The sequence below is a fragment of the Mya arenaria genome, chromosome 11 (assembly GCF_026914265.1).
Source record: "Mya arenaria isolate MELC-2E11 chromosome 11, ASM2691426v1".
Lineage (NCBI taxonomy): Eukaryota > Metazoa > Mollusca > Bivalvia > Myida > Myidae > Mya > Mya arenaria.
In genome coordinates, this window is record NC_069132.1 from 2741992 (window position 1) to 2844204 (window position 102213).

The 102213-nt window shown below is 35.7% G+C and overlaps 5 protein-coding genes across 5 annotated transcripts; 2 read left to right on the forward strand and 3 right to left on the reverse strand.

Annotated features, from left to right (window-relative positions):
• Positions 1–8108: 8108 nt before the first annotated feature.
• LOC128207776 (calmodulin-beta-like) lies at positions 8109–15924 on the forward strand (the record flags this gene model as incomplete). Its single annotated transcript, XM_052910897.1, has 5 exons — positions 8109–8139; positions 13760–13903; positions 14220–14337; positions 15187–15314; positions 15896–15924. Coding segments are annotated over 5 exons (450 nt in total), but the record flags the coding sequence as incomplete, so codon positions are not given.
• A 6224-nt stretch (positions 15925–22148) lies between these two features.
• Positions 22149–28661, reverse strand: LOC128207585 (uncharacterized). Its single transcript, XM_052910617.1, has 7 exons — positions 28394–28661; positions 26980–27106; positions 26257–26388; positions 25158–25502; positions 24202–24996; positions 23375–23767; positions 22149–22639 (listed from the first exon to the last, which is right to left on the reverse strand). Exons 1-7 carry the CDS (start codon positions 28574–28576, stop codon positions 22272–22274), a joined length of 2343 nt encoding a protein of 780 aa, XP_052766577.1. The 5' UTR covers positions 28577–28661; the 3' UTR covers positions 22149–22271.
• Positions 28662–30936: 2275 nt separating this feature from the next.
• Positions 30937–35558, forward strand: LOC128207956 (potassium channel subfamily K member 16-like). Its single transcript, XM_052911181.1, has 4 exons — positions 30937–32088; positions 32294–32458; positions 33320–33652; positions 34017–35558. The coding sequence occupies exons 1-4, from the start codon at positions 31947–31949 to the stop codon at positions 34415–34417; spliced, it is 1041 nt and encodes a 346-aa protein (XP_052767141.1). The 5' UTR covers positions 30937–31946; the 3' UTR covers positions 34418–35558.
• LOC128207955 (uncharacterized) lies at positions 35550–40862 on the reverse strand. The gene is made up of 5 exons (XM_052911180.1): positions 40630–40862; positions 39260–39429; positions 38411–38601; positions 38098–38296; positions 35550–37607 (listed from the first exon to the last, which is right to left on the reverse strand). The coding sequence occupies exons 1-5, from the start codon at positions 40800–40802 to the stop codon at positions 35995–35997; spliced, it is 2346 nt and encodes a 781-aa protein (XP_052767140.1). The 5' UTR covers positions 40803–40862; the 3' UTR covers positions 35550–35994.
• Positions 40863–40946: 84 nt separating this feature from the next.
• LOC128207777 (uncharacterized) lies at positions 40947–82299 on the reverse strand. The gene is made up of 29 exons (XM_052910899.1): positions 82200–82299; positions 68526–68639; positions 66950–67079; positions 64581–64710; positions 64269–64391; positions 63883–64021; positions 61727–61834; positions 59968–61389; positions 59770–59859; positions 58165–59544; positions 57871–57969; positions 53654–54959; positions 53181–53254; positions 52650–52748; positions 51467–52324; positions 51141–51353; positions 50824–50962; positions 49309–49475; positions 48208–48530; positions 47740–47961; positions 46797–47098; positions 46564–46684; positions 46136–46327; positions 45231–45927; positions 44546–44763; positions 44211–44378; positions 42007–42235; positions 41223–41413; positions 40947–40973 (listed from the first exon to the last, which is right to left on the reverse strand). The coding sequence occupies exons 1-29, from the start codon at positions 82267–82269 to the stop codon at positions 40947–40949; spliced, it is 9351 nt and encodes a 3116-aa protein (XP_052766859.1). The 5' UTR covers positions 82270–82299.
• Positions 82300–102213: the final 19914 nt, after the last annotated feature.

Genomic DNA, 102213 nt, shown 5'->3' on the forward strand with positions numbered 1-102213 from the left:
TNNNNGAAGTTATTGGGCGGTGCTAGGTGATAGCCCTGGATGTCCCCTACATGCCAGTACCCGGTCTTGGGGCGTCACATCGCCTCCTTCTGGTCGTAACAGCCACCCAAAGTAGGTCCATGTGCTTGTTTTACCCAAATAGGGGGTCCTGGACGTTGGGGGTCAATTTTGGTCAAGCTCACCCCAAGATGGAAGTTATTGGGCGGTGCTAGGTGATAGCCCTGGATGTCCCCTACATGCCAGTACCCGGTCTTGGGGCGTCACATCGCCTCCTTCTGGTCGTAACAGCCACCCAAAGTAGGTCCATGTGCTTGTTTTACCCAAATAGGGGGTCCTGGACGTTGGGGGTCAATTTTGGTCAAGCTCACCCCAAGATGGAAGTTATTGGGCGGTGCTAGGTGATAGCCCTGGATGTCCCCTACATGCCAGTACCCGGTCTTGGGGCGTCACATCGCCTCCTTCTGGTCGTAACAGCCACCCAAAGTAGGTCCATGTGCTTGTTTTACCCAAATAGGGGGTCCTGGACGTTGGGGGTCAATTTTGGTCAAGCTCACCCCAAGATGGAAGTTATTGGGCGGTGCTAGGTGATAGCCCTGGATGTCCCCTACATGCCAGTACCCGGTCTTGGGGCGTCACATCGCCTCCTTCTGGTCGTAACAGCCACCCAAAGTAGGTCCATGTGCTTGTTTTACCCAAATAGGGGGTCCTGGACGTTGGGGGTCAATTTTGGTCAAGCTCACCCCAAGATGGAAGTTATTGGGCGGTGCTAGGTGATAGCCCTGGATGTCCCCTACATGCCAGTACCCGGTCTTGGGGCGTCACATCGCCTCCTTCTGGTCGTAACAGCCACCCAAAGTAGGTCCATGTGCTTGTTTTACCCAAATAGGGGGTCCTGGACGTTGGGGGTCAATTTTGGTCAAGCTCACCCCAAGATGGAAGTTATTGGGCGGTGCTAGGTGATAGCCCTGGATGTCCCCTACATGCCAGTACCCGGTCTTGGGGCGTCACATCGCCTCCTTCTGGTCGTAACAGCCACCCAAAGTAGGTCCATGTGCTTGTTTTACCCAAATAGGGGGTCCTGGACGTTGGGGGTCAATTTTGGTCAAGCTCACCCCAAGATGGAAGTTATTGGGCGGTGCTAGGTGATAGCCCTGGATGTCCCCTACATGCCAGTACCCGGTCTTGGGGCGTCACATCGCCTCCTTCTGGTCGTAACAGCCACCCAAAGTAGGTCCATGTGCTTGTTTTACCCAAATAGGGGGTCCTGGACGTTGGGGGTCAATTTTGGTCAAGCTCACCCCAAGATGGAAGTTATTGGGCGGTGCTAGGTGATAGCCCTGGATGTCCCCTACATGCCAGTACCCGGTCTTGGGGCGTCACATCGCCTCCTTCTGGTCGTAACAGCCACCCAAAGTAGGTCCATGTGCTTGTTTTACCCAAATAGGGGGTCCTGGACGTTGGGGGTCAATTTTGGTCAAGCTCACCCCAAGATGGAAGTTATTGGGCGGTGCTAGGTGATAGCCCTGGATGTCCCCTACATGCCAGTACCCGGTCTTGGGGCGTCACATCGCCTCCTTCTGGTCGTAACAGCCACCCAAAGTAGGTCCATGTGCTTGTTTTACCCAAATAGGGGGTCCTGGACGTTGGGGGTCAATTTTGGTCAAGCTCACCCCAAGATGGAAGTTATTGGGCGGTGCTAGGTGATAGCCCTGGATGTCCCCTACATGCCAGTACCCGGTCTTGGGGCGTCACATCGCCTCCTTCTGGTCGTAACAGCCACCCAAAGTAGGTCCATGTGCTTGTTTTACCCAAATAGGGGGTCCTGGACGTTGGGGGTCAATTTTGGTCAAGCTCACCCCAAGATGGAAGTTATTGGGCGGTGCTAGGTGATAGCCCTGGATGTCCCCTACATGCCAGTACCCGGTCTTGGGGCGTCACATCGCCTCCTTCTGGTCGTAACAGCCACCCAAAGTAGGTCCATGTGCTTGTTTTACCCAAATAGGGGGTCCTGGACGTTGGGGGTCAATTTTGGTCAAGCTCACCCCAAGATGGAAGTTATTGGGCGGTGCTAGGTGATAGCCCTGGATGTCCCCTACATGCCAGTACCCGGTCTTGGGGCGTCACATCGCCTCCTTCTGGTCGTAACAGCCACCCAAAGTAGGTCCATGTGCTTGTTTTACCCAAATAGGGGGTCCTGGACGTTGGGGGTCAATTTTGGTCAAGCTCACCCCAAGATGGAAGTTATTGGGCGGTGCTAGGTGATAGCCCTGGATGTCCCCTACATGCCAGTACCCGGTCTTGGGGCGTCACATCGCCTCCTTCTGGTCGTAACAGCCACCCAAGTTCCGTGATGTTTGGTTTCAATTGGTTAGGCTGTGGTGGCCTGTACGTCAAAACAGAGATTGATCATGATTGTATGTTTATTTAATTGTTCATTAATATTCATTTAATATTACATTTATTGCATCATACAGAATGTCCAGTCCTCGTTTATTGGTTACAAATACATCTATACAGCGATCTATGTTATTGATATCAAACCAGACTTGTTGTCTTCTTTAATTGATATTCTTTCATCATTTTATTTATTGCATTAAACTGAATTACGTCCAATTCTTATTCAGCGTTCACCAATAAATGTGTTTTATGTTTCCTTTTACTTCCACAATCTGGTGCATTTCAAGAATTTTCAGTGCAAATTTTATTACGGTTATTATTAAATTCCTTATTGGCTGCTGACTTAATGTATTTGGCAATTTTCTCTATTTCGTCGTATCTATTTCCGTAAGTCAACGCAAACACTTATTGGCTGCTAGCTATTGGCTGCTGGCTTGGCGTTAGCATCAAGTTCACCGAATAACGTACTAAATTTTAAACTCTCAATGGTTATTAAATTGATAAGGTAGGTAACTTGTACTGAATTCGAAGGGAAAAAACTCCAATTATTAAAACTGTCATCATTCGGAGCTCTAATCGGCCATTTTTTTTTTTCGAAAACAACCTCGGATGTATATGGACGGTTTACATACTCAGAAATTGGTATGTTTAAGTCCGCTGCAAGTTAATCGCGTAGTAATTTAATTTAGCAGTTAAACTTAATGACTTAAAACTCTTAGGAATCTTGATTATGTTTGCAATAATACACTTCACTGACAATTAATTAAAACTTAGATCACTACATACAAGCTAAAACACTAAATAAAATAATGAAATTAAAAAAAAAAACTTCTACTGATGTACCGGCATACATACGAGGTTGTTTTCAATAAAAATGACCGAGGAGTTCAGAATGGAATGTCATTTGCGTTAAAATTGCAACGGCTCCTACAATTAAATTTGAACAATTCTGAATCGCGTTAAAAAAGAAGTCTTATCTCACGAATATTATTTTGGAGGATTGCCGCACCGGGGAATGTAACATGAAGTAACATTTTAATGATTAAGAATGGGAATTCAAAAGCAATTGTTTTGCCGGCACGACATTCAGGGACATCCAAAAACAGAATGTCGTGCTGCTGCTGGTACGCCATTTCACATGGTACATTTAAATACGAATGCCATTGGATACTGGACCTTGGAAGACATTCCAAAACGTGCTGGCACTTCCATGGACATTGGACATTCAGAAATGAAAGTCCGAGACTGGCACGACATTGGGCATTTAATATCCAATGTCGTGCCAGCAAGACATTTGTTTTTAAATGTCCAATGTTGTTCCAGCACACCTTTCATTTATGAATGTCCAATGACCAATGTCGTGCCAGCCTACTTTCATTACGAATGTAAAATAACGTGCCAACAAGACATTCAACGTCCAATCTCGTGCAAGCATGACTTTCATTTTTGACAACAACAAAAAACAGATTATATTACATACATCGTTCACATGTTTTATTTGATAGTAATACTGCTATGAAAACATGACGCTTTAGTGTAATCTGGCACAAATTGATCATTTACGGAAAAATATTTCTATAGTAATAAGCACACTTTGAAATTCACGTGCTGAATACAATTGTGAATGAATGTGTTTATTTAAAAGTGAATGACATTCCAGTGTGGTTATAGTAACAGCAGGTAGGTTTAAGCTTTATTTTATTGTTGGTTAGACAATAACATTTTTAATAAGGAAAATTGCCTAGATTGTTCAAACCGTGTTATTTTTGTTATTAAGAAGCTCTTCTAATTTAATTATATTTGGGTTTTGTCTTTTATATCTCGGGATCAGGGCTCCACACACTTAGACCAGCCCAATTGTGTTCATACCCCGATAATGACATCAACCCCGCAATTAAGTCACTTTGGGCCATTGTTCTGTATACCAATGCTGCATATGAATCCTTTTCAATGACATGGGTGTTCCAGAAATTGATTATTCGTTTATTGATAGTCACTTTAATAGGATATCGACCTAATCTCCATAAAGCATATATGCTGGAGTAATTTTTCTAAAATTTGTAATTTTACGTAAGAAATCCAAGTGTTTTTTTTTCATATCCATAATTAAAATGGAGGGAAATGCTTTATTTTCTCGAAAAAACCTGATATCGCAAATATTGTTTTTTAACAGTATACATATATGATTATTGCTGTTTTGTGTTTATTCAGATATAATAATAAAAATACTAAATTAAAAAAATAAAAGAAAATGTCACAACTATCAGTTTTATCAGAGTTTGTTTAACTATATGGAGAAACAAACTGCAAGGATTTGTTAGATAACGGCCCTATGTTTCACCCTGTGTTTCAATTTATTTTTCAAAACATATTAAGATGAAAATTGTCTCAAAGATAAATGATTTAAATAATATATTATGATTCAATATTGAATATGCATTAATCTGACTTGGAAAGCTGGACACTACAAATACTTATTGTGATTGTTATTGTAATAGTTGGTAAGTAGTCGGATATATCGAACTGTTTTTGCACAATATTATATATTTTATGGGACAATCAGTTCATTACTCATTAGTATCATATACCGCAACTTTTTCAATTAAATACGTATTCCGCTTCGGTTAACTTTTCAAATCTAAAGCTTTGCGAAACTATACAGAGAATTATAATAATATCATTACCTTTTCAATAATCGGTTTAACAAATCTGTTCAATGTTCAATTCAAACTGCAAACTATTATAAATACAAGCCGGAGCAAGCAGCATTGGCATAAGTACCAGGTCGCCAGACGTCAGTCGATATACACAGGCACGCTCATCAAAGCCAAAATGGTAAGATCTTTTTGCATATTTTGTATACATATCTCATTCGAATATTTAAAATAATTATTTGAAAAATTCATTTGATGTAGACTTGCACATATATATTTATACACATTTATATGTTATTTTTAGACACATTCTCACAAGATTTATGTTAAACATATAATTTTTTTATAAGTATAACTTATGTTGAATTGTCACATGTCCTGTGTTTTTGTTTCTATACATACTCGTATTGTTGTGACAATGGGGTTTTTGTGCTTTAGTCGAATTCTGCTCTGTTCTATATAAAGCATTTTTGTCGACCAAAAATGAGTCCGAAACTATTGCTCTCAAAATCAACAGATATATTTAAAATATGCCAATTCATGATCTAAAAGGGCTATGCTTTTTTCATTAATTTAAATATAATAGTCAATACATTATTTTTCGAACTTTGTCGCTATTTTCACAATTTTAAGGGTCCGGACCCCATTCACAAAAACACGAATATATGTATATCATTCATTATTTATTCCGTACAAACTTGTAATTCACCACTCGTGTATTCGTCTAAAATACTGTTTGTTTAATTTTTCTGTCATTTAAACATATATTAAGTACTCTACCAGTAGGGACAATGCACATATTTTGTGCTTTTTAAGCACATGTACATGTACATATTTTCAAACATATCAAAACTGGTCATATTTTTACTTGCGACTATAAGTATCTATGTGCATTTTCAAATCTGCCGATGAATCAAGAATCTGCACTATTTCTTAGATGTTTTTTTGTTTTCCTCCAATAAATGAAACGTAAGTTTTGATAGGAATATTTCATGGTTTGTTAAATAAATTGTTTATGAATTATTTTTAATAAGCTCAAATATTGTCTTTAAGGTAGCACACCCCTAATGAAAACCTCCACTTGAGACTCTTCAATTTTAATGTTTTAGCCTATGCTGTTAGGCACAGGACTACAAATCTTTTGAGGGTTTCAAGGTAGTGGTTCGAATCCAGCCAGAAACAGAAATATTGTTTTTATTTTCTTCTTCTTTGTTTTATTAGCTAACATTTCTGTGAAGATTTTATAACTTGCAGGCATGACTGAAATAGGTGGTTGGGAATTACAATTGTTTTGTTTTTGTTTTTTTAAATGAGACGGTAAACCATTTTGATTTTTTGGCATAATGTTCCCAAAAGATTAAAGACATTTATAAACAAAGAACAGGTCATTAGTGTATCTAGAACTTGTTATTTTTTTCTTTTAAATATCGATGTTCCTATTTTACACGGTCAAAACAGTATGTTAAAATTGAAAAACAATATCGTTATTTCAGTAAAGTATAATTATATTTGTTAGTGATGTGATCAATAATGTATTATTTCTGAAAGCAAATATATTTCTTGTTACCCCGATACCAATTTATTACCAAAATGTTGAAAAATAAATGAAATAAAGGATTGTTTCTGTCTCTCGGTCGATGTTTTTTTATCGACAATTCTGAAATTGGGGTAGGGTAATACAAATTTAAATAAAATTGTTATTTGACGGTAAAATTGTTATTTGATGCTACCAATGTAGGTGTACCAATTCATTAAAGGTTTAGGTATCCGTCGACTTAGTATGAATCCTTACGGGCGAGTGGGTAGGGAGTCAGTTTTTCTATTTTTTTCCTGATTGCACCGGCGTGAGCTCGATCCAAAATGCAACCAAGTTTTTTTGAAACTTTAATTGTACTATTTTCTGCAATTTCGGAATCAGTGAGTACAATATTTAAAATTAAAGTGTTTTCAGATGCATTCTCAGGAAAACTCATTTTTGGTGCCAAAGCATGAGCTTTAGGAATTACAAATGTGAAATTACGAATTGATCGAAGAGTGATCACATACCTTGTTTTCATTTAAGATCAAGTATTCCTAAAATGATATTATTCTTATAGTTTGTAACAATAAATAATGTTTACTTTCATGGAAGACTTCGACGGCATGAAAATGTGGCATACATTCTGCGTTTTGTTATCATTAAGGGAGTTATTAAATCCTTTAAACGAGTTACTAAATCGTTTTAACGAGATACGTCACGGATGCGTTTTAAAGAGATAGTTTATGTGAGTCGTTTTAACCAGATAGTTTACGTGGGTCGTTTTAACGAGATACTTAAGTCGGTTTAACGAGATACTTTAAGTCTAGTAAGTCGTTTTAACGAGATAGCTTACGTGAGTCGTTTTAACGAGATAGCTTACGTGAGTCGTTTTAACGAGATAGTTTATGTGAGTCGTTTTAACGAGATAGCTTACGTGAGTCGTTTTAACGAGATACTTAAGTCGGTTTAACGAGATACTTTAAGTCTAGTAAGTCGTTTTAACGAGATACTTAAGTCGTTTAAACGAGATACTTAAGTCGTTTTAACGAGAAACTTAAATCGGTTACCGAGATACTTAAGCCGTTTTAACGAGAATCTTAAGTCGTTGAAAGGAGATACTTAAGTCGCTTAAACGAGATGCGTAAGTCGGTTTTACGAGAAACTTAAGTCGTTTAAACGAGATACGTATGTCGTTTTTACGAGATATTTAAGTCGTTTAAACGAGATAACAAAAAATACACGTATGCCACCTCTACGCCACCGTTAAATACACTATAAATACGCATTGTAGTAAGTCTGTTTAAGATATAAATCATTTCCTGTTAATAACAGTTTGGTAGGGCAAGTTTATAAAGTTGATATTTTTCAAAACATTCTGCAATATTAAAACCAATCGGCCGACAGGATATCTCCTTTTACATACTCTCAAAATCGAACAAAACAAACTTTTTTAGTCGAAGTGTTTTAGCATTTATAATTCAGGTAGTCCCTTAACGTTTTAAGGCATCGTCTTATAAATTTATGAATAAATTTTTATTTTTCAGGAATTGACAGAAGAACAGACTGGAGGTAATTTGTTTTATTATATGAGTGTGTTTATTTATTCAAAGTCTTTACCAGGTTGATAATTATGTACTTTTTGATTTATAAATATGCAAATGACGGTGAAAGATCAACATATCGCTATTATTGATCTGTCTTAAAACATTCCTGGATAAAGATTGGACATGTTTACTAGCAAGTCATTATCTTTTGAAGGTATTCTATCTACCATTGAAGCTGCACTCTCATAGACTAAACGTTTTGACAATTTATTTATTTATTTTTTGTCTTGGAAAGAGCCATTCTTTTTGTGTAAGCGTCTGAAAACCAGTAAAACAACACCCTTGACAAAATATCAAACTGCAGTTTTTCACATTTATGTTCAAAAATGGATGTTTTTTACATTTTTCTTAAAGCACTAGTAACGCTTTCAGCCATAAAACATTAATTTTGGTACGGAAATATGGAAATCTGCGATTTACGCAAAAATTGGCTCATTTCAAGACAAAAATATTAATAATAAAAAGTTTTCAAAACGGTTTATCTGTCAGAGTGCAGCCTTAAGCCATCGACGCTGTATCTCATTTACTTCAAGCATTTTGTTTGCTTAATCTGTAAACGATATTACACTGAATAAAAGCCATTTGAAGCTGGTTATAATGTCTTGAATAGTTTATGTTAGTATTTGAACATAGGATCTCTATGCATCATATTCTTCTTTTGAACTGAGATCTTTAAATACGAGCAGTTTATAATTGTGAAGAAATGCATTTTCTTTCCTAATTATTTATAACCGAATAATTAGCATGTATCTTAGAAACAAGTCTTCATCGACACTTTGTTCGATTTACAGGGGTTACAGGTTTAGATAACTTTATTCAAATGTCAGGGTCAAAAAGCGATATTAATGGTTAAGCCCGTTACACACCGGATAATCGCCGGATTACTTATTACTATGGTAGATTAGTGTCTCAATTCTCCATTTGGGCGCCGAAAGGTGTTACATATCTGCAACTATTCATGTGAAATCGAATGTAAAAGTCATGTTGCATGTACTGCAATATCCAAAATCAATTTCATTTAAAAATAGCCGCATACGAGCATTTCTGTTCAGCTTAAATCAGTTTTCATATATTACAAAGAAACGATTAGCTGGTCAATATGTGAATAAACATTCAAAAGTACAATATAAATAAGAGTAATTCATTTGATCTTAAAATGATGATAGTGCAAATAAGTTTGCAAACTAATATAAATTGAACCAGAAATTTGAATACGATAACGTGAAGTTTGGATACACTTCTATTAAATTTGCCGAGATATACTTCAACTGTATGGTCTGTTATAGTTAGTCATCAAACAAAATCACATTTGTACTTGTGTGCACAGAAGACGAATTATATCAACTGTAGTTAAACCTAGCTTACTCTCAAATCTCGGATTAATCTTGGTAAAGGCACCGTTCACATTTGCAAGCATTTCAAATCACGATACTTAAATGAACTACTTATTGGCAATGGTTGCCATATATAACAAGCAATCCACGCTTTGTACTGTATGGTTACCATTTGAGCAAGCCACGGCATGTAACACTTGGTTACTATATAAACCACTGTATGTAGAACATGGTTGCCATATATGCCACTGTATGTAGAACATGGTTGCCATATAAACCACTGTATGTAGAACATGGTTGCCATATATACCACTGTATGTAGAACATGGTTGCCATATAAACAAGCCACTGTATGTAGAACATGGTTGCCATATATGCCACTGTATGTAGATCATGGTTGCCATATATGCCACTGTATGTAGAACATGGTTGCCATATATGCCACTGTATGTAGAACATGGTTGCCATATAAACCACTGTATGTAGAACATGGTTGCCATATAAACAAGCCACTGTATGTAGAACATGGTTGCCATATATACCACTGTATGTAGAACATGGTTGCCATATATACCACTGTATGTAGAACATGGTTGCCATATATACCACTGTATGTAGAACATGGTTGCCATATATACCACTGTATGTAGAACATGGTTGCCATATAAACAAGCCACTGTATGTAGAACATGGTTGCCATATATACCACTGTATGTAGAACATGGTTGCCATATATACCACTGTATGTAGAACATGGTTGCCATATAAACAAACCACTGTATGTAGAACATGGTTGCCATATATACCACTGTATGTAGAACATGGTTGCCATATATACCACTGTATGTAGAACATGGTTGCCATATAAACAAACCACTGTATGTAGAACATGGTTGCCATATATACCACTGTATGTAGAACATGGTTGCCATATAAACAAGCCACTGTATGTAGAACATGGTTGCCATATATGCCACTGTATGTAGAACATGGTTGCCATATATGCCACTGTATGTAGAACATGGTTGCCATATAAACAAGCCACTGTATGTAGAACATGGTTGCCATATAAGCCACTGTATGTAGTGGATGGTTGCCATATAAACAAGCCAGTGTATGTAATGCATGGTTGCCAAATAAGCTAGCCACGGTATGTAGTGTATGGTTCCCATATAAGCAAGCCACGGTATGAAGTGTATGGTATATAAGCAAGCCACGGCATGTAGTGTATGGTTACCATAAAAGCAAGCCACGGTATGTAGTGTTTGGTTACCGTATAAGCAAGCCACGGTATGTAGTGCATGGTTACCGTATAAGCAAGCCACGGTTGGTAGTGTTTGGTTATCGTATACGCAAGCCACGGGGATGTAGTGTTTGGTTATCGTATACGCAAGCCACGGGATGTAGTGTTTGGTTATCGTATACGCAAGCCACGGGATGTAGTGTTTGGTTATCGTATACGCAAGCCACGGGGTGTAGTGTTTGGTTATCGTATACGCAAGCCACGGGATGTAGTGTTTGGTTATCGTATACGCAAGCCACGGGATGTAGTGTTTGGTTATCGTAAACGCAAGCCACGGGATGTAGTGTATGGTTACCATATAAGCAAGCCACGGTATGTAGTGCATGGTTGCCATATAAGCAAGCCACGGTGTGTAGTGCATGGTTACTATATAAACAAGCCACGGTATGTAGTGCATGGTTGCCATATAAGCAAGCCACGGTATGTAGTGCATGGTCGCCATATAAGCAAGCAACGGTATGTACTTCATGGTTGCCATATAAGCAAGCCACGGAATGTGGTGTTTGGTTGCCATATAAGCAAGCAACAGTATGTAGTGCATATTTCTATATGAGCAAGCCACGGTGTGTAGTGCATGGTTACCATATAAGCAAGCCACGGTATGTAGTGCATGGTTACCGTATAAGCAAGACACGGTATGTAGTGCATGGTTCCCATATAAGCAAGCCACGGTATGTAGTGCATGGTTACCATATAAGCAAGCCACGGTATGTAGTGCATATTGCTATATAAGAAAGCCACGGTGGGTAGTGCATGGTTACCATGTAAGCAAGCCACGGTATGTAGTGCATGGTTACCGTATAAGCAAGACACGGTATGTAGTGTATGGTTGCCATACAAGTAAGCCACAGTATGTAGTGTATGGTTGCCATACAAGCAAGCCACGGTATGTAGTGCATGGTTACCATAGAAGCAAGCCACGGTATGTAGTGCATGGTTGCCATATAAGCAAGCCACGGTATGTAGTGCATGGTTACCATACAAGCAAGCCACGGTATGTAGTGCATGGTTGCCATATAAGCAAGCCACGGTATGTAGTGCATGGTTACCATATAAGCAAGCCACGTTATGTAGTGCGTGGTTGCCATATAGGCCACTGTATGTAGTGCATTGTTGCCATAAAAGCCACTGTATGTAGTGTATGGTTACCATATAAGCAAGCCACGGTATGTAGTGCATGGTTACCATATAAGCAAGCCACGATATGTAGTGCGTGGTTGCCATATAAGACACGGTATGTAGTGCAATGTTGCCATATAAGCCACTGTATGTAGTGCAATGTTGCCATATAAGACACGGTATGTAGAACATGTTTGCCATATAAGAAAGACATGGCATGTAATGCAGTGTTGCCATATAAGCCTCTGTATGTAGTGCGTTGTTGCCAATTGAACAAGCCACGTTATGTAGCGCATGGTTGCCACATAAATAAGCCTTGGTATGTAGTGCATGGTTGCCATATAAGCAAGCCACGGCATGTAGTGCATGGTTGCCATAAAACCACGGTATTTAGTGCATTGTTCCCATATAAGCTTCGGTTTGTAGCACATGGTTGCCATATAAGCCACGGTACGTAGTGCATTGTTGCCAAATAAGCCACGGTATGTAGTGCATTGTTGCCATATAAGCCACGGCACGTAGTGCATTGTTGCCATATAAGCCACGATATTTAGAGTGCATGGTTGCCAGATAAGCAAGCCACGGCATGATGTGAATTGTTGCCATATAAGCTACTGTATGTAGTGCATGGTTGCCAACGAGCAAGCCACGGTATGTAGTCCATGGTTGCCATTTGAGCCAGCTTCGGTATGTAGTGCATGGTTGCCATATCAGCCACGGTATGTAGTGCATGGTTGTCATAATAATAAGCCACTGAATGTAGTGCATGATTGCAATATAAGCCACGATATGTAATCCGTTGTTGCTATATAGGCCACTGTATGTAGTGCATGGTTTCAAAATAAGAAGCCGCGGAATGTAGTGAATGGTAGTCATATAAGCAAGCCACATTATTTTGTGCATGGTAGCCAAATATACAAGCCACGGTATGTAGTGCATGGTTGCCATATAAGCCACGGTATGTAGTGCATGGTTGCCATATAAGCCACGGTATGTAGTGCATGGTTGCCATATAAGCCACGGTATGTAGTGCATGGTTGCCATATAAGCCACGGTATGTAGTGCATGATTGCCATATAAGCCACGGTATGTAGTGCATGGTTGCCATATCAGCCACGGTATGTAGTGCATGGTTGCCATATAAGCCACTGTATGTAGTGCATGGTTGCCAAATAAGCCACGGTATGTAGTGCATGATTTCCATATAAGCGCCTGTATGTAGTGCATTATTGCCAAATAAGCAAGCCACTGTATATAGTGCATGGTTGCCATAAAAGCAAGCCACGGTATGTAGTGCATGGTTGCCACATAAGCAAGCCACTGTATTAAGTGCATAGTTTCCATACAAGCAAGCCAGGGTATGTTGTGCATGGTTGTCAAATAGGCCACTGTATGTAGTGCATGGTTGCCATATAAGCAAGCCACGGTATTTTGTGCATGGTTGCCAAATAGGCCACTGTATGTAGTGCAATGGGTTGCCATAAAAGCAAGCTCCGGTATGTAGTGCATGGTTGTCATATAAGCCACGGTATGTAGTGCATGATTTCCTTATAAGCCACTGTATGAAGTGCATGGTTCCCACATTAGCTAGCCGGGTTGTTTAATAACTATGGGCCTGCAAGCAACCAATCACACAGAACCCTAAGAAAAAGCGGACCACCTTACAACTTAATGATACGTTGATTTTAATCGCTCTTAAAAGTTTATATACACGCATTAAATTCAAGCAGTTTAAATGTGTATGCCTCATCCCAAACATAAAAAAACATAGCTTAAAGAAGCGATTGCACGACAAGCAAATCATTCAAAAAATATCTTCCCTGCTACAGAGTTCAGGGAGGCCTTTAACTTGTTTGACAAAGATGGGGACGGCACAATCGACACCAAAGAGCTGGGAAATGCAATGAAGGCCATGGGCCAGAGCCCTACAGAGGAAGAGCTTAGGGACATGATTGCCGAGGTGGACGCTGATGGTAAGGAGTCAGATCTTTGCATGCGGGTAACAGTCATTATGTGTTTGATCTTGGCAACTGCTTACAAAAGGAACTGTTGAACAGCGCTGTTAATTACTCGGATTTTTATCATACTGGTATATTTTGAATTATGGTAAACTAACCTTGACCTACTGTAAAATACTTCCATTTCTCAAATAAAATGTATTCATTTACGAGATTATGAGAGCCTTTGTTGTTCAGAGTTAATAAAAAGTCATGCACATTGTCTACAACAATCCTCAACACACTGACTGTATATAACATAATATGATGCACTGTTATCGTCCGTGGACAGGAAGCGGCAGTATTGACTTCAATGAGTTCTGTGCAATGATGGTGAAAAAGATGAACGAGGGGACTGACCCGGAGGAAGAGATGCGGGAGGCGTTCAAGGTCTTCGATACCGATGGAAGGTATCAGACATTTGTTATACATTATTATACACCTGTACATTTTAAATATAGAGGTAATGTATAAGATAACCCTGTACACGCCTGTAATCATCGACCGTTCTATTATCATATAAACGGTTATTTGTCTCGGCCTAATTACATGTAACGCGTTAAATCAGTATATTTCGTTTCTTTTTCAAAATTTTAATTATCCGTTCGTTAATGAAGAGAAGCCTTTTAACACTCAATTCTCAATTGAAACAATCGCTTTCCTTAAAGCTGCACTCTCACAGATTGACCGTTTTAACATTTTTTTTTATTTTTTGTCTTGGAAAGAGCATTTTTTGCGTAAATATCTGCAAACCAATGATTTAACATTGCTGACAAAATCAGATCATAGATTTTCATATTTCCGTTTGAAAAATAATGTTGTATGGCTTAAACCGTTACTAACGGTTTAAAAAAAATGCATTAAATATCAATTTTTGAACTTAAATGTCAAAACGTTCAATCTGTGAGAGTGCAGCTTTAAAGAACAAACGAGCAATTTGCTTCAATATTCCTGTGTAAGCTTTCTCGGCCAAAATTTAAACTGACGAAATTTTGTAGAACGGTTTAGCGCTGAATTTTTTTATCATGGACTGCATCATTAAAATACAAGCAAATTTAAAATAGTTCACACGTGCAGAAGCAGGAAATAACAGACTTCCATAGTCTTATAAATATTTTCGTATGTTTTATTGAAAGTTATTTAGACTTAACCGTGACCTACTTGTTTGTTTACAATGGTTTTGAGACCCGTGATGACCCAAGTGAGAACCCATTCGAAGTCACGTGATCCCTGACCCTGTATTCATATGTGTGTTGCAGTGGTACTATCACAGTGGACGAGCTGAAGCAGGTTATGCAAAACCTGGGCGAAAAACTCACGAAGGAAGAACTTGACGAAATGATCAGAGAGGCCGACAAAGACGGGGATGGAGAGATTGACTATGCTGGTATGCAGTATTGAATTAACAGAGAGGTTGCGGAACCAAAATTGAACGCGTAGCGGGGAGGGCCATTTTCTAGTGTTGTTATCACTTGCGGTCCAACCGAATTGTATAATAATTAGGGATGGCAACGAGTACCCGAGTACTCGAGTACTCGATCGAACGTCCGAGTACTAGAGTACCAAATCACTACTCGAGTACTCGGAAAAATGTATATTATATATAAATCATTTCGACAAAGAATATTATTATTATTAATATTCTTTGTTGAAATGATTTATATCTAATATACATTTTTTTAGTTTAGTTGCAAGGCTTTCACATACTATTTCTTTAAATTTGTACTTGTAGACTTATTGATTCTCAATGGTCCCATTCCATTTGGTTTTGTACATGTTATTTCTGGATTACGTACAAGTCGAACACACGTACACGTACAGGTAACATTTCACAACTTTTTAAAAGCTGCACTTTCAAAGATTGACAGCTTCGATTAAAAAAAAAGTCATATTATTACGCACATGCTACGGTTTTAATCAACCATAACACACACACTAATAACATAAACTTGTATTTCGTCTTTTCAGAATTTGTCAGTATGATGACTGCCAAGTGAAGCATCAAGCACCAAAATGGCGACAAACATTGTAATCTTTATCAATTTATGTCCACTTTCATTATCATACTTAAGATATACTTATGTCTTACATTAAATGATCTGAATACATTTTGGATTGTTGAATTTCGATTTTGTATTAAATAAAGATATAGAAAAACATAAGGTATTTTGTATTTTAGAATTAGATAAGCCATCCCCCGATCTTTACAATTCAGAATTCCGAACCATGAACTAAAGTACCAAATAAATGCATATACGTGTTGACGCCAGTTATTATTCACAGTATCCATTCAAGCAACGACATATAACATGTTCGTTTTACTATAGAACAGACCAAAGTCTTAAAAAAAGAAAAGAAGAAAAGGGGCAGGTGGTGCCCATGTTTGCAAACCTTATTTCTGAAAATTTTCTCATTTGCTTCGCACAGTTTCTGGAACACTTCTTTTGCTATGAACATCACCTCACATGATAACATCGTTTATCACAAAAAAACATCGGCACGTCACCGTTAGTTTTAACCCTGTTATATCAGTGGAAACTTGAAATTTGTTTATTGGCTTAAACGCCTATTTCTACATATAAATACATATTCAATGGATTTGTACAATAATGAATTAGAAGATAATAATAGCATTACAGCAATTAAGACACAAACAAATTAGCACAGTTCATTACGTACATAGTTCAATGCATAGTTTATAAATGATGTTATTTTTGTACAACATTTATTTACATAATGGGTGTTCACCAATGTAAAAACAGACAATAGCACATCAATATATTGATAAATAGTTCATGGGTATACGTATTAGAACAATGCATAATAATCTCTGAAGAGGTGAGTTTTCAAATGTTTCTTGAAGATGATCACTGACTCACTTTGTCTAAGGCTCAGAGGCAGTTCATTCTAAAGCTTAGGGCCAATAGTACTAAAACGTCTGTCACAGAAGGTCTTTTTCTTATTTAAAGGTACAGTGTAGCATCCTATTGATGATTCCAAGGATCGTAATGTGCGTTTTGAATCTTTACTAGACAAAAGTTCAATAAGGTATTGAGGAGCATTTCCAACAAAACAGTTATACATATAAGTGGGGACCTTAAAATTAATTCTTGGCTTTATGGGTAACCAATGCAGATCATATAATGCCTGTTTTAAACTATCATGTCCAAAACGGTTGAGAACAAGTTTAGCACACATATTCCGGATACGTTGTAACTTGCGAAGTTCACACTGAGCGACACCATACAGAATGACGTATAATCCAAGTGAGAAATTACCAATGACAGAACTAAGACCTCAGTCGCTTTATTGCTTAGAAACTTACGCATAGTGTTTATCTTAAAATAGTTCAATATAGCAGTTTGACATTCTCTTTTAATATGCTCATTGAAATTCAGTATCTAGAAAAGCGCCCAAATATCTGATATATTTCTGCAGTTCGATGTTATCACCGCATATTTCAATTTCTTTGATGTTAGTTTAATCGTATTTTATTGTAAATAATAAACACACGTGATACACATATTTTCGACAAACAATATTATTATACAATTGGGTTGAGTCACAAGTTATGACAACATTAGAAAATTGCCCTCCCCGAAATGTGCCAGACTATCGTTAGAATTGAAAAGTTATGACAATGTCTATTTGAATGTGAATACATAAGTAACTTATAATGGTTACATACTTTTAGTTCAAATAAGTAGGAAATTGGCTTAAGAAATAAGTAAGCGGAAGAGAGAGAGAGAGAGAGAGAGAGAGAGAGAGAGAGAGAGGGGGGGGGGGGGGGGGGGGGAGAGAAAGATAGGAAGAGAAACGGTATCTGAAACCAACCCGTTGTCGCCAAGTCCACTTAGGCTAATCCTACAAATGTTATGGTAGACAGGCATCCTATTAAACTTCAGTTGTCTTAAATCTTTTAGATGCAACAATATATGTATGCCCTCATTGAAAAATATATGTATTCTGTTCGTCCTGCAGATTACTGTAGCCGTGTAATAATTTATAGGCATTCAATGGGTGATATTGCCTAGTCTGAAGGAATAACTGACGCCTTTGTCTAGAAAAACGACTACCTTGGAAAAGAAAGTGTTTAGCAGCTTCGATTTCAGTACCACAAACACAGTTAGGAGACGTTGCGATATGATTATTGTAAAGATCGGATTTTAAGTTGCTGCAATTGTTAAGCATTCGAACATGATGGACTGAAGCGGATCTTTCACCTTCGATATAAAATGTAGGGACTTCGGGAACAGTATACATATATTTCATTTTACCTTTAAACGCGGGCAATGATACTGCATTTTTAATTGAGTTGTCAAGATCGTTCCACATCCTCAATGCGGATGGAAGTATAGACTGTGCATACATTTGAGTTATTCTAGGTTATGTTTGAAAGTTTTCAGAGTTTCGTAAATTGTACGTGTTGTTACTAAAAGCTTGCACACTTGGAGGAAACAATTGTTCGAGATAACGTGGTAACATGTTGTGTTACTAAGGTGAGCTTTTGAATTGTTCTTCTATCCGTAAGGGACACCCGGCCAATTTCTTTTTTGGTAGATTGTTTATTGAAACGGATCTAGTGTATCTTTCAAATTTGGCACAATTATCCCAAAGAGGTGATCCGTATTCTAGATGCGGACGGAGATATGACAAGTGTATGTGGTTTAGTGTTTATTTCTGTGTAGTTTGAATTTCATCATTTTCATTGTACCAAGAATATTTACGTGAAAGTTCAAAATAATATGACAGATTCGATTTATAAGGTATACACACATTTGAAAAAAAGTTTTGTATGTGATTCCTGGATGAATATTCCGGCACCGAAGGACTTTCTTGCATTAAAGACACGGTCACGGGCCTTTGAGTTATTGAATCTTATTATCACTCTTCTACATTTCGTAGATTCTGTGGGAAACTTGCCACGTCTATGCGCTTTGTCTATGTCCGATTGGCTGATGTCTAATTTCAACTTTTGAGCATGGTTGATAATTTTCTGTTCGACATTCTCAGTGATGTCGCCTGTATCACCTGAGATTCCAGCATATCCAGTATCATTCGCCGACCATTCAGCTCAAGTTCGTCATTGGCATCGTTGGCCGCCTTTATACTGGCTTTTAGCTCTCTGTTTTTCTTTCGGAGAGCTAAGACTTCGTCGTGAATCTTTTTGAATTTATCATCGATTATAGACTCAAACTGCCCCTTGAACTCACGGACTAGTTCTCCCTTCAATGACTGTGTCATCTTGGCCGCAATGACTTCTAGATCTTGTTTTGAACACATGTCCGGATCCGAATCAGTGTCCAAACCCGCACTAAAAAGCTAGTGTCGCTCGCAGGCTCAGAGTCTGAGGCGTTCTTTGATCTGTAGCGATTGTAGAATTTACTATGCAGGAGTTTCTGGTTTGGAGATGATCGATGACGTTTTCTTATAGCTCTGATCTTTGGTGGCATTCGGCTTGCGATAACTGTATTAGCAGAGGGTGGGGTACCGGGATAATGGAACGGACTTCTCAAACACTCATGTTACTATATTTACCCACAAATGCAGTCAAATTAACGCCGCCGTATGACTAGTATGTCAGAAGACTGAATGACAGACTAATGTTACCCATAAATAATCCGCGAATTGTTGTAAATCACATAAATTTTGCTCCGCTAAAATTGCGCGCCATTAATTTTCAACAAACCGGAAGTTTTGATGATGTTACACTGATTCAACTGCGGGCGACTACCAAACATGATAAATTCTGTTTTGGATGCATTCATTTTTGTTAGTTATTGTTCATTCAGTCGTTGCAGTTCTTGAATTGCAGTCTCTTTTGCCATTGTTGTTGGTTGGAAACGTACGTTCACTGTATGGTCGTCCGCAAACCCAAACACGGAAATGGACGGGGGCACAATGTCAAATAGAGTCCCACCATAGGTCAAATAGAGTCCCACCATAGGTCAAATAGAGTCCCACCATAGGTCAAATATAGAGTCCCACCACCCAAACAACTACCATGTGGGACCCTACATGTAACATGGCGCTGAGATGAAGATATTTGATTCACCTTCACGCGACAGCCACTTGGTCGCAGGTACGAATCCACCCATTCCAGCGCTGATCCATATAAAAGAGAAACAACTGAATACCTTCTGTAAGGAATATGGATATGTGCGCTGGTCTGATAAAGCTCAAGCCGTGATACAAAGATCTGCCATATAATTGCATGTATCTTATTGCATACCCAAACACGAAAAAGTATTGCATTAAATCCACGATGTTGTTAGTAAGTTTTTGTTCTTCGGGAATATTGACAATGGGTTTGTGATTTATGATAACATAAAAGGCAGGAAGTCTCAAACTACGACGCATTTTGCAGTTGTGACGATAACGCATTTCGCAGTTCATCCGATAACGCATTTTGTAGTTGTGACGATATCGCATTTTGCAGTTGTGACGATAACGCATTTTGCAGTTGTGACGATAACGCATCTTGCAGTTGTGACGATAACGCATTTCGCAGTTGAGACGATAACGCATTTTGCAGTTGTGACGATAACGCATTTTGCAGTTGTGACGATAACGCATTTCGCAGTTGAGACGATATCGCTTTTTGCAGTTGAGACGATAACGCATTTTGCAGTTGTGACGATAACGCATTTTGTAGTTGAGTCGATAACGCATTGTGCATTTTTTACGATAACGCATTTGCAGTTAAGCCGATAACTCATTTTGCAGTTGTGACGATAACGCATTTTGCAGTTGTGACGATAACGCATTTTGCAGTTGTGACGATAACGCATATTGCAGTTGTGACGATAACGTATTTTGCAGTTGTGACGATAACGCATATTGCAGTTGTGACGATAACGCATTTTGCAGTTGTGACGATAACGCATTTTGCAGTTGTGACGATAACGCATTTTGCAGTTGTGACGATAACGCATTTTGCAGTTGTGACGATAACGCATTTTGCAGTTGTGACGATAACGTATTTTGCAATTGAGCCGATTACGCATTTTGCAGTTTTGACCAATACGCATTTTGCAGTTGTGACGATAATGCATTTTGCAGTTGAGAGCATAACGCATTTTGCAGTTAAGACGATGACGCATTGGCAGTTAAGCCGATAACGCATTTTGCAGTTGTGACGATAACGTTGTTTGCAGTTGAGACGATACCGCATTTGCAGCAAAGCCGATAAATAATTTTGCAGTTCGCAATTTGCAGTTGTGACGATAACGCATTTTGCAGTTGAGAAGTCATAACGCATTTTGCAGTTGTTACGATTACGCATTTTGCAGTTGAGACGATAACGCAATTTGCAGTTGTGATGATTCCGCATTTTGCAGTTGAGAAGTCACAACTCATTTTGCAGTTGAGACGATAACGCAATTTGCAGTTGTGACGATTACGCATTTTGCAGTTGTGACGATAACTCATTTTGCAGTTGAGACGATAACACAATTTGCATGTGTGACGATTAAGCATTTTGCAGTTGAGGCTATACCACATTTTGCAGTTGTGTCTATAACGCATTTTGCAGTTGTGACAGTAACGCATTTTGCAGTTTTGATGATTCCGCATTTTGCAGTTGAGAAGTCATAACTCATTTTATAGTTGTGACGATTACGCATTTTGCAGTTGTGACGATAACTCATTTTGCAGTTGAGACGATAACACAATTTGTATGTGTGACGATTAAGCATTTTGCAGTTGAGGCTATAACGCATTTTGCAGTTGTGTCTATAACGCAATTTGCATGACGATAACGCATTTTGCAGTTGAGACGACGATTACGCAATTTGCAGTTGAGACGATAACGCATTTTACAATTGTGACGATAACGCATTTTACAGTTATGACGATAACGCATTTTACAGTTTAGCCGATAACGCATTTTGCAGTAGAGACGATACGGATTTTGCAGTTGAGATGATTACGCAATTTGCAGTTGTGATGATTTTGCTTTTTGCGGTTAAGACGATTTAACATTTTGCAATTGAGCCGGTATCGCATTTAGCAATTAAGCTGATAACGCATTTTGCAATTGAGCCGGTAACGCATTTTGAAGTTGAGCCGGTATCGCATTTTGAAGTTGAGCCTGTATCGTATTTTGAAGTTGAGCCGGTATCGTATTTTGAAGTTGAGCCGGTATCGTATTTTGAAGTTGAGCCGATAACGCTTGCCGTTGCGTCGATAACGCATTTTGCAGTTGTTACGATAAAGCATATTGCATGTGAATTCTGTATTTCTATATCACAAATTGTAATACTGACACATTATAAAGTATATTCATGTCATAAGGGAACTTATTATATTACACAGCTTGTACATAGTGGACAATCTGGACAACTCACATTGTTTTGTAAGAATAAAACGCAGAATCTTTGTAAATAATATCGAGTTTCTCATTTTCTTCTTCATTTTGCTGGTCCAACTGAATTTCATCAAGCAGTTCCGTTGGTTGGTTGAAATCTCCATCATGCGGAGGTAAAACTCCGTTTCTTCTCAAAGCCATCGCCGTAAATTTTTGGTTAAAAGCTTTATCCGTCGGGGCGGAATTTGAAACGTCACATATTGGCTTAAAATCCCTCGCCGTAGGGTCAAGTTCATATCCCTCCTCATCAGTCCGACCATTCTGAGTTTTCGCCATCTGGTGGGCCGAATATAAGCCCTGAGATTCGTCTGCGTCCTTGGCAACGGCGGAGTCGCTGCATATTGCTGTGATATATATATGAACACATGAAACGTTATTATTATTATAATAATAATAATAATTATTATTATTATTATTATTATTATTATTATTATTATTATTATTATTATTATTATTGAATATTTTCTTTAGTTTGAAGGTCCTTCAAAAAGTTATGTTATATTGTAAATATCGTGCAAACTACATTAGATACACGAAATGGTTTAAAAGTATCCCCACTATGTGTCTAAGCCGTCAGATTAGTCTGCCCTTGGTATATGTCTAAGAAAGGGTATCTTCAACTTAATTATAGTGACAATAAATGGTGTTGTTGTTGAGAATGAAAGTTAAATTCTTAATTTAAATTCTTAAGATCTTACTTTATTTCACAGTCCAATTACTGGCCATTGTATATGTTTGTATTACTTAATCACTGCCTCGCATTTTTTTATGTTTTGTAGATAAAGGCTTGACCAACATGATCCAATAGCAGTTTTGAGTAAGATGAAGAGGCTAAATATGCTATATGACTTATACAATAACCTTTTGACGTACCCTCGTCCATGATAGAAATCACACCCGTCGATACATTTGCTATGTAATAATGCTGCTTTAAAAAAGGTTTCGTCTAAGGCTACCTATATTACCCAGTTCTAAATTCTTCATTATACCAGCATCTTTATTTCACATAAATATAAAAATATCATGTTATTTAAAAGGAATTTAATTAACTATTCATCGACCAAAATAGATGAACCAACCTTCTTCCAAAGCGTCTATGTGTTTTGTATTGACTTTCAACTTGTCTACGAATGCCTTCTTTGCACTAAGACTTTTTGCATACAGCTCCTGAAAAGTAAGGGCCTGCTCTAAAACTGGCAATTCCTTTTCAATACCCGTGTGCTTTGTTCGAAATAAATCCCTTAAGTCTTCTGCCGTACAATTTCCGCATACAAATTTCCCAACAGAACAATCACTCTCCTTCTTAGCAATGTCTTCTCCAAAAGTCTCCTTATGCGTATTAATCACAACATCTGCGTATTTTATTCTTCCATCTGTTTGCCTCCTATTTGTGCCTTGACTCACAGGATCATTCTCTTTGTTATTCGGGTAAGATAACTCATAGCCTGGAGCCGCCTGTTCATCTGTGTTATCTGAAAACATATCTATTATGATGACGTTATAAAAGCAACTTTTTATAGAGTGTCAACGTAGCCTAGCGCAATGGTGTCCGTCTCGACCCAAAGGAGTTGTGGGTTTGAATCCCATCAAAAAACTACAAACACGCTTATAAACGGATTACGGACTCTTTACCAGTGATTTGTCATACCAAGGCGGTGTCCCCCATAATTGAATGACATTTAGATGTTGTTGCAATCTTGTGGTGTTGTGTATCTCTCGTTTTGTACGAGTGTTGCCTTAACTCTTGTACCTTTAAACAGGATGTTGTTTATATTCTAGACTACTGTACTTGTATATGTAGTTCCCATTGTTTCAAAAATACGTTATGTAAAACAGTTTTTGGTAGCCGGTAAATAAAAAACAAACCGTATTCGTTAAAGGTCAACAACTCAACTCTATCTCGTACCATTTTTTGCTGTGTCCGATTTTTCAAGGAGATAATATTCGTGATGGTTGACCAGCGCTTCCCCTGATGGGATTGAAACTGATCTTTTGGGAATCGTCTCTAGTGTTTCGCCTCTTCGTGTAGAGGATGCGTCAACAACTTCATTGATTGGCGATGTAAGAGTATATCTACCACTGGCCATATTAAAATGACTTTGAAGATCAGCGATAAGCGGTGTCGCTTCCTTTTCAATCCATTGGTAAGGACCGCTGAAACCTAAAACCTCTTGAGATGTTTGCTTGTGTTCTAATTTCTGTTTAGCTACCACTTCACTCACATATTCAAGCGATGATGGATGTTCCTTTTCTGACTGAATAACTCCACTGTCACACGAATCACTCGACGAATTATATGGTCTCTTGGGGAAGGTTTCTTGTGTATCTATGAAAACATCCTCTGCATCATGTACGAATACGTCCATATCTGTATTACTGTTTCTGCCTGATTCTTCTACATTGTAATTCCCCATTGAGCTGGCAGTGTTACATCCATGACTGCTATCATCAGAATGTATTCCAGCGGTAGAATTTGGCCGAAGATTCATGCTGGCATCGGAGACATCCCGTTCACTGTCAGAGTTAAAAGATACACACGGTGAGAAAGACAAATCGGACAGATTTACTTCAGAGCATATGTCGTCATGACTATCGTAGTTGCCGGAAGTTAAATCGGAGCCTAACAACGCGTCTTTGGGTAGATGTTTAGATGTACGAGCAGGACGCAAGATTGCATGACTGTATTCATCTTGTTTTGGTCCTGAAATTATTAACAATAAAAATATATTTATCGAAGATATATACCATCATGCATACGATATTTAAGCAGATAGATTTAAGAAAGTCAGCGCGATGATATCAGTTTAGGTAATTCTAAATCAAAATCAATCAATTCTAACATATACTTTGTATTACATGTACCTTCATCTGGTCCAAATAATTCTGCTATATCTAGAATTTCTTTAGCTTCCCGCAAATCAGAGTGAGCCAAAGCATCGACAAAGTGATTGAACCAGTATTGATGTCTGTTAGGTAACACATTCAAGAGCTTGTCGGCGGCCGAAAGCCTGTCTTCGTTCTTTTCTGTGCTCGAAATTTCGTCAAATTGAGTTTCGTTAATAACACCGGATCTAAGCAGGTAGTCCAACAACAAGGAAGGTTTGATCATAATTCGGAGAAGCGGTTTCAATGTGTGTAAGTATTGTCTTTGATACGTGGCATCAATTACACTGCTTCCCTCGAGATTCTTGGCAAGATGACTGTATCCTAAATATAGTTGCAAACCGTAATTAAATATGTCTACAACAGAACAATTACTGAACGTATATGGAAGGAATTGACAACATGTGATGTTGCGCGAGTTTAGTTTAACACTTTACAAACATTGATTAAGCATAAAACACACATATCCATCTAGATAGTGATAATATAATCATTCTTCACAATACAAGACTAGACCTCATTTAGCATGCTGTATTCATGGGCTTTTTAATAAGTACTCATTCCTCGAGAGGGCATTACGTATTTTATTGAGTACTCATTCCTCGAGAGGGCATTACGTATTTTATTGAGTACTTATTCCTCGAGAGGGCATTACGCATTTTAATGAGTACTTATTCCTCAAGAGGGCATTACGCTTTTTAATAAGTACTTATTCCTCAAGAGGGCATTACGTTTTTTAATGAGTACTTATTCCTCAAGAGGGCATTACGCTTTTTAATGTATACTTATTCCTCAAGGGGGCATTACGCTTTTTAATGAGTACTTATTCCTCAAGAGGGCATTACGCTTTTTAATGAGTACTTATTCCTCAAGAGGGCATTACGCTTTTTAATGAGTACTCATTTCTCGAGAGGGCATTACAAGTTACGCAAAAAACACAAATGTGGCGTTATACGGTATGCATTTCCTCAATATAGTTAAATGTAATTTGAAACGCATTGACTCGGATAGAAATAGAAGAAATACTCGATACTTAAGGGTAGAGGAGATTATACCTGACAACAATTACAAATGTTACCATTTTGATCAAGGGCGTTAATGAATTGTATCCAGAAAGAAAGGTTTCTTGAAGTTTGAAGAAAGTCCAGTAAATCTGCAACCGCGGCCTTAGTGCTTCTGCTGGCGATATTCTCAAGTCGAGAAGTTATACCTGAAAAATGTATAGCAAAAGAGATCCTTTCCAATGTTTCTCAAAATAGTCAAACGAATTCAATTGAAGGGAAAGATGACCAAATCATAACACGGATATATAAGGTATGTTGTGTACTTTATGTATATGGAAAAAAGTTTATAAATATGTTGTACATCAGTTTGAAAGAGATCCCTTGAAGCTGCACACTCACAGGTTTACCGTTTTTACAACCTTTTTTTATTTTTTTGTCTTGGAATCAGCCAACTTTTGCGTAAATATCTGCAAACCAGTGATAAAAGACTGCTGACAAAAGATCAGATCGCAAATTTTCATATTTCCGTTCGAAAGTTAATGTTTTATGGCTAACAGCGTTACTAACGGTTTAAAAAAATGCATAAATCATCAATTTTTAAACTTAAATATAAAATCTGTGATTTAATTTTTGTCGGCAGTCTAATATGAATGGTTTCCATGCATTATCACATAAATTTCAAGACAATGTTTTTTTAAAGTTGTGAAAATGTTCAATCTGTGAGAGTGCAACTTTTAAACGATAAGAAAAAGATAAATAAAACATAAACCTATCGTTGTTTATTTAATAATCTGTACCTAGAAAGCCTATGTGGGGGAGAATGTGGCTGACAGAGAGATTGGTGACTAACAGCGGCCGGAAGATGTCAGCAATGTTTCCGTACGTTTCAACCACATCCGCTAGCTCAAGGGATTCGCTTGTAGGCTGAAAAGCGCATTTTCTGACTTAACTCAGTTTGATACGTATCACTTTTAAATGTTTCATACTTTATCACATCCTTTAATTAAGATGCTTAGACCGCACCGACTTGATGTTTCATTTTACAGTATAACAGCACCTATTTGTCATTATATAAACAAGCATTTTTTTTAACTTTTCATAAGCGAGCTATTTATGACCGAACATTCTATATATTATTTCTGTGGCAACTTCCGGAAGACTGTAAAATTAATTGGTGCTACCTAAGAAATGTTATTTTTACACTTTTGATAATTAAGATAATACATCCATGTGAGTTTAATGTTAACTATGATTATCTAATTTCATTTGTTAATCTAATCTTATTTACAGTTGTGGACTTGAAATTATACAACAGGTGCTTGTCGGTGATCGAATATAAATTTAAGGTTACCTTATTTACATATGCAGTAAGGTCCAACGTAAATGATATTTTGCGGAAGTGAGAGGCATGTTCAGTGCGGAACAAAATAACTTCACATCACTTTTGAATCAGTAGAAATTGCCAAATGTAATAATTTGATATAAAAAAAGATGCATATGTGTAAATAAACACTGTCTACCGTTTAAGGCTGCACTCTCACAGATTGAAAGTTTTGACAACTTTTTCATTTTTTGTCTTGGTACGAGCCATTTTTTTTGCGAAAATCCATGGAAACCTGTTATATAAGACTGCTGACCAAAAATTATACCGCAGATTTTTATATTTAAGTTCAAAAATGATGTTTGATGCAATTTTCATAAACCGTTAGTAACGGTTTAAGCCATAAAACATTAGTTTTCAATCGGAAATATGAAAATCTACGATCTGAGTTTTGGTTAGCAATCTTATATCATTTGCAGATATTTATGCAAACATTTGCTCTTTCTAAGACAAAAAATAAAAATAAAAATGTTGTAAAAATGGTATATCTGTGAGAGTGCAACTTTAAAAGAAAAATGATTATCCTGTTTTTCAAACGTTATGATTAGATGTCAGCATTTATCCCGGAAGTAAACGCAAAACAATTATGAATTGCAGAGATACCCATTGGTACAAAACACGTCAGTTTAATGTCAAATACATCATGCCTAACCAGACGACACAATCGCAAATACACAACAAAAAGTACATTAAGAACAAATACTGAATTAATTAATATTTTAGAAACGCCTCGAGTGGAACATTACCAGATTAACTGGTGATTTCGTACACCACCTACTTGGAAGAGAAATTTTTGATACATCATTGTCAAAAAAAACCGTATTAGTCACCTTGGCTGGTCGTCGCTCGTCTAAGACAGTTTCTCGTATAATCTCCTCCATGCTACCTCGGGATGTAAACGAGGACCGACGTGCCACCACACCGCCACTGGACCACCTTGTTGTATCAATATTGGGCTCTATCCTGCGAACCCAGACCGTCTCTATCCTATTTAATTTAGATCCTGTCTCCATCACAACCTTGATCACTCTCTTGATTGATATTAAACGTGATTTTTGTCAAAAAACATGTTGATAGTTTGTCTGTTTAACTACCTATATTGGGAAATAACCTAAATAACCGCCAAACTTCCCGGTTGCATATTTTATTGCTTTGTAATATGTATATGGGCGTTCAGGTAACGAGTGGAAATTTTATATCTCATATTTTGTTTAATTAGGCCACTCCTTTTTTATTTTTTGGTTTACAAGAATTTTTGGAAAAAATGTCCACCGGGTGGTCGAAAAAAAAAGGAAAAAAGTCACAAAACATACTCTTAAAGGGTGAAAATCAGAGAACAACATAAACACATTGAAAATTTATATCATTTACTTGACATTTTAAAATTTAAACTGCTATTAATGCATGTTTTAATACACTCAAAGTTTCAAAGTTCTAATTAAACACACAGTTTAAATCTTACATACTGTGCATATAAAACATCAATGAAATTGACTAGTATAAAACATGTTTACATGTATGAACTACACTTTTTATCAAAGATACATTGAATATTACTGAGCAAGACATTTGTTTAGCTTTAAGGGTATGCTAAAGCAAAAGTGGATGCAGAACACTTAAAAACTGACCAATATTAAATTGAAAACGGGAAAGCAAATTTTACGCATTTAAATACACAAAAATTGCACTGTATTAAGACAATACATTACGTTTTCTGAACATTGTTTCAGTTATTTCAATATTGGAAAATGTCAATAAAGTGAAATAATTTCCAATTTTGTAAATAAGGAAGTAACATTTTATGACGACATTTGAGCTTTAATATTGTGAAAACAATTCCTGAAAAACTAAAAACCAAACTAGACCTAGATTTGAGTTTGCTAAGTCCGGATATTTTCGGACCGGGATATTTACCATGGGATGTTCACCATATCCATTTCAAATTCAAATCTTGCAGCAAATTACCACATCAGTACATAAAAATCACTTTATGTACCAATGATAGTAACAGGGAAATCCATAATTATGTATCGGATATTTTCATCTTCTCCCAACTCCGCCATTTTGTGTATCATGCGTTCATAGGGCATCTATACTTCATGATTGTTTATTTTTCGTTTTAAAGAGTATTCCTTGGTTACAACAACAAATCTCATTTAAAGTGAAATATCAAGTTCATTACAAATTAAAATGGACTTATTCAAAATAGTGTTCCGTGTTGTTTTATCTAAATGTTTTGCACACAACTCCTGGCATTAGTAAATGTCATTGACACATGTGACAATGACAAGTATTTCCAAACCATTTTGTGATTTAAAATCCATAAACACAACCGACCGAAATTGTGAAACTAGGTCACCGGTGTCAACTTAGAAATTTTACTTTCGATTTCACCACTCACACTAAGTGCACTGTTATTTGATATTTAACCATAAAATGTTATAAAATGTTTTTCTCACACATAATTTACAGATATTTGTGTCTACTTATTCGATGGCAGCCGCTGACACTTTTATTTTTCATCTATAAACAAAAATATTTTCATGACCTAAATTGGCGGGGAAAAACAACAATCACGTGACAGTTATTGTTTGTGTCGGCTGTTAAATTTGCCAATGTATTTTGCTATTGTTATATTAACAACTCCTGAATATTTTACTTAATTATTTCATACAAAGAATGACTGCTATCGTCAATTCCGCCATTGCCAACGGCGCTGTCATAACAGTTGACTGGCTCACATGCTATATAATTGGCGAATACGGCTACGGAACAACAAACCAGTCGAGATCTACTTACTGCATTCGTACTCGTATCTGTTCGTTTTTCTTTCGTTTCGCACCAAAATCAATACGGTCGGGAAAGTAATTTTGAAAAAAAAGTGAAAATCGTTTTTTATTTTTTTTTTGTACTTTTCGGAAAATTAAACCCGCCGTTTTTGTAAACCAATTTATATAAAAGTAGTGGCCTTTACACCTTTACAAAACAGAAACGTTCATCGACTGATGTTAGACCTGTTTATTTTATATCAATGTTATATCCACATGGACGCTCAGGTATTTATGTCGTTTTAAACAACTCGTTTTGGTACAGAATCAGAAGACAATGAATATAATACTAGTTCAAATAAATCGACGATGATATTTTCATCCTTTGAATACATTTTATTCTAGAGGCTGTTTATATATCACTATGACTTACATCATAAGCGCTGTTCGTCCATTTTATTCCGGTACATCCATTAGCTCAAACCGCACCGTGTTGCACTTTTCGTTGCAGAAGACAGCCAATGAACAGTCTCCATTATACCGATACTACGACATTCAGGGGCGGCCCAAAGAATTGACGGTAGGTGGAGAGCGTAACTAAGGGGCGCAATCTTTTGACATGCACCCCTCCCTTTGAACCGAAAGTATATGGCATAAACTTTTTGCATGCGGATTTGGGGTTCTCAATCAAGAAAATTTTAATAATTTGTAGTCGGAAATGATGCAATATGGGCGTATTTTATCATTTTTTCACCAATATGAAAAAGTAAACTTGGACGATTTTAGAGAGGAATCGCGCCGGGTGCACCCCTCTAAATCCGCTTGTGACAAGCATCGTTATGAGCTTTTTAAATTGTGGCTTCAGTTGAGCAATTCTTCAGGACTATACTAATATTTGAGAATATATGACTGCAATATATTTGATACAAAAGCAAGATAGCTTGATCAAACTATCGAACAATTCAGTATGCGATCGTTTTTTTAATTATGTTTTGTTTCCACTTTGATAGAAAAAGGATCTAAGCCATGTTCGTTGTGGCTTATGCTGTAATTCCATTTCACGCGATGAAAATACACTTGTTTAAATGTGTCGGAACATTTACATCGTGTGATAATATAAACGAAAATTCAATTCAGATTTCTTATTATGATGATACTGTTAAGTCGATAACTTAAACTTATGGGGAAACTAGATAATGCAGTTGTCAGCATACTTTAATGATGATATCATAAATACACACTACACGTCCTAGTTAAATCACATTTGTACTGAAAGTCAAGTGGTTTAAGTGTCAAAGTAGATTCATAATATACTCTATTTGCTTAGGAATACTACAAAATTGCTTCACTTGTTTGCACAACATATGCACACATGGTATAACGTATGCAATACAAATGTGTGAACACAATTTGGCGGTATGTGCAAAACAAATAAAACACGAAATTGAACACAAGTGAGGAAGACGGTTCAACAGCTGTATGAACCAAGAGCTGTAATGTACGCAAGGACTGAAAAGCGTATAATAGTTTCCGTGTGTGGTCGGAAATAATAAGTCCATCTTCCTTGGAGAAGATCAGCGATACTCGGTAAGAAAGGGCCGAGCGCACCGGCGTCATGCACTGGATAACACTGGCTATCGTGGCGGGCGTCTTTGTTGCCTACCTGCTAATAGGAGCCGCTGTGTTCATGGCGCTTGAGCGGGAACACGGCGTCAGCATGGCGGCGACCAGGGAGCGCCACTTCTGGGAGTTCATTGGTCAGATATAACGTTCTTGAATTGTTGATGAAAATATAATTGTGTTTGTTTAGCAAACGCAGGCTTTAATTAAAACCGATCATGAAATACATGTGTACTATATGCACTCAATGCTTTAGCTTTCAAGAGCCATTATTTTATTACTAGGCAGCTATAAATCGGATAAACATAATAATTACACTCTAACTACCGGTTTTGTGTTCAGATAATAACACGTGCGTGAGTCCATCGGAGCTTAGCGCATTTGTCAACAAAATGATACGGACCCACAGGACCGGAGATGGCGGACTTGGAAGAGCATATACCGGAAACAGTAGCTGGGACTATGGCCCGTCCATCTTCTTCTCTATAACAGTCGTCACCTCCATCGGTTTGATAGCTTCATTAGTTCTCTCCATTATCATTTCATATTTGTATGTATAATACTACTAAATAGTTTCAAGTTGATATAAGCTTCGTTATGCTTTTAGTTTTACCCATCTTCTGATAAAGCATTGTTTTGGACAAATGTGATGTTGAACACTCGAAATAATAGTTCTTCCCGTCTTCATTTCGGTGCGATTAAATCGATGGCCTCACTTCAACACGCATGAGTAACCCAAACCTAATTTCTCAGTAGCAAAGATTTTTTTCTCGGTAGTAGTAATAGCAGTAGTAATAGAAGTAGTAGTAGTAGTAGAAGTAGTAGTAGTAGTAGTAGGAGAAGTAGTAGGAGTAGTAGTAGTAGCAGCTGTAGTAGCAGCAGTAGTAGCAGCAGCAGCAGTAGCAATAGTAGTTGTAGCAGTAGTAGTAGAAGTAGTAGTAGTAGTAGTAGTAGTAGTAGTAGTAGTAGTAGTAGTAGTAGTAGTAGTAGTAGTAGTAGTAGTAGTAGCAGCGGCAGCGGTAGCGGCAGCGGCAGCGGCAGCGGCAGCGGCAGCGGCAGCGGCAGCGGAAGCGGCAGCGGCAGCGGCAGCGGCAGAGGCAGAGGCAGCGGCAGCGGCAGCGGCAGTAGTAGTAGTAGTAGTAGTAGTAGTGGTAGCAGCAGAAGTTTCAGCAGCAGTAGCAGCAGCAGCAGCAGCAGTAGTAGTAGGGATATATTAAATAAATGAGGCTGAAATTCATATTAATCTTGTTTCCTTTATTTTTTTAAAAAGACCACTCTTTTGACAATGTTTCCATGCCCCCATTTCTGCAATAACTTTAAACATGTCATACGTATATGTGGCTTACTGAATTTGGTAAATTCTTTCAGGCTACGGTGACGTTTCACCATCGACAGAGATTGGGCAATTATTCTTCATTTTTTATGTTCTGTTCGGCGTTCCACTGACCGCAGTGTTCTTAAAGGGCGTCGGGGAAAAGCTGGCACAGCCGTACATCCGGCTGCAGCACAAGCATTGGTTCCCAAGACATCGGAAGGCAGAGAGAATTATCAAAATGTTGATCTTTACAATCGTTTGCTTTGTGCTTTTTGTTGCAATGCCAGCTGCGGTATTTATTACAACAGAAGACTGGACATTCTTGCAAGCATTGTATTACACTATTTCAACACTGACAACGGTTGGATTTGGCGATCTTGTACCAGGTATTTAGAAAAAAAATGAGTATAGGTTCAATGCATTGTGGTAGTTTGCTTGCTTGTTTGTTTATTTTACATTTTACATTTGTTTTCAGACCTTTACACAATTATATATTGAGTGTGTGGCTACCTGGTTTGCTGTATTTTTGCTTCAAATGATTCGTGCACAGACTAAGCAAATAACATGCTTGACCATGACAACCTGTTTCTCATATTTTTATTAATTTCACTCAACTCAAATAAACACAAGTTTAATTTTGTTTTTGTATTACTTTCATGAAACATTGAACGCGTTCGAAGTTGAAAATATGTTGTAAATTCACGTTTAACATACACATTAACTACAGAATATAACACTTACGTATTTCAGGCGAGACAAAAGAGAAATATGAACCAACCCGGTCTGTGTACAAAACAGCAGTCGGCGTGTGGATTCTTATTGGACTTTCCTGGGTATCCATGGTACTCAACATCGTGGCCGCATTCCTCAGTCGCCAGGCGGATCGCGTAGACCATGACGTAGACGAGCACCTACACCACAATGACGATCACGCGCCACCGAACGTCGATCGATCTTCAGATAATGACACATTCGGTGAAAGTCATTCTAATATACAATGTAATTACAAGAACATCAGACAATGTTCAGAAAATGACCCATTGATACAGCCAGATTCACAAATGTTTCGAAATTTTGCCTCCACCAGTGATGAGCGGAGTGAGACACCTGACTTGTCATGCAATACATCAATTAAATCTTACGACTCTTAAAATGAAACATAGCTTGCTTAGACTACTCCTAGACATATTCATACTTACGGTTAATTAAAATCTTTTTCATGCCAATTACGGTGTTCCATATAGGCCTTAAAAAACTAAACCATTTTTTTCTTGATAACGGATAAATATTTGGGTAGTTCACATGGAATTGTGTTTCTATTATCAAATGTAAATAATTATAGGTGTTTTATTAACATAAAATGACTATTAACCATATAATCGTCATAACATATACTGGGTCGATTCATTACTTTTAAATCATCTTCATTATCTATCTATTTGTGTGTCATTAGTTATACAACATAACATTATGCAATTATTAAAAAAACAAAAAAAACATATGCAACTTGAACTTTAACTACTATTCTGCAATGGTAGAGTGTCCATAAACACATTTAAACGGTCGGATGTTAAGGAATAAACAAACAAAAAACACACTATTTCAACATTAAACCGATCCCATATACTTTTACAAAAGTAAATTAAAAAAAGTAGTTGAATATAAAAAAGCTATTATAGAGGGTCCTTCTAAGGTGTATTTTTTCTTTTCCGGTTTGGGGACTGCTAACTGCTCTCAGTTCCAAGGCGGTATAATCATTTATCGGTAACGCTATTTTGCTGAGTGTATGGTCTGGTTGTGGTGCTTATATTTGTATATGTTGTATTTATACGTCTGTGTCTCTAGTTTACTGTCGTATTTGCTCGTGCCTTGTGCCTCTATACAAGTTTTATTTTGAATGTTCGTCTTCTGGGCTGGTTGGCCCTGTAGTTTCCATGGTCATTCCTAAATGCAACTTCATGTTCGATTATTTATCGATCATCTCACATAGTTTAGAAACCATACGAACTAACAAATGTTAAGCAATTCTATAATTTCCACACTGTTTTGACTACATCAAGAAAAGGTATATGCTAATTAAATAGTTAACTACACATTTAATTATTTCATAATCGTGACGTCATTTTTATCATTTGCCATACAACAGAAATGTTTATAAAAGTCAAGTTTTATGATACATCACGTTTTACTACCGAGTAATCAAAGACGTTATTCAAGCCTTTGACTGAGTGTCCTGCTGTGCAATATTGGAGGTTTTATTAAAGAAATTAACAAAACTAATAGTTTTATTTTGTTTCCGTTTATTCAAATAATATAAAAAAATATTATAACTGTGTTTTAGAAAAGAATAAGACTAATGCTATATGTTTAATATATATGATAGCCGATTAATATAATTTATATTATACAATATAAAATAATGAAGCTATTTTTTACTCTACTTTATTTAGCAATCATTCCCCATCGGTCACACTAAAAAAATACATTGGCTACGCATATTTTCTGTAAAAGTGTCGACTTTTAATTGCCTTGAGCCAATAAACAAATACATGGAAAATTGACCCCTGCTGTGACACCAAGGCAATAAACAAGGGATGCACAGTACGGAATGACAAACATTCCTTAAACTAGGCCTTTAAACACTGTTATTGTTAAATCGGCTAAATTGCCATTCATTGTGTCATACAAAACTATTGATAGCGGAACCTTTCGTCAACAAAAACAGTTATTATAAGAAGCAAGTGATAACAACCGAATACTGGATGAAAACATATACAGTGCCTAAAAGCAAACATGGAGATGGTCTAATAATCGTTGATGACGAGACTTTGTCTTTTGGTGTGGAACTGGATTCCGTTTGCTGTGCAGTAGATGTAAGTGTTGAATTAGAAAATGTTGTCGCCGAAGTTCGTGGAGAGGTATCTTGCGCTATTGTGCTTGAATCAGGGACGTTAAACGGAACTTCCATGACGTTGATTTGCACAACATCTGTTGCAGTTAAGGCTGGAAATCCGTTATCCATCATGACAATTTCAATCTCGTATCTTCCAATGGGAGGAACAGAGCTAACTTGAATCGAAAACTTGTTTTCAGAAATTCTTCGGAGAACAAATTCCATTGTAGTTTCATTTCTGACAAAAGCCGAGACGCTGTCGCCGTCTTTGTCGTCAATGGCAAATGTAACTACTGTATGGCCGATATTCACTCTGTTTGAAATATTGAAATGCTGAATATTGTTAGTAAAATTTGCATGCGGTGGAAATTTGTTTCGGATACCAAATGTTACTGTATAATGCTTTATGCACTTCACTGTGTCATGTTCAGTTATCTTGTCCACAAGGTGCACCAAATTGTCGTCTGTTATATGTGTTGTTGTCCAAATATTCTTGTCAATAAGTAAGGATCTGCCAACATCGGTTTCCTCGGCGTAAATTATATCCAATGAAAATGAATTGAAAATTCGGGCATAAATCCATCCACTCGCAGTGCAAGTAACCTCGAATGTAACGTTTGTGTGATGCTTGGATGATCTTTCAAGGTCTGTGAAGTTTATCACGCTTATGTTTGCATGAAATACGTCAAAAACAACCGAAGCGTCACTACTAGTGTAAAGTCTGTCTGGAATACCATCTTGATCTACTCTATCATTTACAAGAAAATCATCGAGGCCATCGTCGAGTCCGAATGGGTAAACGATTCTCACAGAATGAAAGAGTTCGTGATAATCCAATTTGTCTATTATGGACAGTTGGGGATCACCAAGAGGATTTATATTCTCAAACGTTGCGCTATAGTTGTAGAACGTTCCCATCAGTGTTGAAGTCATTAGCCATCGTGCCGTTTTTGTTTCTGATGCATAAATGTCACCAAAGTCTACAGTCAGCGACGGAGTAATCGACTCATTCCCTAGCTGTGCTCCGATTATTTTGAAAGAAATTAGTAATCCTTTTTCGTTTTCTATTATTTCTGGCTGCGCGGAAGTTATTTTCAACGCTTGAGCAACGCCATTTCCTTGATTCATAATAACTACGGCTAGAGAAAAGGGTACGATGGGTTCCACATCTGGGGTCATTGGATTATCTCCCCTTACATATCTCTCGTGGAAGTAGCGAACGACAAGACTTGGGTTTGGTTTTACTATTATGGTATCCGGCAGCAAGGCTGTAGAAAACTCAGTTCCGTCTACTGAGTATGATAACGTCCCACCCACATCATACAATGTATCGGCATCTGGAGCAGCGCTGGAGTATGGTATTATCAACCAATCTGCTGTACCAGACACCCCTTTAGTTAGCCTCCCTGAGCCGTCTACAGCCGTTAACTCTTCTAGCCGTGGTTCGCCTGTACAATACAGCGGATTGAACAAAAATGAGCTTCTTGCAATGGTTATTAGTATCAAAACATAACATGATATTTTTTTTCAAATTAGACTCATGCAAAATGTAATTTGAACATTCTTATGAACGAAGGTCACCATTCTATGTAAAAAAACAACACTTTACTTAAACATTGAACGAAACAATAAATAGTTCAACATACACTTATCATACCAACAAAAAGAACGATTGATAATAAGAGCGCCGCGGAGCCAGCGCAAACGCTTGTCTGTGTTAAACGTTTAAAATGGGGATACGACATGACAGTATGGAGTATAGTGCCTTGCGCGTAACATTTGCGTTTTATCTCTGCTTACATGGGGGACCACGTTTCTATTGAATAACTGTTTTTGATTTATAACAGGACGACGAAGATGCAAGGCAATGCAAGTACCTTGATCTTCTCCTTCGATACAGACAAGCTAAACTCAGACATATAGACTGCTGATACATACCTATTGAAAAGAGATTGTTATCTGCCTCGCCAATTCCGCTAAATTTGACGATTGTTATGTCAACTTTAACATCCATGAGATCACTTTTTTCTCCATTTTCAATTTCAAGACGTGCATTAAAGCCATCCCTTGTAAGTACAAGCTCCTGCGAAATTTTTATTCTCACTCTGGCACATATGCCATCATTTTTGTCATATCTCTGAAATAGATACATTCTTGGTTAACTGATATGTGGATACTTTATAACATGTTGGAACATGATATTATCAAAATGATATTATAAAGTATAATATAAGACAAAACGTAGGCATACCGTCTTTTTTTCGGCATCGGAATATGTTTTTAACGCTTGGTTGAACTCATCAAAAATGGTCTGAAAACCAGATTCTTTGGACGTTACCATGTCGTGAGCTGTTTGTTTAATTTTTGGTGTAAGCAATGTAAGGTTGAAACTGTGCCCTGATTTTTCCACCTCGTTTAAAGACCCATTTTGCCACGACGCCACTAAAATCAAGTGTTTGTAAACATACTATATAATTGTGATAAATAAGAATGTTCTTTTTATTCATAAACACCCAATTTCATTTAAAATTATATCATAAAATGTACCTAAAATGTAAGATATTAAAAAGAAGAAGACAAATTCTACCCATGCAGCAATAAGGAAATGAGGAATTTCAATATCTGGGTGGGACCAAAATGATTTTTTTTATTTGTGTTGTTCTAGTCCACACATTTTACGTAGCTTTTTCTCTTTTAAAAGTAGAACTAGGCATTCGTAATAGTTTTCACTTTTTAATTTTGTTTTATTATTTTGCAATTTTCTTTTAACTTTAGGACGAAATATGTTATCAAATGCCCTTTACAAGAAGTGTATCACTTATGAGTGTTTTAATGGGCTTACAGATGCATTTGAGCCTGGCTACCTTTACATACTAAATTATTCGATGACTAGCATATAATTTAAATTTACCAGTACTTTGAGATTAAACAAAGAGTATCCAAATTGTTCAAACCTACCATGTTATTTATAATGACACTAGGAATCATGACTGAGTTAACAACTTGGGACACTGTTTTAAATTCAAAGTGAAAATTGATTGTATTGGTAAATACATTACAATAAAACTATTTTTGAGTCTGTAATGTTTTTGTATCATACTTGTGTTGTTCCAGCGCTGAAGAAACACGGTTAGATTTGATTTTGCAGACTCATTTGATAATGTGTCCAAAACTGTTGACTGTTCTTCGTTCGTAATCAGCAAACCACTGGGAGTCCCGTCGCCTACAGTCTCTTTGAAAGACGTATACCATGAACTGTTCAAGTACCAACTGAAATGAACGTAACACCAAATATTACCAGCTATTAACTATAAAATAGCTGTTGTTATCGAGAATAATCAACCCGTTTCATCACCTTTATGTTTACGTTAGCAATACACATCTAATCATTCAACTGATCCGCTTGAGGGCGCCTTACAGTATTACGTAATCAAAAGATTCCCGCGCCCGCCATTTCGTTAAAGCATTTCATTGGTTAAAACTTAAAAAGAGATTCAGCGCATGCTTTTGCTTCTTAGCTCTTGATTAGTTTAAAGTTATGTTCATAAATAGCGGCATGTGTTGCATTTGTCTGCGCCCGTTTTGCATATCTGTTTTCAGCATAGCAGAAACATCCATGGTCGTATACAGCCACCACGACGAATTTGAAAAGTCGCTGACCACTACGCAAACACGGGTGCATATTCTTCACGCGTGGGACCTAAACTCTCATCGGATGGACAACTCGTGAATTTACCAGCGGCGTGGCTCCTATTAAAATCGTGATATTTTGTGTTTGTCATGTATATAATGCTTTATGAGTTGTGATTAGCGTTCGGCAGCACTTAAATTATGATATTTATTAAGCTATTGGAATTATATAAATACAGACAGTATACTTAAAGTTAAAATGCTAATTTGTGAGTTCCGGCCATAGTACACCTTGACGGAATTCACGTTCAAATACTTAAGTTTATTTCATAATCAAACTCGTAAAGCCCAGTGGGGGCTATTCAAAACTGCTGCTTTGCCCTTTGGGGCGGTCGCCAGTAATACGCCAAGTTGGCAGGTGACCAGATTGCTTCGTTCGCTGTTCATGCTTGTGAATTCGTGCTTGTGTAAATAACATGGAGCCTCGCCATTAAATCCAAACTTTAAATGTAAATAAAACAAAATAAACTTTTGACAAGTTATTTGCTCTGTTGTTCTTATATAGCAAAAACGTATGGTTATGGTTGAACTTAGAGTAAGAGAAGCTAAGCGCTCCAATCGTTCTTGTAAGTTGAGGATTTATCGATAATGTACATTGTAAACCCATATAAGCTTAGGGCAAATAAATCATTTGTTTGCGATTGTTTAAAAATACAATATAAAATAGTTGCTAGAGATTGTCACCTTCAAACGAACACTGTCCGGCTACAATTAAAAAATACAAATTCAAATGACTAAAATATATATAAAAACAAGTCGAGCGATTTTGTAAAAACTTACGCTTCTTCGCCCAGTATTTCCTTAGATATCGCAATATAGTTTTCCACTGGTCGTGCTGTGTTAATCAAGTTATTAACAACGTCTGAGCTAACCTCTCTCCTTCGGCGGAATGTGTTACAATTGGCCTTAGCATCCATCAAGCACCTGACATATGTGGAGTTCAATTGTAACATTGCTTGCGTATATACGGAGTGTAATGCGACGACATTATTGATATATTTCTACTCTAAGTAAAACATCACTTCTGTCCCACAGTTATCTAAACAGCAATTATAACAAATGAATGGATTTAAAAACTAGGAACTAATAACATAGCGTTAAGATTTATTTTGCGACGACCCTTTCTATGAAAATATATTGCTAAAAAGTTCAGCCTAGTAAATAAGTATGTTTCCGTACAGACCAAATAATTATTCGAACAATATACAATTATCAGGTTTAGAATTGCATTATGTTTTCGAAACTAACTGCATAACATATAAAATATAAATAATCATAAAGGGAAAATATTTATTTATTCACGTTTTTTAGCGTTTATTCGAATAAATATATGCAATTTAACACTTTCCAATATTTAAATGATAATAACGAACCGCTATATTGATAAGAGTGGATAGAACTGCGTTATAATATCCTTCTGCAGATAAAGCACAGCCAACTCCCGGTATAAATGCTAACAAACAGCTTTTGACCAGCGTCTTCATACAATCACACGGTAGTGGGGTAACAGGGTTGTACGTTATAACTCCTCCACCACCACCACTACCACTACTACCACCACCACCTAAAATATTTAATTATGATTAACTCTTTTGTTCAATTGCGGTGTAATTTTTCTCCCACCTCAGATAAGTAGATCCATAAATTTAACCATGCTAGAAATTCTTATCTTGCCCACGGGCGAAGATAAAATGCCGGTATGGAACTTTTTTTATTGGTCACCATATTGTAATTACCTCCCTTGTTGAAGACTGTCGTCTGTAGCGCATCATGGAAACCTTGTCTTGTGGCAATATTTAGAACGCTAGTTAATTATTTCTCGCTTCAAATGTCACCAGAAAACAGTTTTCACGCACCTTTTTTCTTAGAACTATTTAAAGACCGATCAGACCATTTACATACTCTGAATCGCTGCGCGAATATCCATGACAACCACGAATTATCGCATATCGCACATTCTAAACCTTTGCGTGTTTGTACGATATGTATTATATTATCACCACGACCATATGTTTGATGGCAATAGGCATCTATATGCCGATTTCGGCCAATAAACCTTGAATTTGAACTTGTTAAAGCGATAACGATGCACTTTGAGTGAACATTTACTGAAAAGAACGACTATTTTAGACTGTTACTATTTCATTTTAAACGTACCTATAAGGAATCCCCAGACATTCCCACAAGGGGTCGGGGGTCGGCCGGGATAATTGTTCTTCAAACTTATTTGGACTCCCTTGGTGCGTGTTGAACCGCATACGTAGTCATACAGTACTACAAATCCGCATACAGATCCTCCACTGCGTTTCGAACGATCCCTTAGAGTAATATTTACTGGTACAATAACACTGGTATTTGCGTCGACATCTCCTATGCTCGCCAAACTCTGACAAAATGACAAATTGTTTAATATATCCGTCATCAAACCTTATTGCAAATGCACGCAATTATATATACAATTATTGTTTATATGACAAAGTTGTTAATAACTTATCAAAATGTAAATTATTAAGTCACTACTTAACAAGAGATGTTTGTCAAACATTATACCCCCCCCCCCCCCCCGAGCGCCATGTTGTCAGGATTATATGGACAATTGAATGAAATATGCATGGACCGAAATGACAGCTGATTTGTTGCTGTTTTAAGATTATGACCATTAAAGTGTGAGGATAAAGTGTGTTATGACCGTCATGACCTTTGACTCTATGAACTCAAAATCCAGAGTCATCAGCTGGTCACCAGAAACCTAAATGTCAAGTTTGAGGGCCATGGGTGCAGGCATTGTCAAGTAATCACAAGACAAGTTTTTTTTTCGTTCAAGGTCACTGTGACCTTGACCTTTGATCCGATGATCACTTAAAACATAAGGGGTCATCTACAAGTCCATGCAACTCCAAGTTAAGTTTGAAGGCCATGGGTTCAGGCATTGTTGAGTTATCACTCGGACAACCTTTTACCATTCAAGATCACTGTGACCTTGACCTTTGGCTCTATGAATCCTAAATCAATAAGGGTGATCTACTGGTCAGGCTTAACATCCATGTCAAGTTTAATGATCATAAGTTCAGGCATTGTTGAGATATCAGTGGGGGAAGATTTGTTAGCTCTTTTGCGTTAAAGGTTACTGTGACATTGACCTTGGCCTGATGACCCCCAAAGTCAATTGGGGTCATCTACTGGGCAGGCCCAACCTTCATGTCAAGTTCGATGACCATAGGTCCAAGAATTGTCGAGTTTGCTTTCAAGGTCACTGTGACCTTGACCTTTGACCCCCTAAAATCAATAGGGGCCATCTACTGGTCAGGCCAAACATTCATGTCAAGTTTGAGGGCCATGGGTGCAGCCATTGTCAAGTTATCACTCGGATAACCTTTTTACCATTCCAGGTCACTGTGACCTTGACCTTTGGCCCAATGACCCCTTAAATCAATAGGGACCATCGTCTGGCCAGGCCCAATCTCAAAGTCAAGTTTGAGGGCCATGGGTGCAGGCATTGTCGAGTTATCACTCGGACAACCTTTTACCATTCCAGGTCACTGTGACCTTGACCTTTGGCCCAATGACCCCCAAAAACAATAGGGGTCATCTACTGGTCAGGCCCAACTTCCAAGTCAAGTTTGATGACCATACGTCTAGGAATTGTTGAGTTATCACTTGGACAAGCTTTGGTCTACCGACGAACCGACCGACCGACCGACCGACCGACATACCGACATGCCTGTGCAAAGCAATACACCCCTCTTCTTCATAATTAACTACTAAACACCAAAACTCAATGCAATTTTGTCGGAACAACTGAGGACAAATCCAAACCATTTGGAAGCAAGGGAATGCCAAAGCTTGTTTTTTGTTTTCATCGAAAATGATCATGTCACAAAAATAATATAAATCGGAGTTATTGCCGTTGTCACATATGTGCGCATTTTAGCTTGTAACGTATGTACTGAATTGTATGTGAATATATTTCATGTTCATGGTTATGGTAAAGTTTAAAGTTTTTCATGCAAACGATGTTAGCGAAAAACATATATAGAACCACAATACCTAAACGATTTCGTAAACAACAACAACAACAACAACAACAACAACAACAACAAAATAACAACAACAAACGAGTTTAATGCTACAATCTACTTTATAGTTTAGAAACACGTTTTACAATAAGTCTGCCCATTTTATTTACATGAGCTCATAATGGAATCGTTAAAAGAGTGTGTCTGTTTTTTATATTTTTTATCATAAATACTACTGAACAAGAGACGTGACCAATGCTTAATATACAAGTATATAGCTCTCATACGCTAGGTGCGTCATATAGGCGAATACATAAGGCATTTACGCATATGAAACCGAATTACCGATTGAAACAGAAGTAGAGGATGATTTGTTGGTAATTCAAATCGCACATTATCAGCCCGGATGAAGCCATGGTTCGTGACATTAAAGTTGATGACACTTTTCTCCCCTATTTCAAAGGGAACTGTATCGATAATGGCTGGTTCCACTGTTACCACGGGCATTGGTACCTAGACGAAAACGAAAATAGGTTTATGTTTAATATTGATATAAGACTGTTTACTGTTTTTTACAAATAAGAGATGTGTTCAGGTATTTGTAAGAAACGTTTTCCTTAACTATTCAGTTCGTAGACGCCTTTAGTTCAAATAAAATATACTTAATTTAAAATACATACATAAGTTTCAAAAGTTGACTCCAGACTGACTATATATTGGTCAACAAATGTCGTCGGCTCTACCGTCCATGTATATTTCACTGCCACACGCTGCAGAAATACATTTATTACTGTTGTGTCTTCATTGATCAGCACTATTTCATTGTATGTCGTATGTTTATCAGATTCAACTCTAAGAGTGTAAAGGTCTTCATACAGTTCTCGAAATATAGCAAACCCTGAAATACAGAAACCACCATGGACTTGTAACTGAATATAAATGGCCATAATCACATGCCGTATTATTATGTAATAAAGCAATGCAAGGACGATCCAAGTAGCCACACATTTCGCTTCGTTTAGAGATACAAGATCTTATGGACATTTATAATCCAGCGTTATTCGTTAAAAGCAGAAACGTAAGATAACCTTGCTTATGAAGCAATGCTAGAGGTGGCTGAAAGTTTTCGATGTTTTAATTCTACACACGTTTATTACGAAAAACAGTGCACTCATGTCATGACGCCATAAAAGAACAAAATTGCAACTGTTTCCAAACTATTAAGAAAACGATGAATGCTGGTGTACTCGTCATAATCATTGTTATATATAAGTTTTGACAAGAAACATGAACACCCTCATTTAAAGAAATCGTACATGTCATGCTAGCAAAGGCACATTTTCAACTGATGTTTTATCAACAAACCTGTTTCATAGGACGTAACCTGGACTTTGTAGATGCCCCGCCTTGGATTACTCAAAGATACCTTTGCATCGCTGACTAACGGTGATCCATCCGCGAAGTATGTGTATTCATCTTGTATATTAACTGTCACATTAAATAACTCGTTTGATGATATGTAAAACCTGTATGGCAACCGGAACGATGCACGTAATGTATTTAATGCAATTGTTCCGAATGACTCTCCAAGATTCTCATTCGGACCCGTTGTAAACGACAAGGTCATCTGCGCCATTTCATTTGTCAATACTGTTATTCCAATAGAAGACCCCGTTGACGAATTAATAGAAGTAATGGAAACTAATGAGAGTCTTTGGTCGTTTGGCAAACTAACACTGATATTGTCTGCTGGTATTTGTCCCTTATTTGTAATTATTATGTCAAGTATTTTCTGAGTTCCTCTAAAGACATTCTCTTCAACAGACGATGGACTAAAGATTAGTAATGGTTTTTGAATAGAGACCGTTATATACACTTTCAGTCGAGTTTGTGTTCCATCTCTCGCAGAGAATACAACAAGAAAACTCCCACGGATTGGACGAGCATTCTTGAAAATGACATCAAAGTGTATCGCTTCTTTTGGATCAAGCTTTTCAATAACAAGCTCAGATGTATTCGTGGTGCCATTTACATGTACAAAAACGTCTTGAAAGTCTATAACCTGCGATTTATAAAGTCATATCAATTATTGTGGAGTTTAATACAGAGAGAGAGAGAGAGAGAGAGAGAGAGAGAGAGAGAGAGAGAGAGGCGGGGGGGGGGGAGGGAAAAACAAGCTGTACGTTGACAACATTGTTGTAAATATTCCATAGCAAAATCTAAAACACTAAATAAGAAATTACCAATGTCCATCAATATAAAGTTCTTACCTCGGCAGTAATTAAGTACAATGGATCATCTCCGCTATTTGTCAAAAATGACACATTTTGGAATAAAACTGTATCTTCAGGGTTTTCGATTTCTTGCGTCAGCCGAACAGTATCAGGGTCACACTTCATACCAAGCACAGACCAGGAAATACTTCCAGTTGACATATCAAGTCTTCCCGGGTGATGTGCAGTCTAAAGTAATAATATCGACCAAGAAATTAACCTGTCTTTCTTTTAATAATAAGTGACATTACACTGTAAGTAAATGTGAAAAGTAACTTAATTTTATTTAAAACATAAGCAATATGTTTATTAGTATGCTTGTATCACATAATAATAAGTGACCTTGACATTAAAATATGACTTTCCACCTCCACCTCCACTAGAGAATATTTTGTATGAGTTTAGAAACTCGAAGTATTTCTTACGACAGTAAATGATCCAACATCGTCTGCCCAGGGGTAGTAGATGCAAGTAAATGTTCCAGGATCATTTAGATTTGTCATAACGTTGATCACTTCCCGGCGATATGTACTAGCGCCCGTAACGCTAAAACGGTATTGTTAGAAAGCTTTCAATATGAAAGAAAGATGATGATTTTTAGCGAATCATACCCAAACAACAAATGTAAAAAAGATCACGAACAAAATACTATATTTACACTAAAGTCACTGGCAATGTCCTGTTTGCGGCATTCGGTGACACTGTCCCAAATATTCTGACCGGTCGGGGCGAAGGAAAAGTTCCAGATGGCTCAATTGATTGCAAAGCAGCCGTGTAGCTTATGGAAACCATTAATGAGAAGTCCGCAATATCACTCCCAACATTATTCGCAGCACGTATTTTTATGTCGTATGGAGTATCTCTTCCGACCACTGGAGCCCAACTGATGAGACCAGAAGTTTCTTCAATGTCCATACTTTCTGGACCTTTAAGTAGTAACCAACGAATCGGCAGATCTCCCTAAGGGAATATGAATGATCAAAATAAGTTTTATATTGAAACAACTGTTCGAAGTGGTTTGTAATCACAATAAATTTGAAGATGTATAGCATCACACTGCGAGTTAAACACAGATAGGCATGCAGTTGCGATAGAAAAACATGGATGACACTTTGGGGTATCTTTACCAAATTTATCGACTTATTTCACATTCTCTTTGTTTATGAAATGTGAAATAATTTGTCTGGATGCATAAACTTCAAGTATATCTCTATCGGGAAAACGTTTCGTTCTACCTAACTTTCGGAGAAGTTTGAAGATGAGCGGCAACAACTATCGACTAAATAATTGTATTGTTAAATTACCACCTTTTTAATTGAAAATGGAAAAACAGTAACCCCTTAAAATAATAGTATCAGTTAATGCCAATGTCATTTAATCTTCAAACATGCGTCTGCAAACCAATATTGCTACTAGTCTAGATATTTGACGTCAGCAAGAAATATGACGTCATGGTTTCTTATCACTAAAATGAAATCGAGGCAGCCATGATGTTATGTGCCCTTTAGGTCATTGATACTTTTAAGGTATTTTCAATTTTCCTTGTGTGTAAAACATATTTAAAATTATGCGGAAAACTTAAAATTGAAGAATTGACTTACTTGAATAATTGTCATTTTCTTTGTGTAACTGAAAACACTTTCATCGCTTGTTTGCATTTGGTCTGGTTCTAAGATTACTGGAGGAAGAAACTTCATAGTACAATTATTGCCGTACCATGGGAGAAAGCAGGAACATTTCCCAAATAAGCATTGCCCATGCCTAGGAGACAGCTCTCTTCCACATGCGGTAGAAGGGCAAGTAGAGTAATAATTGAACGATACCTAGTTTGAACAATAACACAAGTGTAAGATAAATGCAAATTAAATTTTGATATACTTGTAATACAACTCATTGATGTATTCATATTCATAATTATAAATGTTGGTGCATTTTTCATGTTGATTTACTATGTTGATTTACTTTGAGCTAAAATAAGATCCATATATTTTAATCTGCACACCTTTTCACAAATACATAAAAAGTAATCTAGTGTTCGCTGGACTTAATAAAAAAGGATCGAATCCAACCTTGTCATCAGTATAATCCTGTCCGTCCTTTGATACCTCAATATATACACGCCCCTCGACGTGCTTTGGTACCGCACAAATAACATGGGTCCGTCCTATCCAAGTTCCATTTGATACTGTTCTTCCAAATTTGCAAAAATAGTCATTCGACTGTGGGAAATTATGACCTCGAATATGCACCTCATATCCGCCATTATCGAGGCCTGTGCTTGGAAGTGTTTGAAGTACTTTCATAAGTGGCTTACAGTCTACTCCATAAAATGTCTCTTGGCACTTGTCACAGAGGTAACCGGCCCAGTTATCCCCTTCACAGTTGCAAAGGCCTGTGGAGACAATAAAATGATGCATGTCCACTATAATTCCTAGCTTTATCACACGCTATAACAAAGCCAACATGATTATAGATTTGAGTTAAAAATGATATAATATTAGTTTAAACATTTTTATTCAGTTCATATTTACAAAAAAAAACAGTACAACAATAGTAAGATGAAATGGATTGGAAAACAAGCAATGTAATTGCTTATACTTATTCCTTTCCATGTATAACATAGACATAACATTGATTAATTTTATTTTATTTGCCAGATGGCATAATATTGAATGATATTTGTGTCAACCAAATGAGAAGTTTAGATAACATTACATGTCATCAAAGAACTTACAAATTGAATCAAAACCGAATGTTAGACACCCAATTTAAACGAAACCGCAAGTAAAAGGCTATATACGAAGAAATCATTCCAAATCGACATTCACTCTATAAACAAAGACTTTAAAGAAAGGTAATGGTGTTCAGTTTGAACTGTTTTTTAATTTACGGCACATATGCATGTGTTACTATCTTAAAGAGAGAATACAACCTTTACATCAAGAACACCAATACAATATGCGAAGAAAAACTCCTTCTTAAAGCCCAAAAACATGAAAAGATCGTTGCATAACATTTGGAAAATATCCCATTTAAGAAAGGATTAAATGGAGAAATAAATGCCTTTTACTCCAAACTCAATGATATGTTGATTTAATGTCACAATGTCTAAATGAACTGTACCACAATATCGTCTATCTGAAGTTGTAAATATATTAAACAAACCTTACCAGAGTGCATGTCGCACGTTCCATGATGGCAGTTAGGACAAGGGCGACACTCGGATCCCCAATAGAACGGTTTACATTCAGTGCAGTCAGTTCCAGTAAAGGTTGCCGCACATTGGCACACGTCCGGTCTGATGCATATCCCGCGATCTGAGCAGTTTCCGACATTACTGTGGGCAAGAGTGAACACATTTTCGTTAAGGATCTTAAAATCTTGACTACATTACTCAGTCAGATATCGTCAGATATCGTCACCTGGTATTCATGTCTGTCATGAATTAGAAATGCAGAACTTTACGACTACGTTCATTTAAGTACTTTTAGTAAGTTTTAGATATTTTTCGGTAGAACAAGCATGTTATAAGTGATTAAGTAAAGTTAAAATAAACACTCAATATCAAGTGTTTGTCTCATATTTTCATTGGACAGTAATATCTAATCTGTTTTAGACATGAAGTATGTATCCCTATTACTGAATTTCAATGTATATGCAAATAAGCTTATCTGAGTGTTTACTTTATTTGAAAACAATGCAATTCATATAGGTTATCCCGTAAACATTGAGTCTAATGAAATCAAGTGTATCATAGTTTAATGTTGGACTTATTTTAAAAAAAAAAATAACAAATATGATTCTAAGATGTTAAATGACACGGTGAATTAGTATTTCTGCAGACAATATGCATTTTATCAATACCTTTACAATATGAATGATCTTTGTTTTTCTCCACCATTGGGCTGATGAAGGCTTGGTCGAATCTTGGCGCATCCCAGACATTCCAACTAAGCAAGTCTGGTCTGCTTATTAAGTTTATTAAAATTTGTTTAGGTTAACTTTATCTGCGATGTTTTTTTAATCGATAAACACAAAGTTGTTTTTGTACGACGACGGAACCATGGAATCTCGGTTAGCTAAACACAAAGCTGTTTTTGTACGACCACGGAACCAAGTTATCTCGGTTAGCTCAACGAAAAATTGTTTTTGTTCGACCACGGAACCATGGTATCTCGGTTAGCTAAACACAAAGCTGATTTGGTACGACGACGGAACCAAGTTATCTCGGTAAGCTAAACACAAAGTTGTTTTTGTATGACGACGAAACCAAGATATCCCAGTTAGCTTAACACGAAATTGTTTTTGTACGACGACGGAACCTAGGTATACCGGTTAACTAAACACATAGTTGTTTTTGTTCGACGACGGAACCAAGGTCTCTCGGTTAACTATACACAAATATGTTTTTGTACGACGCCATCAAGGTATCTCGGTTAGCTTAACCCAAAGATGTTTATGTACGACGACGGAGCCAAGGTATCTCGGTTAGATAAACACAAAGTTGTTTTATACGACGACGGAACCAAGATATCTCAGTTAGCTAAACACAAAGTTTTTTTGTTAAGTAGAAATAGAGAATAGAGATACAATACTGTAATCAACAATACGTGGTATAAAACAGGAGTGTTTAAAATAAAACCAATACAGGGTTGGTAAAATGTCACATAAATAGCTAAACTTACAAACAAGAAGCTTCAATGCACGACTTTCCAGTCCAACCATGCGCACAAGAACAGTCATTTGGCCCAACACAAACGCCATTTCCATAGCAGTTGTTTAATTCACTACAGCTGTGTTGGGAACAAGAAACACCAGTCCAGCCTAATAAAAGGTTAATATGTTAGAAAAACGCTTACAAGATCACTTAGGATAAAATGACGGGTAACGTGTTTATTAACTTAACAGTAATATATTATATTGGCAAACTATCACAAACTTATTTTGCTACTTGCAATGGTTTAAGAAAATAAAAAAGTTGTAGTGTAATTTTGGGATCTACCTGATATGCAGCTACAATAGTCGGGACCAGCACAGGCCCCGTTTTCGCTACAGTTATTGACATTATGACAATCGAATTCCCTCTCTGTCAGTACCGGGGTCACATTAAATCTTATCAAAGTTGAATCACCACTCTTGTCGTGTATTCTGTGGTAAACATACGTCTCGTCTGGCCTTCCCCACCAATTCTTTGTTACGTTTAGATAACTTGAACCTGAAATATTTTATCATATCTTTACAATTTCAATTTAAGCCAAAACTCTGTAAAACGCATATTTAAAGACAAAACTGTTTGGCAAAAGGGAAGACGATATCGCATATACTAACCTTGAAGTGTTGTCAAAACTTCAAATACAGATGATGGGTTGTCAAAGAAGTTGTGGAAAATGTCATAGTCATAAGTATCAGCGACCACCGTACTTGTAGAAGCAAAATTGTTACGCAGCTGATTATAAATAAATTTCCCTCGCAGGTGATCACCGTCTCCCAGTTTAACAATACAGGAACTGTTGATGTTTTCGAAACGATTTGCTGTCATATCAAATGATGTTCTATTAAGGGATTTCACTTCGAAAAAGCAATAGTTGTTTGACAGGCAATCCGAATCCCTCATTAAATTATTAGCAAAAGCTGCAATCGTTGCAGCTGTAGTGGTAATATTAATACCACAACTGTTTGAAAATGAATTCGATGAAATATGAAAAGTTTTGTTCACACCGTTTCCAACTGTTTTCGGCGGTAGGATGTTTAATAACAATACATTGCTAGGTATATCGGTAAAATTGTTCTCTACAATTCTTACTGTAGTATTATCATTTTCAGCGTAAGAATTGATGATCAGTCCCTTCTTACAACGCCGAAAATCTAACTGTTCCAAAGTCATGTTTACAGCGTAAACTGTATGAGTATTCAAGCCAATGGATGCATTTTTAATGCATGCATTCCTTATTCTTGTATTGCCCTTCCCATCTAGTGTAGAATTTATTGCTATGCCAGCATTGTCACAAAACTCGATCGTTGTATTTTCAAAGTCAAATACATTTTCACCATCGCTTGAAAGAATAGTCAGACAATCGGACGACGAGTTTGATATCAAGGTCCTCCTCACATTTACTCCACTTCTTATAGCTAAACCGAATTTAGTGTTCATAATATGTGTGTTGACTATGTTTGACGGAATACTCCCTGAAAGAATTAAACATATGTTTATCAAAACATACAAAGCAGATTATACAGTTATTGATTTGTTGTTCATGCATTCGAGACGACTTGTTTGAAAGAGAAAGTAATTATTATAATGGTAACAAGGTTTATCAACAAATTATTACTAAAGTTGATTTGGAATCATAATTTGTTGAGACATTTGTTATCACAACTATGAACGAACGACATGATTTTGAGAATTTAAAATGTTACTTTTTTATTCCACCGTAATAGTATATCATTTTTTTCAAGTTTCTTAATCATATCAAGTGAAGTATTGGCTTTTATGAATTCAAAGATAAGTTACCTGATTCCGAGTTGTTAAAATATATTCCAAACCATCGTCTCTGTGTGTCCTCACTCTCGAAGGTAATGCTCACGTTGTCTGATAGCGCTTGTAAACTCCCTTTAAAGATCAAAATTATGGTAAAGTGTAATAATTCAATCAATAATTCAATCAATCAATCAATCAATCAATCAATCAATCAATCAATCAATCAATCAATCAATCAATCAATTAACCAAACGAATCAAGCAATAAATCGATCAATCAATCAATCTATAAATCAATCAATCTATAAATCAAATAATCAATCGTAGCACACTTTTTATATGTTACACTCTTATGCAATGCTGTGATGTGTAACAGTAATATCAACAGTAATGTAATGGAATAGCAAGGCTCAGTAGCCAAAACCTTATTTGGATCTCGTATTTTGGCACATACAAAGACGAAGACAGGTAAATGAAGATTTATCGGTGAAACAATCCGGATTTTAACTCAATATATATGCAAATTTCGAATTCAATTCCGAATTGCTTAACTAGTCATAGTAACCTTTGATGTATATCCCTCTATTTTCTTTAAATATCAGGCGAGATCCTGGTTTGATACGAAAACTCGATCCAGTCCTGAAACGAATGATGTACGTACACAAACTATCAGCTTGTATACTTGTATGAGATAAGGATACTAAAGTATCGTTGATACTGGCTTATGCGAAAGAAATAATTGTCAGCATATACATGTAACAGGATATTTGATTACGCTTATAATATAATTATGATATATTATATGTATATCAATGTTAGAAATTTCACAAACGGTTAACACGATTTTCATTGAATTGCTATTTCACAAATGTATTTTATTAAAAAAAGCCTGTTACAATTAAACAATTTCTAACCATTTCCTATTAACATGTTGCCTCTTTACATTAAACATTTATCAATACAATCATTTAATAATTACTTAATCTGTGAAAACATTCGAACATAATTACACACGTTAAATAAGTACGTGTTACTTACTTCACAAATATGGAGCGACTGATGGACAGTACACCAGACACCTCAATATCATCCTCAATATATCCACCGTTCGAATGTAACTTATCTTTGCTGAAGTTCTCTCCAAGAACCAATCTCTGCAGTCCCTCGTCTTCGAACATAGGTAGGTAAAAGACATATAAATGACGCATGTCCTTATCAAATCCACATATTCTTTCCACAGCATCAGATAAATTCGACGTTCCCCAATAGTTATATGTTGCATTTACATACTTTGATTCAGCAAATTCAGGGACCTTAAGAAAACAACTGTTTTCATCTTCTTTGAAAATATTCAAGTTCAACGAAACATTGCATGTAGAAAGTAAATGAATATGACTTGAGGCAAAAGTGTTATCCATGAATGTATTCCGATTTATTGCAATATTTGCACAATTTTCCTCAGTATCCTCTTTTATCTTTACGCCTATAGGTCCTTTGTTATTCCTAAAAATATTTTCTGTGATAAAGCCCTCTTTTAAAAGTGTATGATCAACGGTAAGGAATGCGCTAATGTCGCTATACAAAACGTTATTTTCAATTGTATTATTTATAAACTTCATTGTATAACTGCTTCGCCAAAAACGTGATCCTTGAAACATGAGTGTCCGATTTCCACCCACAAATGTGTTATTATTAACAATTACTTCCACTTCAGAACCTTGAAAATCTAAAAGGACGCCTTCATCTAAATTATTTTCAAAGCGCGTGCTTAGCAATCGTATAGTATGCGACACAGTCGAGTACATTTCCTGTAGTAACACCGATGGTAGAGATATCCAACGTTGACGATAATCAAAATAACCGCATTTATGACCTTTTATAATGCAGTTGTCCAGGGTTATGTCTCCATGTAGATAACCTTCAATCGCCTTGCGAGAGTGGTTAAAAATGGTGCTTTCATTCATTAAAAAATGCCCTCCTCTATCCTGTTTAATGTAAACACCTTTCTCATTATTGTGCGCAATAAAGCAATTCGATATAATAATGCTTACATCCGATTCCACCGCAATACCAGTTCCATTGTTGTCAGTAACAACACACTTTCGGATGGCAAGTGATTTCGAATTTGTTGTCGTTCCTTGAATTTTTAAGCCTAGTTTATTGTTGGATACGAACACTTCCGACACATCACCAAAGTCGTCTGTTTCGAGTTCGTTGGACACTATAAATGAGATCCCAGCAGACTGTGAGTATGTAGATGAAATGTTTCTCAGATACACCGAGGCTTCATGCACAGTAAAACCAGTCATCGTTGCATTCATACGTAGATGTTCAATGGATGTTACTAAAATATAACATATAACACGCATAAAAAGGATTAAACGAATCTTAAAAGTAAACTCTGAAAGAAAAGAAAAGAAAATAACGTTAAAATCAATATATTCTAATTATTTGAATATGAAAATACTGCAGATCTAAGGTGTTGTAATATGATTTCGGCTACCTGCGAGTGGCAAGGCCTATCAGCAGTCTGTAGTTAGCGAGAATCGAATTAACATCGTAAACTACATAGCAGTCTTTATCAATCATTCCTATAGTTAATACATAATACGACAAAAGGCACACTATTATTAAGTCAACATGCAAAAACTACTAGCGCAAACATGTTACGAACACTACTTTAGGTTTAATGCTACAATGAAACATCCAGTTTGACATATAGTCGGGTAATATTGTTGACAAATTGAGCACATTGGGTTAACATTATGGAACTTGTTACTTTGCAGAAAATATGAATGTGAATGGCCGTCATTACCATAGAAATATTAAGATATAATTGTGGTATTTACTATCACCGGAACAAATGCCTTGTTATTTATGTTTAAAATATGTTTGGCACTGGCTCTGAATGGGCTTAATGGTAGCCAACACGTGGTACTGAACATGCTACATGACGGCTGCACATGAGCCGGTGTGGCTTTGAATGGGCATTATGGTTGCCAAAATATGGTCAATTTATGACTGAGTAGGTGTAATGAGTGCTGTACATAGGTTTGCTTGGCACTGAATGGGGTGTAGGATTGCCAAAATGATGTAATGTTTAAGTCTTAATTAGAGCTATACACAAAGTAGATTTACACATACCTTTGGTTGACTCTAAAAATGCTCTATTTTAGTGACAATTAAAATGTTAGATAACTGGACAATCATGTGCATAGATCCTCAAAGGTTTGTTGATCTATGAATACACTTGGTTATAATCACAAAACGAATTGTCAGACGCTGGAAGGTTTGTGTAGAAGTCTTCTGTGGTTAAGAATGCCGAATGTAATGCTGCTTTGGTGCTTATTTGACACCTGATTGGCTTTATTGTAGCTACATTTGATCCTGTGGTATGTTTGACACTTGATAAACTATATTGCAACATAATTTGGATTTACTGGACACTTAACTGATTTGAGAGCCTACATCGGATTTTTGTATACTAAATGGTCTCAAGTTTAGCAGAATTGTTGTTTATTTGGCACTTGATAGAGCTTCCAATAGCCCCTTCATTGTATGTTTGGCACAATATGGACTGACAAAAATTCCTTTGGACATACAGTGGACTTGAAAGCAGTTAGCCTCTGGTGACTGTTATGCACATTTGAGTTGATAGTAGCCAATATTTGGCTGAATGAACTCTGGCTGGACTTCTGTAGAACCCCGTCTGGGGCTTGTTTGATAATAATTCAGCTTGACTGTTATCACACTAGGGATATTGAGGACTAGGACCTATTGTGTCTACAAGAGTCAATTTTAAAGCGCAAACTAATGATTGTTTACAAACGCGTTTGTGGCTTTTTAAATTTATTAGACATTCGAAATATGTTTTCGGGTCCTTTTGTAGATTATTCATAATAAGGTTCGAAAAACACTGGCTGGAGTTAAAACATGATACTTCCGGATGAAACAAAAAACTCACAAAAAATATTTTCCATGTAGCTTGTTATGCACTGGATGCGCTAAAGTTAGGACATTGTATGGTTATTTTGATATGGGAAAGGAGATGAAATATCATTAAATATATTTAGTGGTTATATTAATGTAACGACTTTATCAATTAAAGTGAAGAAGTAGGTAACAGGTATGTTAGTATTGGTCAAATTTAAATTTTGACAATCAAATGATTTTGAACTTAATTTTGATATGCTTAGTTTTGTATGTCAGTTTGAAAACATTATAAAATAGATAAAGCATCTTTTAATTAAGATATGTGTTGCGTTTTAAAGCAACCTGTGTAAATTTTTACCTGAAGAATATTTGGACGCTTTTATATGGTAATTGAGAACATTTAATTTCTTTAATAAAATGTTAATATTTTGTGTTGACAAGAATAGAAGAGATAGTGATGAAGCTAATATTGCTTACATCAGATATCAAATTCTTTGTTCAAAACATCCCGTATTCACTTAGCGATATTAAAGTATGCAATAATTAGGACATAATGTGTTTTTCATACTGTCAGAAAACATTTTAACAGCACACTTCTTCACATTTGTTTCATTCTTAAGTAAAAGAATCAAGAATGTGGCTACAGTTACAAACTTTGACATCGCTTGTAACCTACTCCTTAAATGAACCACTTTAGACCTGATTGTCATTCCATTATTACTTTTTGTAATTTAAATAATGATTGAAGTATAAGACGATAGAAGCTTCTTGTTGTTATTTGAATATCTTTAAAATTCTTTTCGATAACATAGACTGAAAAAATATATTAAAAACATAAATTTCATACATGTTTACAAAAATATCTAGAAAAGTTTATGAACGTCATGAAGTAAACAAGGTTTTGGTCCGTTACAGTAACAAAAAAACTTTTTTACGTTAGAAATGGCAACAAAGAAGACCATTTTATAGGCAAAAATAGTTGAATTTTATAGCTTTTCTTTGTAATATTTTAACCAAAAATAGTTCAACTTATTTAATGATTTTACTGAGGTTATATAACAATCTATTTATTTAGGACTGTTCCACTTTATTATATAAAGGATAATGGCGGCTACCTTGGATTTTGGCGGCCATCTCGGGCGAAATTTGGGGGTGTCTTGAGATTTTTAACTTTATCACGCTTATGTGTCATAAGGTAAAAATTCATTATTTTAAACGAAAATGCACATTTTTGTAGAAATGTTCACTTAATGACTTAACTTATATATAATATGTAAACAATGTTAGGAAACTAAAGTAACATCGTTTCTACTCGACAATACCTGAACTAGGTTGAATAGTCAAACCTCGCCAAAATACATCGTTTTGCTCGGATACCATGACAACGGGCGAGTCGGTTGTGCCACGTATGGTAAGTGTTCCTAAATAGTGTATAAATATATTTAAAGTTAGACATCTCCAAAGTAAATCTTCCTCAATGATACAAAGATCAAATTTCAAAGCAAAAAAATAAATCAACAAGAAACATAGAGACAGCTACATATTCTAGATCGATTTTTAAGTATCGTTTATCAACAGCTTTATGGGGTACCTCCTTTGAATATTATCAAACTTACCGAAAATGTTTATGTGTCGATTCTCCTTCACTCCTATTTTCACTCCTGGATCAATTGTTAGGGTATCATTTATACCTACGTCGACATCGAAAGCAAGAATATAGGGGCTGTCGACCAATGATAATGTCACATTCCCTCCAACTTTGCCACCAATAACATTTTCATTAACAAAGTTGTTTTCCTGAACATCTTCATATACATCAGATACATTTTCAGATGCAAGATATGGCTCAAACGTCACACTGAAAAGTTCTCTATCGTCACTCATATCGTAAATTGTGTTTGAAATTAGTCGTTTATCCAATGAGTCCCAGAAATTGTACGATGCATTCAGAACAGCCTCGGACATTCCTATAGCCTTTAAATTGTATATTGACATCGGGTTTTCAAAAACGTTGAAATTCAAACTTATATCAGTTGGCTTCATCGCTATGATTACACCTGTGTTATTATAAAATGAGTTTAGTTGCATTTTGGCCTCTCCAATGCGAAAATCGTTGCTTGATATATGAACAATTCCTTCGTTGTCGGAGTTATTGAAAAAACTATTATTTTTTACTTCAAATGACTTAAATGTATCTTGGTGTTGCCCAGTGTAAAATAAGCATCTTTGATTATTCACAAAAATATTTTTCTCAATCGTTATATTCTGAAAAAAAGAGCTTATTTCAAGGACACTCTTTGTGAATTCTTCAAATGTATTAGAGCTCAGAAAGAGGTCATGTCGATGACCATACCAATAGCTATCGCTTTTCAAAAAACTTCGAAGAGCTAAACCGGAATGTGTTCCTTTGTTTCCAACGATATTAAACACATGATTTGCCCTGTTACTGTCACCATACTGCCGATGTAAGAAAATATTTGTTCCAGCTGATGACGACATAAACACGTTGTTTGTGATGTTGACCTCTCGGCTTGTGTTATCGTGTTGACAAGTTTGAAAATCCAGGTTTGTTTTTCCTCTCCCAAAAACGTTGCCGTTTGCGTTCATATTCAACGTTAATGTGTGCAAATAGACTGTGTCCTCATACATCGATGCAAAGTTACAACCAACAGCAATTATTCTTAAGTGACAAGAGCAACATCGTATATATAGAAGAGTATTGTATCGGTCGGCATTTGCAAAAGTACTGTTTAATAATTGCAAGTCAACAGACATTGCCTTTGTCGTCGAATCCTCACGTAAGTGCAACATGTGTTTTTTCACTTTCACCAAAGTATTTGCAATAGTGATTGATGAGTTGTCAACGTCGTGTACATACATAAAACTTTCTTGAGAACTATCTTCTGCCTTGATACGGTCCAGTCCTACCTCGCATTTACCAAACAGGTTAAAGGACGTTTGCGTACCGTTTATGTTTACGTTTGATATTCTCAAAGCTAAAATAAAAGTATAAACGTATTAAATACTCTAATTCTTCATATTGGATTTACCAGTAAGATGCACGGAAAGAAAAACATAAACAATGATAATATTGACTCCTAAATTCCAATTACCATAATATCTGGAGAAGTATTAACATTCTGCATTTATTCTTTAAGAGAGTGTTATGAAATACTTTGACATCATTCATGTGACATTTAAAAACATATATATATATATACATGCGTTATAGAGCGAAAAGCCGTTCCAACTGCTGTCAATACTAAAAAATTTGTGTTCATTCGCTTTTTCAAATTCGTCTTCGAGCCTCCCTGAAATGGATACGTGTAGTTTTATTTATATGTGAATTGTGCATTTCCTTAAATGGAGCTTTAAATACAATAGAATATCTGATATATCTGCAAATAATAAGTACTTACCGTATACTACTATTCCTCTTTCACTTGCAACTAAAACACTGACATTGCCTAAGGCAAGTCTGGCACCTTCCAAAACTATGATGCTTCTATTCAACATGATATTTCCGTCAAAGCCTACAATGCTTGTATTCTGTTTTACAACCCCACCTATGACAGTCACATTTTCTCCACCAACCGCATTTGCTTCTTTGAATAGTTCCAAATTCTCAGAGCTTTGTTCATCCGTTAACTGTTCAGCCAAGAAGTAAAATGAAACATTGATGACGGCCAGTTTTGAATTAATGAAGAAATCACATTTCTTTTGTCGGATTACATTTTCGTCTCTTGATCCCCAGTAATTATAATCAGCATATATCGCCTGTGTTGGGTGAAATAGCTGCCCTGTTGTTACAAAGCACGTTGATTTTGAACTGTTGATAAATCTGTTATGAGAGATGGTATGGTTGAAACCTGACCCAATATGCAATATGTTTGGCGTCGAAGTATTAGTAAAACTGTTGAAAACAATTTTTGACAGTGCGTTGTCTACTTTGATCGTTGACTTGACGGAGTAACTTTCACCAAAGATGCCATCGAACATATTTCCGGATATCAGTACATAACCGATGATCTTGGCATCAGAAGACATTTTAATGTCAACCGCACTTAAGGAAGAAGCTGTGAATCGACTGTTTAGAACATTGACAATACCCGATGGATATAAACGCAGTTCCAAATCCTTTTTGTTTTCTGTAAATTTACAGTTTCTTATTTCCAGTGATTGTTTTTCATCTCTATAAGTATCCGGGTAGAAATAGTTATAAATTTCGACAGCCTGGCTGTCGTGTGACAAGAAGGTAGCATTTACGGCTCTAAAAGTGAAAGATGCACAATAAAAGCAATAAAATTTAAAACCACCTTCCCTATTGGTTTCAAATATAGTACTCATAATGTTGATTTTGAAGTTAGACTTAATTCTGTAATTATTTTCGAAAAATACACCCCGTTGTTTGTTGTTTTGAACCTTTGACAGTTCAACAGAAAGTGTTATTGGTATTTTATCGTCATGATATAATCCATGTCTGCTATTGAAACTTATAGAACAGTTAACAATTCTCAAATCGGTTCCCAAATCGGGTTGTTCGTCATTTTCAAAATTCAATATCTGTATCCCGTCGTTATTATTATGTTCGAAGTTTGAACTTCTCACAGAAAAGTAGCTATTATTATATCTTCTGTATATTCTCAAACCGCTGCCGCTGTAAATGACATTTGTATAAACAACTGCACTTTCATGAGCACTTTCATTGTCGTTGCCGCCAAATAAAGTTATTCCTACATCGCAAAATGTGATATCCGAACTAGAAATAAGCGTTCTACTTCCGTTTCCATGCACACAATAGTTTCCTTGCCGAATGACAGTATGTTGAATGTTGAGATTCCCTTAAATGAAATTTATTTGAATTAAACATACAAATATCATTGCTTTATATATGTATGATTTAATTGTGCTAGAGAATTGCCCTGCCTAAATGTTATGAAGGATTCGTGCAGATCGTTTGTTTTAATTGTATAATATCATAAGACAAAAAAATAATAGTATCTTCTGTATAAACATCACAGTCAATTGACAGTGGGTGAAAAAGCTCGGTAATCATAGCACAAAACTTAAGGTTAGCAACACAGAGTTTATAAAATTATTAAGTTATTTACGTGTGAATAGACAGGTATTTGCTGGTCATTTTATACAAGAAGTGTACGTTCCATAATTCTTACTCACCTCCTGTACCCTGCTTGACGCTCTTCCACTGTGAAGGCTGCCAAACAACGGGGTTGCTGGAGGTCAATAGAACAGTCAATCCGGGCACCCCGTGCGTAGCCATTGTGCCTTTAATAGACAAGAACATGAAACAACCAGGAAAAGGTTAAACCAAAACATATAGTGTCTTATTGTTGAAAATTAAAAAAACGCAAAAAATCAATTGCTGTAATTGAACTTTTCTGAAAATGGAATATTGCTTCAGCCGGCCGGTGTTAATGTTGCACTTTTCATTGCTGTCATTGGACAGTTAGAATTAATACGAAACTGCTTTGTCATTCGACAGTTACAATTGATACGAAACTGCTTTGTCATTGTACAGTTACAATTAATACGAAACAGCTTTGTCATTGGACAGTTACATTTGATACGAAACTGCTTTGTCGTTGGACAGTTACATTTGATACGAAACTGCTTTGTCATTGGACTGTTACAATTGATACGAAACTGCTTTGTCATTGGACAGTTACATTTGATACGAAACTGCTTTGTCGTTGGACAGTTACATTTGATACGAAACTGCTTTATCATTGGACAGTTATAATTGATACGAAACTGCTTTATCATTGGACAGTTACAATGTATACGAAACTGCTTTGTCATTGGACAGTTACAATTGATACGAAACTGCTTTGTCATTGGACAGTTACAAATGATACGAAATTGCTTTGTCATTGGACAGTTACAATTGATACGAAACTGCTTTGTAGTTGGACAGTTACAGTTAATACGAAATTGCTTTGTCATTGGACAGTTATAATTGATACGAAACTGCTTTATCATTGGACAGTTACAATGTATACTAAACTGCTTTGTCATTGGACAGTTACAATTGATACGAAACTGCTTTGTCATTGGACAGTTATAATTGATACGAAAATGCTTTGTCGTTGGACAGTTACATTTGATACGAAACTGCTTTGTCATTGGACAGTTACAAATGATACGAAACTGCTTTGTCGTTGGACAGTTACATTTGATACGAAACTGCTTTGTAGTTGGACAGTTACATTTGATACTGCTTTGTCATTTGACATTTGTAATCGATACGAAACTGCTTTGGCATTGGACAGTTACAATCAATAAGAAATTGATTACATTCGTAGCGACAAGATCGTTAACATTCTGCTGTTGTATATATTTAAATGAAGAACAGATGATGTAACGCCAAATCACCGCCACTCAGACTAAGATCTATCGCACAGGGACGCACGGGAAGTATATACTTATGATCATATTTGTTCAAGACGTGCTGCTGTCTAATACAAGTTGACGTGCACAGAGCCATACCGGCTTTCTGTTACTGAGGATTGAGAATTGTCCCTTCTGTCTATGCTTTGAAACTTTTAGAAATGTCATTAACCATTGTTAAAAAAAACACCCATGCGGCCTCAAATTGCTATCGTCGTATTAAGATTTCGCCAACTGGTGACGGTAAATTGAAACATTTATAAACCGGCATTATGCCCTAATACAGGTTATTAGCCAGGACAGACAGTGATACATGCACTTAAACCACTATAGATTTCAGCATCATTGGAAGTTTGTTACTTTAATTGTTACAAGTGGTGGCAAGATAATTTTCAATTTCTTTATAGTATTGTCTGCACGTGTTTTGAGTCGCATAGTGTTCTGATAATCCTCGATCACCAGGGTGCTGATGCTAAGCCTACCACACGATTAAACTTCTGATGAATGAGAATGTGTTTTGATTAATATATGTAGTTAAATCAGACTAAACGAGCGTACGACAGAGATTGTACGACCGTAAGATGACGAATTTCAGCAGAATTCTATGCCAGTTTCCGCAATCGAGTTGAAATCTTAAAGTCTAAATAAGCATAGAGTGATAGTTCCACCAAACATGCATGTGTTTCAAATAGATCATATTACGAATTAAAGATTCGAAATTTCTCCATCATACTATACGCTGCTTGAGCTGTTCCCTAAAATGATATATTATATAATGTGAAATATGATTGTATGATATTCTTTACATATAACTTCGATGACAAGTGAATTACACATAAGGTTCAGGTCACGTGATCAAATGATATTTCTTTATAGTTAGCATGTATATACTTAAATAATAAGCTACTGTAAGGTATTATAATTACCAAGAACTTCAATGGAAGAGTTGATTGACGTAAATACAATATCTACGCCAGCCTGGACGTCCAATGTTACTCCTGGTTTTACTGTTACGGGGCTATTGATCAAAAAAGGGCTCTGGCTCACTGTCCATGTACTGTCGATCTAGTGCATAGAAATGAAAATCAGAATACAAACTACATACATATTTTAGAGGAAAAAACACTTACTTAGAATGATTATACAGAGACGAAAATTATTAAATATACATTATAGTATGTTAAGGTAAAGACAAGTATTACAAATGCTATAAAAATGGTATTATTTCATTGTGTTAGACCAATTACAATGATATTAAGCACACTATCAACAAAACTACTTTAACAAGATCATTGATATTGTTTTTTCTAACATCGATTAAGTTGTCAACGTGAGTTGGACTGCTTGTAGCCGATTGCGAATCCCGCAGTTCACATCCGTACAACTCGACAGCGAGAACCGCGTAATCTTTAGGGTGAAAAGCGATGTATTGTGCCTACAACAGAAGAACTGTTTGTATTGAGTAATATGCATTTTAAAGATATAAGTCAATGGATGAAACAGATACATGCCGAACTTATTTACCACGGTAATATTAGCTTCCGTAATGTACGTTACTGTGTGAGCAACAAATTTATTTTGCCATCGGTAGCAAAAGGAAGAGTAACAATTATATTTTATACACCTGTATTGTTGGATAAAATAAGACTTTAGTCGAATAGGATCCTTCTTGTTTGAAGTCCTCTCCAAGTATTCGTGATGAAAACTGGGAGTTGTAGACAGTCCACACATATCCGTCGGAGCTGTACGTGAGCCTAAAAAGCAACAACAGACACATGGAAATTACTTTTAGCTTAAAAATTACCTTCGAACGGTGACAGTATTCCTTATATAAGTTATGTTCATGAAGAGTTTCGATGAACATCAAACCTACACTGCTGTTTTCATATTTTGGGCATCCTGATTTTGGGTCGATGAAGTGTATTAAGATTAAGTAAAATAAAGGTTTAAACCATTGCGTAAACAAGCCAACCCGTTTAAGGAATGAATTGCGGGGTTGATGTCATTATCATTGTCATTTGCCAAATTGCGTTCATATCCACGATAATGAGATCAACCCCGCGATTCATTTCTTATATTTACACCAATAACTCAATAGAGATTTTTGTCAAATATTATGCCCCCCACCCCTGGGGTACAGTTTTTAATCATGGTCAGATGATGACTGATATTTGCAGATAAAATTGTATCCTCTTTGCAGCAGGGAATAAGTAAATATGACGCATTTTAATGATGAATATGAGTTATATGACAAATTGACCTCAAGAGGTGTCATCATCTGGTCACCAAAAAACCTACAAGTGTGAGGGTCATGAGTGCAGGCATTGTCAAGTTACCACACAGACAAGCTTTTTGAATTCAAGGTCACTGTGACCTTTGACCAAATGACACCTAAATTCAAAAGGGGTCATCTACAGGTCAGGCCCAAACCCCAAGTCAAGTGTGAGAGCCATGGGTGCAGGCATTGTCGAGTTATCACTCGAAGAAACTTTTCACATTCAAGATCTTTGACCCAATGACTCCTAAAATCAATAGGGGTCATCTACTGGTCAGGCCCAGCCTTCATTTCAAGTTTAATGATCATAGGGTCAGGCATTGTTGAGATATCACTGGGAGAAGCTTTGTTAACTTTATCGCGTTAAAGGTGACCTTGACCTTGAACGTTGGCCTGATGACCCCCAATATCAATAGGGGTCATCTACTAGTCAGGGCCAACCTTTATGTTAAGTCTGATGACCATATGTCAATGAATTGTTAAGTTTGCCTCTAAGGTCACTGTGACCTTGACCTTTAGTCCGATGCTCCCCAAAACAGGGGACATCTACAGGTCAGGCCCAGCCACCATGTCAAATTTGAAGGCCATGGGTGCATGCATTGTCGAGTTATCACTATGACAACCTTTTACCATTCAAGGTCGCTGTGACCCCTAAAATCAATAGTGGTCATCTTCTAGTCAGGTCAAGCATCCATGTCCGGTTTGATGCCCATTGGTCTAGGCATTGCTAAGTTAACACTCGGACAAGCTTTAAAAATACGATTAACGGTCTCTGACCTTGACGTTTGACCCGATGACCCCTATAATCAATAGGGGTCATCACCTGGTCTTGCATGACCTTCATGTCAAGTCTGTTGACCATACGTCCAGGAATTTATCACTCGGACAAGCTTTGCTCTACCGACTGACCGTCCGACAGACCGACCGACATGTGCAAAGCATGTGTGAGCACGTATGGCAACGATACATTTAACATATCATAATTTAACACCTTCTAAAATATGTATTCATATTTTACTGCTCCTGCTGACACAATACAAACAATAACCAGATAAAAAATGTTCATGTAATTTGTTATGCGATGAATTGCGATCCGAAAATATCCGAAGATGTTGCGTTCATCGATTGAAAAACGCAATTGCCGAAAGGCAGTTCATTTAAGGAATGGGAGTTGAGGTGTAAATATACGCGTGTGAATGTTTAATTTATGTAGTATTTAACAGTCATTTGCCAAATCTTTCTTACCCTGCAGAAATCCCTTTTATTGTGTCAACTGGTCGTTATGTATAGTGACTGTAAGCAAATCATGACAGCAAAAAAGAAGCTATATTGACATGATTCTGGTGTTAAATCCACAGACAAAGTGTTCATAATTTGTGGGAAATTAGTTTTAAAGCTGAAATCTGTTCTGGAAGCTCATAATTAAGTACTTAAGAGGAATAATTTTAGATTTAACAAAATAATTTGTTGTGGTCCGACACCTTTCCTCGTGACTTTGTTAATGCCGTTTCAAACGTGTATATTTTACTCGTACTTTGATTACATAGATCACAAAAAGTAGTCCACGTGTACACGTGCGCGTTCAAATAGCGTTTCGTAACTTCTCTAATAATAATTATTTATAACATAGGTATTCGTATATATTGATTGTTAATGTGGTTCTTGTATATCGATATGATATTGAAATGCAAAGCAAAGAAGCGCCATTTTATACAAACCTTAAAGAAGAATGTGAATAGTATCCCGACCCTCTACGTTTGAATTCCATGGCGGTAATTTCCCACTGTCCATCAAAGTTAATGCGCACATATTCATAGTCTGCACGTTTATCTTTTGCCATCCAACCACCTGCAGGGAAGAAAATTATTTGAAAAGGAAACAAATCTTTTCTTAATAAGTGGTGTGCTACTTAACTTACGTGACCGTTATTTGCCTGGCTCCATGGTTAAAGTATTTTGATTGTACAATGCTCCAATTCTCTTTTCTAATACACGGATATTCCGGATTTTGGTTAATCGTCATTTCCGTATAGTTGAAAAATTTGTCAACGTCACTTCCAAGAATGTGCCAAAGAAGTACAAAGTCGTTTAGAATGTGAATTATGTTGCAGCTTTTTAACAATTTTTAAAATAAATTATTATTGTTCCTAAAAAAACATAACAAGGCTCTCGTTGGAAATGTCGTATGCCTGCCGACAGAATACTTATTTAGAAGGCAAACGCAAATTGGAAACTATTACTTTTATATGACGAAAAAACAGTCACGAATTACCATTCCTCCCGCGGGAATAAGTATTTCAGTTTTGATACTAAAGCAGAGGTCATTAGTCAATAAGTATACGATCCGGACAAGAAATAAATATAAAATTAACAAAGTCCAATAAATCTAAATATACTTGAAACAGAGTCTTGATTCATGTGCACTGCACTCTTGCTAAGTAAGATCTACCTGACAATCCTTTGAAGTCTTTCGGAGTTACTATCCGGGGAAAACGTAGGTATACAAATGCACATAAAGCAATAACTCTACAAATACCAACACAGAGTTATGTTTCCTGTCAAGTGAGTGTTTTCTCCAAATAAACATGTTTATAAAGATGGATGTCAATATCTCAAAGCCTGTTAGAATCATGCCTCCGGTAATAAATATGTTTAAAATCAAACGGCTATAACTCGTCTATGTTGCGTTCAACAGAATGAAAACCAGTAGTTACAAAGAAGTAGCCAGGACAAGAATAGAGGGACGGACTGGTCCTATATCATACTAAATTGCGCATCTACTCCTGTAAGTAAAGCTTCATATAAAGTTTCATTGAATGCGAGTCAGAGGTTGATAAGATAAAGCCCGGACACGAATATTGGGACGGAAGGACAAAATTGCGACTATTTGAGCCCATTTCTCGGGCAGCATAATATTTATTTACAAGTTATTCATTTTTTAATCAAAACTAATCGCAAACGTTAAAAACTTGGGGCATGAAGATGTTAAATTGACCATGAATGTAAAGGCATTATGAATAGTATGAACGAGAAACTAATTATAATATATAAACCATGGAGAAAATTCTGACTTATAAGTAATAAAAAATACAATGGATCGATCAGTGCATGAACAAAAATAAAGCCAATCGAATCAATGCAAATACAGCAAAAATATCCTTTTTATTTATTTGTCTCATTTATACACTTATACCGAATGGTTGACCCATTAAGTAATTATGCATATAGAATAGATCATCAGCCCTGGATATCCGACGATTAGTTTTCATAAATTGGTATTTCATTATTTACAAACCTTGGCTAAATCGCGCGGCAGTTGCATTATGTTCGTCGTCGTAGAAAGAAGAGGATGAAAACTGGTCATCCCTCAATGTTGCTGTCAGGGGTGTGGTACACACACTAGGGGCAACTGAAATTGCATAAACAATGCGTGTGTATTGTTCCATGATTCATTAACTCTCATATCAGAACGATGACCAGAAGGCAGAACCATACATTTACTAGTGTGTACATAAATGACAACGCTATTCAATTATAAGCATGCTAGTTATTAATTCCTGTCCTTAGCATTATGGTACAAAGTACCAACAACCCTCACGATTTAGATTACAACGTATAAATCTTGCTCTCTTGTATGATTTAAATTACTGCATGGGATGTAGGAAACAGTCATTATTACTTTATAATAGTGTGCCATCTGTGTGTTCAACATTTCGCGGAGGTCGGCTCTTTCTTCGTGATACGAACTGTTTTGAAATCAGCATTTATATTATGGCGGTATTGCGGTTAACAACCGTGTACTTAAACTAGAACAGAACAGAAGTTCATTTCGACATATGCAATAAAGCATCTCGTCAAACAAATATATACAAGTAAACACAATGTTCATGCATGTGATCATCGTTACAAGGTATCCAATATCAATAAAGACTCAAGAAAAGCTTAAGAAATATGGAGAATGTTCATGTAAAACAATATTGTGAATAATAATAGATATAAAAAGCTCTTTATCTAATGTTAATAAGATACATTATGGCAATGAAGATGGCTAGTGGTTACAACAGTGATTATACGATTACAACTTAAACAATATCATTGATAAATAGGTTTCTTCTATTACCTGCCTGTACCAAGTATTTACATAAATTTACAGTCGTTGCTTTGTTATAACTACTTACTAGTTGAGTACATTTAAACATGCTGGGTTTTACACAAAAATAATTTTTAATAAAAATTGATCGGAGGTCATCGAAACAATTCAATCTTATCACAGAACGAAATTCATCCTAAAGGTCCTGTATATGACATAATAAACATAATCTTTCATTTCTTGGCAGTCTGTTTTTTTCCATACTTACCAGTTTCAATACGAAACCTGTGCGCTGATTGAGTAAGGTATTTTCTTCTCTTCTTTTTTTTTTATATAATAAATTAAGATATACAGCCATACCAAACGCACTATGCAGATGCAGGTATACAATTTTCGCACTTTTGACAATATCAGCACACCACTTTGAAGAAAACGATTTATAAAACGTTGTTTAAAGTCTAGGGCAAAGAATTTTACATTATATAATTCCCCAGATTAACCCAGATGTCATAGGGTGTGACTTTTATATTTCAATAAAAGTGTTACAAATATATTTATTCGTATTTTGTTAAAATACCCTTATTCTCATTTATTACTCCGCCCCGTAAATCATCAGGTTTGGTAACTTTTACATATAGTGTAGTGTAGTTTGTTAAATATCGAGTAATAGTATATATTAACCTAAAACTAATACGTCAGTGTTTTAAATTAACTAATCGACTTATTACTACTTTCACTTTTAAGTCAACAAATCTTCACGTACAACGCCATTTTTATACGGGGCTTTCTATCCAATTTATGCAGCTACTCATTTAGAATACTGCAGGAGGAGGACGATGAAGTCGATGGTATAGGTACAATTAAAACGATTGGCTCGAATTCACGTTTGTTCTGTTCCCCATCTACCGCCCAGTAGAGGTCAGAGGTGGCCCGGCAACTTATTTAGAATACTGTGCTTGATCCCTTTCGAAAACCAAACTCGGCATTCGTTATTTTCATAGAACCTTTTTCGACTCTTTTAGTGAGCATACGTGTAAATATTGTTCCTAGTTTATTTACTAAGGAAATGCCCCTATAATTGTTGGGGTCATTACTGTCACCCTTCTTATGTATCGGTACGACGAAATCGTATGACCAAGACGAAGAGAAATAACCTCCGTCGAGAATGATGTGAAACAAGTCCGTTAAATGACCGACTTAAATATCAATAGTATCGATAAAGAACTCATTTAGTAAATTGTCAATCGGACATGAGGATTTATTACGTTTATTTGCTTTCACAGCAAGACGAATTTCCTCAGGAGTTATGGCAGCGTTAGGTCCTTCAAATGTAGGGTCATCAATATTAAAATCAGTATCGTTGATAATTAAAAGTATCTATTTTGTCTTTTTGTGTAGAGCGTATATCATTGAACAGACCGGCAAAGTATTTCCGAAAGTTTTCGATGTCAATACTGTCTGAAAGACTGGGTTTTTAATTTTAAAATGCTTCCAGAATTATTTTGGTTTTTAGACTATCTGCGCATGCGCACAGGTAGTCTTAAGACCGCAAATTCCAAAGAACTACTTCTATTCATGTCGTTTTAACCCGCGCTGTATTTCCGTATCCCGGCGTTTTATTTTTAGCAGGACATTTTTAGATCGTTATATTTACAAGATTAATGGGTCAAAATAATTGAGGCTCTGGTGTCCCATCGCCTGCATGGTTTGTAAATATAACCTAGCTGGTGTGACCCTGAAGCACGCTTATTTGTAATGGTGTATTTTTGATATTACCGTTTTATGAGATAAGGCCACACCAAATTGATATTTCGTTCCTCGGATTTACCGCTCCTATTTTTTTGAAAATCTAAAAAAAAAAATTTTTTTTTTTTTGTGCGCCCGCACCTCCATTTTGATCGCCAAGCAGATTTTTTTCAGGTAATAATTTATTAAAAGGCTAAAAATAATCAAGTATAACTTTTCTACGCTAGTTTTCGTGTTTTTGTAAAGAGAAGTTACCGATGCGTAGTGTTTTTATACTGTATCTCGATCGGTTTAGCATGGGTTTCAATAAATTCAATCAAAATGGCGGCTTCCGGTATAACCAATGTGGCTCGAAGTTTGGAAATTAAATCTTATTTTTGACCATAAATATGTTTTGAGCATGCTTGAAGTCATTGTTGATCGTCTCATGCACTAAAGGATCATTATTTAAAGCAATGTAACCACTGCCCCGCCCACCCTTCGCCCTTGTTCCAGGGGTATACCGGGGACAGCAGAGGCAATGGGCTGTGTTTTTACCTTACAGGCCCCCCCCCCCCCAGTGCCTAGTGAATGTGGTTTTGTCTTCATATTGAAAATAGTCGGGAATGGGCCTCACATAGGTATTCGGGGTTGCGGGGCCATTTGGCAGGGATTTTATCAGCAGTGTGTCCTTGCAGGTCGGGTATTTTACCCGGGTTTTGAGAGACCGGGAGTCAAAGTCCCCGCTATTCCGGACTTGGGGGGGGGGGGCATATAAAATTGGCTGGTGCATAAAAACATCTGAATAACCAAAAAAAGTACTCTTAAAAATATCCTTCTTTTTGTTTTAATAAGCACATGTCATTGCATTTCCTGTGATAATAAAAACAAAATTTAGTCTATGTTAAATGGAGTCTGATGTTTGATGATGCCTGTGTAAGTGATCATTTTTTACAATTACAAAATCAATCCTAAGTTATGTCTAAATACAGTTGCATATGATGTTAAACTGATTCAGGTAGATTTATATAAGTCGTTTCAAACTTTTTATTAAAAGCAGGGTTATTTATTATTAAGAATGATCGTCATATTAAAGTACGTTTTCATTATATAAGAAATTAGATTTATCCATATAATGTTTGTATTAAACACGGATGAATAAATAGTGTGTATTCCGACATTTTCCTAATGTCCATTAGAGGTCCAGTTTAAGTTGGCATTAAAATGGGTTTAAGGGCAATTATTTTGAACAATCCTTCTTATTTATATTGAATATAAGGAAAAATATATTTTTCGCTCTTCGCTCGCTTCGGTTTAAATGAAAACTGACAAAATTTTATTTTCATTTTTATTTCGCTCGCTCGCTCCAATTATTTTTGGCAAAACTCCGAGGAACTAAACATTAATTTGGTGTGGCCTAAGAAACAAAAATAATTGCCTGAAAGTCAAAATACTAGTAGTTGTATCTCAGGTTTCGCGTTGCTAATGCTTCAAATACTATGATTTGCCTGCTATATACAATTACAAAATACTATTCATTCTATGATTTTAGGCGTATACTTTTCTATTAAGATGTTTTCATTTTTTTGCGTAGTAGCTTCGTTCCGGTGTATTCTTGCCATTGTTTTGGACATAAGGCTTTCAATTTATTCTAACACACATGCCCTGATACGACATTGAGTCATTCATACGTTTGATGAAGCAAAGTAGTTCGGATTTAACCTGTAAAATATCTAAAGTGTGCGAAGCCTTCATAACAGCATTAGTATTATTTCTACACAGATATTTACGTAGCACAAAAATAACATTTATTTATCAATAAAACTTGAAAAAGCACAATCACATTCCCATTCTCAAAACAGACACTTTCCGATAATCTAAAAATAGTTTCAGCATCATAAACTGACCACATGTTTGTCCTCAACGCGGGAAAACGACCCATCTGATAAGCTCTGCACTTGATAGGAATTATTCCTAAAGTTTCTCGTAAAAATAAAATCATTTTCCTTAAACAATTAAAACGTGTATGTTCATAAAATTTGCCTTACGTATGATATCTAATCAAAGCACCGAAAAACCTTTAGAAGCGATTGAAAGAGGCATGCATTGTAACTTTAAATACATGGGGATACGTCGACTGAAGTGATACGCTGTGCATTTTGAATGGAATTATTGCTGAAGTTGTTTGTAAAAGAATGATTTTCCTTAAACAAAACATGTATGTTCATAAAAGGAAATGATATATATGATGTATTGTATTTTCCAATCGTATTATATTTAATCAAAGCAACGAAAAACCTTTAGAAACGATTGAAATGGGCGTGCATTGTAACATTAAATACATGCGGAAGGGGTATTACGACGATTGAAGTGACATTTACATAAACAAAATGACACAAGACGCCATATAATAGATACAGATATGTTTGTTTCCTCGCCCAGTGTGGGCACAAGCGCTCTTGACCCTCGGCACATTTTCACTTTTATCTATGTGCCCTTCACCCATTCCCATAGTTCAAATAAAATTTGCAACTCTCACATATTTGCCCGCAGATAGTCTTTCAGCGCTTCGCGCTTTAATTTACTTCGCAACTCGTACAATTATTTTGCTTTACGCGTCCCAAACGCTCTCTTTTTACAAGCATTTTAAATGCACGCTTTTTATCACACAAAACAGATCTATTTAATTCAGATTTATAAACATTATTGAGTACGCTTTTTTGACTGTAAAACATTCGTGGTCAAACCAGGCAATTGAGGATTTATTAAAGTAACTATTACTATTGTTTTGCAATAAATACGTTTTCTTAAAATACGGGTCCGCACATTTGTGCACGACAGACGAAAGTTCTTCGACCAATTTATCAATGTCACAAGGCCGTAAAGAGTACAAATCGTTGAATATAGTATTATATAATATCAATAGTATTTAGTGTTTGCCCTACATTGTCGGCCAATCAGGGGCGCTAGATTTTTAAAATGTTTCGTTTCTTATTTGTAAAGAATCGTTACTTATTTTTGAATACGATTCTTCATGATTAAGTAATTTGCAATAACTGCACATGCGCATATAGCCACGCCTACAGTGTGCATATGAAAAGGTGCAATATCAGTGGCAACGCTGATTTAAATGACAGGCGCACGGCTTAATTCTAAAGATTATGCAATTTTGGGAGGGGCGTACACGAAGTCGGTCAGAATTTAACAAGTATTTTCTTCGTGAATAAGAAACTACGGTCGTTTCGCTGCGCTCCGGTTATTCACGAAGAAATTACGTAATAAACTATATCCTATACATAGTGCAACATGCATTACGACTAAAATATGTGTATGACCCTTATTATTATCCTGGTCTAATCTCCCAATGACAATGCGCATATTAGTGGCCTTACAAAAATCAAGCATGCGAGTCCCTCGTGTGTTACATATTTGGTCTTGAGAGTCCCATACTCTAAGTAGCCTCCGAGTCTAAATCAGATACTACATGATCGTGCAAAATATAATCTGGCCTATCACCTACTCTACAATTCCAGTCTCCGACCAGCAATGATTTCACTTGATTTTCAAAATGATACATATCATCACTAACAATATCGAACATATCTACATCATATACAGAGCTAATTGGAGAAGCATCTGCACATAAATACTGACCACATAAATATATATCATCATCCAATAAAAAAAAATCAACCATATAATAGCATGGCACCCTCCATCTGTTAGGCAATGGCGATCAGTTCGTCAGGAGTTACATAGATTTTAGAAAGTATATGCTAGAAGAATCAAGTAGAAAGTATATCAGTACTTTAATAATAAAAGAGGTGTTATGTGTAATTGGCAGTTTAAAATTGTAATAGCATGTCAAATAAGTTGTTTGTTAGCAAGGTGGCTGAAATTAAATATGGAATGGTTTGTTAATAATGAATGGAAACAATATTTAAATGCTGAGTCTGGTAGATATGGGACTGGTAGAAACAAATTGAGAACCTTTAGGCCTTTCAAACATTATTTATTAAAACTGAGAAATACGTAGATATGCTCATTCACAACAAACATTGATCCTCTTTTGCAAAGATGAGGTATGGAGTTGCACTGATAAAAATTGAGAAAGGTAGATAAAATTATGATGGTCTAGCTTCTGAGAATCGTGTTTGTCCTTTCTGTAGAAATTGTGTCGAGGATAAACTTCATGTTATGTTGGCATTCGCAATATACCAAACAATTAGAGATGATTTGTATACCTCGGCAAGTGAGCTAAACCAAGAGTTTGTTACTTTACCCTATACTGAAAGTTCATTTATACATTCTCCAACAAAGATTTAGTTCATGTTAGTGCAAAAAACTGCTATGATATCTTAAATTTTAGAAAAGGTCTACTTTATACATAGTTTTTTTTTTTTTAAAAAAGGACGTTTGAAGTTTTGAGTAACTAACATTCTAACATGTTGCATGTTGAGTAGGAACCTTTTTACATTGTCATTTTATTTCTTAAGTATTACTATCCTTTTTAAGTACATTATCATTTTATACAGTATGTAATATTATACTGAAAATTTAATACATCATTATGCATGGCTCATACTCAACCTGCGACGTTTTTAGCTTATCATTTCATATTAAGTATTACAGGATGCACCAAATTAGTATTCCTACTAAACAAAAATGTAATGATAAACTCTTCTCTTTTACCTAATTAAGGATGTTCTTTTGTGCATCTTGTAACGCTTGCATGGTTAATATATCCTGAATTGAAAAGATTCAGTAGTAAAGTTAGTTTTATACCTATATAGGGACACTGTAAAATCTGATGTGTTTTATCGTCTCTTATAACTCACAATGAATGGTTATGTGTTTTATGTCAATGACTGTTATATCTTCTGCCTATGTACATAAATGAGACTGAAATAAACGAAAGAATATATAAAAGTGTCAAAATTATTCCTATCAGCTGATATTCCTTCCCTTATTTCATTTTTTTACATAAATATCTATACCGCCACTATGTCTTTTGGCCTTTTTATGTTTATACTTTCTGGAAAAAATAAAGCACTTAAAACCTTCAACATTTATACCAGAGCAAGAATTAGTCATTGATTCAGATAAAATGACAATATCTTTTTTGTAAATATCTTAAGAAAATAACTTAACAAGTTACAAAGAAAGTGAATTGGTGATGTGATTTCAAGATTCAATTGTATTAAGTAACGTCCGGCTAGATATATACATACATGACAAAATTTGCATTGCTATGAACATAATTATTATGCATGTAAAGAGGTTTTGAAAAACAACAACCTACAAGCAGCCATAATTGGTAACATCACAGCATACAAAAGAGAGCTTACTATCCTTAAAGTTACTTTGTTATCAATACATTTTATGTAACTTAAATGACATTGGCGATCAATTTCACTACATACTGAAATGCACCCACTTTGCAAATGAAAGAAGGAAATATTTACCAGATTTACATAGAAATGATGCCAATATTATATACTTCCAAAAGATAATGTGTGAGAATGATTGCCAAAAGTTAATCGACACAAGCAAATTCATAGTTTTTGTATCTAAAACATTGCGAAACCCACCCGGCAATATAACCTAGTATTTTAAAGATGAATTCTTCGGCTATAATTAGTTATGCTTATGTCTTCTCATATTAAAATATAGTATGCTTAGTTGTTGTTTTTATTATAACAAGAGATGTTTGTCAAACATTATGCCCCGCCACCCGAGCGCCATGTTGTCAGGATTATATGGACAATTGAATGAAATATGCATGGACCGACATGACAGCTTATTTGTCACTGACATTGAATGCCTTTGATGCAGTTTTAAGATTATGACCATTCAAAGTGTGAGGATAGAGTGTGTTATGATCATGACCTTTGACTCTATGACCCCAACATCATCTACAGGTCAGGCACAACCCCAAGTCAAGTTATCACTCGAACAACATTTTCGCATTCAAGGTCACAGTGACCTTGATCTTTAACCCGATGACTCCTAAAATCATTAGGGATCATCTTCTGGTCAGGCACAACTTCCATGTCAAGTTTGATGATCATAGGTCCACGCAGTGTTGAGATATCACAAGGAGAAGATTTGTTAACTTTTTTGCATTAAAGGTTACTGTGACCTTGAGCTTTGGCCTGATGACCCTCAAAGTCAATAGGGGTCATCTACTGGTCAGGCTTAACCTTAATGTCAAGTTTGATGACTATATGTCCAGGAATTGTCGAGTTGGCCTACAAGGTCACTGTGACCTTGACCTTTGACCCCTAAAATCAAAAGGGGTCATCTACTGGCCAGGCCCAACCTTCAAGTCAAGTTTGAGGTCCATGGGTGCAGGCATTGTCGAGTTATCACTCGAACAAACTTTTATCATGAAAAGTCACTTCAAATGACCTTGAACTTTGGACCGATGACCCATAAGATCCATAGGGGTCATCTATTGGTTAGGCCCAACCTCCAAGTTAAGTTTGAGGGCCATGGGTGCAGTCATTATAGAGTTATCACTTGGTCAACCTTTTACCATTCAAGGTCACCGTGACCTTGACCTTTACCCCAATGACCCCGAAAAACAATTGGGGTCATTAACTGGTCATACCCAAGTTCCATATCAAGTTTGATGACCGTAGGTTTAGGCATTGTTGAGTTATCACTCGGACAAGCTTTAAAATCCTTTTACCATTAAAGGTCACTGTGACCTTGACCTTTGACCCGATGACCCCTAAAATCAATCTACTGGTCAGGCGCAACCTTCATGTCAAGTTTGATGACCGTACGTCTAGGAATTGTTAAGTTATCACTCGGACAAGCTTTGGTCAACCTACGGACCGACCGACCGACCGATCGCCCGACACGTGCAAAGCAATATACCCCTCTTCTTCGAAGGGGGGCATAATTATATCATATTAAAATGTAATGTCTACCTCTATTCACATGTATAAAGTGTTGAACGTAATAAAAGAATGAAAGAAAGATGATTTTTTTACAACTTTAAAAATGCATAATATTCATGATTCGACTTCATTACACGTTTAAATGATAACATGTTGGTAGGTTTATAATTGTAGTCATCTTTCGTTACCTAAATTACCTAACGCGATACTTATCATAAGCGGGTGGCATTTTCAGTCGTCAAGGTTAATGTTATGTCCAAAACCCAAGTTGACTCGCAAATTATTTCTTTTTCTGGATCGTATATTTTATAAATCAGCAAATTGTGGATGCTGTAACATGATAAGTCTTCAATGTACACATTCCTTACACATCTACAACTCACACGGTTGACAGTAGTTAATCATTTGTTCAATACAAGTCGGTCAAGATTCTACTCCAAATGAAATTATTTGAACAAGCTTTGAGTGACAGATTTATTTTCACTCTATCTAAGATCACATGTTTGCAAAGTATTCAACCCCTAGGTACACACACTATTTCAACTCGGTACTTAGCCGTGCAAGGCAGTTTAATACGTTTCCTTGTTTTTATCCCATAAATTGATGGAAATGAAATACCATAACATCACTTCGGAAAAGTTCGTGTAACAACTAGATTATACTATTCATCGTACATCAACTTAAACGCAGTATTCGGGGTGGCTGTCTGACCATTAATTATCCTCATGACCCATTTGTTTGGGTGCCGAAATTGATTAATATACACCACCAACAATTTATAATACAGAACACTTTCATTTAAAAATATTGTTGATTTAAAACCATTAATACTACGTTAACCATATTTTTTCCGCAAACCCGACCGACCCATAAAAGAGTATTCCTATATCTAAACTGGTACACAACGTTGAGTTTCATGAATGATGGTACCAGTCAAACCTAAATATACTAGGGATGGCAACGAGTACCCGAGTACTCGATCGAACGTCTGAGTACTCGAGTACCAAATCATTACTCGAATACTCGGAAAAAAAATAAAATCTATAAAATGCACCAAATACACGATTTACAGACAAAATATCAGATCTGGTTAGTTGCCAAGAGGACAATTTACGGTCCCTCTAATCCCCGCTGTGTACACAATTGACCTCAATCAATTAGTTGACAGTTGTTGTGATAGTTGCAAACTGTCAACAAAGGATCCCTATTTCAAATTAGCGCTGATGTCAATTTGCGAAGTTTTGATAGCGGTACTTTCACTTATACAATTCTATTGTATACCAATTAGAGACCTTTCACCAAACAATGGACGCTAACGAGCGAAAGAGTATCGACCGTTACGAGAATTTATTTCTTAATGGGCGTATTTTAACTATTTTTGCAATGATTATCACCATTGATTGGTTGATTTTTTTAAATGAAGAATTATGAATATTAATGAGGTAAACAATAATTACGCAGTACGAAAAACTATCATTTAAAAAAAAAATGTAGAGTAAACAACTGAACAACTGAACTTCGTATTGAATTTCGTTCAATATTTTTATGTATGCTATTAATTTTCGTTCATTGTTATTCTGATTGTTGTTCATTTTTGCAGTGCATACTTGTATAAATTGAAACGAATAAGACCAATTAAAAGCCTGAAACAACATTTGTTTTCTTTTTATATCATTTTTTGTTAAAATACGTATTAAAAGTTTACTTTAAAGGTGAAAATGACCAATAATACGACCAACGCACAACATAAGTCATTAACGATATATGTATACACAATCTTGTCTTTGCAGACACATATTCAACTTTTCCAAGTAATCGAGTAATCGATCGAACGATCGTCTGGGTACTCGAGTATTAATTTTACTACTCGTTGCCATCCTTAAAATATACATATTTGAATTGTTCATTATTTTGGATAAGTTGTCCATCAGTTTTAGGCTAGTTTGCACATTGAAATACTAGTAATTTGTTTGGTTAGAATTCTTTATCGATAAGTATTGATAAATTGATAACACATTTTGGTTTACTTGATCCAAACAAATTAAACAGTTTACATAAACGACTCATTAAACCCAAACCAAGCGTCGTGGATGTGTATACTCCCACAAGGGTCTTCATATATATGCAATCGCGGGGAATAGCGGAGATTTTGACTTTCGGTGGTCCAGCCAATCCCAAGTAAAATCCCCGCCCTGCGGCGACACATTGTTGGTAAAATCCCCACTAAATTCCCCCGCACCCTAGGGACATCATACAGGGCCAATTCTTTACTATGTTTGGCGCATCCCCCCACCACATTCACTCGGCACTGCGGAGATGTAAAAACATAGCCCATATCTCCCGTTACACCCGGTGCACCCCGGACCTGGGGGCCGTGGTTAGAATTGACTGGTGCATTATTTCTTCTTTTTTTTTTAAATATAAACATTCACTGGCTTTGCCTAAAAATTACATTATCATAATCCTAAACTGCCATGTTACGGTTTCCCTCTCATGAATTTAATTCATAAACTATTTCAGGTAGCCCGTGGTCTTTGTGGTTATTAAATTACGATTCACTTTTCACTAAACGTTTAGGCCAAACAATTACATATATTTGTTTTACTGTATGTGTTTTTATATATGTTTTGTTGTCGCATCTGTGTATGTTTGCTTTGATAACCTCACGTGATTATTTATGTTGTAGCAATCAATTGCTGTTTCGATATTTTGATCGTATATGCAATAAAGATGATTACTTTTGTTATTGGTTAAGTAACTTGTAATACAGGAAAGAAAAACAAATATCAATGATAAATAAATGCGATACATTATACACACAACAGGTACTCGGAATCATTCTATGATAACTTTCAGATTAGTGTTTGAAAATCGGACTCCATTTGCTATCGATAATCGAATCGAATCGGTCCAAGCATTTCGATTTACTATCGAACAATAATCGAAAGTTCATAATATCAGTAAGCAATACATTCTTTATACATAGTATTATCATGATCATTTAAATGGTTAAACCTGAGATCAGTACGTGTGTTTATATAGTCATGCCACTTGCAACAGTAAGTAAATTTCCAAAACCTTTCTGTCTTTTATAACTCAACGAAAAAACATAAAAACACAACAAATACTAATAATTGCACATTAATTGTAAAATGATGCACACCGCATCAAGTAAGTTATCTTAGCATATTATCCATGTAAAAGCATATTAAATATTTGTGAACCAGCTTAACATTCAATAAACTGTTATATTGAAAATTTCATTAGAAAATCTTAATTTCATAAAACTTTCACAAAAAAGTAAATTAATGAATTACAAACGATACTTAAACAGGTTTTAAAAACAGAATATATGGAGCCGGGATCACCGGTAAGACCGGACCCACTACACCATAGAGACAGGTTATTGAAGAAGGTTTTATGATTTATATAAACAATTTGTAATTTTGGGAGAGTTTTTACGCAAAAGTGTTTACATGCACCGCATTTGTGTAAGAGAGTGACCCCCCATGTTAAAATGACTTCAACGAAAATTTACCGGAAACAAAAATTGACATTAACTCGACATTTACCACAGCTAAACAAATACGTAGTTACCGGAAGTAGCATTAGCGACATCGATTTTGGACAACCACTATCGATTGTCGCCGACATAGCATTGTCAGCGACGATTATTCGATTGTACTCGATTATCGTTTCATCACTATTTCAGATACACATGAATCCTATTAGTGGTGTTTTAGCGAATGCATCCACCTATTGCTTTTTTAAACAGCAACCCTTTGTCCTCATTGAGACCAGCATGAGCACCATTCTGTCGTCTTAGACTTGTGTGATAATTGATAGTTCCTTTCACAGTAGGTTGGTTTCTATGCTATGTTAAGACGCTTATTTTTTTTATTATAAAGCAAACAAATTAAAAATTTATAGCCGTTGAAACCTAAAACTACTCCAATTAAACACCAGTCAAATATTTAAATATTCACGTATATTAAAGCTTGAAATATATTGCGATATTGCAAAGCTACAGGATATAATGGTATACATGTACACCTTGTTTTAACCTTATCAGAATACTTTCACTAGCAATTTTGCTACATGCGATTGACTATCGTAGCTTGATGTCTTATTTACCAATTAATAGAATAACAATATGAAATAACTTCAGGTACAAATGAAGAACTATGTTTACATGAATATAACACATTTCTGATAGAGAGGTAATAGTTAATACTTAAAAGAATACCTGTCGTTTCACAAGCTATGTTTGTGAGAGTTGAAAGAAAAACAAATATCCACGAGTATAGATACATCATGCTCCCATTTTATTCGCGATACAATTGCACACTCTGAATGATAACACACTTAATGCTAGTCTAGACTAGGTATTTACATGTGAATCTCTAAATATGGTACCCTGTTTATACGACCTATTAATACCCACGAGGGTAAAATTTGTTCCTGTTGTTGTCTTTTTACGCGATTTCATGGCCATTAAAAACTTTAATTTTTATTTTTAATTGAAAAGCAAATAGTTTGTGATGGAAAAATGCATAAATCAAAATCAACTAATTTCAAAGTCCTGAGTATTTTTTTTTAATTTTTGAAACATGGTAAAGATTTAGCCGTTCATGTTTTTTTTACTGTTAGATGCTTATTTATACAAAATAAGAATCTAGTGTGTTTTGAAAATGCATAATAACACAATGAATAGAGAACTGTAGCTTTTAACTCATGTGTACTAGCCACTTACGTGGAAAAAAACTCGAAGAAAGAGATATTTATATAAGACGTTAAAATTGTATTAAACATAAAAGTCGTTTTCTGGAAATATCTTGCCGAGGAATTTAAACAAAATATTTTATTGAATTTTACATTTATTGCAATATTATTTCTATAATTTTGTCCAATCTTTACTGTAAAATTCTGCCCAAATCAAAATACCCACTTGGGGAAGTCCTGTTTTGCGTTAAGATGATATGAATTACACAGGGTGACAACTATACCGCACCTCCACCCAAGAGACACATTTGCCTCCGAGTGTAAATTTACCCAGGCGCTTCTATGCAGTTTTTGCCCCTGGGTAGATCTCGTCATATAAACGGGTTATAAAATTAAGAAGTAGAGATATCCTTTGTCATTCAACAATCATTGAATTGAATGAGGTTAATATTATTCTGGAGTAATTTAATAGCTGAACATGTAATACGATTTGCCTGATATATAGTCCACTTATATGGAGAACAAAGAAATTGTAGAAAGTAATACTTGAGGTAAAATTTCATATTATGTTCATGAGGTAGGACATTATAAGTTAAGAACGGGATTCGGTTTTTGCCATCGACTTATCTACTAAACGGGAACGCCACGATTTGAAGTTTAAGTTTACTTTTTGCTATTCGCGGTATCAAATTTCAACGAAGAGTGAATTGAACGATGAACGAGTCGTTAATTGTCAACTCGTCGACCCGTCAATTGTAAATTTACCTGGCTATTTTAGCTTGTCTCGATAAGTAATTTCCACAACAAATTAAAGAAATGAATAGCCCAGAAGTCGAAATATATTAGCATACATTTTTATAACATAACATATAGTTTATTGTAATCTAAGGCCTCCGGCCCATAATACAGTTATTCATACATATAATTTTAACAACATAGATATAATACAATAATGAACAAGACATATTTTAAAGCAATGATATATCAATAATATTCTTGAAAACTGTTTTAAACAAGGTTTCAAAATGCAAAGAATCAGCATGCTTGCACATCAATATTGCATTCATAACTTTCCGGTATAAGAATAAGATGCATATATAATAATAAGGCACAGGTGAATAACACTATAGCGAGTTATCATTACGTTTAAGAAATGTTTCTCTTGTTATAAAAGCGTTGTGAATATATTTTGAAATCAGTACAATACTATTTTTTGACACTCCTGACATAATGTTGTAGAAAACTGATTGCGTGGGAATAGACAAAATCCAGTTAGATTTGAAATATTCATTTCTCAAGTTTGCATACAACGGACAAATCATGAACATGTGGAATTCGTCTTCAATGACATATATATGTTCGGACAAACAATATGGGCAAAATCTAGATTCTCGCTCAATATTCAGGTGTCGACCCTTTTCAATCATCAGGGGGTGACTTGAGCACCTAAAGTTAGACAAGTGTCTTTTCAATATATATGATAGATCACATGATAAATATCGTTCAGGATCAAGAGCAGTTTTGAAATGTTTATAATGGACTGCCTTAGGTGAAGCCTCTATATATGAATACAGTTGTTGCACAGCACAATCTTTGAGTCTTTCAATAAATAGCCTTAAGAAATGTTCTTGGTTTCCAATCTCTTGTGAAATCCACGCATAACCAAAGCCGTTCTCAAATAATAATTTCTTCACACTTGTTGCCCATGTTACCTGATTCATCCAGTGATTTAAGCATAAGATAACTCTGTCGTGGATAACGGTTTTCTGGCATGTGTATCAATTTTAACCAGTACTTAATGCAACGTGTTGTATATTGGATGGACATAGGGTTTCTTCCACACTCACTTAATGCAAAAAAGTTGGCAACAGACTAGTTCAAACCACAAATCCGTTTACAGAAGTCAATATGGACTTTCTCCGTACATTCAGAATAACGGTATCCCCATATATCGGCGCAGTAACACAAAATAGGTTGTACAATTGAGTCAAACAATTTAAAAGCATCTTTCGGGTGTAAATAACCAAAATGTTTTTGATATCTTAATATGTTTGTTATGGCTTTTGTCGCCTGTTTCGCAAGTGTTTCCCTAGTCAGTGTCCAGGAGAGCTTTGGAGTGAAAAACGCTCCTAAGTATTTATACTGGGATACAACTTCCAATTGAGTACCACGATAGTACCATTTTTCATAGTGTCTTAGAATACCACCGTTTCGGAAAACCATTACTTTCGATTTGTCAGTATTAAGTTCCATACCAGTATCTTCACAGAATGATTCAATAAGGGTGATTTGTCTTTGTAAGTTTATAGCTGTATCTGCGAAACTCGATACATCGTCGGCAAACATTAGAGCGTATAAATTACCTTTTTTGTCGGTTACAAATATCCCATTCGTAGAATTAGCCGTAAGATAGTGAACTAAGTCATTCATAAACAATGAGAATATTACTGGCGATGACACACAGCCCTGCTTTGTCCCAATGGAGCACCGGAAGTAGTCCGTAAAACCGCCTGTTGCTCGTGGATCGGATATCATCGGTAGGTATACGAGCCTGGACGTTGGAACCTGGTATTTTCACGCATGATTTTAATTGTTCGTACATAGATTGTAATATCACTAGAAATTTACCACGGACTCCATTTCTGTACAGACATTACCATAGATTTTTATGTTGACAGCTATCAAACGCCTTTTTAAAGTCCACGTAAAAGACGTAAAATCTCCCTCGTTGGCGTGAGATATGTTTTTGACTCAATGATTGCAACGTAAATATATTGTCTGTTGTAAAGTATTTACTTCTAAACCCTGCCTGGGCCTCATCTATGATCCCATTTTCTTCACACCATTTAGTAAGACGCTTTGTTGTTATATTAACAAATATTTTGCTTATACTATTTGTAAGCGAAATTGCTCTATAATTATTGGTATCCTTTAATGGGCCCTTTTTGTGAATAGGGCTGATAACATTTCCACTCCATCCCGATGGAAAGTTACCCGTGTTAAATATGTTATTAAATAGATCAGTCATATACGGGGTAATCAATTGGGAGGTACTTTTAAACATTTCCATACAAATGCCATCAGTTCCGGGTGAACAGTTCCCTCGTAAGTGTGCTATACTTTCCCGTACTTCACTTTCTGTTATTACTTCATTCAATATGTCACCGTTTACAGGTCGTGTAATATCATCAAAAACTGATCGATTATCCCAATTATCGTAATTATTGGGGTCGCAAAATAACTGTTTGAAGTATTCGAACCATTCACTGTCCGATATACAATTGATACTCGGATGTTTATTGTCTTTAATGCTTTTCAATGTACTCCAAAAGAGCTTTGGGTCATTTCTACAGCTAATGAGAAAGTTTCGGCGCCTTTTTTGAAGTTCATATTGTTTTGATCTACATACAGCTTTAAAAGCACTTTTTGCTATTATAAATTGCTCAAAATCCGCTTGGTTATTTGTAATACGAAACTTTCGCAGCTTGCTATATTTATCATATTTCAACTGTGAACAATCAACGTCCCACCATTCAGGTTGTTCATTTACTTTTGTACGATAACTTTTGCATCGTTGCCTTTTCATAAGTGCCCCAGCTTCTTCATATACATGTATAAAAGCAATTAGTCTTTGATTTATGTTTAATAGTGGTGAAGTGCGTTCGAAAACACGAAATAAGTCACCGAATGTATTCACAAAGTCACTTCTCATCGTCTCCTTCCATTTGTGATAGTACGCAGGATTTAATTTCTTGTCTCTATGTTTTACTTTTTGAGTGTCATTAAGGGGCCACTTTATGGTACACATCAATGGAAAATGGTCTGAGAACGATTCGCAGCCAACTGTAAAGTTAGGAACGTTAGCGAACAGTGACGTCGATGCAAGTATATAGTCTACAACGCTTCGCCCATTGTTCGCGGTACATGTGAATTCTCCGTTATTATCGTGAAACAGACGTCCGTTCATTGTATGAATGTCATGTGTGCAGCACAAATCTATCAGCGATGTCCCAAATGTATTCACTATTGTGTCTTTATTACATTTAGGAACAGCAAAGTTATCAGACGGATAATCACTGTCTCCGAATACGAAGTCCAAGTCATCGTTTGGAATAAAATCTTGCAACAATCCGATACGCGCATTAAGATCTCCAGCGACTATAAGATCAGCCGACGGAAAGTCAGATACAATCGCAGTTATTTTTTGGTTAAGAATAGATATACCGTTCGTATTAGTTTCTTCATATATTGTCGACCGCTCGGGTGACACATATGTGATTAACATAATAATGTCATTTTGCAGATAGTTCAGTTGTTTTGCAAATACCAAGACTATACAATCGTCTTAATCATCGTAAATTCGTTTAACATGGTCATTTAACCAACCTTTCATGAAAACAGCTGCTACACCAGAACCTCGTTTGTTTGAGCATATACGAGATTTGGAAAACAAAGTATAACCTGACAGATATAAACTAAAATCATCATTTTTAGTTTCCCATGTTTCATAGAGACTAATGATGTCATACTGAGCACAAAAGTCAGAAAATAAATAGTCACTTTCAAACTTTCTCAGTCCCTGAATATTAAGTGAACAGATCTTAAGTTCGGTAAAATTGCTATTTACAAAACTGTATTTTGGACCTTGGCCACAGCCCTATTTTTCAACTAGAACTGGCATTTTTTTCAACATCATCGTAACAGTAGGCACTTCCATTTACCATAAGTCTGTCATGTTTGAAATGAGCCTTTTCCCCCTCGTCGATACATTGTTATGGCACAAGGCAAGGGCAAACACGACAAAAAACTAAAGACACAAACATATAAACAACACAAATCCAAACACCAAGACACAAACTTACATACACAAGTACAAACACCACAAACAAACCCTACCCTATCAAACTGTTTTACCGTTAAATGATGGGATAACCACCATGGAAAGGTCTGTTCAACAAGAGTCACTGAAACTTAAATCTTCTGAGGGCTTAAACAAGGTAGCATGGCCATAACCTCATACGTGTCCCATTTATTAATAATAACTGTATAACAATATATAAGCCTAGTCAGAACACACATCAACTTGAAAACAAAGGATAACGCAAAAAATAATAATCAAATAATCAATTAATTTTAAGTACTCAACGACCGGATACCATCATCACCTGTAACTTTGATGGCATTGATGACATTTACTGGGCCGATCAATTGATAATGAAAGATATAGTTAATGACCATGCTCCTTTAAAACAAACTAAGGGAGAAAAACCGTCACCCCCTTTCATGAATGGATAAATGATATTTTAAAAAGAAACAACGAAATGTAGCAACAAACCTTAAACGAAAGTCCATGCAAATATATTTCGAAGAAAGGTGTGGGCTGGACCGAAATCAAAGTACTTTTCGCCTTCTATCAAACCCTATTTATCAAACAAAAATGTTCAAAAATCAGAAGCCAAAGTAATTTTGAATGAAAACAGCACCGTCATATCTGATCCATAATCTGTTTGTAACATTTTGAATGATTTTATGTCAATATAACACACAACATAGGTATAAACAGTTCTATTATTGTAGACAATACTCACCCCAGCGTAGAAGCAATCAAAAAAAGGAAATCCAAATGTAAATGTGTTTGATTTTAAACCAGTAGACAACAAATATGTTCATAATCTGTTATATAATATTGACTCTAAGAAAGCCACTGATGTGGGTAATCTCCCACCACGGGTTATAAAAGAGGGGGCGATTCACTGACAGAACCCCTAAAAATAGTGTCAACACATCTTTTGCAACAGAATTTCCCAACTGCCCTCAAACTTATCAATACACCCTTATTTAAAAGGGAAGGCCCATTCCAAAAGAAAAACTAAAGACCTGTTAGTATTCTCCCTACTATACACAAAGTTTTTGAGCAATCGGTTAGTGAGCAACTCTGTTTTCATTTCGAAAATATTTTCATAATTTCCTATCTTTTTTTAGAGCTAAATTTGGATGTCAAATATTTTACTCCGATTAATGAAGGATTGGAAAAGAGCCCTGAACAACCATGCGTATGTAGCGGCTATATTGATGGACCTGTCCAAGGCCTCCGACTACCTCCCTCATGATCTTATTGTTCTAAAACCTAAAGCCTATGGCCTCTCTAATCAAGCTGATGGCCTCATGCATAATTATCTGTCAAAACCGGAAACTAATAGTAAATCTTGTTGATTTTCATAGTGATTGGATGGATATATCCGAAGGTGGACCACAGGGATAGATCTTGGGCCTTGATTTTCAATATATTGTATCAATGATATATTTTACTTTATTCATCAATATTTATGCAAAAAGCTACAGTAACAAGCTCAGTAGCAAAAAGTTTAAACATAAACCAGGTTTAGTGGCACTGGGCAAACGCCAAAGACATAGATCCCAAAATCACAAACAAGAAACATAGAACAGCAAAAAAACTCTACAAACAGCACAGTGCATACATACTATATATATCAAGCCAAAGTTTACAACTACACTGATGACAATACTTTATCTCATTGTGATTCCAACATCAACAATCTAAAAGAAGTTCTTGAATCTGAAAGTGCTATTCTAATCAAGTGGTTTGAAGATAATCTCATGCAAGCAAATCCTGATAAATTTCAATCAATATGTATCGGAAAATTCACATTATGTAAAAAAGATTTCTTCAAAATTGAAAACTCAGAAATACCATGTGAAGTAAGTGTTAAACTCTTAGGAGTAGAGATTCATTCACTGCTAAATTTTGATACTCATGTTGCAACCATTTGTAAGAAATTAGTCCTGCAAATAAATGTTTTGTCTAGATTGTCTAAAGATCTCACACAAGATACAAAAATGCTTATCTCCAACTGTTTCATCCGTTTCAATTTTAACTACTGTCCTTTAGTTTGGCATTACTTACTGTAATCAACAAAATACCTAAAAACTAGATCAATTGCAATATAGCGAGCTATAATAAGGTTTTAACGATTTTACTCGTACATCTAGTTATAAACATCTGTTAGAAAGAGTAAATATACCAACCCTTCATATAGGCAGAAGGAGACAAATCGGTGTTGAAGATTTAAAATGCTTTAATACATCAGATTAACTTGTCTCTGGTAAAATCTAAAATCAGGCATAAAAACATGCTCGATATTCCAAGTGTGGCAGCAAAAATAAATGCTCTAGATTAAGGTTAGCCTTTCCTCTGTTATACTCTTACCTTGTGTGCTTGTAAGCTTTACTACCAATGCTTGTGCTTATATTCCAAATGTATAGTTTAGTTAAAATGTGTCTAAGTTACTTTATGCATGTATGTCCTTTTGTTAAATGCTTAAATCTTCCCCAAGTAATGTGCATGGCCGATGTGTTTACCTCTTTAAAGCTAATAGCCATATTATTTCTGCGTTTTCCTTAGAAGAATGTTTTAATAATCATGTAAGTAATGCATCCTTTTTCCTTTTTAGTAAAAGCTATGCTTTTCTGTTGTCTAGTTCTACTCGTATACTGGAAGTGAAAGCTTATCAGTTCACCACTGGTCTGAGCCTGGTGATATAAGAATCTCGTATTTCTATCTATGTATCATAATGGGTGGGTTTTTTTCAGTGTCTTCTTTTTCCTTTTAATTATTTTCTATTAAACGATGAGCGTTCACCTCTAGCGTCTTATTGTGTATATGTAAAATACCTGTTGTTTATGTTTAATTGCTTTTTTAGCCGCTAACTACCTTCTTATCACTTGGTAAATGTTTGCTGTTTGAATAAAATGTTTTTGTCTTACTGTTGCTTTCATGTAAAGTTATCTTAATGTTTTTTACAAGTGTTTAAATCATTAAATATATTTTATCTTGTAACTTCTGATGTATCTCGTTTATGGTCATTTTCATAATGAAGCCTATAATCTTATTGAAACCTGTGTATTCATATTATAACATGTGATATTATGATCTTGAATCTTTTCCGGTCTTTTGTTTGCTTGCTATTGAATAATCTGTTATGTCGGAAAGTAGCTATCAGCTAGTGTTATTTATGTTTATCATAACCGACTTTAAATAAAGATTATCTTATCTTATCTTATCTTAACTCATGTATACGAGCCCTAAACGTGAAAAAACTCAAAACAATTTAATAACTTAAGGAGCAGACTTGGAAGTGAAGCTCGTAGTGCTATAGCGGGACTATCGCTGTCGAACGAAACTTTCCCGGCGGCAGTCAACATTCTCAATGCGCGTTTTGATGACACATAGAAGTCATAGACCTCAACTACAACAAGCTAATAAACATCAAGCCAGCTGGCGAATATGTCGAAATATTTCGGAAATTCCTAGATACCATGGATAAACATCTAAGAAGTTTGAAAGTACTTAGACAACACATTGATCAAGATGTGTTTGTTGTTTTAAAATTGAAACTTCCGAGCAACCCTATTCGACAACTTGAAATCAAAAAGGTTCACGAGAAAATTGGACAATAAATAATCTTCAAGATAATCTCTATGAATTCTTTGTGGCAGGTGAAAAAGTTGAAAAGGTGAAAAAAAACAAAAAACAGTTAAATCAAAAACAACATGTTTAATAACTACCAGTGACCGGAGCCAACAAATTAATTCACCAGAAGCGTTATCTGCCGGCTGTATTGAAAACAGGAATAAAAACTGTCGCTATTGTGCAAAATATCATTTGAGCGACGAATGCGTTAAACACATTATCATTCATGAAAGAGAATCATGTTTAAAGGAAAGTTGATATAAATGCTTAAGGGAAGGACATTCGTCGCGTCACTGCAAAAGCAACAAAGTCTGTGTATATTATGGTCAGCAAATGTGCATCATCGTAGCTTATTTCTAATGAAATTTAAAAAAAGAAAGTATGCATGAAAGTGTAGATTAATCTGAAGAAGGGAGTGACACGTATGAGGATAATACACTACCCTAAGAAAATGTCCACAAATAGAATATTTCTAATGCAAACAGCACAGACAAATGTGAGAAATCCCGATCCAAAATCACCAAAATCACCCATTTGATTCATTAACAAAGAATGTTATGTTATTAACAAAGAATAGTGCCAAGTTCCTAGTGTATTATATGTTTCAAATACTTTGTATTTCATTTACACCATTTCTGATAGTAAATAGAGGATATTTGTTTATTTCAGTGTAAGATCGTATTTTATTTCACGTGTGTCATAGAAAAACATATTTTTACGAGTGGCGAAGCTGAGAAACAGTTCTCTGCTATTCATTCTTATAGTTTATTATTCGCTCGTGTTTTAGTGCAAAGCTTTTATGAACAGTAAACAATGAAGTTTTATAAGTGCACATATGTCCCAAAAAATAATGAAAACACTTTTATTTTAAGTTGGGCATGACTACATAACCAAATTACTACGCCGCTATTTAAGAATGAAAATTTTGAAGGTTAGCATTACAATTGCGAATACTCATTGGATTTTAAACAATCTTCTTAGTTTAAGACTGCATGTGTTTCATAGTAAATTAATATTCAGTCTGTTTCGAGTAAAGAGTGAATGCCACGTTAGTTTGTTGACAAACTCTGAGGTGTGGGTGGGGTAAAAAATATCGGATTATCTGTAAATTGTTGTGTGAATTTTCGGGGAAGCTCATTTTAAATACTACAACGGCAAACAGTTCAAATTACAATTAAACGAGAATATAAATTCTATTTATGTTCGAACAGTTGTTTTGTCTGTAATTTGTTTGGTATGAAAGCAAATGTTCGAACATTCAGCTTCTAAGATCAAGGAAATGTTTGAAAAGCAGGATAACCGGTAATAAACGGCAAGTTGTTAATTTCCAAATATATATTTATTTAAATCTATAAAACATTTCTTTAATTTTCAAACATTTTCTTGCCAACATTTACTGGTTCAAAGTCCAGTGTTCTGTTTTGATCAAGGCAAGTAACTACAAAGGAATTTAAAAGTAGTTCTGAAAGTTGATATTTTCACTCCTTATTTGTTGTTATTTCACTGTTTAAACCCCATATTTCATCGAAAAGCATGAAAGAAAGACAAATATATTTGCAATTTTAAGCAAACACATCCTTGAGACGTAGTAATACAATTGTCATTGTACATTATGTGAAGTTGCAAGTTTCAGTTTTGATTCAGTTAATTGGATGAAAGAGAAAAAAAAAACAGTTGAGGTATGGTTATATCTTTCCTTAATTTTATTTTAATATAGTCATATACATATACAATTGTACTTTCTTTAACCAATCCAAAACAGTTATCTTTAAGATAGTTTGTTTTGGCTAACTTGAACCAGACGAAATAATTAACCACTTTTACACAATTTACTGTTTACCTATTATCCGGTAAACGGTTATGTGACTTGTTATACAGGATAGGATATTAAACACCCATTCAAATATCTATATTATATAATCGTTCATAACCAACACTTGACTATCGGTAAATGCTAGTGCTATAATTAGATATGCACATTTATTCAATTGCGCATGCGCAGTATCATTCACGTGAGCATCCCCCACGAGAAAGTTGGCGAACTTTTTGACATATTTAATACTTTTTGTAAAAGAAATGTTTAAACGTACGCTTTGTGTTGCATTCGATGCAAATGGTGTTGCATGGATACGGTTCTTTTTTACCATTCTCACCTTTTTTAAGAAGATTAAAAAAAAAAACACGAATAAAAAGCGATTGCCGGCTACTGCTTTCCGCCGGATACTGCTCTCCAACCAGTAGATACAAAAAAGTCCAAACCAGTACTCGGAATCATTCTGCGTATAACCAGACTCAAATGAATCCTATTAATAATGTGTAAGAGGGTTATAGGAGGATTTTCTAACATGTGTTTTTGTAACACCCCTCCGACCTCATTTAGATCAACATGTCCACCTTTCTGCCGTCTTAGAATGGAATGTTTAAATAGTAAATAGCTCCTATCACATTGATTTAGTTTATGTAATGTCAAGAAGCTTTTTAAGAGATTATGTATTATACAAACTTAATAGTTATATCTAGCAGGTGAAACCTAAATCTAGTCAAATAAAACAAAAGTCAAAAGTAAAATAATGAAGTTATTTACACTCTGATACAACTTGCCCTTTTCACCATTTTTACGCAGCACTCTGTCATTTCGTAACCCTGGCTTAAATTCTACCATTTGTGTGAAACTGTGTGCGTATATAAATGTCATGATTCAGACAATATGTTTACCTCTTATGATCATCCGTAAACACTTACCTTCACTAAGTGTCCACCAGTGCTTTATTATATTCAACTACATACTTATGATCTCTTACTTTAAAGAGATGTTTGTAAAATTCACTTACAACAAAACTTGAAAACTTTGCGAAATTGCAAAGCTACAAGATATATTGATATACATGAACATCATATTTCAACCTCATCAGAGGGTGCTTTCATAAGCAAACAATTTATATGTAAATGTATATCATAGTTTAAAGCTTTATTTACTAACTTTTAATATTTTGCTTTGAAACTATTTCAGGTACAAATCAATGTTCATGTTTATTTTTAAATGAAGAATTAACTGATACAAAATTGATAAAAAAATAATACAGATTTACCTGTCGTTTCACAAGCTATGCTTGCGACAGTTAAAAAGAAAATAAATATCCACGTATTGAGATACATTATTCTTCCATTTTATACGCAATTGAATTGCACATTGTTGAAACACACTGAATGCTTACTATCAAACTGTTGTCCTTAGATAACTCGACTACTTCTCCTGATTTCTAAGGGAGGCTACTCCATTAACAACTTCAGGGGATCATTTCTTCCTAGAAGGCGGGCACAGATAAAAGGCAAATTACACCAATTCGGAAGTGCCTACTCATTGTTACATGCCTTAGTTATATTAACAGTAACTTAAAGCATGATTGTATCGTTGACTACTTTCCATCTCCAGGGTTTTGAAACTGAATGGTATGTGATTTCATAAAAGGCTAAACATAATGGATCTACTTGATCAACATTTTTGCTTACATTTTCACCACATTTTACCAAAATCACAGTGGTAACGTTTAACCAGTTGTATTTCTCTAATAAAATCTCTTTTGCAAACAGTGTTAAATGTTTAGTGCACAAGTGGAGCTTTCTCTCCATCAGGTGTTGGGGTCGTGGAAGACTGAAAATCATTGTTATTTTGCGTGCAATTAGGTCATTTGACAATATAAATAATAGGAAATTAATTAGGTGATGTCTTGCCAAAAGAAATCAGCGAAGCGAGCATGAATAATGATGAATTGAACGGATAAAAGGACGTGCACTTAAAGAAATACGATGCGATAGGACACTTGAACGTCTCAGGTAGAACGTGCGATTTGTTTTTACGCATACAGGGTTCACAAAAGTCATTTTTGTTGACAAAGAGACCCTTGCTTACGCTGACTTTCTACAAGTCGAGAAGCAACGTTTTGTTGTTGCTGATTTTTCAAACGAGAGAGGAAATTACGCCACCAGTAAAGTTGACGGAGGAAATTACGCCACCAGTAAAGTTGACAGGATGGTTGCAGGAATTTAACACTATCCCAGATTTTACAGAAAAGAAACTCTATAACTACATCGTCTTGAAGGCTTGAAACGGCAGCTGCAGTCGAACGGATTGTACATTACGTTAAGGAATATTACATATTTTGGTTGAAAATTACCTTATCAGCTAAAAAAATACGTTTTAATGCAAATAATTAAAGCAAATATTAAGAATGTTAACTTCGCCTTTTTTGGAAGGATTCATATTTATCTGTATTCAGTGTTAACTTAATCTAATATAATATTCATAAAATGAGTCATATTCATTTTAGCGTCAGCATGAGTTCGAATCCCATCTTTCAATCTCACAGTTAGGCCATACTTTATAAATGTTAACGGATCTACAACTTAGATGATTGGTAACGGAATTTAAACAATTCAAATGCTTTTATTTCGTAGTTAATTAATATTGTTAATCTATTTCTTTTAGATGAATCCAATTTCTGAGCAGTCTAGTCCCTTCTACGCCAGAGCCGGTGTGATCCCGTCCTTCCCGACTGTAGACTGGAAGAAATCGCCCGATTATAATCCATGGGTGCTGCTTTCGAAGGTCACTGTATGTGTTTACTTAGCAGATTGCAACTGTACAGCAGGGTAAATGAAATATTCCATTTAAATGAAAGAAAAGTAATGTAGCAGTGACAAGGTGTTGTGTAATTTGTGAACCGACGGATTCCAGAGATTGGCTGTGGTGAATTTGTAAAAAGTATTTATCGGGTGACCGTTGGTGTCGACTGTTGAGCAAATCGATGTATTGGACTAGCCATTGACACTGGGAAAATAAAAAGACAAGGATTCTCATTCGCTTCGCGTAGCTCTTGAATAAGTTTTAACTATACCACCATTTAACTGATTTTTTCAAGATAAAAGCATGAAAAGTAAACTTTGTACGTTTTTGTGAACGAAAGTTATCTGTGTCAAAAGAAGACGGCGACGACGACGACGACGAGGCTATGACAATCTTCAATACAGACTAGTTAAATCAGGAATCTAGGTTGCAGGTGTTTACTGATCACACCATCAATAAAGAAGACCGTCGATAACAAGAGCGCTAGGGGGCGAGCGCAAAAACTCGTCTGTGTTTATCATTTAATAAGGGTATTACACGACAAGTTTACAGTTATGTGCCTCGTGCTCAACGTGTGCGAATTGTCACTGCGAACATGGGGACCAAATTTCATTTTAATAATGTATTTGCAGTATGGCACGACGACGACGAAGCCAGCGCAATAATACCGCGACCTTCTCCTTCAATACAGACGAGCTGAAATCAGACATCTAGACTGCTGGTTCATACGTATTAAAAAGAGATTATTACCTGCCTCACCGTTACCGATTTATTTGACAATTGTAATGGCAACCTTAACATCCATGAGATTACTATTGTCTCCATTTTCAATTTTCAATGTGCGTTAAAGGCATCGTTTATGAACAAGTTTCTGCGATTTTTTATACTCACTCTGGCACATATGCCTTCATTTTACTTATACCTCTGAAACTGATTTATCTGTCGACACTTTATTAAATGATGAAAAGCATAATATTTATTATATAATATATATATAATATAACATAATATAAATGTCTATAAAATGTTCAGTTTTCTGGATTAATTAAAATACAAACACTAAAATACAAATATGAATTATAAAGGTATTGCATGTGAAATAAATAACGAAATAGCACATTTATTGTCTTCTAGTCATCTATTTCGTGTTGTCTTCATTTACAGATGATGTTAACTCTGTGTATATAGTATAGCTTATTAGTGATTTAGTGGTAATAAACATTCAATGTTATATTGTTCATATGTTTAATAAAGTTTGATGATTTTTGGTGTATGAGTCAATTTCTAATTATATAGCTACTACTAGGCCGCACTTTATGTTAAACGTCTTAAGTTTCAAACACCAACCAATGCTCTGTCTTCTGTCATTTAAGCAGTGGTCAACCAATCATTGAACTTATGTGCTTATAGTTTGAAGTTTAATTTAGTTAAGTTTTGTTAATTTATCATAATATGTAAAACATGAGTTCATGAGTATACATCTGTCGAAAAATATAAATATATATACACAATCAATATATCAATAAAATATTTATAATATGCATATAAGGAAAATATAACTTTGCATTGATTACAAAATTAAATTAGTATTTTAAATAGCGCTATAGACAAAACAATACCATGTCAATATATCAAGTATGTGACAACGAAAGACTAGCGAGCAATAACAAAATGACATAAAACGTGTTTCAAAAGCTACCGCTTAGACGTGGTAGGTAAAAATAACAACACTACACAAATATGTACATATTATTGGCATACAGTTAATAAATGATAACTAGAAGAGTTATTTACGAAAATGCACACAGCATAATTGTCACGGCGAGTAACACTTTTAAAAAGAACCCCGGCTTTGTCACGATGGATATACAGATTAAAATAGACGTCCGCTTCAGCAAAGTAGGTAAAATTGGCAAATATGGACCCCCGCTTCGGAACGGTAGGTAACACAGTTAATATTGAGCTCCTTCTTCATCAAATTGAGTAAAAGTTGGGGACAATTGCAGCAGACAATAGCACTTTGATAGTCGTATGGCAACATGGCGACATCTAGCACCTAGCGTGCAATAACCAATTCTGTCAGACGAATGTACTTCAGGTATGCTTTAGAATTCCAAGGGCCCGGTTGTTGTTTATATTTATCTTCTACAGCAAGTCATTTTATGGAACCAAAGCCAACTTTTCAATGGTTAAAACTGGTTAACTAATTGTTGCTAGAGGAGCAAAATGAACGCCAAATAAAATGACGCTATCCTATTCAAGCTCAAATCATTGCAACATAGGGAGAATTCCATGACGTTTTTTTTTTCTAATTCGTTCTGGCCCTCTGCAATTTGAAATTAGACGTAGGATTAAGATGTTACTAAATAAGCGAAGGCGTTATCTTCTCGGTGAACTGGAACCACTTTTAATGTTAATTGTTGATAAATTACCGTCAACTAGTGATACGTTAAATTGAAAAATAATTAGAATGCATAAACAGTTTTTCTTCTTCCCAATTTTTCACCTGCTATCCCAATGCATTTGGCTTCGCATTATAAAGAATGAATTGTTCAACTTTTTAACCATCAATGCTCTAATCGTAGCACAAAACTATGATTTGAACATTTGGTTCTTGAATCCGAAATTCAGAATCAAAGTGGCGCTTTATTGACTTTGAGTCCTTCTACGTGCTGGAGACCCGGATTTTTCTAGTGTTGAAACCTGAGAACTATGTGAATTTGTGCCGCTGCTATGTCTTGTTTGTATTCATCAGTAGGAAGTAGTTTACCCACATCTTCGCCATTAATGAAAAGCTTATCCGTTTGCGCTCCTTGTACAACATGTTTTGATAAAAGTGCATACACATGACCGCCTTGCGATCCTGCTCCTGTCTTCCTTGCAAAGCCTGCCAATGACCCAAAATGTTCTTCAAAAACTTTATCTCCTGGCTGGAAAAAATGTTTGATAAATGGAGAACCATATCGAAAAACTACTTTCATGATATCCCATTTCTGTAATAACAGTCGAATTTCTTCCTCAGTTTCGACTTCGGTTTCCAATTCTGTCTCAAGAAAAATATTCAATGTTCCGAATCTCTCCCCGAAAGCAAGTATCCCTTTGATTTTCTTCAAGTTTTCAATAACCTACAATAAAATAGTTCAATAGGAAACTAGTTCATGTACGAGTGCCATTCAAAAAAAAACAAGTAGACTTTCTTATAAATATTTGGTGGGAATTTAAACTAAGGTATTCTTTTAAAAAACTGTAAGAAAAATAGACGAAATGCATTGACGTGTTGTTGTTTTGATAATCATGTAAACATCAAAATGCTAAGGCGGTGTATAGATTTACATGGGGTGTATGTAAACGTTTTAGCTGTTAATAATGTATAAACATGCTAACAAACTTTGGGTAAATAACTTTTACACTTAAGAATAAACAAATGTCACAATACATAATTGAGTGGATTGTGTCAAACATTTTGGCTCCTGAAACGATTCCTCATCGTGTTGCACTTTTAAAATGCTCAGTCTGATCAATTTTTCTAACAAAGAATTTGCGATGCTCCAAAAACACCTACATGTATATAAAGGGCACATGTATTATGCTTGCTAGATATTGACCATTAAAGCGACACAAAACCTTACTTTTTGAAGAGTTTGCGTTGCGTTTTTAAACTCACATTTGCACTATGAAAGTTTCTAAAACCTCGGTTGACAAAACTATTTAGTACTCCGAATAACAAGTGTTCTCGCTAAATAAATCCTAAACTTTCATGTGTTATTTTTCCAGACTATTTTCTTTATGTTTAGAATGCTGACATGTTTATTTTACGTGATGTTAGAGCAGTTGTAAAATACTTCGTTTACGGATATGTGTAATTGTGGACTTGTTTTTGTAGATGGCAAAAGTTTAAAATGGCATGCAAACAGCGGGATAGATTTATGGGAGGCATTGAATCCACAACCACAAATTGGCATCGATTGCAAAAATTTTGCAGTATGTGTAGCCACACATACAAATACACGCACTTTTTTTGTTTCTCAACCTCTTTATTTGCGTGTTACGTACTTACTTACACATCCTTCAACTAAACATTTTTTTTTTATTTTAGGATTGTTACAATTGTGTTTTGAAAATGTTTATAATTTGAATAATCAAAAAAGAAATGTAAGTTGCGTTAAACTAACAAAAATTTGAATATTACACATTTCCAAAATTTCTTAGTATTGAAACCATATTTCCTTTATGTCCATACTATCTTCCATGAATCTATTCCAATGCCGGGAAGATTTAAGTATTGATAGTGTTCCCCTTAATGATACATGTTCTTGACATGTGAAATATATCAAAGCAGATATCCTGATAGATATTTTTCCGGTTCATGCATATAACTTATCATTTGCATGAAAAACGCCTTCTTAATGGCCTAGTTTAAGCCTTCTGTAAGTAACCAAAAAAATCCGTGTATAGTAAACATCTTCTGTGTATTGATCTTTATCTGAATTGCCTTGTGCTGCTTATCAGATATCCGATCTGAGTGTCAAGCTGTGCAGTTATAGAGTTTTTTTTATTTTAGAACGTTTTTTACGTAAGTATGGACAATACATCTTGTCTTTTAGTTGGTGTTGTTGTCTTCTTATAATATTATTATTATTATTAAAATGCCCTTGAAAAATAATAAGAGTTATGTTATATATAAAAGTCTATTAATATGATTTAACCATAATGCTACACAATTTGGATATACCAATGGTGACCATGCATTTACAATGTATTTAAAGATGCACTCTTACTCCCAAATAAGATTTACTACAGTCAATAGAAATGTTTTAATATTCCAAACAGGCTGAATAAATATCGAAAACAATGGTTCTTATGAAGGATACCCCAAGTCAACTTTGAAATAAAGATGCAAAAACACGGTATTTCAATCTTATGAGACGATAGTAGATGACAGTAAATATTTAAACACTCACTAATCATTTAATAGTTTTGCATTGTCAGCTATTAAATACACGACTATAATCGTGTTATCAATAATTAGTATTTTTCATCAATGTATTGTTTAGTAAATAATTAAAGGTTTGTCACTCAATGTATGTTTGTATGTATTGATTTTGAATAAGAGTGTCACTTTAAATCTGTATGCTATATAACTATTTAAAAAATATCTCTTTTATTTGTTTATTATTTATTACCAAACGGTTAAATTAATACATACACTATGGCTATGCATATTGTTTATATGTATTAGTGAGACAATGAGATTATCTACTCGAAAAGTGTCAACCCTAGATGGCCCTGAGCCAATAAACAAAAACACAGGAAATGGCCCTCACTGTGAGACCAGTGCAATAAAAAGGAGATGCACAGCAGGGGATAAACATTCCTTACGCAAGGTCTATTACTATATAAATTATTATCAGAGTTAATTGAATTTCACAATACTAGTGAAAATCAAGTGTGGTATAACCCGAGTGAATCCTTAAGAGTGCATGCTAGAAATGTGCCAAACGTTTAAAAATTTGTGTGACATTTCCTCACCTTTTCACTAATTAATTCGAGAATGAATTGCGGTAATGATGTCATTATCGGGGTATGAACGCAGTTGGGCTGGTTAAAGTGTGTTAAGTCCGGAGGACTCCACGCTTACTTTGACCAGCCTGACTGCGTTCATATCAAAAAATAACACCTTTAAACATTCTTAGTTAAGTTTTTCGGGGCCTGCTGACACAAAACAAACAATAATAAGATTTAAAAACATCAATTTACATGCATATTGTTATGCGATGATTCGCGTTCCGAACATTTCCGAAGAGGTTGCGTTAATCGGAAAAAAAATCGCTATTGCCGAAAGGCAGTTCATTTAAGGAATGGAATCTGAGGTGTAAATATTTGACATTATATTTCAAAAATATAGTATTTTGATTTATCTCATAACCCTTGTATATGAAAGGTTTTAAAAACTTTGAGGGTATTTAATTCTAACAATGTCCTTTCACAGTTATAAACATGCAACAGTGCGATATTTTTGTTTGTATCTCAGTCCCACTTAGGATTAAATAATTAGAGAATAAAAATATAAGTGCGTTTTTAACTATGATAAAGTCTCATAATTTATAATGTTTGATGAATTCCCGAGGTCAACACGACGCTTTATTACAAAGAAATGTATGTGAAATACCAACGAAATTCCAAACTGGTCCACTAACTTACTATATGCTTATGAGGCAGATAAGCGGGCGGAGCATAGCATCAATATTGCTTAGGAAAAAAACAAATAGGTATTTCGGTGTTTTGGTAAAATGCACTTTTTGTGTTTGACGAAATATAAAGTGTGCAAATCATTAGGAGTGTTAAAACTAAGATGCTTAAAGCTGGAACCCTGCAGCAATTGTTTTTTGTTCAAATATCGTTTTTGAATACCACAATACTCCT

Bases quoted from the DNA above. Each gene is read 5' to 3' on its own strand.
- LOC128207955 (XM_052911180.1), bottom strand. From the start codon at position 40,802: ATGTTACAATTGAACTCCACATATGTCAGGTGCTTGATGGATGCTAAG. The intron at 39,430-40,629 runs GTAAGTTTTTAC...CGTTCATTTCAG, and splicing joins GAAATACTGGGCGAAGAAGC to TTGGTACTTGAACAGTTCAT. The intron at 38,602-39,259 runs GTATGATACAAA...ACTTGATTTTAG, and splicing joins TCAGCGCTGGAACAACACAA to TGGCGTCGTGGCAAAATGGG.
- LOC128207777 (XM_052910899.1), bottom strand. From the start codon at position 82,269: ATGATGTATCTATACTCGTGGATATTTGTTTTTCTTTCAACTCTCACA. The intron at 54,960-57,870 runs GTATTGTCGAGT...GTTATATTTTAG, and splicing joins GACTATTCAACCTAGTTCAG to TAACATCCATTGAACATCTA. The intron at 46,685-46,796 runs GTAAATATAGTA...ATACCGTTTTAG, and splicing joins ACATTGCCAGTGACTTTAGT to CGTTACGGGCGCTAGTACAT.
- LOC128207585 (XM_052910617.1), bottom strand. From the start codon at position 28,576: ATGGAGACAGGATCTAAATTAAATAGGATAGAGACGGTCTGGGTTCGC. The intron at 27,107-28,393 runs GTGACTAATACG...TGCGCTTTTCAG, and splicing joins ACGAGCGACGACCAGCCAAG to CCTACAAGCGAATCCCTTGA. The intron at 24,997-25,157 runs GTACATGTAATA...TAATAATTTCAG, and splicing joins ATTATTTGGACCAGATGAAG to GACCAAAACAAGATGAATAC.
- LOC128207956 (XM_052911181.1), top strand. From the start codon at position 31,947: ATGCACTGGATAACACTGGCTATCGTGGCGGGCGTCTTTGTTGCCTAC. The intron at 32,089-32,293 runs GTCAGATATAAC...TTTTGTGTTCAG, and splicing joins CCACTTCTGGGAGTTCATTG to ATAATAACACGTGCGTGAGT. The intron at 33,653-34,016 runs GTATTTAGAAAA...TACGTATTTCAG, and splicing joins ATTTGGCGATCTTGTACCAG to GCGAGACAAAAGAGAAATAT.